The 144,179-nt window shown below is 38.1% G+C and overlaps 2 protein-coding genes across 2 annotated transcripts; both read left to right on the top strand.

Annotated features, from left to right (window-relative positions):
• Positions 1-36,536: 36,536 nt before the first annotated feature.
• On the top strand, positions 36,537-91,172 carry SYT10 (synaptotagmin 10). Its single transcript, XM_036889614.2, has 7 exons — positions 36,537-36,883; positions 48,453-48,810; positions 61,349-61,916; positions 82,210-82,330; positions 84,182-84,353; positions 86,755-86,884; positions 89,412-91,172. Exons 1-7 carry the CDS (start codon positions 36,733-36,735, stop codon positions 89,481-89,483), a joined length of 1,572 nt encoding a protein of 523 aa, XP_036745509.2. The 5' UTR covers positions 36,537-36,732; the 3' UTR covers positions 89,484-91,172.
• LOC118914560 (40S ribosomal protein S20-like) lies at positions 78,134-78,556 on the top strand. Its single transcript, XM_036889615.2, has one exon. The coding sequence runs from the start codon at positions 78,164-78,166 to the stop codon at positions 78,554-78,556; it is 393 nt and encodes a 130-aa protein (XP_036745510.2). The 5' UTR covers positions 78,134-78,163.
• Positions 91,173-144,179: the final 53,007 nt, after the last annotated feature.

The raw sequence follows: 144,179 nt of genomic DNA, 5'->3' as shown, positions 1-144,179 counted from the left end.
AAAAAATATTGACATGGCTATCTGTGCAGGGTAAATTATAGAAAGATCAAAGACTTATTTTCTGTAAGCCTGAGATAAGGGCTTAATTTAGGAATAACACTGGTTTTTTTCTAATATAACTCAATCACAGGCCAAGTTAAAAATTTAAAGCAACAACAGCATTTTCTGTGTTGAATATTATTGCATTTCAATTACTTTTACAAATTTTTCTTTTTTTTTGGTCACCAAGGTTAGGAAGCAAAGAACCTAGCTCGTTCTAAGTCTGCTACAAAATTTATCAGTATTTTTGTTCTGTCATTTAAGATTTTCATGCCTTAGTTTCCACATTTATAGAACTAAAACATGGATGTCATTTTTTTGCACAAAGATGCTGTAAAATGTCTTGCACCAAATAAAATATCTGAACAAATAGGAAAAGGAACCTAAATAATACTGCTTAATAATCATTCATAGTCAATGTTATTTGAAAGTGACTTATATGACAGAAGAAAATCGTAAATACAGTCAGCTGATGCTAGAAGAGTCAGAAATGCCATAATGTCATCTTGCCTGACCCCAAAACTTCCAATGCAATTCTGAATATCTTTCATTCCATGAGGCTAGCACCACCCTAAAACCAAAACTACACAAAGACATTATAAGAAAAGAAAACCTCATTATAAGAAAACAATGTTATGAATATAAATGCAAAAATCCTCAACAAGATAGAGCAAATCAAATCCATTCATGTATGAAAAGAATTATACACCATAACCAAGTGGGATTTACCCTAGTAGGTAAGCAAGACTAGTTCAACATGCAAAAATCAATTAAGGTAATCAATCACATTACTACATTAAAAAAACAAATGACTACGTCAATAGATATAAAGCATTTGACAAAATCCAATACCCATAATAAAAACTCTTAGTGAACTAGGAATTGAGAGGAACTTTCTCAAATTTCATAGAGTATCTATCAAAAACATCCAGCTAACACCATAATTAATGATAAGAAATGTGAAGTTTTCCCACTAAAATCAGGAACAAAGCAAGGATGTCCCCTCTCACCACCTCTTTTTCACATTGGACTGGAAGTCCTTGCTAAGTCAATAGGTAAGAAAGGGAAAGAAACAGTATATGGATTGGAAAGGAAGACATAAAACTGTCTTTGTTTACAGATGACATGATCATCTGTGTAAAAAACCTGAAGAATCAACAAAAATACTGCTAGAATTAATAAGCAGTTAGAACAAGTTTGTAGGATACCCAAACTAGGTTATGTATTAATCTACACAAGGCTACATACTAACAAAAAAAGTCAGTGTTCTATGTACTAACAATGAACAAGTGGAATTTGAAATTAAAAACACAATACCATTTACATAGCATCCCAAAAATGAAACACTTAGGTATAAACCTAACAAAATATGTTAAAACGTGAATGAAATCAAAGAAGAGCTAAGTAAATGGAGAAATATTCATAGATAGGAAGACTCAATATTATGAAATTATCAGTTTTTTCCAACTTGATCTCTAGATTCAACCCAGTCCCAAACAAAATCCCAGCAAGTTATTTTATCGATATTAACAAACTGATTCCAAAGTTTATACACACAGGCAAAAAATCCAGAATAGCTAACCCAATATTGAGGGAGAAAAGTTAAGTTGGAGGACGGACACTACCTGACTTCCAGATTTACAATAAATCTGCAGTATCAAGGAGCAAATCTAATCTCTCCAACAAATGGTGCTAAACAACTAGACATCTACATACTAAATAAGTAAATAAATATAGACAGAGACTTCACACCCATCACAAAAATTAACTCACAATATATCACAGACCTAAACATAAAGCACAAAACTATAAAACTTCTAGAAGACAATGTAAGAGAAAACCTAGATGACCTTGGGTATCATGATGTCTTTTTCGATACAATACTGAAGACATTATCCGTGAAAGAAGTGATTGATAAGATGGACTTTATTCAAATTTAAAACTTCCACTCTGTGAAAGACAATGTCAAAAGAATTCGAAGATAAACCACAGACTGGGAGAAAATATTTGCAAAAGATACATCTAATAAAGGACTGTTACTAAATTATACATAAAACTCTTCAAATAAACAATCCAATTTACAAATGAACCAAAGACCTTAACAGACATCTCACCAAAGAGGATACATAGACGGCAGATAAGCACACGAAAAGATGCTCCACAGCCATATGCCATCAGGGAAATGAAACAACCAAGAGCTATCACTATATACCTATTAAACTGGCCAAAACCCACAAATTGACAACATCAAATGCTGGTGAGGATGTAGAGCAACAGGAAACCTCATACTTTGCTGGAGGAAACACAAAATGGTACATCCACTTTGGAAGACGGCATGGAGGTTTCTTACAAAACTAAAAGTATTCTTGCCATGCAATGCAGCGATTGCACTCCTTGGTATTTACCCAAAGTGGTTGAAGCTCATATCCACACAAAAACCTGCACACGGCTGTTTTGCAGCCGCTTCATTCATAATTGCCAAAACTTGGAAGCAACTCAGATGTTCTTCAGTAGGTGAATGAACAAACTGTAGTATATCCAGACAATGGATTGTCCAGAACTATAAAGAAATGAGCTACTAAGCCATGAAAAGACATGGAGAAACACTAAATGCATATTATTAAGTTAAAAAAAAAGCCAATCTGAAAAGGCATAATGTATAATAACTATATGACATTCTAGAAAAGGCAAAACTACAGAAGCAAAAAAGATCAGTGGTTGCAGGGGGTATTAAGGGTGGGAAGACTAGGCAGAGCACAAAGGATTTCTAGAGCAGTGAAAAGACTCAGTATGACACAATGACGGATATGTGTCATTATATATTTACCCAAACCCATAGAAGGTACACCACCAAAAGTGAATCCTAAGGTAAACTATGGGCTTTGAAGGATAATGATGTCAGTGAAGGTGCATCCTTGGTAAAATTGTACCATTGTGGTAAGTGATGTTAATTATGGCGGAGGCTATGCAAGTGTGGGGGCAGATGACTTCTGGCAAATCTCTGTACCTCTATCCCAATTTGGTTGTAAACCTAAAACTACTCTAAATAAGTAAAGTCATTTTAGAAAAAGGGTATCTTTGCCTCTTTATTTCCATGGTTTCTCAAAGTGCCAGAAAACATCTCCTTCAGTCTTATCAAACAATGCTTCTGTATTTTTTTCTATACTGTAATTGTTTATTTGGAATTGATGTTGGCTAGTAACTTAAAAAGAAATTACCTCTCTGCTCTTGCTCTTCTGTTTGCTCTCCAGACAGCAATTTATTCCCATGGAGTAAAGTAAGAAACATGCGAGCAGCCTGACTTAATATGTGTTGATCACAGTACATCCATTATGAAAAGCAAAAATAACATTTAAAACTTGCTGTATATACATTTCCTGGCTGTTCGTTTGCATAAATTGGGTCCCTTTTCAGTAAGGAAATATGTCTGCTTGAGTTTTTTTTATTTAATTTAATTAAATGTGTGCATCATTCTGAGTTTATAAATGCCCATTTTTTTTCAAACATTAAGAGCGCACAACACAGAAGTTACACTCATTGGTATTTACTCAATGAAGGATAATAAATTATGAAATGTACACTGTTGTTACAACATAAATAAAATTAGACTTCCCATACCATTTCATCAGTGGAGTCCTGAGAATGAATAAGAAACCATACTAAAATTTCTACTAAATTATTATTTCACAAGATCACTGATTCTTACATCCAGTACAGACTGATACAAAATTAAATAATTAAAATAACCATATAGCTTGCTTTCATTTAAAACATGCTCATGATAAAGGCAAAATATCCAAATAATTATTCACTATTATTATTTGGATTGTCTTTTTTTTTTAATCATCATCTATTTTGTCTTAATTTGAAGCTAAAGTCTCTATTTTATAATATTATGCAACTCATAGCTGCCTCTCTAAAGTGAAAGGTTGCCTCCTTTGAATACTCATAAAGGCTTTTATTAAAGCCATGAGACATTTTGCTATCTCTATTCAGTGTAATGACATAAAGGAGCTTTATCTTTATCACTGGCTTATGGCAGAAACAAAGGTAGAATGCTTCCATATCATACATATTTTAATGAACTTGTACAGAAAAAAAAGTGTCAGTTTCTGAGGTCTGGCAAATCCATTTATTATGTGTAGAGACAGAAAGACTTAGTTCATTAAAGAGCTGTTAAATTTTTTATATCTAGACACCTAATCCATATAAATGAACAAGCTACATTGTCACCAAATTAAAATAGGTTACTTACATCATGTTGTAAAAGAACAAAGGTATTTTGAAGATTACAACAGAGACAGAAGTTTCTACAAATTCATTATAGTGTAAAATACTGACAGAAAATGTCCATATGTTTATCAGTTGTCCATTTATAATTGTCGTATTTAAATGCAGGGCATTTTCTCAAACCATGTTGCATGTGTTGATTACTTTTTTCCATTAAGATTATTTTGAAAAGCATAATAATATTGATGTGTTCCAGTGCCCTCTGCTGAAAGCTAAGGTGAAGTTGTTATTTGTTTAACAAAAATGGTAAAATGCATTCAAAATGTAGTAAATGATAGCTTTTATAGAAATTTGATTATTCCAAGTCTTATCATATGGGCAATAGAAATAATGCTGAAGACTTAAGGAATTTTATTAGGAAAGAGGTGTCATTCATCATACAAGAAGCACCTGTCACTAATATATATGTCTTAAATTTGTATTTTATTATCTTTCTCTCCAAAGTTATTTGGTCTCTTTGTGACTCTATATACTGTTACTCATGTGCACAAGAATACCAACTATGTACATTTTTCATAAAATACATAACTATATGTTTCCTTTAAATTATCTTGCTTACAGAGATTTGTCCTCTTAAAGTCTCATCGTTCTAGCACCAATTCTCTGAATCCATTAGTATAACTATGTTTTTCATTTATTTATTTTTAATTATTCTAGCTTTCTTTTTTTCACTTTTTAAATTATGTTTCAGGTATACATTATAATTCAGCATGTGTATACACTACAAAGTGATCACCCCAAAAGCCTGTTGCCATCTATCACTCAACAATCAACACCCTGCTTCACCCTTTTCACCCTCTCTCCCTATTCCCTCTGGTCTGTTCTCTGTGTCTATGAGTTTGGGTTTTATTTGATTTATTTGTTCCTCTTTTTTGTTTTCATAGATTCCACATATAAGTGAAACCATGTATTTGTCCTTCTTCTTCTGCCTTATTTCACTTAGTATAATACCCTCAAGATCCAGCCAGGTTATCACACATGGCAAGATTTCCCATTTTTATGGCTGAATAGTATTCCATTGTGTGTGTGTGTACACATATACATATGTTTAACACATATATTACGTATCATATATGTATATGTTATATATATCATGTCTTACTTATCCATTCATCCACTGATGAACATTTAGATTGTTTCTCTATCTTGGCTATTGTAAACATTGCTACAGTGGACAAAAGAGTGCATGTATCTTTTAGAATTAGTGTTTTCATTTTCTTTGGGTAAATACCCAGAGTGGAATTGTTAGATCATACAATAGTTTTATTTTTAATTTTTGAGGTATTTCCATACTGTTTTCCACAGGGGCTGCACCCATTTACGATCCCACCAATAGTGCACAAAGGTTCCATTTTCTCTACATCCTTGCCAACATTGTTATTTCTTGTCATTTTGATAGTAGCAATTCTAACAGGTGTGAAGTGATATCTCATTGTGGTTTTGATTTGCATGTATCTAATAATTAGTGATGTTGAATATCCTTTCATGTGTCTATTGGCCATCATTATGTCTCCTTTGGAAAAATCTCTATTCGGATCATCTGCACAATTTTTAATTGGGTTGTTTGTTTTTGTTGTTGTTGAGTTGTATGAGTTCTTTATCTATTTTGGATATTAATCCTCATCTGATGTATGATTTACAAATATCTTCTTCTATTCAGTAGGTTGCCTTTTCATTTTGATTGCTGAAGAAATTTTTCATTTAATAGTCCCATTTGTTTATTTTAGATGTTCTATTTCTGTAATATATACCACTGGAATTTTCATAGGTATTGCACTGAATCTGCAGATTGCTTTGGATAGTATGGCCATTTTAACAATATTAATTCCTCCAATCCATGATCACAAAGTATCTTTTCATTTATTTTTCTTCTTCACTTTCTTTCACCCGTGTCTTATAGCTTTCAGTGTACAGGTCTTTCTCCTCCTCGTTAAATTTTGTTCCTAGGTATAATTGCATCATTTTTGATGCAGTTATAAATGGGACTGTTTACTTAATTTCTCTTTTAGATAGTTCATTATTAGAGTATGGAAAGCCACAGATTTCTATATATTGATTTTGTATCCTTCAACTTTGCTGAATTTTTTTATTAGCTCTAAGAGTTTTTTGGTGGATTAGGGTTTTCAATATATAGTATTATGTTATCTGCAAATAGTGACAGTTTTACTTCTTCATTTCCTATTTCAATGCCTTTTTTTTTTCTTGCCTAATTGCTGTGGCTAAGACTTTCAACACCATGTTAAGTAAGAGTGATGGAAGTGGAGATCCTTTTTACAAATGTCGATTTTTATATATTACTTTTCCAAAAAGTTCTGAGTAAATTTATTTCAGTGGTTATTTTAAAGCCTGATGTTTCATGTAGAAAATAGACATGACATGTATGTGCTTTATTTAGTTTTTCATCTAACTACAAATCTCCCCAATATCTTATACTGTAAACCATGGATAGAGTTTACGGATAGGTGCCATATCCACCACAGAGAGCTCTTGGGGGAAAAAAGAGATAGAAGTGTAATATTTTAAAAGTTAATCACCTCTCATAAGTTACACCATAATACTGAAATATGATGGATACTGTTTTCCATTTCCCTTGAATGACAATTTTATTTTGTTTTAGATAGTTATCATGGATACCAATTGTTTTCAGGCATATTACATTTGTATTAAAAATAAAGCAAGGAAAGCAGGAAATGTATTGATCACATTTGAACAATCTAACTATTCCTTATATGAATCCTAAATAGCCATGCATAGAAAATCAACTGTAAAATACTTGTCACTGAAATTTCCCATATGGGAAAAACATCAAACTTTTTTTGATCTGTTTAATATAACATTTAAGTGTAATGTCTAGATCAGAATATTTAAAACATTGTCAAATTATTTCCCTTAATGCTAGTCTTTAAAAAAAATTCTCAGTTTTAGTCCATCTCTTAAATAACCTGTTTTTAAAGTAGAAAAATAAATAATACTTTATTATTTTTTATTACTATGACACCACTCATTGCTTGTGGTCATGTCCAAAAATAAGCAGTGCAAGGTGGTACAACAATCAAGTTCCAAAGTAAAGTTTCTCCTGAATTTCATCTACATCTACAGATACAGAGATAGAGATAGAGATATAGTTAGAGATGAGATAGAAATTATAGAGATAGAGACTAGAGAAAATTTTCCCATAATTCTAATTTAGTATTTCAAGGACAAAAGTTAATATACCCCCAATTCCCACTCAATCTTTGACTATTAGAGCCAAATTATTTAAATTGTTAAGAAAAAGTTTAGATGCATTTGGATCCAACCAGGAAAATAGAAAAGAGCTACGTAGTTCCACAAAAGAGCTTTAATATAAAAAATGGGTAGCACACATTTTGAAGTATTGAAAGAGATATGGGAAACGCTAAAATAACTCAGTGATAATAACTGTGGGAATCAACTAACACCCCAAAGCTGGTGGAATAAAAGAAAAGATTGAGGTTCTCAGAAATTAGGAGGTCAGAGATAAGGCTTTGTGAAATAGGTGCTCAGATTTTGAAAGAAGTGTCTTGGGTGCTATTAGCACCATAAGTGCATGGAGGAGAGTTCTGATATCTAAGGAAGAGAGAGTGACATCACTAAGCTTGTGGTGGTATCCTTGAGGGGACACATGAGAATGATTCTGCTAGTGCCTGAAAGAGGCTGGGAACAGCAGACAACTGCCTCCTGGGGTGAATGCTGTTGCTCGGATGGCAGTGAAGGAAGATCAAGGGCAGGAGGAAAGACCTTCTCCCTGACTACCAGCCATAGTGTGATCATTCTCAATCTTAGCTGCTCATTAGAGTCACTTAATTTGTAAAATCTGATACCCAGTCCTAATATGCAAACAATGAAATCTGAATCTGTGGACATGACACTAGGCACTAATATTTTTCAAAGTTCACCTAGTGATTACAAATGTAGCCAAGAATGAGAACCACTGCCCTAGTGACCACTGTTGGCAGAAGCCCTCTAATAAATGAGTCTGGGTAATATAGTTTGCAGTGTTCCTGCTCAAGAATCATGTGAGAGAGGATAAAACGTGGGTTTGGAGCAGAGATGTAACAGTTAACCAATCAGCAAAAATGTGCCCAACATTTCTTGCCAAAAAGCCCTAACAAATCTGCAGAAATAATAACAGTAAAATCTTATAATATATAGCAATGTGCTTAACATATTTGAACAATCTGTCAGAATGACTTAATTTAAAATGCAAACAATCCAGGCTAGATCATTTGGAAATATACTCTCAAAGTTTAACCGATAAATTTTTTTTAATTATAGAAATCTAGGACAAATCTTTAAGATGTAATAAATATGATTGTACTATCTTGATTATCTTAGTTTACATCACATATTTCTAAAATTAAATAATGTTATACAAATGAACCTTTTTAAATCTAAAATCTTGACATTTTTCATAAGGAAAAAGAATATAGATCAATGTCTCAAACAAAAAAAAAACCTACAGAAATATCAAAAATAATTATTATTTTAGTACTGAACTTTAAAAGGTTTCAAATGACATTATCACTTCCCAAAAGATTTTGACTAATGAACAAGTAAAGAATCCTACCCCTTCCCAAGTCCTTGGACATAAATGAGTAAGATTGCCTTAAAGAGGACATGCCCTAAATTCTATGCATACTGAATTAGTATAAAGACAGGCATAAAAATATAAAGACACTCACAAAGCTTGACTGTTTCTTAGCTCAATGTACTGGTAAATCTTAAGAGGTAATGTATCATTACTTCTCAACTGATGGCAAATCTTAAGAGGTAATGTGTCATTACCTCTAAACTGATGTTGGCCAGCCAGGAGTCCATGTAGCCAGTCAATAAGGTAGTTGGAGTTGGCACTTGCAAATTTTTAAACTTATTATCAGACTATCTGATCTCTCTCCCTAGGATGCATAAGTCCAGCAACCTGATGCTATTAAACGTGGAATCCTATTTATAGCTCTTATGCTTGGAGCCTCTGTGTACCCCCTAAAAGAAAAGTCCTACTAATGGTTTAGCTTTCCCTGTAGGTTTTCTGGTGTGAGGAATGTACTGCTCAAGATGATTCACTAGGAATGATCTGTGCCACTGGAGATCAAAATAAATGACCAAGTCTGCATTCTGCATTGCACACTGAAGTCTCATGAGTTTGGTTGAATTGAATCATTGGGGCATTCAAGATCAAATTCTCGACTGAAAAGTCATATCCTCACCTGGAGATTTCTGAATTTGCTGCCTGCCTGTGCATTCAAACTTTAAAAATTCCATTTTGTAAGTAAAGGTGTTTGAAATGCAAAATGGAATTTTTAAACTTTGATGAACACTTTTTAAAGCTATTTTCTGGTGTCCTAACATAATAGATCATTTTGCTATCTCCGTATTAGGTTGTAACGACAGGAAATCAGGTACTCTCTTGTACAAATTTGTAACAGATGGAATTATAGCACAAGGGGCCTCAAAGATTTTAAAAGCCCAAGTACCTCTACTCCACATCCCCATTTGGTGGATGAAGTGATAATCTCTCTGATGTCATATACTATGGTAAACCTTGAATATAGGTTTTTAATTCTACCAACCATTCACCAAAGTGAATACATCTCTTACCGGATAATCAATAAATTCTTGTTGAGGAAATAAGTGAATGCATGAGTAAAGATATCAGTGAAATAATGAATGAATAAGATACAACATCCTGAATCACAAAAATACAGAAATTCAGTCCCCAAGAGACAAGATTTGTTTAACAAGCTACCAAACATTATGATTCATGACCCTGTCACCAATTCCTGCTTAATCACGTATCAACTTACTTTAAATACATAGCACAGGTTATTCAATCTGAATACCAAAGTGATCTTTCCAGTTTCAGATAAAGAAGTATTTCTTGAGTTCGACATGAAATATTAGACTTTGGATTTCTGTAATCTTGTGGTCTGCCTGCCTCTTTGTTAGCCTAAGTAAGTCTACTGCATATTATCAAAGACTGCCATTTCCACTCAGAATATATTATACACTTATTCTTTGATACATCATGAAAACAATGACGCTACTATTGAAACTGTTACAAATTCTTGGCATAAATATAGGCACATGGGTTTGTAAAAATTTTAGGTCCTCTTCTGAAAGAGAATCATCCTACCAATTTTTAGCAAAAAAGACAAAAAAATAAAATAAAAACACAATAAAGGATAACAATTCACAAAATTTCAGCCCATTATCATATTTCATGTCAAGATACATATACAATAAATTTAAAAAATATTTTCTGCCACATTTCTATATATAGCAGGTACTCAATATACCTTAGTAATAATATAGTGCTGATTCTTCCAGACTGTTATTATTATTATATAGACTTCTTTTAAGAAAGTAGGTTATATTTTCACAAAGACAGTAATCTAATAAACATTCCTTCTTTGGAATAAATCATTTGAAATGGCGAGAGATAACCTGTATTTGTTATTACTGATGGCCTAGTCTGTATAGATTAATCCTCTCATATACAAAAGTACTTCATATTTCCTTTAAAAATTAAAGAGCTAACAGAAAAATAAAGAACCACTATGCCAACAGCTAATTAAATCAGAACCCTAGAGCAAAAATCAGAATTGCAGAGCACCAAAGCTGAGATTTTTGATCAATATCATTTTCTTTTAGTGCTGTAATATTAGGATAAGTAAGATGGTTTGGGAATTCAGAGGAAATTGTGATTCATTCCTAATTTGGGTGGAGGACAGGAAATTGCAAAATATTACAACAAAGTGGCTTTTATGTGGGCCTTCAAGGGTGGACAAATGTGGGAAACTATTATGTCTTGTTTACATAATATGTATTCATAGAAATATTACAAAATTTTGGTCAGCAAAAAGAAGAACCATAGTCCCATAAGAAAACAACTGATAATCCCACCACTTGGAAAAAAATAATGTTTTCTCCAGTTTTATTAAGATGCAATGGCATATATCATTGTGGGGCATACCACATAATGTTTCAATATATGTATATATTGTGAAATGATGTTTAGTTAACATCCATCACCACACATAGCAATCGTTTCTCTCTATCCTGCCACTTGTGACATCGATGAAACTTGAGGATCATTGTGAAACGTAAAAAAGAGAAAGGCAAACGCTGTAAGATCTGACTTATATGTAGAACCAAAAACTAAAGCAGCAAACTGAGCTCCTAGATAGAGAGAAAGGATTGCTATCTGCCAGGGGCGGAGAGTGATCAGTGGGTGAAATGGGTGAAGGTGGTCAAAGGGTATAAACCCCAGTTATAAGAGAAAAGAGTCCTGGGGATGTAATATATGGTATGGTGGCTATGCTTAACAATACTGTATTATATATTTAAAAATTTCTGAGAGTAAATCTTAAAAGCTTATCATAAGAAAAAAATTATTACTATGTGTGGTGATGGATGTTAACTAAACATCATTTCACAATGATGTTGGGATTATCAGTTGTTTTTTTTATGGGGCTATGGTTCTTATTTTCGCTGAAAAGAGACTAATATCCAAGACATAAAACATTTTCTATTTCAGCTACTATATTTTTCTCAGCTCCAAAATTCCTATTTCCTTCCTTTTTGTAATTTCTATGTCCTCATTGATATTCTTTCCTCGGTGAGACATCGGTGGGTTCCATACAGTTCATTTTCCATGGTTCCTTTTCTTTGAGCAAATTTAAGACGGTTGATTTAAAGTCTTTGTCTAGTAAAATGCAATGTCTCGGGGATACTTTATGTTAATTTTTTCCCAGTAATGGGCCATATGTTCTTATTTTTTGCACACTTTTTAATTTTTCTCATTGAAAAATGAGCATTTAAAATTATAATATGCAGAAAAAAGAAAAAGAGACACTCTGAAGGTCTTTGCAGGTGGGCTTGGGTGTGGGAGTGCTCTTTCAATGCTTACCCAGCCCGTCTACATCTCTGCCTCAGCTTTCATTTCCTGCTTGACCTGAAAATAAAAACGAACCAGCAGGAAAAGGTTATGGCCCTCTTCGATCATGCACCCTGCCCTGTATGGATGCACGGCTTCGTAGGTTCCCTGGCATATGCAGCAGCTTTTCAAAACCGTTAGTCCTCAAAGATTCTCACTCCCAAGTTTTTCCTATAGTTTTCAGTGTGCCTTTCAGTTGTTTGCCCAAGGTGCTAGCTTATTCACTCTGCTTTCAATGTTTTCAGGGATCATCTGCATAGCAATAACCATATTTCTGCCCCTGAGAAAGATCCAAGTCAGGAGAAACAAAGGCAGGTCGTGACAGTCCTTCAGGGAACCCACAGACAGGACACAACAGACCAACGCTTCTTTGGGAACAAGGTCTGTTCTGCTTTGTCCAGGACGCAGTACCTACACTGGGAATGCAGGCTGCCCTGGTCAAGGCTGCCCCTGCATGGCTGCCATTCACTTGGTCGCTGTAGATCTTTGACTATCATGCCAAGTTCCAATAAGGTTAATTCTACACACTAGTTTTTTCAAATAGCATTTCTTTCTTTCCTGGTAAAAATCATACTATTTTTTTTCTTTAATCTATTAAATGTGGAGAATTACATTAATGGATTATTTTTCCTAATGGTAGATCATTTGTGCATCCCTCAGATAAATTCCATTTGTTCTTGAGTTTTCCATTTTACCTATTGCTGATTTGCATGTATTCCTTTGGATAATTGGATCTACCTTGATTAACTTTGGCCTACATTTCACATTTCATGCTCTCTGTATATCGTTTTCGTAGCAATGTGACACTGGGTTTGTAAAATTAACATGACAGTGCTCCCACTTTTTAAATTCTATGGAATGTTTACTCATTTTTGGATTACATGGTGTATTCTGAGTTTCTGGATTTTTAAATCTTCGTTTAAATAACACTAAACTTTCTTTATCAGGCAATTAAGGTTGATCCTTTTAGGATTACGTTTTTAGCTTTGCTAGGGAGAGAAAAAGAGAGCTGCCTTTACTCTGGGGCCAGTTTAACTGTACTATAACTTTGACACTTTGGGGACCAAGACTCAGAATGAGCCTTCCGACAAAAGCAAAGGATATTTTGTACGGTATTTTGTCTCCCTCGTTTTCCTTTGCTCAGGGAGACCAATCCTTTCATGACTATGACACAATGCTTAAAAACAGTTGTCTCCCACTTTTCCTAGTTTTTCTTTTTTCCAGTGGAACGGGAAGTCTAGTACCAGTTATTCCAACAGGCCAGAAGTGGAAATTCTGTTTCATCACATTTGTATTCTATTTTCTTCCTTTTCTATTTAGTGTATTAGTTGTACTTCAGCACCCTTAGCCTAAAAATGTTTACCTCATGAATTTTGAGGATTCATTCTGAGTATCTGCTCCCCTTTTACATGCATTTGACACTGCATTTCCTTCATCATACTTTTTGGGTTGCATCTACATGTTTTAATAGGCAGTATTTTCAATATAGCATCTAATGACTATGTTATCACACACATCAAAAATTCCTCTTTGCTCTGCAAGGCCTTTGGAAATATATTATCCTTAACAAATTAATTTATAATTAACTGAATTGTAGTCAAAGCATATTATCTGTATGATTATCAGTTATCTGAAAATTTTGAGGCTTCATCTGTGGCATATTAATTGTTCAATTTTGGTAAATGTTTCATGAATGCTTAAAAAGGATATGAGTTGTTCAATTTTTAATTATCCACTGTATCAAGCTTATTAATTTTGTTCTGTATCCTTACTAATGTCTGTATAATCTGTCAATTTATGTAAATATGCTGATATCTCACATGCTGATGGCGAATTTGACCACCAACGTTTATAGTTATTTCAATTTGTTTCTCATATAATCTGAGATTATGGTACTAAAAGCTTAATGTTCAGAAGTAAATTATGTTCATGGAGGCCTGAACCTGTTGAAATTATATTTAGACCTTTCCTTAATTGCTTTTGTAAAATATATTTTATATTCACATACTGATACACATATTATTTTAGTAAATAAAAACAGATAATTTTAAGTGATATTAACTTATTCCCACCTATTCATCAGTTTGAGTTTTACACAGACTCTGTGGTTAGGAGAGACTCCACCTATGTTTTATTTAAACATTTTCTACTTGAAAATACATCCTCAAATGTCAGACTCTTTTGTATCCTCCAACTTGGTATTAAACCAAAGAATATTTATACAGGAAATGAGAATAATAGACATAGAAAACATGACACACATAAAAAGCAGACACTAAAAATATCTCAAAAAAGCAAAAAAAAAATGGGTCCATTTAAACTTTGGTTAAATACCAGAGAATAATTCACTTTTATGTAAAAGGTAAAGTCCCAGAGGGATGTTTACTCTTCTCTGGATAATTCATAGCTCAAATACTATTTGGTTATTTTCAATAACTCCTATGATTAATTGGTTATCATGTATTAGGAGATAATCTATGTGTTGCATACGTATAATCTCAATAAGTGTGTACATGGGAGTAAGTTATTTAATGTTATCTTTGCATCAATTTCCTTATCTTTAAAGAACAGAGTAATATCAATTTGTTTTTTAAGTTGTTTTTTAGTGTTATCAATTTATGAAAGCTACACTTCTTGGTGAGTTTTCCTGAGGAGCAGAGAGGAAGCCTGCTTAAATTTTTAAAAAACCCGTCTTGTACTACTATACTACAAATATGCAATTTGATAATGGGGAAAAGTAAGCCTTCAATAAGTAGCTTTTTCTTTTTAAAAAATAATTTGTATGTGCACACAGAACTAGCAATTATCTCTTTTAAAATGTCTCCAAGTAATGAGGACGCTGATCAAAGGGCAATTTAATAACAACAGTAATTGATGGGCTTATAGCCAGAATTTCATTGATCTACTTTTCTACAAAAATAAATCTCCTTTCACACTACTCATCTGTTTGTGATTTAAAGAATTTTTCTCTTTCACTACATTTTTTTAAATTAGTAACTAAATGTTCTCCATTATACTTTAGTTTTCAGATTTAAAATGTCTGTGTAGCTTATAATAGCACTTTATAATATTAGAAGAGGTAAGAACATAAGCCTATTAAGTAAAAATGAATTATTAAACTACACTGGTTTTTATTTTGTGTATTTTATGTTTTGACATCTGAAAAAGCTTGCTGACTTGGGAGAGACTGTCCCACCCAAGGCTAATCAGTTTTGATTATAAAATGTTTTAAAGAGAAGTTTTAGGTTTACAACGTCTTTGGGAGGAAGGTACAGAGATTTCCCATACACCTCCTGCCCCCACACCTACAGAAATCAACCAGCCTTGACTGTAGCCCCATCCACTCCCATAACTAACTGTCTAACCCACATCAAGCCAATATTTCCCTGGCCCTAAATTCTCCCAAGGTAAGGCAGCAGGCAACTAACTAGACACTGTCCAGACGGTCCCAAATGCACCAGGAGCATTCAACGTGGTCAGCCTGAACCATTTGTTTACTCTGCCCTGCTTTCCCTTTCTTACAGAAATCCCAGTAAAAGCTCTGGCCTAGACTTTCCCCTCATTCCTGTTTTCTGCTGTTTTACCAAAAACTGGCATTTCCCCTGTGACCTCAAGCGCATGTAGTAATGCCGTCTCTGAACCCATGACTTTAATAAACTTCTTCCTTCGTGATCTCATTCCCATTTCCCTCTGGGGCTACACTGATTTTACCAAATCTGTACTAATCAGGTTCTTCATAGAAGCAGAAACAATAGCACACACACACACACACACACACACACACTTATCTCTCTCATTTATGTGTATTTATACATTCATATATACATTTATATAGAAAGATAAATGTAATCATTTATAAATTTAACAAATATATATGTAAATATATATATATAGAGAGAGAGAGAGAGAGCGAGAGAGAGAGAGAGAGAGATTTATTATAGGAATTGGCTCATTTCATTATGGAGGCCAAGAAGTCCCCCAGTCTACTGTCACAAGCTGGAGAAACAGGAAAACACTGGTGTAATTCAGTCCAAGTCTGGAGGCCTAAGAATCAGGAGAGCCAATTTCTTAGGGGAGGAGAAAATATACGTCCAATGTGCCAGCTCAAACACGAAATGAATCTTTCTTCCTTCAGACATGGGACTCCAGACTAGTTTCAGATTTGAAGCATTCCTCTTGGATACAGTTCATTTGTGCATACATTTAAAAAATATTCCTTTGAGCTTTTGCTATGTACAAGGTACAATTCTAGGAAGTGCGAGTAGAGACGTCAACTATAATATGGACTTGCCTTTGTAACACTAACATCATGTGGAGGAACCCAGATGCTAACACAGCAAATACTTGAAAACAATCATCATTTCAGAGAACTGTAAATGTGATAAAGAATGTAAATCAGAATAATGGGATCAAGGGTAACTGAAATTTGGTGACTGGGGAAAGAGACCACTTAAGATAGGGTATTTAGATAATACCTCTTTTAGGACGGGACATTTCAAAGGAATTGTAAGTAGTCAACCATGTGAAGATAAGGGGCAGGATGCAGGGCCAGGCAAGAAGGGGAGCTCCGAACCACAGTCCCTTATTCGGGAACTGGAGCACCAAGAATGATAATCTTCAGCAGAGAGGAGTGCAAAAGTCAGTGGTTAAGAAGGGAAAACTTAGGAGCCCAGTACAAGACATTCTATTTTGGAAAGCATGACAGGTGAAGGGAAGTAGTGTACCCTCCCCTAAAGATCACAAGAACTGAGTTGACAGGCTGGGGATCTCTCTGCAAGAAGACAGGGAGACAAAGAAAGGACAATTAAAGCACAGGCCACCAGAAGCAAGATGACAATTCTGAAGAAAATGTCTAATTACCTAGTTTTAAAATGGTGTATCTCTTCTGCAAGGCCAAAATTTCCCTGAGGACAGGAACTTTCTTATTCATTTTTCTAGTTTTGATTTGGTCTTTGGCTTATTCCTTCTGTTGCCCCCCAAAAGGACCTTATCGGTCACTATGCTTGTACAGAATAAATGCTTATTAAATACATAAAACAAGATAGTCAAGAGGTGGGAGACATTTAAGTAAAGACTATATGGAACTGCATTCAGAGGTCATTTGAAATGGATGGATGTACCCAAAAAGGGGGAACTGTAAAGGACGTGATGGCCACACCAAACCAGATGGTGCGTATCAGAGGCAATTACGAATACATGAAAATTATTTTTGAACCACTCTGCATGACCGTAGTGTCTCCAGAACTCTTTGTGCAACGTATAACCTTTGTCTGAGTTTCACTTTTAATTAGGGTTTGTATATTTTCCAGACTCAGATTCATCAATGAAAAAGGAAAGAGCAATCATACAACTGGTAAGAACCAGCATATACAGCGCACCAGGCTCAAAATTAGTGGTGGCAAAGATAATTAACAGATAATGTCAGTGCAGTGAAGTGTTGTCACAAGATAATGGTCTCCTGGTGCTATATAAATGTTGAGCTGAAGCCCATTTTTCAAAAACAAATGTCAAAGTTGAGACAGGAATTTTTATCCCATAAAAATAATAACCTTTAAACAACATTCTATCTGCAGCAATTCATTCCTGATACATTATACCTTGCTCTAAAAAAAGTTATGAAAAGTAATCATTTTATAATAGAGATGCTACAATTATGCCTAACAGTTATTTGTTATCATATTCAATATTATAGTTATTCAACTTGAACGAAGTCTGGCTTTTCAAATTAACAATTTAGGAATGCTTATTTTAATGTATTTTCCAGTAAAGCTAGCTATCAGCTCACTTCTTACACAGGTAGCATGTTTAAGCTCTACTTGAAAATAATAGTTACCATCTGAGAGTCAAAAGACAGATTGCTTTATTATCAGTAAGTATGTCTTAGTATTTTTTAATCCATTTTTATCTAATATCTTCAATTTAATATAATAGTTGAATATGCTTATTTATTAAAACTAACATTTTTTGTAAGAAATATATTTTCCCAATTCCCAAATGATTGTAGCAATATTACAGACTGCAATGACAACTGAGTAATCACATACAGATTGTTACATAACTCATGAGTTAACATTAAAGCTACTGCCAAAGTTGCAAACGACCCAGACTTAATTTCTCTAAACTTACTTTGTTAACATAACTTTGTTTCAGTTATCAATTTATTGTTTCTCAGCTGAAAAAACCGTCTTATTTTCTTCTATGCAATAATGGAAATAATAATATAACCTTGTAAACATTTCTCCTTTGCCAGTTGGCACGTTAAGTGTTGTTCATGCAGAATACCGGAGTACTCCAGCAGAAGGATGGCTCTTTTCTTGATTTCAGGGTGCTCCCTTTAGCAAACTCTTGGAGTGTGTAACAGCCAACAGTACTTCTCTTTGGGAAGTTTCCCAGATCATTATCCTCGCAGGAATATCACCAGTGAGTTCCACAGGGCAGGACCTCAGCGAACATTTGCACCGTCCAGTGGACCACTGCCTGCCACACGCTCTCCAGCAAGGTCTGGGTATGAGCCTCCAGATTGGGTCCATCCTCGCATGTTCTGTCTCAGTCAAAAAGGTAGGGGCTCCTCCTATGTCTGCTCTTCTTGTATTATTCAGAGTTCTCTTTTCCCACTAGTAGGTAATCCATTCTAATTAATGATTCTTTATATTAAACCTTCCCTGTTAAAATTACTGTATGGCTTCTCTCTTGATGGGATCCTAATAACTAGTATAAATTTCAGTTTCATGCCATTAGGGTTTTTCTGTGGGTTTTAGTTTTAGTTTTGTTTTGTTTTAAGTTAGCAGATTGGATTGTACCTGTGTGGAATGAGTGGTGCGGTTCCTCTGTGTTGCTGCCCACAGCACATGCACCTAGGGCATCCTTCACCAGCCAGCCACACATGCCACTGGGGCAACAGCGCACTCCAGGTCTGCCCACCTTGGAACTTGCAATAAACTGGCCTTTCCAGGAAAAAAACAATATATCAGAAGGGGAAAAGGTGGTGAAATAGGAAGGCAAGGCGGAAACCTCCTCCCGCACACACACCAAGGAAGCTACTACAGCAAAGACCTCGAACCCTGAAGGTGACCTGAAGACTGCAGAGCAGACCACCTGCACCTGGGGAAGAAGAGAGGACCACACAGAGAAGGGTGAAGTGGCAGACACGTGATCACAGTCCCGCTGAGACCCAACACAGAGGCGACAGTTTAGCAGATTTTCCAGCAGCAGCAAGGGTGCCAGAGGGGTGAGGGTTGGACAGAGCTCTCTCTGCAAGATAAAGGGCAGGTGGACGACACTTCCCCAGACCTCCCTTAGCCCAACAGTTTGGGCACTCCTGGGAGCCACAAACACTCCATGCCCCTTGCGGGTGGCTCAGCCCTGCAGCACTTTTCTGAGCAGCAGCCCACCTGCCCCAGTGGCTAGCTTAATAGCATTAGACTTGGCTGCCTGGCAGGCAGAGGGTGGTTCTCGAGCTTTCTCAGCCCTATCAAAGCCCAAAAGGGGAAGCACCAGTGAGAGACACCTCCAAGGGTTTCTTCCTCCTCCCAGGAGTCCCAGCCAGGTGCCACCTGCCTCCACCACTGTGCGACTGCACACCCACATGACCAGCCACTATGCACCCTGCCACCCAGTGACTATAGGCCTGCATGCCCCAGTGCTGCACACCCCACCACTGCACCCACACATCCTGTCTTCAAAAAGCCATTACTGTCTAGACCAGGAAGCATAGCAGATGCATATTATACAAAGAAAGGAATACAGGAACCCTGACAAAATGAGGAGGCAGAAAAATGCCTTCCAAACAAAACTACAGGAGAAGACACCAGAAAGAGAGCTAAATGAAATGGAGATCACCAATCTTCTGGATAAAGACTTCAAAGTAACAGTCATAAATATATCACTGATCTGAGGAAAATACTGATAATCTCAGGAAGGACTTCAACAAAGTGATACAAGGGCTGAAAAAGAGCTGCTCAGAGCTGAAGAATATAGTAACTGACACGAAATACACAATGGAGGGAATGAATAACAGATTGCTGCAAGTAGAGGAGACAATCAATGAGATGGAAATTATAGAACAGGAGCACAACAAAGCTGAGGAACAGAGAGATCAAAGGATCTCCAGAAATGAAAGAATGATAGGAGAGCTGTGTGACCAATCCAAATGAAACAGTATTTGAACAGGGGTACCAGAAGGAAAAGAGAGAGACAAAGGAATAGGAAGTCTCTTTGAAGAAATAATTGCTGAAAATTTCCCCAATCTGGGAAAGGAAATAGACACCCAAGTCCTGGGAGCACAGAGAGCCCCTAGCAAAAGAAACCCCAGGAATAAAACACCAAAACATATAATAATTTAAATGATGAGATTAAGAATAAGGAAAGGATATTAAAAACAGCCAGAAAGAGAAAAATAGATTACTTTTAAGGGAAACCCAATAAGGCCATCAGCAGACTGCTCAGCAGAAACTTTACAAGCCAGAAGGCAATGGCATGAAATATTTAATGAACTGAAATAGAAGAACCTTCAACCAAAAATCTTGCACCTAGCAAGATATTCATTCAAATTTGAAGGAAAGATTAAATTTTTCACAGATAAATGAAGACAAAATGAATTTGCAACCACTACACCAGCATTACAGAATATACTAGTGACTTCTGTAATTGGTTTTGAAGTTAAAAACTTCTGGAAATGTTTTTAGATCTAAATCATTTTTCACCAGTGAAAATAAACCCACAGTGAAGGTAGTAGACCAATTACTCCCTGAGCAAATATGAAATTAGAACAAAAAAAGTAGTAAAACCAACTATACATAAAATCAGTCAAATGATTCACACAAAAATGCAGATTATGACATCTAATACATAAAGTATGGAGGAGGAAGAACAAAAAATAAGTATTTTTACACTGAGTTTGCAATACAATCATCATCTACTTAGTATAGACTGTTATATAGTTAGGAAGCCATACATGAACCTTATGGTAACCACAAACCTAAAGCCTATAATAGATATACAGAAAAATTAAAAAAGAGAAATCCAATCTCAACACTAAAGAAAACCATCAAATAACAGGAGTATAAGAGAAGAAAGGAACAGAGAGGAAAAACAACCAGAAAACAATTAATAAAATGGTAATAAGTACATACCTATCAATAATTACCTTAAATATAAATGGACTGAATGTATCAATAAAAAGATATAAGGTGGCAGAATGGATAAAGAAACAAAACCCATCTATATTCTGCCTACAAGAGGTTTATTTCAGACCTAAAGATATAACATAAACTGAAACTGAGTCATGGAAAAAGATTTCATGAAAATAATACAGAGAAAATAGCAGGAGTAGCAGTATTTATATCAGACAAAATAGATTTCAAAACAAAGAAATAATAAGAGACAAAGAAAGACATCACATAATGATAAAGGGATCAGCCCAACAAGAGGATATAACCATTATAAATACCTATGCACTCAACATAGGAGCACCTAAATAAGTAAAACAAATAGCAGAATTCCCTTAAAAGTAATCTATTTTTCTCAAATAACATTTGTCTATTAAACAAAATAGACTACAACTTACTCATTTTAGGAGACTTTAACACACCACTCACATCAATAGATCAACAAGACAGAAAATAGATAAGGAAACAGAGGCACTGAACAACACATTGGATCAGATGGACTTAACAGATATTTATAGAAAATTCCACCCAAAAACATCAGGATACATTTTTCTCAAATGTATATAGAATATTCTCCAGAATAGATCACATATTAGGTCACAAAAATAGTGTCAATAAAATCAAAATACTGAAATTGTATGACAGAAAATAAATTCTCAGACCACAGTGGTATGAAACTAGAAAAAATACAGGAGGAAAACAAAAAAGCTCACAAACACATGGAGGCTAAACAGCATGCTACTAAATAATCAATGGCTCAATGAACAAATCAAAACAGAAATCAAGCAACATGTGGAGATAAATGAAAATGAAATTACAACAGCACAAAGTTTGTGAGATGCTACTAAAGGGATTCTAAGAGGGGAGTATCTCAAGTAACACAAACAATCCCAATTAAAAAGTCTGAACTCACAGTCAAAGAACTAGAAAAATAAGAAAAAATGAAACCCAAAATTAGTAGGAGGAGGGACATAACAAAGATCAGAGCAAAAATAAAATAGAGTAAAGCAATAGAAAAAAAAATCAGTGAAGCCAAGAGCTCGTTCTTTGAGAAGATAAAATAGACAAACCCCTAGCCAGACTTATCAAAAAAAAAGAGAGTACAGAAATAAACAAAATCACAAACAGAAAAGGAATAGTCACAACAGACACAGACACCACAGAAATACAAAGAATTATTATAGCATTCTATGAAAAATTATATGCCAATAAATTGGACAACCTAGAAGAAATGGACAAATTCCTAGAAAAGTACAACTTTCCAAGACTGACCAAGGAAGGAACAGAAAATCTGAAACCAATTACCAGAAATGAAATTGAATTGGTAATCAAAAAACTCCCAACAAACAGAAGTCCAATACCAGATGGTTTCATAGCTGAATTCTACCAAACATTTAAAGAAGAGCTAATATCAATCCTTCTTAAAGTATTCCAAAAAGTAGAAGAGGAGGGAACACTCCCAAACTCATTATATGAGACCAGCATCATTCTAACACCAAATCAGAAAAAGACACAGCAAAAAAAGAATACACCAATATCCATGATGAACATAGATGCAAAACTCAACAAAGTATTAGCAAACTGAATTAAGAAATACATTAGAAGGATCATCCATCACAACCAAATGGAATTTATTCCAGAGATACAAAGATGGTACAATATTCATAAATCAATCAACATGATATACCACATTAACAAAGAGAGACATAAAAACCCCATGATCACCTCAATAGATGCTGAAAAAGCATCTGACAAAATTCAACATCCATCTGTGATAAAAATTCTCAACAAAATGGGTACAGAGGGTAAGTAGCTCAACATAATAAAAGCCATATATGATAAACCCACAGCTAACATCAAGCTCAATGGTGAAAAACTACAGCTTTTCCTCTAAGATCAGGGACAAGACAAGGATGTTGACTATCACTGCTTTTATTCAACATAGTACTGGAGGTCCAAGCACATCACTCAGACCATATAAAAAGATAAAAGGCATTCACATTGGTAAGGAAGAAGTTAAACTGTCACGATTTGCAGATGACATGATACTATATATAGAAAACCCTGAAGACTCCACAAAAAACTATATGAACTAATAACTGGAGTCAGCAAAGTTGCAGGATACAAAATTAACACACAGAAATATTTTGCGTTCCTATGTACTAACAATGAACTAGCAGAAAGAGAAATCAGGAAAACAATCCATTTACAATTACATCAAAAATAATATAATACCTTGAAATAAACCTAACCAAGGAGGTGAAAGATCTGTACTCTAAACTCTAAGACACTCATGAGAGAAATTAAAGAAAACACCAATATATGGAAATCTATCCTGTGCTCATGGATAGGACGAATTAATATTGTCACAATGACCATCCTGCTCAAAGCAACTGACAGATTCAATGTAACCCCCATCAAAATATCAACAAAATTTTTTAATGAACTAGAGCAAATAATCCTAAAATTCTTATGGAACCACAAAAGATTCCAAACAGCTAAAGCAATCCTGAGCAAAAAAACCAAAGCTGGGGGGATTATGTTCCAGGACTTCAAACTCTACTACAAAGCTACAGTAATCAAAACAGTATGGTACTGGCAGAAGAACAGACCCATAGGTCAATGGATCAGAATATAGAGCCCAGATAGAAACCCACACATATATGGCCAATTAATATATGATAAATGAGCCATAAATATACAATAGAGAAAAGACTCTTCAACAACTGGTGTTGGGGAAACTGGACAGCTACATTAAGAGAATGAAACTGGACTATTATGTAACGCTATAGACAAAAGTAAACTCAAAATGGATCAAAGTCCTGAATGTAAGTCATGAAACCATAAAACTCTTAGAAGAAAACATAGGCAAAATCTCTTGAACATAAGTATGAGCAAATTTTTCCTGGACACATCTCCTCAGGCAAGGGAAATAAAATAAAAAATAAACAAGTGGGACTACATCCTACTGGAGTTTGAAGAACATTTTGGATTTGAAAATTCACATTTCATCAAATTTGTGAGGTTTCCAGTCATTATTTCTTCATATATTCTTCCTTCCTCTTTAATTCTCTCTACTCCTTCTGTGGTACCCATAATGTTGTTGGTATGCTAGATGGTGCCCAAAAGATTCCTCAGAGGTCATTTTACTTAGTTTTTTTTTTTCCTTTTTATCCCTCAGAGTGGATAATTTCTCTTGTCCTATTGATTATTGATTCCTTCTTCTCCCTCCTCAAATATATTGTCTATCCCCTCTAGCAAATCTTCGATTTCAACCATTGTATTTTTTTTTAGCTCCATAATTTCTATCTGGTTCCTTTTCATACCTTCTGTGTCCTTACAGATAGTCTCTACTTCACGAAACATCTGTCTTCTGCTTTCACTTAGCTCTTTGTCAGTGGTTTCTTGTAGCTCGTTGAAAAATTTAACACTGCTGACTTAAACTGTGTCTAGTAAGTCCAATATCTGGGCTCCTTCAGTGATGGTTTCTGTCCTTTTTTTTCCAGCAAATGGGCCATACTTTCCAGTTTCCTATATACCTGGTAGTTTTTGGTCGAAAATTTGATTTTTCAAATATTATAATGTGGGGACTCTAAAACCAGATTATTCTTCTTCTGCAAGGTTTTCTGTTGAGGGCTGCAATGATCCATTTGTTTAATGACTTCTCCAAGCTATCTTAGGAAGAATTGTTTTCTTTTTTGCATGCAGTCACTGATTCCTCATTTCATTATCTCAGCATTTAGCCAGTGATCTGCCAAAGATTTCCTTCAATGCTGAAATTTAGCAGCCTTTTCCTTCATTAAGGACTTTCCTGGTTCTCTACATCTTTGATTAGATTCCAGAGTTGTGATGTTTATTCTGTTTTTGCCAGCTTAATGATTGTTTCAGTTGCATGAGCTTTCTGCACTGCCATTTTCCAAGTTGTCACTCTGGCAGTGTATTTGTAAAATATACTAAAAAAAAGTGACAAACTATTAAGACAGAATTCACAAATTTAAAATGATAATAATTATGTTACTTGTAGTCTTACTTGTGAACATACTTATTTCCTATAGGATCAAGCTGATGGCCAAGTTTTTCTAAATCTGTGAATCCTGTAATGTAATCAAATTATTTACTACGCTTACACTTCTAACAAGGGGCATTACCTTTTCTGGAAATCTATTCAGTAGAATTTAAAGTAGTAAAATTTCTTAAGCTGGTATATTTGAAAGGGATCTTATTATATGTGCCTTGGTACATTTCACTGGCATTCAGAGATATAGTATTAAATAAACATTCAAGGAAGATTTTATTAAATAAAAATTACAAAAACATTTTAAAGGGATTTGCCATTTTCTTTTAATATAATCATGAATATAAGTTTTTACCTGGTAAGACTAAGACTGGATATCTTAAAAATTTTAGGCTGTAAGTGATTGTGGATACCTAACTTTCCCCCCAAAGAACCATGCTAAACCCCAGAAGACGGGAGAAACCCACCTGAGGAATAGGGATGTCACACTGCAGACTAACATGCCAGATAATTCTTTTTCCTCTACATTTCATTTCAATCTAAATTAGAAATCAGCTCAAGATGAGAATTTATTTTGTAGTAAAGTTTTTAAATCTTAATTCAATTTTTATTTATAATGTTATTCAAATATCAGTTGGGAAATTTCACATATATACAGCAAACACAATTTTTGTCCATTTACCAACACCTATAAAAGGTGTTTTTTCTATGTTTATGTGGTGGCCACATATTTCATTCCTCTCCCTAGGCAACTTAACAATACAGAATAACCAAGTGACTGCAATTACATCAGCCGAAACCATCAGTTCTACTAGACAAAGTGCTCTGAGTTCTTGGAATGTTTCAGATATCTGTAATCACACAGTATTCAGGTGTACATTTAAGGGTAATATTTACCCTACATACTCCAGACACTTGAGTTTAAAACAATTCAGAAGCATATTCTTATTTTAAATCCTCAGGAAATTCATTTGCTGTTAACTCTACTAAGAGTTATGCATGTGAATCCAAAGAATCTTGGACTTCTTAACAATTAGACATTAATGTGTTGTTCTGTTTTGAACACCAGGCTGGAACTTGTTTCAATATGAAATAATCAGTGAACTGAAAGAATCCTATATCATTTAAATCTAAAGTAGAATTGGTTTTCTTAAGTAATGTCAGTGGTAATGAAATGTAAGCTCACATGGAGAAATAATTTTTGTTTAATATTTTCATGTTTCTTGCATCTAATTTAAATGAGATTAGGATATTTACATAAATTCATTTTGGTGTAGTATAATGGAATGCACTCTAAAGTAAAGCATTTATAAAAGATATGCATGATGTTCTTATTCAAGATGGAGAAATGTGAGCTTTATGAAAGTTTAAGGGAAGCTGCCATCATTTATTAACAAGTTCTCACTAAATTAGGTCCAAGCGCTTATTTAAAAGAAGACATTATAAGGAGACATTCCCCATTCTCATTCTCACAAAGGAAATTCTTATGAAATATTAAGTATTGGAATCTCAGCTTTATATAAATTACCTCAATCTTCACACCATAAATGAAGTGTCATAATCCTCAGTTTATAGAAAATGATTCTGAGGTTTTAGAAGGGTTATTGTTTAGGAAGGCTAAGGAAAGTGGCAGGACAAGGACTTAAACCTATGATGTCTTCAGAGCCCAAATTCTTAACTATTGAATTATAATATATTTTCCAAATATAAGAAGACCCTTTGTAAGCCTTACATTATCTTAAACAATATTATTGCTATATAGTTTTTTCTTATTACAATAGTAATACATGCTTGTTGAAAATTTAGATAATGCATATAAACTAAACATTGAAAATAAAATTAATCCAAGTGTAACCCAAAGAGATTTTACTGTGTACTAAATGGCTCACAGAATAATTGTAAAGGGCAAAGGGACAGATTCCAGATTGGGCTTTCAGAAATGAATTTCAAAGCCATACCACAAGGAACTACTGATTCTTCAATGATTAGAAGTTAGGATTCAGGATTGAGAAGATGTGGTACATACATGCAATGGAATACTACTCAGCCATAAAAAGAAAAGAAATCCTACCATTTGAAACAACATGGATGGATCTAAAGAGTATTATGCTCAGTGAAATAAGCCAGGCAGAGAAAGCCATGTACCAAATGACTTCACTCATCTGTGGAGCATAACAACAAAGCAAAACTGAAGGAACAAAACAACAGCAGACTCACAGAACCCGAGAAGGGACTAATGGTTACCAAAGGGAAGGGGCTGGGGAGGGTGAATGGGGAGGGAGAAGAGGATTAAGGGGTGCTATAAATCACAATTACAATACAGGTAGGTCATGGGGAAGGCAGTACAGCTCAGAGAAGACAAGTAATGACTCTCTAGCATCTCACTCCACTGATGGACAGTGACCACAACTGGGGGGTGAGGACTTGATAATATGGGTGAATGTTGAACCACTGTTATGTGTATGTGAAACCATCATAAGATTGTATATCAATGGTACCATATTTAAAAAAAAAATACATCATTTACAACTCAAAATGAAAAAAAAAAAAGAGAGAGAGAGAGAGAGAGAAGTTAGGATTCAAAATCATGCCATCACTGCCAGGACTAGCAACCTGCTCCACAATCTCCTCGGTGCCTGCTACACGACACAACAGCAAAATGGATGTTTCATAAGCAGCTTCTTGACAATCACGTTACAAGTGGCTCAACACTAGGACCCCTGATAACGCTGCAATCAAAAATCAAAAATTTCAGCCATGTTACCAGCAGAAACGGCAGGAGTAACAGAAGCACAGCTTCTGCCTCACCGGTACCTTCCAAGTCCCCTGCGATGAGACGGGATTCGGGGACGTTAAGTAGATACAGAGCCGCAGCTGCGACGGTCCAAGACATACGGTGTCTACCTTTCTAGTCTCTACAGTAGGAAAGCACCTGAGAAGAGGTTGGAAGAAGTGCTGAGTGCCAGCCCTCAGCGCCACTAGCTCAGGGTGATGCAACCACTGTGAGCATTTGGTTGCTTTTTCTTACTATTTATAAATCATTAATTTGCACCTACTTCTCCATGACCTGATTATTTTTTATTAAATAAGTGAATTGTGCGCAGTGTCATGGATACACCACAAATGATAAAATAAAGCCCGCATTTTGGAAATGCAGACTGTTCTAATGTTTTTAATGTTATGAACAATGTTTCAATAAATATTGTTGCTAAATCAATGAACATATCTATGATATTTTCCTTTGAATAAACTGTTAGAAGTTAATTTCGAAGTAAAGTATGCAAAACTGTAAGGCAGCTAAATAATTTGGTGAAATGTAGTATCAATTTATTTTCTTACCATCAGTGTACACAATTACCCAGTTTCCTCCCAAATCTGGCCTCCATTGGGCCTTATCACTTTCCTAAAAAATTAATCATATTGTTAAATTTTGTAATATTTTAACTATTAATGAGGGTATTATATGTTAATTTATCATGTGTACATTTTTGAAAAATGCATGTTCCTTACATCATTATTAAAATTTGGCTTTTGTTTCAATTAATTTGTAAGAGATCTTTTAATATTAAGATATTATCATTATGGTAATTAGCCCTTTCTGGCATGTATGCCACATGCATTTTTATCAGCTCAATTTTTATGGTATCCTTTCAGTATTTTTTTGTCCTATGTTATGGTTTCAATTTTTACAACCAAAACTCTCTAAAAGGAATTTTCATTTTATACTTAATTTTAAATATTCGCAGCACTCAAAATTAAATAAGCTCCATGGTAATAAATTAGTGTTAAAAAAGTAGTAACAGTTTCATGAGATCAAATACATATACCATAATATTTACCCTTTAAAGTATCCAATTATGGTCACCCTTTAAAGTATAAATGGGTTTTAGTATATTCATAGGGTTATGCAAACACCACCATATATATATATTTTGGAATATTTTAATCACTCCACAAAGAAACCCAATATCTATTAGCATCCATTCTCCATTCCCCAGTTCTCTCTACCCACCCAGACCCTAGAAGCCACTAATTTGCTTTCTATTCATATGTAATTGTGTTCTGGACATTTCATACAAAATGGTATCATACAACATGTGTTCTTGTGTGATTTTTTCAGTTAACACCATCTTCAGGATTCATACATGTTGGACCATGCAACAATAATTCATTCCTTTTTATTACAAAGTAATATTCCGTTGTATGGATATACTAAATCTTATTTACCCATTCATCAATTGATGCAAGTTACCACTTCCTGGCTTCTGTGCATAATGCTGCTATGAACATCAGTGTTCATTTCTGTGACTATATAGTTCCAATTCTCCTGGGTACTCAGATAATGACTAGTGAATTAGGAGATGAAAGTAGATTCCAAACTGTTTTCCAAAGTTTGTATTCAATTACATTCCTGCCAGAAATGTATGAGTTCTAATTAGTCCACATTCTCTCCTAAACATTCTTTTTAGTAATAACTATCTTATTTAGTTTGAAAGGATATGTTATTGTGGATTTAATTTACATTTCCCTAATGACAAGTGACGGTGAGCATCTTTTCATATGCTTATTGACCATTTGTATGTGTTCTTTGAAGAAATATTTATTCAAATCCCTTGCCCATTTTTTAAAATTGGACTGTCTTTTTATTGTTGACTTGTAGGAGTTCTTTATATGTTCTGGATAAAAGCCCCTTATTATATACACATTTTGCAGTATTTTTTCCAAACGTGTGGGGTGTATTTTCACTTTCTTCGTGATTTCCTTTGAAGCACAAGTTTTAATTTTCATGAAGTTCAATTTATCTAATTTTTTCCTTTTGTCAACTGAGCTTTTGGCCTCACATCAGAGAAATCATTGTCAAACCCAGGGTCACAGAAATTATTCCTACATTTTCTTCTAAAAATTTATAATGTCATCTCCTACATTTAGGTCTGCAATCCACTGTGAGTTAATTTTTGTGTGTGATACAGAAAAGAGGCCCAACTTCATTCTTTCATATGTGGGTACTACTTGTCTCAACCCCATTTCTTGGGAAAACTATTCTTTCCCATTGAATTGTATTAGGGTCTGTATTAAAAATCAACTGCCCATAAATATAAGGGTTTACTCTGAGTTCTCAATTCTATTCCATTGATCTATATATCAACCTTTATACCAATACCTTACTGTCAGATCTTTATAATAGGTTTGAAAATAAGGAGTATTAGGCCCCAGTTTTATTCTTCTTTTTCACAATTGTTTTGGTTATCCTATCTTACATTTCCATATGAATTTTAGGATCATTCCATCAATTTCTACAAAAAAGCAGCTGCAGTTTTTATATGGATGGCATTAAACCTGCAAGATCAACTTTTTGACTTAGGAACATAGGATTAATTTTCATTTATTAAAGTCTTCTTTAAATTCTCTCAACAATGTTTTGTATTTTTCAAGATTCAAAACCTGCACTTCTCTTGGTAACTATATTCCTAAGTATTTTTATTCTTTTGATGCTATTATAAATGAACTGTTTACTTAATTTCATTTAGAAACATTGCTAGTGTATAGCAACACGATTTTTAAAATATCGGTCTTGTATCCTGCAAGCTTGCTGAAGTTGTTTATTAGCTCTCATAGTTTTGACATGGATTCTTTAGAATTTCTGCATACAATATCATGTACTCTGCAAACAGAGACAGTTTTACTTCTTCCTTTCCAATCTGGATGCCTTTTATTTCATTGTTTTGCCTAATTTCCCTGGCTAGAACCTCCAGTACAATGTTGAGTAGAAATGGCAAGAGCAGGCAACTTATCTTTTCCTGACATTAGGAGGAAAGCTTTCAGTCTTTCACCATTAATTATGATGTTAGTTGGGGTTTTTCATATATGCCTATTATCAGATTAAGTTCCTTCTTATTCTTAGTTTATTGACTGCTTTTATCATGAAAAGACTTTTTTTCAAAGTCTTAAGATATAACAGCCAGCATTCAAGATTGATAAAATATTCAATCAAATTACACTATTACAAGCTAGGTTTTAAAAATTGGCATTATCCTAAAGTTCTCTGGCTTTCTTGATAGTGTGTGAATTGACTTGAAGTTAATTCCAAAAGAAGTAATCCCAAAATATTTTGAGTAAATGTAGCATTATGGAAATTAGTGGTAATCCTATGCAAAAAACTACTCAGAAAAACAGTATACTCCGTAGTCTGTAGGCACATTCTGTGTTCTAGCACTTATTCTTTAATGTTTGGGGCCAGGAATATCACAACTGCTTCTTTAGAAAACTTACTCAACATATTAAAATTGACATATTGTGAAAATAATCATAATTAGAAAGTTGTTTCTAACATTAAGCAAAAGTTGCCTTTCTGGTATTTATGTCATTTACCCTAGTTCTGCTCTCAAAAATAGGACAATTTTATCATCTCTTCTGATGGAAAAAGTGTATTTGATATTAGGAAAATTGGTTCTAGTCTACCAAGTTAGAACTTGCTTTTTTTCTAGGCTAACTTTCTTCCAAGAATGGGACTTGGACTAAAAAAGTTGCTAAAAACTTACATAGTGTTTATCATATTTAAACTGCATGAATATTTGTTCAATAAATGAATAAATTATAATCATAAGGATTTATAAAACATCTGACCAATATATCCTCCCTTTGGAACTTCCCAAAATAACAAGTAATGTTTAAATTGTATAACTTTTAAAAATTGGCCCAGCACTTTCTTAGTTTTATAGAGCTGATATATCAAATAAAAGCTGTCAGCACCATTTTAAATTACATATATAAAATATATAACAGACCTGATACAAAGCAGGTGCTCAAAAGCATCTGTTCCTAAGACACAAATGACCATCCTCTTCCTTCCCAAAGGACATATTCCACTTCAGTCACCTACTCTACCTTCTAACTCCTTCTCCCAACTTCCCTGAGAATGTACCTGAAATAACTCAGAATGCCAATAAAGTAATGAAAAGCTATAAACCCAAAGCACTGGAGGACACAGAGGGCACGACAAAATGCCCAAAGGCATCAGATTTACAAGACGGGAGCCGGGGGGCCAGAACTAACAGCCTAACTCCAGCTTCCAGAGACGCCAGCCAGCAATGCACGCTAGTGCTCCCCGTAGAAAGTGTCAGAAAAAACACAAACAGGTGCCTTATACTGATCCTCAGAAGATGGCATTAGGGGAAGGGGCTAAAAAAAGGCAGGGCTGGGAGTCATTCTTAAGGTGTCTTGAGGCTCCAGGTCCACCTACACAACTCTTGCAGTCAAGTGATTGTCCTTCCCCAACCTTGCAAATAAAAGTCTTTTCCTGGGAATTTTAAACTGGAAATGCTCCAGAGCAAGACACCAGAACTATGGAAGGGCAGACTGAGGCCCCAGACTGAACAAGGAGAGTTAAATAAAAGCAGGTGGACTGTAATTATTACCCCACATCCCTAAAGAAAGATTAGATAGGCCCTTCCTGATATTTGGGGATACTCTGATTCAAAATACCCTGAATGGCCCTTCAGTGAAGCCCACTCATTATAAGCCTTCCTAATGCACTTGGACCTTCTTATTATAGTGCTTTTAAATATAAATGCATTGTATTTAATCGTTTGTATCAGCAGAAACCTCAGAAAACCCTACAACATGAAGAACAACAACTAAACAAAAAAGAAAAAAGTTATTCAGAGGAAAAAGACACAAGGCAGAAGCAGAGCCAGGGAGAGGGGGTGCTAAAAATACACAATTAATATAGCCAGGTAAATAAAGCACAAAAAATAAGAAACAAAATAATCAGTAGACAAAAAACTATGCATACCTTAACACTGTAATCACTGAAACTGCTAATTTAATGGAAAACAGGAAAAAAAAATATTTGACTTAATAGAAGGCTCAGAGCAGAAAGTCAAGGAAATCTCCCAAAATTTAGGGATGGAAAACAGAAGAGAAACAAAAAAAAATTGGAGATTCAATCCTAGCAGTTAAAAATCTAACATTAAGGATTTTCAGGGACAGACTACACAGAAATGAAGAAGACAGAGAATCACTGAATGAATAAATCAATAGAATTTCTCAAAGTTAAAGGATCTGAAGCTGAGACTCCATCTGAAATTCTTACTGAGTATCCATCAGACTGAATGAACCAAGAGAGGACACCTATCCTTCCGGAATGAAGAGGCAGGCTGATTAAAGGGATCTGCAGTCAGAATAGGACTGGGCTTCTCAGTATAACACCCTTCCAAGTAAGGCAGAGTCCAGTCACCATTACCACCAGCTGGGAATGAGTGGCAATGCCATTCTCCGAACTGAGGAATGCTGGGGCAGGCCCACGGGTGTGCAGGAAATTAGAATGTGTCTCTGATGAGTCTGAGCTGCCTGCAGAACACATAAAAGTTAGGTAGGAAAGCTTGCAGTAAGCTAAAATGTCATATTGGTCTTTAATCTTCATTAAGTCTGAGCTCAGCTGTTCTGAGATTTCTGTTACCCACCCTCTTAGTTCCTGTCTTGGGGGTCAAGTAATATTTGAAATTGTAGTGTCAGTAATGATTTCCAAATTCCCAGCACCTTAGGAAGCTCTCTACCTGAGAAAGTAACTCCCTTCCCTCCAGATTTTGAAAGGGGCTTAGGAAGGGGGAAAGAAAGAACTGAAAGAGTTGAATAAGCAGGAAAATCAGTGCCAAATACCACTCGAGAGGCTAGCTTAGCACATGTGGGAATTCTCTATGGTTCTTCACCTCCAAACCAAACCCTTCTCCACGTAATGCAGAGACCTTTCAATAGGAAGCTGTGACAGGGACCCATACGGTGTTTATTGACTATTGCTACATCCTCCCGCCCTTAAAACAGCAAATGGTGCTCAGTAAATAGCCGTCTAACCTGATCTCCCCTCCTTTACTGTCTCAGCAACTCCTTCACAGTGTCGGTGGGGAAGTAAATGCCAATCTGTATTGTTCAGTTCACTTGATAGGCTCTTGTTAGTTGAAATCATTGGCGAACACTTTGAAGACTATGAACTGAAATTCTTGTCATCTTTTCCTTCAGCCTTGAAAATAAAAGTGACCTTGAATGCAGTTTCTACTTTTCCCAAAAACCCTTACAGGAGCTGTTAATAAGTGACAGGAAAAACTGGTTTGATTCACCTGCTAACGAGCTGTGTGAGATGGGCTAAAGGACAAAGAAGAAAAAATCAAAACCTTGTGGTGTTAATTTTAGATGAAAGCAAGGCTATTTCAGACAAATAAATTCAGAAAAATGAATATCCAAGTGAAATGAATTCTGCTTGTGGAGGAAGCACAGCAGTAAGAGGAGCAATGGGTCGAAAACCACATCAACAAGTACCAGGAAAGTTATTTTCATAATTTGTTTACTCAATAATATTTAACACTGAAATCAAGCATAAGAGGGTCAGTAGAGAGACCTTATCCATTACTCCATTTAAGCAATGAGAGTTTGTCAGTAGTATAAATCACTCCTTTGTTCATCCCACAAAACAGTTCTGCTCACACAGTAAATAAGAGAGCACAGCATTGTACTGCACGCTTTTTAATATGGGTCTGTCTAGATTGTGGAGCGCCGGAGGCTAGGGACAACTGGAAAGGGCCTTATTCAAGTGGGTTACTTTGCTCAAACATACAATAGATATCCAATATATATTTTTAATTGACAGTGAAATTATCTATTTAGTCATCTGATCTGAAAACTACTCCAATCAATGTGCATAATAACAAGTAAATAAAGGCTACAGATTTTAGTCTGTGGGTAATTCATGATAAAAATAGTCCTCACTATACCAATTGTCCTATGAATCAGGTCAAAATGATTCAACTAATGAATGCTTACCTACTGGGCAGCTATGCCTCATATTTATAGTAAGCTTTACCATAGTGTCCTAACAGAGGAAATAATTTATCATAAACTGTCTAGCAGTTTAAAATAAGACTACTTATTCCACCAGCAGAAATATGCTAACACGTTCAGGATATTCCACTGCAAAAACAAAGCATCTCTCACCTAATAAATGTTACATCAATCCTCAGATTATACTAAACTCTGCCTGAAAACAATTTAGAAACAATGTAAGTGTATTTACTGTAACCTTGTGGCGCATACTGATTAACATCATTTTATAACTTTAGCTCCATAAGTGATCTGCACCAGTTTGCATTAGAGAATTTTAAGACCAGTAGAGAAGCAAGCCCCTCATTTTATGGCCTGTGATAAAGATCTGAAAGCTCTTTCTTCAAGATTAAGCAGACGTGTGTATGACGGTTTTGAACATAACCTTAACTCCTCTTAATTCATAACCATGTCTTTTTTCAGTATTTAAGTCGCTTCTAAAAGTGATAAAGGAGCCAAATTGTGCGTTCTCAATTGCCAGTCACGGGTTAATCGACAGAAACCTATTAATACAAATAACATATTTCTTGCATGACCTATGATCTACCTGACAGGGTTTAAAAAAAGAGAAAAATATCAAAAGCAATAGATTTAAATTTGCCTATTCAAAGTATTATGCATAAAAAAAAGAATAACTGGGTAAAAAGGAAATGTGCCTTATGGTGAATTTCACTACTAGAAAGTAAAAGACCTCTTGGTTTCAATATTGTCTCTAAACCATCCACTTAGAAAGCTTTCCAGGGCTGGCTTTCCTCTCGCCATGGATGTCTGCTTTGACTAGTCATCTACTCATTCCTAAGAGTTAACTTTTTCAGTTTGTCTTCAGTTGGAATGACTTTTCGCAAAAGTGGAAGCGGCCGGAGCACATCGACGCACACCTGGAGTCGCGCTGGCGGCGAGGAGGCTGGGGGGAGGTTCGGAGGCTGGGGAGGTCCCGGGAGGACAGAGGCGCCCCGCGAGCGCCCCCCGCCTCGGCAGCACCGCCCCTCAGGACACGGGGACCCCCCCCCGGCCCCGCCCCGAACCCTCCCCGCCTGCGGCGCTCCCGGGAGGGGGCCGCGCGCTCCGCCGCCGGGCGTCGGGGCGCGCGCCGAGCTGCCATTGGCCGATGCTAGGCCCCCGGCCGAGCGGGGGGCGTTCCGGCGAGTCGGGGCCCCGGCCTCGCCCGCCTCCCCGCGCCCCGCGCGCCGCCGGGGCTCCCGCTGGCCGGAGAGTCGGCGCGAACCCGGCCCCGCCGCCGCCGCCGAGCCCCGCGGCCCGCGCTCCCGCCATGGGGCCGCCGCGGGGCGCCTGAGAGCCGGCGCGCGCCCGGCCCGAGAGCCGCCGGCGGGCTGCGGCTGAGCGCCCGGGGCCCGCCTGCAGGCTCGGGAGGGACGGGCGGCGGCGGAGCGCCCACGATGAGCCTCCCGCAGGAGGACGGCGTGGGCAGCCTGTGCCAGAAGGCGCTGCGCATCGTCACCGAGCTGTGCTTCGCGGGCCGCGTGGAGCGCGAGACGTGCGCGGGCATCTTCCCCGCGGAGCGCGGCGGCCAGGGCGGCGGCAGCACCGGTGAGCGCGCGCCCCGCCCCGGCCCGGGGCGCCCTCCTGCCTCGCGGCGCCGTCCGCAGCTCCGGGAGGCGGGCTGCCGGGACCCGGGGCCTCCGTCCCGCGGCGGGAGGCGGGCGGGGGCAGGGGGTTCGCGGACCCGGGGCACCACCTGGGCCCCCGAGCGCGGAAAGTGTCCGCGCGGGGGAACGCGCGCTGCCACCTGTCGAGCGTCTGGCAGCCCCGAGCCCGGAGGACGGATGGGTTTCTAGGGTTATGACACCGTCAGCAAAGCCCCAGGGCTTATTGATCCCCCCTTGTGAGGTGACAGCTAAGACCCGGGGCACCGGTGAAGCGGAGTCGGGAGGGCACCGGTTCCAGCCGTGGCCGCACACATGCTGTCCTGCTTCCCCACCCCAGGGCATCCTCTCGCCCCTTCCGAAAACTTGGAGGAAATGGGGAGGGATCGGCCGTCAGAAATTTGGGGTCTGAAAGAAGTCTCGGGTGACGGATCTTTCTCAAGAGCGGGGAGGGGGCCGCCTCGGACCCGGTGTCCTGGTCGCGCTCGGGGAAAGGGTTTCAACCGCCTGCGCAGGAGCGGGTCTGAGCGGCCTTCGCGCGGTTTGCACGGACTGGACGGGCCGCGGGGTTGCAAGAATCCCCGGGGAGGGTCACTTGTTGCTCTGGGAGGCAAACAAGTCCTGGACGCGGGGTTTGCGGCATCGGGCTGGACGGGGCGGGGCCCCTTTGGAAGGCGGTTCTTTCCCTCTGCTCTCCTGCCTGCCGGTCCCCCGGCCGGGCTGGAGCCTGAGGGTAGCCGGGGCGACAGGGACCGGCGCGCCGCTGAGCCCAGAGCAGAACAGGACCGCAGAAAGCCCTGCGCGCTGGGAAGGAGGCAAGGGGGCGCCCTTACTGAGGCCACCCCACCACCCCACCACCAAAGACAAAGGGACGGGGATGGAGATGGGAGGAGATGCGGCTTAGCTTTTACAACCACTTACTTAAATGGAGTATCTGCTGGGTTTTCGCATTCTCTGGTCACGGCAAGAGGACTCTGTCTGAGCCTGGCTGCTTGGACGCCGGAGCGGAACGGTGCATAGTTTTTGCTGTCCGCATGCTGGAGACCTAAGTTGTGTGAATGTGTATGAACGTTAACAGCCGTTTCCATTTGTTCAGTGAGTGTGAAACTCCTAGCAATGTATGAAACTCAACTAGGAGTGGAAGGGACTGGGTAAACATTGGTGTATATGCGAGTCAGGTGTACGGTGGTTAAGCATAAGATAAACACTCAAATTAGTGTGACCTGAAAGTCCTCTGTGGTGATACTGGATAAGCTTTTCTGAAGTGTCTTCAGCGGTACACATGCTGAAGGTAAGACTCAGAGAAGGGAGTAATGGAAGGAATGAGAGTGAGTTTAAAGACCTATATTTTGGTCACTTAACAATTGATGCTATGAATAAATAACTCACCGCCCTCCCCATTCCCTTTGTGATCATGCACCAAGTTTTACTAGGTCTCAAATTGGCTGGTAATGAGGAAAACTTGTCAAGGTTGAGACCGAATACTAGCTTCTACATCTTTCTAAATACACAACTGTATCACCTTAAGGCAAAATGCAGTATATGAATTGTGGAAAGGGTTCTGAGGACTATAAGAAGTAGTTACAATCCTAATTCCTTTTGGACTTTTCCTCGGGACCAAAAAGTGGTGAAAAAATTAGTCTGAAACAATTAAATGGATATTTTTCTCCCCTTAAGGGAGAGAAATCCTGTTCAAATGGAATATTCAATTTGATATATGCATATATATTGCACAGTTACCACCAGAGAAGGCTTTCTACTAGGTTGTGTATCAGATGTAAAGATGCACAAGATTACGTTTTCCATTTGTAAATCTATGCAACAATTAGAAGTAAAATGCTTTAATCCACGAGTAAACTCCAAATACCAATACGTACCTATAAAGTAGATTCAAAGATTACTTGCTGAGTCTTTAGTTATATTAGCCACTCAGCTGCATATTATTCTTCACAGATTTTCTTATAACCTATGCATGGGTGCCCTTTATTATAGATCTCAAAATAAAAACCCTTCCAGTAAGTAATGCTTCTACTCACTGTTTGTTTAATTAGAGGCACAGTATTGGTAGGAAGCCATCCACATTGAATGGTACAGTGGTTATTTACTTTGAATGTTAATCAGGACTACCCAGATGGTGTCAGTTATTCTCAAGTTGCAGCGACAATCACAAGCTTCCAGACTGTGTATATTTTTAGATTCCTTCACATAGGGGTATTGGGAGAGAAATTCAGGTAATCCCAATTAAAGTCCTTCTACATTAAAGAACTGAGGAGTCACATATGTAAATAAAATATTATACCACCAGTGTTTAAAATGCCAGTAAACAGCGAGCTTCACCGTGCTCTTCACCATAACAGCAGTAGGAGAAACGGAAGCAGTGTTACTGACCTTGAGGATCTTTGCCAATCAAGTCAACCAATCCTATATGTTAGTAAAATTTGTGACGACTTAGAGCACAGCTGCCAACGCTAGTTAATTCACTTTTGGAATAGTTTATTAGAGACATTATTGATGTCAACATTACTGGTACTAGAAAGTTCATCGTGTGCAGTTGTTAGAAAATCAAATTTTTTCTTTTTTTTTTACTACTGATTCTCCCCTTCCCTCTAAATGGATATGTCACCCACTAAATTCATTTTGATGCAGAAATTGATTTAATACTAGAATGCTTAGCAGAAATACAAAACAGCATATTGGCCTCAAATGTTATTTTTCAGATACACTGTGACTGAATGTACATAATAGTTTTTGAGCTGGACTTGGGTTCATTTCTGGTTGGTCTTTTTAATTGCTGATCCATATTCAAATGCTGATGAGGTTTTAGGAGACTTGCTTGAAAAGCAGATCTCATAAATCACAGCTAATCAAACCCGCTTGAGCTCAGAGTCACATTACAATTGCATAGAACTAATGTTATTCTAAATATTTCAGGTAAACATTAATCACTTTTAATTTTGCATTTTTACTTTTTTATTTGGAACTAAAAAATCTAAAAATTTAAACATTCATACATGTGTTCTGCAACTTATCAGATATGATATCTTGTAGGTATATTGGCAAAGGATTTCCTTGAAGTTGTTTGACCAATAAGAAACAAGATGAATAAGTAAAAATTTTTTAATTATATCATGATTTTCCTCTGAGATTAAGGCATTTTAAGTCTATCAAGAGGGATTAAAATGAGTAAGGGAACTTCACTGAGTTTTGTCTACAGACAGAAAGCAAGTGATTACTAAATTTAGTTTTAAGTTTTGTATCACTACACCACTGAGTTTTATACATTCTAATGATTGTATGAAGAATTGCAATTTAGGAACATAATGGAAAATTTTCCTTGAGACTTAATAGGTTTGGAAAAGAGTAAGTGAACCACAGTGAATTCAGAACTATAGGCCCATTTGGTGAAGGATATATAAGAGGACTTCTTCCTTTCTCCATTGTTACTCCAAGGAAGAATGCCCACCCTATACTGCTTCTAGTCTCATTTGTACATGATCACGAGTTCGTACTGTGCTTGGTCTCATTTGCTCCAAAGAGAAATGGGTGACTGACTGACTATCTTCAGAGGCCAGCAGGTCTCAGCAAACATCTATTTTTCTTACTTCTGAGATGTCATACTTTGGCAGTATTAACAGGATTTTCTTTTGCTTTAACCTCTTTTATTTTCTTGAGACACATTAAGATCTGCATTTCCTTTTTATATGAGCTGTGAGTCTCTGCAATCTGATTCTTACAAGAGTTATTTTGTTCTTAAAAGTATATAGCCGTCCATTCAAATCACATTTTTTAAAACCTAAATCATCATTGTAATTTTGTTTTATAGAAAAAAATTGGTCTTTATTTGGGATAATTCTACATTCATTTACAAGCTTTTCTTTTTTGTACAAAATTCTGGCAGAAGATAAATATTATTATAAATGGTTAGTGGAATTTCTAATGGTAATTAAATGACCTATATTTTGAAAATATAATTGTATCCTTCCTGATCTCCACTTTATTCTACTAACAATATACACATAAAGTCACTAAGATGTAAGCTGTTTGAGGGCAGTGGTTTGTTGACTATTTTACCCTTGGTGCCTAGAAAAATATGTGGCTCCTACTAGAGTGTCAACAAATATTTATTGAATGAATGAAAGAATAAATAATTTAATTAATGACTTTATTCTCAAGAAGCCTCAATATCCTTATTTGTGAAATGATGGGTGCTATTTAATAATCTCCAAATCCCTTCTGAAACTGAATTGCATAAATTTGTATCATTGTTTCTCCAGTGCCCAATACAATATCTACACAGATAGGCATACAACATATTTAGTTTATGATAATGGCAGAAAATAGAGCACTTGAGGCATATAAAAGCTGGACTAAAATGAGCAACAAACTAATGAAAAAGCAGCTGAACACCATATGGATGGCCAGTGACTTTCCTCAGCGGGTTCTCAAGTAAAGCTGTGATCCAGTGGCTAAATGTGTAAGTGTTGCATAATAAGTGCATTAAGTTTACTGAAGTTCTAGAAAAGTAGGAAGAGCTGTTTAATAGCTCCATTTCCACAAGTAAAAAAGAAGTCTGTTAGTTTGCTTAAATAGAAAGTAGCATGGAAAAGATAATTGTATTATTCAAATAGCTACATTCCAGCTACAAATAGAAATCATTTTGCAATAGTGAAAACTAAGGCAGGAATAGTTAGGAACTTCCCCTCAAATCACAACTAGTTCGTGATGGAGCTCAGATAAGAACCAGAGCTCCTTAGATATATCCTCCTAGGGGGAGGGGAGTTAGGCAGTGATGGCCTCAGGGCCAGAGGGTAGAGTCACTGGTGGGAGGAGGCCTGGAGGAAAGGAAAAAGGAATTGATATTAACTTTTTTTTTTCACATTCAGGTGGATCCTGAAGCATGTTATGATCTACAGTTTAACATTCCGTTATTGAATAGAGAACGTTACAGTCAAATTTTTAAAACCTTATAAATGTCAGTTTGTTTATACTGCAGAATTATTTTAGTCAAATGAGAACTATTGTTTTCAGTCTTAATTATTCCTTTAGTTTTGTTTCAATAGTCATAGATTTATAAGAATCATGAATAAAACAATATTAAGCCTATTAGCATTTCTAATATGGCACAGTATGAGTTGTTATTGTAGCTGAGAGGTGATTTTAGCATTGACTTCTACTCAACAAATACTTATTAGAACTTATTATTATATGAAAAGCCACTGTGCCAGACATTAAAATGTACTGGTGCCATTAATTGAATTCTGTGCATAGTTGAAGTTAAATCTAGAATTTATATACAATCACAGATTCTAAATTATTTACCCAATTGTGAACATCCATAAAGATTTTTTAAATAAATGTGGATATTTTAATTCCATATTGGTATCATAAATGATTGAATCTAGATGCTACTGTTATAAGATGTACCATTATTTCATATGGTACCAAAAAAGGGAAAAAGAATGTTGCTAATTAAATTATGACTTGATGCTTTTTTATCACATAGAATTTTTTTTCCTTACTTATGGAAAGACTTCTCTTAAAACTTAGAGATCTATTTTTAAAATCACTTGTCACTCTTATACAAACAAAAAAGGAAAAGATATAAATGGGTGAAAATTTTTTTTAATTATAATTCTGAGTCTGATTCTTCTGAATGGCTTTTTAATTCAGATTTCATGATGCTTTTGTTTTTCCACTCATTATTGGACTCTGTGCCATCAGTAGTGTTGTCAAGGGTGTTAATGATACATATATTTTTCCTTAAAAGAATGCACATAACATACAAGCTCCATTGGTGTTGTGCTCTAAAGCTGTACAATTATGTGTAATGTTGGCCATGTTGCCAAATTCATCTGACGCACTAACTTTCACCATCTATTCCCCAAAAAAGTTTGGCTTACAAGGGTTAAAGATGTGTTTCACTGTTTTCTCCAGTACTTTCTTCCAAGCCACCTAGACTCATTCTATGACCTTTGGTGCTAATGTTTTTGCTTTAGCACATACATAGAGAAAATTATGACACACTTCCTGGCTATTAATGGTTGTAACAAACCACTGATACTAAAATACATTCTGATTGCAGAAAACAAAAATGTTTTAAAATATGCATTTTATAACCAAATAAAGAAAAGTTTATCATTTTTTGAAATTCAAGAGAAAGGCAAAAGTCAATACAATTAAGATATAAATTATAAGAGGCATTGCTGAAAGGTAAATATGTTGATTGATTCTATATTGGATTTATGGATGAGGAAGAGACTGCTAGTTGTTGTCCCGTATTCACTCCCCCTTCTATTTCACAATAGTAGAAGCCCTTTTTCGTTGGGTATGTGGCAGCATTAAAACTTTTTTAAAAAGGAAACTTTTCTCAACCTACCTCGCAGTTGGTGACTGCACCTAATTCTGCCCATCAGCACGTCAGCAGCAGTGATGCGTCCTACTTCCAGGTCATGCCTTAGGATGGAGGGCGTAACCTCACCTTCCCATTTCCTTTGTTAGTCCCTGGATGGTATCCACCATCCAGCTGTCTGGAATGTGGACATGATGGCTTGCCATATTGGAGAAGGCAAAAACCTTCGAGTAGCAAAGCAAAAATATAGAAGGAAACAGGATTCTGGATACCTTGAAGTTGATGTAACTGCCCTGGCTAGCTTGTGCTGGGACAATTAATTACATGAGAGAGAAATAAACTTGAATCTTGCTTGTCACTGTTAATTTGGTCCCTTGTTATAAAAGTCAGAATTATGCCCTAATATAATACTAATGCCATCTGCATAAGATAAATAAGTTAACTTTGAAGATAATTCCAAATTTTCCTTTTAGAGGCAGCATTCCTCAGCTTTCTTTGAATCAGAGCTGCTGATTTGAGTTTTATTCCCTCTCCTTCTCTTCAGAAAAATGCCATAAACATAGTCTGTGGCCAGGCAACAATGGCGAGTAACCAAAGAAATTATAATTTCTGGTTAATTATGAGAAATCACATCTTGGTACATTTGAAAATTTAAAAAGTAGAGTTTTTTTTTGAAAGGTACAGAAAGACACAGGTAAGAATATTCACTTAAGGCAGGGTTAATTGCAGCTGAGAGTATGCTTTTGTGCACAATCAGCCATCTGCATGGGTACTAGGTAATTAGACCTAATGGTTTTCACAAGCCACAGTGAATAAAACTATGTGCATGTTATGGTCTGGTTATATAGACTAGCGAGGTTCTGCTTTACTACAAGTTTCTGAGGAACTGGCATTGTTTTGGATTACTGTTTTCTTACTAGGGTTGTCTTTTTACACCTTTTCAGAACTGTGTCACTTTTTTTTTCTGAGATAATGACATGAAGAAAGAGTAAGATCTTTATATCAAAAATGAGTCAGAGATACAAAGTCATTCATTCACACAGAGAGATAAGTAGATAGTGATAGAGCAATGGTTGTACATATGTATGTAATCAAACCAGAGTTTAAGCAATTTTAAACCTGATTATCTCAGAGCCTAATTTCATTTCTGTAAATTTCATTAACGCTTAGTCTTACCAAGATAAAATAGGATGGCTGTCATATAACAGTTCTTTAAATTATCCAGAGATACTGAAAATCTGAGCTGGAGAAAGGTTCTCATGAAGTTTGCCCACTAAAATGGGTAACTTCAAAGGCCGAGAGGAGATGGCAAGCCACTTATATTCATCACCCGCCTCTCAGTGGTCGGCTCCGTCCCCCAGTGATCTCTTCTCCACCTTACTTCCCCAGTCCCCCACCAAAAACTCCTATGCTTTTGTCTTTCTCATTTGGAAACTCCAATCCATTCACCCTTCTTCTCTGCAAATTCCCTATCAAATGCGGCATCTTACTTATGATTCATCATTGAAATCACTTTCTCCTTGGAGGTGTTTCCCATCCTTCTCGGCAGGGGTTCGAGGAGAACCTCATTCGTGGATAAATTCATCTGCTTCTTTATTCCTACACCAAATAAACTGAATGCTTAAGAGGTTCGAAGTATTGCAGGCAGGCTAGTTTTACTCTTATTAGTTTCCAATTTCAAAAGAATCCTCAGTCCTGACCATACATTCTCTGTTTTCCTATTTTCTGCTCTCTACAGTGTCTATTTCACATTTTCCCCACTCTATTTAAATACTCCACACTATTCCCAAATATCCCAAGATAACTGGCAGCAAACCCTAACTCTTACTTCAGAGAGAAAATAGTATTATAAATAAGAATTCACTGGACTTCCCAAAAATCTAAAAAGTTACCTGAATCCAGAACCATCCTGGTTTTCTTACAAATGGAAAAGGGATTCACTCCCTTCACCCTTGCTTCAGACCCCCATCAAGTGGGGGGTCTGAACGTTTTTTTTTAACGGGACATTTCTATTTACTATTCACTCTGCCTAACTTCCTGTCTCTTCTTGTCTGCTGACTACTTCCCGTAAGTTTTAAAACATGCTTAAGTATTGTTCATCCTGATAAACACCTTCATCAACTCCATGGGCTTCTCTGGTTACTGCCCTCTCTCCTCCTGTCCTAAACCCAGTTTCCTGAAGGACTTTTCTAGTCTCATAGGCTCCACTTCCACAACCCTATTCATTTGTTAAACCATATTAATCTAGTAAACACATCCTTTGCTTCACTAGTCTCACCAAATTCACTAAAGGACTACTTATTAAAGTTAATAGTTACTTGTCAACCCTTGTTTGAATTGAACTTATTTAAACTTTTTACACTGTTGACCACTTTTAAAATATTCTTCTCCAAACTTCTTTGAAAACATATTGACCTGATTTTTTTTTTTAATTCCCCTACTCTTGCTCAATCTTCCACATGTACAGGCTTGTTCCTTGAAGTTCTCTTTCTGTAAGTAACGGTGTCCTCAGGATTCTATTGAGGAGCTTCTGTCTACCCTTCATGGATTCAGATTCAACTCTTTAAGGAAATCCTTCCATTTACCTTGAGTTACAGTTGTGCATGGCCAACTGCTTACTCAAAATTTCTACTTGCAGGACCACAGTTCTTCCAACTCAATATGGGGGCCAAAGGTGAAGCCATGGTCCTCCTTATTTCATCATCCTGTTGGTCTCCCAATGAGTCATGTTCTTGTACTTAAGTTGTCACATTCTGCAACTAGAGCTTTAACTTCCCAGTTATCTCCCTAGTCTGTTCTTTTTCCCATTTCAGCAACTCTCATTCAGAACCACTACAAGCTCTCATAGGGATGATTCTTATAATCTGTTAACTAGTTTTCCTCTTCTATTCTGGCCTCCACTCTTTTCTTCTCCTTAGCCAGAGTGTCATTTCTGAAATGTATACCTGACCATTTCCATACCTTGACTCAAAAATGTTTCTTGGGCTCCTGAATTTTTTCTTCAAACTAAGTCCAAATTTATAACGTTCTTCATGTTATAGTTAAATGTTCAATTGCAATCATTAAATAATCATTGAATCATAAAAAAACATTTTAATGACTTGATAAATTCTTCCAGACCCTCCCTTAATCTTTTGATAGTCAGATTTTCATTTTGTTTAACAAATTTTATTGAAAAAATTATGTCATAAAGATCTAAATATTAAATAGCTGGTTGTTTTTTAATACTTTTAGTTCTAATTGCAATAGCAAGCAATGTAAAAATATATAAAATATAATAAGCTTCTATTTATAATTTTAGTTTCATATTTCAGGAAAAAGTTGTAACTTTTTCACATTTTATTGTTGAGGGGAAATACCTTTCCCCCTCGCTTTATGTCTGGATAGAAGGAGCTACACGATAGGAATAATCCTGGATTCTTGGCCCACCTGCATCCTTGAGAAATGGCTTACCTGTTTCCCACTTCTTTGAGGTGCAGTCTTCATGTCCTCAGTAAACAAATATTCTCTACTCCTCTGTGTAGTAAGATTTATAGGGTCAAGTTCTCATGAGGGATATGTGTGGTTGTCCAGCCAGGCCCGTGACTCCATGGATAAGTGTAATTAATTCAGAGTGATTCATTAGCAAGTCCATGTTCTAACAGACCTAAGTTGATATTCCCTAGTATTTTAATTGCTACCTGTTTGAAAACTATGTTTCTCTCAAGTGTTCTGAGCACAAGAAGATAGGGAAATGGGATGTTATTTACTAACTTCCTGAAACATCAACATTTACTTAGAAATGGTGGTCTCCATTACAAATTCATTCCTTTCGGCAAGAGATAGGATCAGAAGATGGGTCTCACTTTACTAATCTGTAAATTACCATTCAATCCATACTAATCCATACCTATGCTTCTTTTCCCGCATGTACTCTTAAAGAAAAATAAACAGTTGATAGGATACCAGCCCATTGTTGTACTTACTATATAAATTACAATGCTAACTACTTTGTATACATTTCCTTATTTATACCTCATGACATTCCTATGCAATAAATATAAGTACACCTATTTTACTGTGGCTCTTAAAACATGAACAGCTTGCTCAAAGACACCCAGAGGTAGAGTTGACAATCTGAACCCAGGACTAACTGGGTCCACAACACAAGCTATATTATACTATCTCCCAACTAGAAGAGTTTCTGCATATTCCGTCCAAATCAGTCAACTTTGAACCATCCAACCACCTTGAAATCCATAGACATTTGAGTGCCTTTTCAGATAACTCCCAGAATATGTTTTCAGCAGCTCCGTAAACGTTGATGTGATACGTACTAGACACTAAAAATAAAAAGGTGAATTAATTTGGGTTTTACTCTGAAGGATCAGAGAATGAGTGTATTGGTAGGATGGGAACATTTAGAGAAGCAAAATAAGTACAGGTCTCCACAATCCCTTACCCACAATTATGAAATCTCAAAACCCTAAATACTGAAAATTATTTTGTAAATTGTAGCCATTTGGGACCAACACCTTACCTGTACTGGCATTAAGCTACTTACAATCTTTAGTGACCCCACTTAGTGTGACTAATTCCTACATTTCATTACAGACATACTAACGGGATTGGGTACTGAATGTGAGCCCCGGTAATGTGTACCGTATAACCTTCCTAACATCCAAAAGAAACAGTAGTAATTTTTGAAACACATCATGTCCCAAGAGTTTGGGGATAAAGTATTATAGGCCAATCAATTGATATAAAAGCAGTGTTGCAGTGGTGGGTGCTCTTCAAAAGCCCTTAGGAATAGAAGAGGCAGAGCTTTAGGGCAGAGGTCCCATTAGATCTGATTACTGAAGGGTAAATACAGATTTGCCAAGCAGCCAGGCAGGAGAAAATGCTTTGGAACATGGAACAGCCTGCACATCATGAGAAGAGTGTTGTGTGGCCCAGGGAAGGAGCATTGTAGGAGACTGGCGGAAGAATCAAGATGGATCAATAGCCCGGGGTCACATCACAAGGATGCTGTGAAATGCCATTCAAAGTGTGGGTCTGCCCCAAATGGCCAAGGGGCGGTCAGGAAGTTGTTCATGATAATCATAATATAAAATTATCTCACGATTTCTGCTTTTATGTACTCTATCGATAAATTAACATTTCTTCACATTGCAATTTTTTCCAGATATTTCAGTCAGCTTGTTAGCAGTCGTTGTCAGCTTCTGTGGTCTGGCCCTGTTGGTTGTCTCACTTTTTGTCTTCTGGAAGCTGTGCTGGCCTTGCTGGAGAAGCAAACCCGTGACTTCCAACATCAGTGCCCTTCCACAGAGCGTGTCAAATGCTCCTACTGAAGTTTTTGAGACTGAAGAGAAAAAAGAAGTTAAAGAAAATGGAAAGCCAGCACTCAAAGCTATCGAGCCTGCAATAAAAATCAGCCACACTTCCCCTGATATCCCAGCAGAAGTCCAAACCGCTTTAAAAGAACATTTGATTAAACATGCACGTGTGCAGAGACAAACTACTGAGCCTACGTCTTCATCCCGGTAAGGAGAGATCAAACATACAAAACTCTGTGTGTGTGCGTGTGTGCGTGCATGTGTGTGTGTGTGTGTTCTGTGTGATTTTATAAGAGAGAAAAACTGCAGAAAGGGAGAAAAGAAAAGACAAACAGGAGAAATGAGAAACAGGAAACATAACTGAATGGAAAGGAAAAGGGTAAAGCAGAGTAAATAGGAGCAAGGAGAGAGAGAAACTGAGAAGAAGCCAAATAGGGAGCAGGACCGTGGCAAGGGTTTAGTAGAACTTGAAATCCCCGTGAAGTCATGTGACTATAGGTTATCTTTTATTAACTCTTTCTCTTGAAACATCATTGGATGAGAGCTGTTACTTAACACTATTAGTTTAATTCAACCAATAAATACCAAGAAAACAACCATTTGCAGTGCCTGTCATGAAATCATGTAGTTCACAGTCAAAACTGAGTAACAGAGGTCAATGCTCAAGTCTACATGGAACTTGTGCCATAAATATGAAACTGCCGGGAAATTCCATTGCCTGTTTGAACTCAGACTGGACCCTCGTGGGCAGAGTGTAAGTTCCCCAAGAACTTTGATGGCTGTCATGAGCATACGAGGAGTGTATATGGAAGGAAGGAAAAGAGAGACCTCCTGATGGAGATGAGTTATATTTTTAACTAACCTGGAAAAAAAATCAGCAAAAGTTTGCTGAAATGAAAATAATTTGCTATAGTGTATTTCAAATTGTGTTAATGGTAATGGAAAATGACATTCTGGTGAAGAATCATTTTTTTCTACCAAGTATGGTCTTCAGTCCTTACAATGAATGACAACATTGTAGTGGCCATTTTTTCTGGTTCCCAAAAGGAGTGCCTAGTTTTACCCTAAAACTAGGGTAGGGCAACATCAACAGAACGGGGAGGTAAATGCTATTTACTGCAAACTAGTTGCTTTCCTAATCTTACCTTCCTACCTCTAAATCTAAGATACATATATGCTTTCTGACATGACATACTTATATGGGTTTAGAAATCTATCAAATTGAAAAGCTGTGTCTGGGTCATTTGCTACTATTGAAAGAACTTTCAATATTCTTTTGTGAATATTACAACATTCAATATATCTTTAGTGAAATGAAAAAGTATTGTACCTATGAATAAATCCACTTCTTTCTCAAATATATTCCAGGGAGATAAGTAAGAATAACTTGCTTTGGTGGAAAAGGAAATTTGGGATAAGGAGAATGGATGGAGGTGTTTTTTCCATACTCTTATTTTCTGTGATGTTGAGAATTTATAACCAAGGAATGCCTCATATTTAGTTATTTTCTGACAACTTTCCTGGGCAGTAGCATTTTTATGTAATATGACTCAATATATGTTCATGTGAATGTATTTATTATGGATATTTAACTTTAAAAAATTATCCCATACCACTTTTCTTTAATGTCTATAGGAAAACTGCTTTAAAATAACCCCATGTCATTATTTGGTTATCACTGTGATCAGTGATGCAAACTGTGACCAAATAGAATATTTAATATTAAGACACTCAGAAATCTCAGAGTGAAAATGTTCAATTAATCTACAAAACATTTTTAAAATATTAACAACAGCTATGAATATATATCAGCTTAGTATTCAGAATTATTCAAGTCTTTTAGTTGATTAGGGCACCTTATGTAAGGACACTGACCTAATGAAGACAAATTGGGGTAAAGCCATGAAAATAACTTGGCTTTCTCTGCCCAGATGTCTTTGGAAACCTGGGGAAAACAAAGCACTATCTCAAAGGTATTATGTGTTGAATGTAAAGAGACAGCTTGTCTGGTTGTCCCTGTCTAGGGAGAATGAAGGATTACTTATTGAAGACACAGGTGTGAGGACTTGGTTTGCAGATTGAATTCTAGAAATAATGTACAATAGGAATGAAGACACATCACTCAAGCTCTGGATTTCTCAATAATTATGTGAAACTGAATAAATCAGTAAAACTTTTTCTCACCATCTCAAAAAATATAAGAATTGGGTTGTACATATTCTATTTTCTAGGAGAAAAAGTGGAATACACATTCCTAGTTTTGCTAGAACTTTGGTATCATTTCATCTGCCTCTTCAAATTTCTTTGTATCTATGAGTAGCTGGGGAAGGAAGAAAAAAAAGAATTATTTTTGAGCACTTGCAATTTCCTGCTGATCTTCCTCCAACCTGCATGAAGTATTATTAATTATTCCCATTACTTGGGAATTCACTGAAGCCCTGAGAGATTTAAACATTTGCCTAATGCCATGCAGGTGACAAGAGTTCGAATTCACATTTATCCAGATTGATGGTTTCACATTGTAAATGTTAAAGCCAAGAAGATATAGTACTTTGTAATCAAAGATGGGGTTGCAGGTGGGCTTCAGACAGGCAGTTTGGACACTGGAGAACAGAGGCCATCTTCCTGCTCCTTGCAGTGTTTTAAAAAACAGGAATTATGTGTGGTTATTGTGAATGACGAGAGTCATGATTTTAATCTGTTTGGCTGTGGGATGAATTCCTTGCAGAAAACCTGATTATTCCTAGTACTCAAAACCCCTCATCTACACATTAACTACTTGGTCTTACTAGAAGTTACTTTTATGTGGACAGAAGGGGGAAATGGCTGAGTTCATTATGCAGTCTGCTTGCACACAGAGATCAAGGGTACATTTTCATAAATCTCATGATTCTGTTCAAATGCTCACTTTTTGTTGAGATGTAACAAAATCAACCCATAAAACACACACACATGCACACAATTCATTTTAGTTGAATGCTCAGTTTCCTCGCCTTATTAGGATATCCCAGCTCTAGTCTCCTGGTGGGACTCCCTTTAATTCTGTTCGGATGATAAATGACAGACATCCTGCTCTTTCAAGTTTTATTTGTCTCTATCATTAAGTGACATCATGATGGATCCAGACGTTAACAGCATTGCTGGAACTTCTCATCTTCCTTTTCAAATACCTGGACATCTGGCCCCAGGGGCACAGCAGCAGCCTAACAACCCAGCAGGCAACTGTGTATTTCTTCATTCCTGACATTCTTCTAGCGTCTGTCTTCATTGATTGTTCATTCATTCAATAACCTTATTCAGCAGATACTTACTAATGGGTATAGACAGTGTATTCTGTCCCTTCTGTCCACTCTTCACACTCAAGAGAGCTGGAAAAATCGTACAACATGATGCAGAGATGAGACATGCAATGCCAACTTCAGTATAAGGAATTACAAGTGTGAACTGTGTGGGGGAAAATGTGGCATTTTGAGGATAGAAAAATTATTTCCAGCATGAGGCATGGAGAAGGCCTTTAAGCTGAGGCTAAAGAAACTGGGAATTCAGATAAATGGCATTTGGGAGAGGGTGTGCATCCCAGATGGAAACATTTTTATATGAAAAGACAGAACAGGAAATCTTGCTATGAAAACATCAAGTAAGTTACCTTGATCAGAAAATAGAGCTCAGTGGAGGAATAATGGGCGATAGAGCCACCTGGAATCAAAGTAGGAGGAGGCATTGAAGTCACGGCTAACATGTTCAAGGTCTGTCCTGCCAAAAATATTTGCAGCAGAAGAGTCCCTTGGATAAGAGCTATGCTTTAGGAAAATTAATTTGGCAACAGTTTATAGGACAGACTGTAGAAAAAGGAAATTTATTTTGAAACTGATATAGTAGTTCACACGGGGTGAAAATCAGGAAGTAGCAAACAACAAGAAGTAGAAACCTAGGATAAGTTGTACAGGAAGAATCTAAGAGCCCTTCTCAGAAACATGAAGTGGCCCTTCAGTCACTCCAAGCCTCGCCCACACCCTTGAAGAGCCTGACGCTTAAACTCTTACAATCTGCTGATGCCGAGGTGCCGTTGAAGCATTTTGGTTCCTACACGCCCCGCACACACAGCACCGTGCTGCTTTCTTAGGCAGAAAACCTGCCGACTTCACTCTGTGTTGCTCTTGACACCTAGACAAACCACTTACAGGAACTCAGGGTGTATTTGTTGAGTAAAAAAAATATATATCAGTAAATTAATTTGATGACTTCATCTTATCTATGGAAACAGATCCATTTCATGGTTGCCAGCTAGAAAGGTGCTTCGTCTTTTTATCATCCCCTTGTAGACCTCAGCTCTCTGCCTCTGTGCTTTTTGTTTATGCTGCTCCCTTGTCTGGAATGGTGATTTCTTTTTTATCTATTATACAGTCTTTAAGGTAAATGCATCTGAGAATCTCCTTTCTTTGCCCATTTATAAGCTATTATCCTGTATTATTTAAAGCCATAGTTACAGTCTAGCAATTATTTATTTTTTGTCTTACTATTAAGCTCTAGCTCTTTACCAAACTAGATGCTAAATTATCAGAGAACAAGGCTGTGTAACCTGTGTTTATGTATTCCTAATTTCACCGTTTAAGTGCATAGTAAGCAACAAGTGAATTACTTGTTTTCTTGTAATATATTATGTCCTCAGGACTTTATTTGTAGATCAAAAATTACCAAGAAATATTTTCCAACCTAATTGCTTTCTATGTATTCCTTTAAATATATGCTAGGTCAAAACAGTTGTTTATCATCCCATGTTAAGATTTTTTTACCTTTTTTTAATGTGTGGTAAGGTCAAGAGGCAAATATTTTCAGAATAACTGAACACTTATTCCCTTAATTGCTATTAAAGAATAAGCCACCTGTACATTCTCTGACCAGAATAAACATGTCATTTAAATGAATTTTAACCATTACATTACATAATTGAGAAGAAACCAGTTTTTTCTTGAAACAGCTGTTTTTATTATTGGATTATTGGTCACATTTTTTTCAGGGAAAAATTTATTCAACAACATTTACTGAACACTTATTGTGCACCAGGTATTTATTTTAGATATCCGATCCTCATTAGGGAACAAAACTGTCAGAAATCCCCACCCACATTCTTGCGGAGAGGAACCAGAAAACATAACTAAGTCAATTACACGATGTATTAGAAGGTAATCAGAAAATAATAGTGCAAAATAAAGGGATTGGTGGGTCTGAATGGGGCACAGTGCTGCCAATAAGACAGTCAGGACAGCGCTCACCGAGAAGGTGACATATGAGCAGAAACTGGAAGAGGTGGAAAGGTGGGCCCTGGGGGCCCAGGGAGAGCTTCCTGGGTGGAGGAGGCACCACAGCAGAGACCTGAGGCTCCACCCGCCCTTCGTGTTGCAGCCACAGCGAGGAGGCCAGGGTGGGGGTAGTGGACAGCAGCAAGGCCTAAGCTCCTTTCGGCTTTTGCTCTGAGTGACGTGCAAAGCCACTGCAGGGCTTTCAGCCAGAAGAGCGGCATGACCGGACTTAGGTTTGAAGGGGCCATTGAGTCTGTGTTGAGAATAGATCCTGAGCATAGAGGCAGAAAGACCTCTAAGGAGGCTGCAATCCAGGCTAAAGGTGACGGTGGCTCAGCCAAGGGACACGGTAGATAATGATGGTGAGAACTGGATGTATTTTAAATATAAAACAAACAGAGTATCCTGACAGATGAGCTGGCACATCTGACTAAAAAGAAAGGAGTCTAGGACGATTGCAAGGTTTTAGCCTGAGCATCCAAAAAGATCAAGTCGAGACAAACAAGACTGAATAGAGTGAGTTTCGGAAGCAAGAGCCAAAGCTCTGGACTTGTCGAGCTTGAGGATTTGATTAGAAATATGAATGGAGAAGTTGAGAAGGCAACTGGACAGCAACTCTGAAATTCGGGAGAGGATCTATGATACATTAATAAATTTGGGGTCCTCGATGTACTGACAGTACCAAAGCCAGGAGGTGGTGTCATCGAAGAGGTAAGTGTAGGTAAGAAAGAGAAAACCAGAGGGGAATCCTGAGGTACTCCAGTACTAAGACGTCAGGAGCAGCTTAGTAGACTGAGAAGTAGAGACTCTTCAGCGGGAGAGCCAGAGGGTGTAACCTGGTAGCCTATGGAGAGAGCGTGTCAACAACCAGAAGTGACGAACTGTTAAGTGACTGATAATGGCAGCGAGAATGAAGGTGGTGAATTGACCTGTGACTTGAGCAAAGGGGAGAAGACCTTGCTCATGTTTTCAAGAGAAGGTATGCTAGCGTTGGGCATGTGAAAAGATAATAGAGCAGGTTTAAATAGAATAGGGCAAGATAAACTGGACAGTGAACATATTATCCTCAAGGAAGTGGTGTGAATAGAAGTTTCCTCTAAAATAGGAGAAATAGTCGTATGCTCTTCTGCCAATAGTAATGATCTAACAGAAAGGGAGAATGAATAAAGTGGGGATCAGGCAGCATTCTTGAAGGTGACGTGAGAGAAAATGAAATTCAGTGTGCAAGCGGAGGAACTGGCGTTAAGACAAAGTCGTGGGTGCAGAAGCCAGGAGGAGGGATGCCAAGGCGGTGGGAGTCTATGGAAGGCTTCTGCTCTTTGCCTCCGTTTTCTTGGTGAAATGGGAGGTAAGGACATTAAGTAAGACTGAGAATGGGGAAGAAGTAATGGAGGTTTGAAGAAAGGTGAGAAAGTATGAAATAGTCTTCCTGCGAATCTGGGAGAGAGGGAGAATGGATCCCTGTGCACTAGGGCTTACATGGGAAACGTGGTCATGAATTGAAAGTGGAACCATGAGAGTCATTTTCCGGTTTTCTCCAGCTGTAGTCAACATGCCATAGGTGCAGGTGTAGAAATGATGGGCAGCTGAATTCAACCAGGGCTTTGGCTTTGCCTGCAGCTGTGAAGGTAGGGGAGCAACAGGGAATTGGGGCTGCACATGAGCCACGGAAGTGAGGGAAAGAGGGAAAAAGATACCAAGGAATTAGGGACTGTGAAGTGGTGGTAAAATCGATAGATTGTAGGTCCTGTGAGTTGGAAAAAAGGTCTGAGTTGGAGTATAGAGGGTCTGAGCTAGAAAGATAAGAGATGTTGAATAGAGAGAGAGACACCTGAAATTAGGGTTTGGGGAAATTGGCAGTTGGTGTGATAACAAAATGTACCGATGCACATGGTAGTGACTGAGGTAAGCAGAGAAACTAGGAGAGGAGTTCAGGGAATCTGGAGGCCCAGAGCTTAGAATAAACATGAGCAACGCTAGGAATTAGAACCAAAACATTGTCAAAGAAAGTGGTAGTGGACCAGGAGATTAAAATAATGAAGAGGCCAAAGGGAGTGATCTGGTAATCAGGAGCTGACCAACACTAAGGGGGTGCGTTACGATCTGGTGACCTGAGCTTCAGGGCTGGGAGTCGTGCACGGGGGAAGGATGGTGTGAGTGTTAATGGGCACAAGAGGCTGGAAACTACTCCACTTCCGGGCCGTGAGCAAGCACTGTGGGTAAAATATCAGCCTCCACTTGAGGGAAACAAGTGCCCTTGAGAGGAAACAGTGTCCTTAGGGAAGAGCCAGGTTTCTACTGAGGAAAAAGATGAGAACAGTCAGAGAGGAAATTAAGGATATCGAGGATTTTGCTGACATCCAACAAGGAATTATTTTTTTTTAATCACTGAGGTGTATTATACAGTTGTCTGCCTTCATATAGAAGTGCTTTGCGCAGTATATGCTCAGGTTTTTATGTATTGCCTGAATCACACCTGTCTGTGTTTCAAACTAAATGGAAGACAATAGGAACCAAATAAAGATGAAAACGTAGTTGACCAGAAACTCGATTTAGTCTTATTATTTATTCAAGCCTCCTTCACCGTGAAGCAGGTCTGTAACTTTTAATATGTGCTGATAGTTTCTGATACAAATTTCAATACTAAAACAAGGGGAGATGAGATCCTTTAAAGCATATTGAATAAATCAATAAAATGCTGCTAAATATATTGTTACTTAGCGCCCTCTGATTTCCCAAGCAATATCTAAGGTAGACTTCATCAGTGGTAAGGACACAATAAGAATTCTGCAAATATTCTGCAAAGAACAGGAAGATGTAGCTTTCCTACTTTCCTACTTAAGGAAAAGAGAGGTGCTGGGTGCTGAGAAGTGACTTAGTCAGAGGGTCTGTGTTGTTCAGGGCGGCGGTCCAGGATATGGCTGTACCATCTGGGCATCTCCAAACAGCAAACCTAGATTTGACATTGTCAGAACTAGAGTTCCCTGTGGCATTTGCACCGCAGCTCCTTGCATCCTGAATTCCAAAGATAATAACTGATATCAGTGTGCAAGAGTATAGTTTTCCATGTCACCTTCTCTGTAATACCTCATTTGGGCTTCATAACTATGAAAGACCTGTTTTTACAGATGAGGAAAGTGAAGCTCAAACACATTAAGCAACTGACCCCAAGGAGCTTTCACTATGCAGGGAAGCTGGGAGCCGCCTGCAGTCTGATTCCAACCCAGCACTTTCCCACCTCATCTCAACATGATGATCTGTCTGCTCTGTCTTCTGGGTAGTGTAGAAATGCTGGCCTGGTTTCCAGGGAGATTCTAGGACTCTATCCACACATTAACCAGGGCAGCTCTGCCTGTACATTCAACTTCCGGGCTCTGATTTTGAAAAGTCACCATGTTAGTACATTTTATTCTTGTCAAGTGATACTGACTATATCTAGTTACTCTCAGATGTTCCCCTGAAGGTGAGGATAGGTCTTCCTTCTCCAACTGGAAGAGAACTTGAGTGGTGCCCTTCCAGGCTTGAAGGGTAAGAATGGGATCAGTATTAGTCAAGTGGCCTGTACTTTGGTTGGATATTTTGTGTGAGACAAAATATCCACTTACCATTGTCATTCCAAAGGAGGGGAAAAAAAGCAAGAAGAAAAAGATCTGTTCTGTCATGACAGCAGTTTTAACATTGTAATAATTAAAGCTTCTCTCAACTGACTAGATAAACTGTGACTTAGAATATACACTATTTACCCTATAATTAGGGCACTAGCTTACTAGAACAAAACGTTACTACTCTTTGATTCCTGTTAGAAGGGGCTTTACAGCTGCACAATTATATTCAGAGGCGTAAGAAAGAAATTACCAATTTTTAGGGAGAAGATAAAAAGATTAAAATATTATTACATTGAAAAAGACAAGTGAGTGAAATAATGAGATCCATCTATAAAAAATAAGGAAAATTCATTTCTTGGGTGGTTTTGCTTAGAAAAAAATTTTTTAATTGTATAAGTGAAAGTGGTTTGGCAGGAAAGTTATTTAATAAAATATTCTAAATGTCTCAGGAAAGTTGAATATATACAATGACTTATACTAGACCCTTTAATAATTAACAACTTATATATACTACCTGTATTCCTTCTTTAATTCTTACTTCATATGCTCTCTGATGGTTCCCTGGTCCTGTACATCTGAGATAGATTCAGGGTCAAAACAAATGTCCTAACATTCTCAGTGCATTAAAATGGGATCCGTCTGAGGAAACATCACTTCATGTTTTAAATTAATAAAGACTTTTATATATATATATTATATATATAATTTATATGTATTATGTATATATTCACTTAGATACAGAAACTAAAACATTGGATCTTAAATTCAGTAGAGTCTTAATTAGCTAATTCCCTCATCTGAGATAAAGAAGCCCTCATATGTTTAAAATTTTTGTGATCAAATTTTAGCTTAATCATTTAAATATATAATATAGCATAAACTGCTTTACAGAATTCACTTTACTACTTAGTGTTTTCAAAACATACTATTTCTTATAAAATAAAAACCACAGACTTGATAAGAATTTTGCTCACATCTGATCATAATTTTACTCACAAATTAAACATCTTTACTCCCTTTCATGACAACTAGACATAGAAGTTAAAAAATATCTCTAAAAACATATCTTGAGCTATTTCATCCAAGTAAACTTTGGATCTTTCTGGATTTCTTAGTTTTGTTTTCATGATATTTAAGTGGAAAAACTGATATGAAAGCAGATATAAATAATCTTTTACTATTTTAGATGATTACTTAGAGTGATTCACTTTTGGACTAATTTAATCAAATGAATAACCACCACGGTGACAGCATAGCAAGGTGGTTCAGGGTGTGGCCACTAGACCCAGACTGCCTCGGGCAGGTTGGTCCAGTTTCCATGTTAGTACCTGCCTAGCCGTGACTTTAAATGTCACTTCCCTCTTGTGCGTTAGTGTCCTCCTTGGTAAAAAACGGGGAACCTACTGGTAAATATCTCATAGGGGACATGGGTGATCAAGTGAGTCGATAAAGAATTTATAACTGTACCTGCCACCAGGTAAACACTCAGCACACTAGCCTTTACTAGCAAAATGTGAAGTGCAAGGTCCCACCTGACTTTTTTATTGTGAAAGTTTTACAGAGTATATGTTTTTCCCTTTTATTTTTCTCCGTTTCTTTCATCCCAAATTCCCATTGAATATTATTTTTTTCCCATTCTAATTCTTGCTATTCTCTAGCACTAATCTGATACTGGAAGATCATTTTTCCCTTAAGCCTTTTCCTTTCTTCCATATAATTCTCTGTGACAGCCCACCGGGGGCCTCTCCTTGGGTAGTGAGGCTAAGCTGAATGCCGAGGAAGAGATCATTTAAAACGGCTGCCGAGTACTCTCACCCTGGGCCCTGTTGCCCCACTTTACCGGCCTCAATCCTTATCTTAATTTGAAATATATGTGCTGAACTATAGTCCCCTCAACAAAATTGTTGAGAAGTCAGTAAATAACACGGTAACAGGCAAAGAGCCACTGATACTTCTGCAGCTCCTTTGGGTTTATCTTCCTTATTTGTGTAAAAGGGTACTATGCAGAGGTTAAGTTCATTTCAGTACAGCTCTATGCAACTTTTACGGTTTAAATAATTACTTTAAAACACTTTAATTGTTTAAAATATATTTTTTTAAGTATTTCAATCCAGTTATAGAAAATAACTAATTAAATGTCAGAGTGACTTTGGGACACTTCAGATTGTAATACTGATTTTATATAATTTATAACGTCATGTAATTTGTATGATAAAATTCTACTTTCTTAATGCATATACTAATGATAGCTTGACTCATAAAGTGATCAAAGAACCAAAGACAGAAGGTCATAGAAAATGGGTGTTAGAATATGCCTAGAAGTCTAGCATTTCCCCTGAGGCAGAAATGCTCTTTTTCTCCATCCAACCTGTGTGTCTACACTTCCTATTTGGAGAAGTTCATTATTTCACCATTTGGGGCAGCTGTAGATATTTTTTAATATTCCCTTACAGTAAGCTGAAGAATATCTGCACCTGTAATTTCCATAAATTCCCATTAATTCTGTCATGGCAACCCTTCAGATAGGAAAAGACAGCTGGCATGAATCCCGTCTTTGCTCCTTGCTCCTGGCTTCTTCCTGTGCTTTCTAGGATCAATATCCTCAGCTCCACTTCTTCTCAAATGGTATCATGGCTAGGTATCTTATTTTTTTGGAGAGTCATTAATTTTCTATCTTTCTTAAACCAGTCCTTGTGTGTGTATCAGTGAATCAAATATTAGCCAATGTCCTAAGTATTAGCGCTATAAAAGATGTAGATCTGACATAGTGACAACAGAAATGAGTAAAGGATTTTTAAGTAAGTGCTAGATAGATTTTTAAGTAAATTGTTAGAGCTATTGTCAGGGGTCGGAGAAGAGAGGGCTGGTTTTGAGAGCAAAAGGCAGAAAATGAGTTTGCTGAAGTTTGGGGCAAATTAGGACATCCATTTAAAAATCTCTCTTGGACATACAGAACTAGAAGTTCGTGTATCTGAGATATAGCTAGGTAACCATCAGATTCAAGATAATAATTTTTTCCAAGAACTAATGATTAATTAGTCTGATGAAGAGGCAGAAAAGACCAGAAGACTAGGGTGTAGGCTGGGAGATGTGTAAGTTGACATAGCTAATGTGAGAGAAGTGTGGTCTAGGTGAATAGTAATAGGAAAGTCAGTCTGAGTTTTTAAAAACTCTATTATGTTGGCCCCAAATTCTAAAATCCTGTGTTTTTGTAATTCTCAGAATTTCTGGATCCCGCTCCATGCTAAAGGAAAATGTACTCATTTTGCCTGTTACAACTATGTATTCTTTTTAAAAATAAACATTCATTTAGTTATCTGAAGTAGTAGAAATAATCAACACGGTATAGGAATAGGTGGACTTAGATTTTTTACTTTAATGCACATTTCACGAAGACAGGAAACTCATGAGACTCAAATATCCGGTTGAAAAGAGTCAGCCACCTGAGGGCTTGTTCTGCATGTCGCCAACATCTAGATATACTCAGAGGCTTGATGATTAATGTTATTTTGTGGAACATTAACTTTTTTACTAATCATGTTTCTTTATAACGGTGTTTAATGATGTATTTATGATTGAGAGCAAAATCTCAAGAGCTCATAAAAATGTACATTTGTATATTTCAGGTACTTCTATAACTTTAGGAGACTTTTCCTTTGAAATCTGGTTTTTCGAAAGTAGTTCGGTGTGTGTGTGTGTGTGTGTGTGTGTGTGAGATCTATTGATACATATAGAATGCTTCCATTATTCTGGGGGTGGGAGAGAATTTACATGCCACTGTATAATAATGTTGTCATCAAAATGATTGACCTAAATGATTTTGTGTGTATGTGTGTACAGCCACAATTCCTTCCGAAGACACCTACCAAGGCAAATGCAGGTTTCCAGTGTTGATTTTAGCATGGGCACAGAACCTGTTTTACAAAGAGGAGAAACAACCACCAGCATTGGGAGGATAAAGCCAGAGCTCTACAAACAGAAATCCGTTGACTCTGACGGCAACATGAAAGAAGATGTCAAAACCTGTGGGAAACTTAACTTTACCCTCCAGTATGATTATGAAAATGAACTCCTCGTTGTGAAAATGATCAAAGCCTTAGACCTCCCTGCTAAAGACTTCACAGGAACTTCTGACCCTTACGTGAAGATGTATCTTCTTCCAGATAGGAAAAAGAAGTTCCAGACCCGCGTGCACAGAAAGACATTAAATCCTCTATTTGATGAAACATTTCAATTTCCTGTAGCATATGATCAACTAAGCAACAGAAAACTACATTTCAGTGTTTATGATTTTGACAGATTTTCTAGACATGACATGATTGGGGAAGTGATTCTCGATAATCTATTTGAAGTCTCTGATCTCTCCAGGGAAGCCACAGTATGGAAAGATATTCACTGTGCCACCACAGTAAGTAAGAGTTCCACCCAGTACATTGCTTCTTATTTGACCTGCAGTGGTATATAAAACTATCATTATCCAGTTTTTAGAGTAAGTTTACAAAGTTGTGGAATTTATGTACTAAAAATCTACAATGGTAGGATTTGATTACATAGCTAATCCTAATTCAGGCACCTGCCACTATATAAGTAACAGTTGTGACTATGTAAATAAAAAACCAGCTCTTGTCATTTACCCAAAATAGTAGGTCTTTTCTTTTGTATATTGTTTATTTGTAACTTACTGCCACACTCGATTTCCTCATAGTTAATACTGAATTTCATTATTTAAGATGATTTTGTTCCTCAGATCAAACCTAAAATATACTTGGATGCTATTGGGAAAAGTTCTTGGTTTGGTCTAAAACAGCCCATTCCTTCAGAAGCTCTCATGGAATAGACACAATTACAATATTTGAAAAGCTGAGTGATCAAGAGTGACTATTGACATTATGACTTTTTCATTACAAAATACTTTTACTCACTATAAAATAACAACTGCAATTTTGGAAGTTTGGAAAACAGTAAAAAACAACATAAAATGAAAATACTCTATATCTTGACATATTACTTTCTGATGTTTATGCATGCTTTAAAAATATTAAGATCAAACTAAGTTTAATAATTTTCACACTGATTTTTTCTTTCGTGCTCTATTTGTCTTACTGCATGAAATTTAAACATGTGATCCATTTACCTAACCATTCTCTTACTGTTGGATGTTTGCATTAGGCATAAATTTTGTTATACTAAAAATTGTTGTGTTCTTTTTTTACATAAGTCTGCTTTTGTTTTGGGGGATGTTTTGAGACCATTTGTCCAGGATAGAATTATAAAAATGGAATTAGAGAACTGGTCCCTTAGATTAGATTGCTAAATTGTTTTGATGTGTTGGTTTTTAAATGGAGGCATTTGTATTTTACCACCAGGTTGTCTTTATGTATGAACCACCCTTTGTCTAAGTTTTACCAAAATTTATAAGCTTAAAACGTAGACATTTTGAATAGAGAGAAGGGATTATTTCTAAAATAAGAAAATTATTTCTTAATTCAAAATAGCTCCTTCTGTATTTCTCCCCCTATCAATGTTTTACTAATTATAATCAGTATTTAGGGTCATGATATTTTGACTATAAATTATATAGATAAACTAACTGAAAAATTTATACTGCAAGTTTGCTGCATTGTATCATCATAATATTTTCAGTCATTGGTTTTTATTTCATTGTCTCCATTGTGACATCTACTATAGAACAAAAAAATTTTAGAACCTGACATATATTTCAAAAGTACATTGGGGCTCTTTTGATTTCATATTTTTTTTACCTTATTACTTACCAACAGGGAGTAAAATGGTAGGCAGTGATTTTTATTCTCATAAAAACATGGCACCTTCTAGAATTCTATAAATGCAGATACTAACTCATTAGGTACTTCTCTCAATTTCCCCAGTCTTATGTTAGTCCTTCTTTTATTCATTCAACAAGTATTTGCTGGGTGTCTGTTATATGTTTGGCATGCTCAAAGTACTGGGGATGTAAAAAATTGTTTTGGAAACATACTTTGGTCATTTATTTAGGTTTAGAGGTAAGTAATGCCCAAATGAACTCTAAAAATTAGTATAATTTTCTAAGAGATGGACAGTGGATTTTTTCTTTAGACTTGTAAGCTTTTGTGTTCTAAACTTTTTTTTTTAGGAGGAATTCCTTGTGGAAACTTCAATTTCTGATTGCTAATTGAACATATTTGTTTTTTGGTAAATGTTAATAAATTCTTCAATTTTATTTTCAACTCTCCCATATGCCTGCTGTATTCTATTTGTGCTGTAAAGATGACCACAAATTTGATGTCTTAAAGCGACACAAATTTATCATCTTGCAGTTCTGTGGGTTAGAAGTCCAACATGGGACTTAGAGAGCTAGGGTTAAGGTGTTCACAGAACTTCGTCCTTTCCAGAGGATATGGGGAAAACCCATTTCCTTCTCTTTTCCTGCTTCTAGAGGCCACAGGCATCCCTTGGTTTATTCTGGGCCTACGTGACCAATCTAGGATAATCTCCTCATCTCAAGGTTCAGAATCTGTGAAGTCCCTTTTGCCATGTAGGTAACATATTCACAGACCCATCCTTGGGTATGCCTTTATTCTGCATACCACACCTGCAGACATTTTTATCTCAGAATCCTGGACCTAAAAAGAAGTCGGCAGATAATTAAAAATATTATTAAGTTATTCTAGTCAAATGACATTTCTCTTTAACTGGCCATACACTGTTCTAGATACTGCTTATGGCTTTTTTGTTGAGATAATAAAAACTAAACCTACATTTCTTGACTATGGGCCAAAGTTCACAACATACACTAGTGTCATGTTTTACAGTCTGTGCATTATTTAATTACAACTTCTCTTCAGCTATTGAAAAAGTCATTAAGCAATTTTGTACTTTAGATTAACAAAATGAAAAAAATGATGTGGGTTGAAATTTGCCCAAGAAACTTTCTTTTCTTACACATCTTTAATTTTATACAAAAATTACAGAATTTCTACAAAGATGGGGAAAAGGAAAGAAACAGGAATAAATGTAGTCACATGCCCTCATCCAGCTCCTTAAAAACTTGCCAAGTGATCCAACCTGGCAGATGTAGATGTAAAACAATTTATGTAACAGATAAAGTGTATATTTTAATTAAAATATTATTGATCTTTATATTTAGAGAGACTGATGACAAGTGTAGATAAATAACTACCTAGTTAAGCATAGATCTTTAAAAAGCCATTCTTCTAATTTAAGGTTCTTATTGAAATAATCATATATGAGTTTTTAAGAGTGCCTTTATGTAACTGCAGATCTCCAATTTAAATAATCCAAAATTCAGTAGGAAAGAAAACATTTGTTATCAACTTGGAAAGAAATATTTGATACATCTTTAATACTTAATGAATCTCTTCCATATCATTAAGTCCTGCCTCATGCTCGTACTGATGTAAATGCCATAGACCTCTTTTTCCTTCTTCAGCCCAACTGATATCTTACAAGTATTGGAAATAGAACTCTTTGGGAATCAAGGTGCTACTATTTTTGTGATTGTCATTTTTAATTATGTTTCTTATTCCGACAAGTCATCATGGAATCTCTCTCACACTTTTTTCCCATATGTCCAATGGCCTGTCCACAGCTTTATTCAGAAAATCTTCCTAGGCCAGTTCATTGAATGAAATTGATTGTTTTTCTACAGCATTTGATTCAAGTAAGTTCAATCTGATGACATAAATATTCACTAAGGACCTTCTATGTAAAAGTTTATACTTTGTCCTAAAGTGGAAAGAAAGACTAGTAAAATGCAAGTTATGGTCAAGAACTTTAGTCTAATGGAAGAAACAAGTGAACAAATTATTTGCCAACATATAAATAATATTATATAATATTTTCCTGATAACTGCCACAAATGTGATCTTTTCTACACACACACACACACACACACACACACACACACACACACACACACACCCTTTTGGTACAGATTGTATCTCATATGAAAATAGCATTTAAAATAACTTTTGAGTAATGATAGGAATCTGAAAAAAAGAGATGGATATTCTGTGAAGAGAAAACCACATGAGGAAAAAGAAAGAAATCAAGACTAGAATGTTCTCAAGGGGAAAAAGTAGACTTAGGAGTGGCAGTATAAGATGAAGGGGGCACCAGTGGGGACCCAAAGAAGAATGTTAAATTTAAACTACAATCAATAGGACCTTTAATAAAATAATCCCATGGGGTTTATTTTTATTTCATTTTTATAAGGATAGTGAAACTACCAGAGCTGTTATTGTACATGGCAACTCGGTGTGTTCAGTGGCTGGGAGTGAGGGATTGTGAAACCTAGCAGGCCTCGTAAGGAGTCTGCTCAGCAGTCTAGATGAGGTGAAATGCAGTCAGATTAAGGTGGCAATGGGAATGGAAAGAAGCTCATATATGCTGGCAGATGCATTATCTGTTGCACTTAAACAGTCTACAGGTTTATTATGTCTTATATCTGCCACTTGCCTCTGAGCTTCTGGAAGACAGAAATCATCTTGTACATCCCTTGCACCCCTCCCAGCAAATATAAGTGCTTAGTCAATAAATACTTGTTGAATAAATTAACTTAATGAGTTTTCATAGAAAGTCAAATGTAAAAATGTAAGTACAAATCTACCACTACCTGTGGGGAAAAAAAGCAACGCAGCAACATATCCTATTGATGACAAATTATTAAATAGATGCTTGGTTAGATTTGTTAGTATTAACTGCTTCCTATAAACAAAAAATTAAACAATTATTCAGTGTATAGCTGAATACAAATTCGCATGTAAAATGAACCAGGAATATTTAAATTTACTGTCAAAAATCTACCAGGCTGAAACAAGAGTCACAATTTTATATTTATACTTTCATTACTAAAAATTATTTCTGTACAAGAAGGATTAATATTTTTATCAGGAACAGCAGGGTTTCTTTTAAATTTGAGGTTGAATAATGAGGAAATTTTAAAGGCACGTCTTTATTCTGTACAAAAAATTAATGTGTACCTTAGGGATTGTCCCACTATGTAATATGGCCAGCCAGTCGCTTCCTGAGCTAACAGAAATATCTGCAACATAGGGAAAAATTACCTTGAAGAACAGGGTGCTCCCTATACCGCTATTTTCATAATGGGAAAGGGAAATATATATTCATATTAAGTTATATATATTTTAAAAATCTATGTAAGGACACACAAATTCAGTAATAGTAGGCTACCGTTGTTAAAAATGGTACTAACTGGACGAAAATGGGAAGGAATGATTTGCAACATTTTGCATAATCATATATATTTTGTTTTTAAACTGTGAGTATATTTTTCAAATCTTTTTTCAAAAAGCCCATCTTTATAAAGACTAATGTATTTTGAATATTTAAATGTGGTATTCTCATGCACACTCAAGGAGCCATTGAAAATACAGGTAGATAAGAAAAAGGTTTCCTTATTTTGAACAGAACAACTTTGCATTTTATTTATTTATTCACCTATTCAATGGACATTTTTTCAGTACCAACTGTGTTCTACACAGAAATTCTTACAGGAAAGGACAATGTGTGTGCATAACCACACTGACCTGGTTTACAGCTATAAAGTGCTTGAATCTATTATCTTCTAAGGATCTGTCAAGTATTATTCAGAAAAGTAGGCCTTGACATGACAGATTCAAAGCAACTGTTGTCTTCATTGTACCAACCATTCAGAGGACTAAATGTACTAGCTGAGCTTTGATTTGAAGTACTATATTTTATTACACATTATTAAAATTTCTTTGGAAGTTTTTAAAAAAATGTTTAAATTCATTCTCTTAGTTCCAGTGATATATTTTTCGTTATTTGCCCAACCATCCTAGATTTATCCCAGAATCAGAATAATTCTGTATTCATTTTTGCATTGAACTTTCAATGAATTCTCTTCTAAAGTTTGCTAACTATGCAATAATGTGTTAGCCAATCACATCTTAAGAAGTGGTAAATTTCCAACCTCATTCTAAAGAAAAAAGTGTGGTGGAAGGCAGGGCAGTAGGGAGAAAATCTTTTTAGTCAGAGGGATCTCACTAATCTTCCCTGTGCAGCAAGCAGTATTGTAGCCATAGATTTACATGGGGACAGTGAACCCACATCTGCTCGTCAGCATTCCTAATTTTCTATTTCATCTCAGCAGTAAACCTGACCCCTGACCCTGACAGTCATAGACATAAGATCTGCTAATGGGCCACCTTTAATTGATTACTATTAACTCAAATGGTGCAAATAAACTCTATAAACCTATCTGTAAGGTCTTTAAGTTATTTTGCAATAATTGATTGGAAGTATCTGTGTTGCAACATAAAATTAAATGAAAATTAAGTGTAAAGTAATAGAGTCTGTCATAGACAGTCACAGGACTGTGAACGTTCCCAAGGCATAATTCTCCTTCGCCTTAACACCTGCTCAAGTCAGGCAGACAAGGGAACTTTGTCTCATAAATATTTGTATTCAGTAAATCACTATTATTATTTTTGAAGTTAAATCACATCTATATACATTTATAGAGGACAAGACTGAACAGTGTCTGTTCAGTGTATTTTGAGCTGAGAGGAGGATCCAGATGAGTGAGTCTCAGATTTTAACAATGTTTGCAATGGTTCACAATTCAGTAAATATTGGATGAGTTTAACAAGAGCAACAACGAAAATCAGCATTTCACTTGAAAGATTACAGGTGAAATTGGCTTTAAAGTAGCCCACAATAATGATTGTAATAGCCTTCCATTAGCAGTTTAAGCAGTAGATTCTTGTAACATTGATTAAAGTGTTCTGTTTGACAAAACAAAAAATCAAAGTAAATGCATCTCTAAAACTTAAATTTGTGCCACCAGTTTTAAACTAATTCAGCACTGATGCCACACTTTTTAAATAAATGTAAAATCGTTGGGTAAGCACAGGATGATATTTTGAGTCACTGAAAGAATTATTCAAAAATCAGTAGCCAACACTAACTTTATTCTAATCATAATATTTGGGATTGTTTAAAAAGCAAGGTGAATTTTTTTTGCGTAAATACATTGCATTTATATAATTTCCAGTTTAAATTCCTACACGGTCTGCTTGTAAAGATTATCACTGCCATGTAATTTCTCTATCATTCCTGGGTCTCTGTCTGTCTTGGCTATAGTTACAAGAGGTGTATCCATATACTAAAGAACTCAGGCTCTGGGACACACTGACAGCATTTGCATCCTTGCTGTGTCACTTATCTCTATGGCCTTGAGCAAGTTATTAAATCTCTCTAAGCCTTAATTATCTTATCTGTAAAATGGGGATTATGAGAAGACCTACTGCGTCACGTTGAATACACTGAATAAAACGAGGGTTTAGCACAGAGCCAGGCATTTGCAAATGCTCCCTCTTAGCTGGCAAGAATAAGCTACCAGCTGAGTAAGATCATCAGGATATGGTTTTGGTTGTTACTGACATGAAATAGGAGTAAAGATGTTGGTGCTAAAAATGGCTGTGTCCTGGTTTAAGGTGGTATGCTTTTCTGTTTGAGTGGGAAAGGCTTGTGTGAAAGTTAAGTTTTTTAGTTACTGTATGCTAAGATTCAGAGAGTGAATATTCTTACTTCTTTGTACAGAATACCTGTTCGCAATGTCACCTGGATCCCCCCGTCTCCACCTGACAGCTCATCCCTTCCCACTGAACACTTCCCCCTCCTTGTTCCCTCACCAGCCTGTTCATGCGTTTATTTAAAAGTGCATCTTCTAAAACCTCAGGAGCTAAAGATGCTGGATCTATTGGGTGTGCGTCCATTTAGCTTCATTCTCCAGCATTCGCCCTGTTCGGGGCCTTTCCGGGGCTGGCCCGTTGGGTGCATACACTCTGCACCCCGAGCTCTGCAAACAGACCTTAGGGCCGGAGGGGAATGACGTTTGGGTCTGTACGGTCCCAGGATCTCTCTCTACGTCCCTCAACTGAGGGTTCAGTCCCTCTCAAAGCAGTGGTCTTCTCACCGCGTTCCTTCTGAGTCCGGGCAATGGCCGCTCCCTTGCCCTTTCAGACCTGGGGGTCATTACGCGCGCCTCTGCTGTTCCCAGCGCCAGGGCACTGCACCGGCCGAGGCAGTTTTCTGTTTCCTGTCCATGTCCCCGTGGAGGGTACCTTCACTAAGCCCTCTGGAATTACTCAAATTTGTGCTCGCCATCTGTTTCCTCCTGGATTCCGGATTGACACCCTGAGGGAAATGATTCCTGATGACAAACAGGTTAATTTACAGTCACCTCCTTGGACTATGCCGTGTGTCTGAGACAGCCTGTGGTTCCTTCTCTTTGCAGGAGCCAAATTAGTCCTTAAAAGCTTGATAATAAGACAGGGCTTTCAACCACAGTAAATGAGAAAGAACCAAGACCACTGCTAAAATACACAGAGGATTTCAAAGGAACTCCTTAAATTGGAATTTCACATTTCATTGCAATGTGAAGAGTCAAAATTGCTGCCTTTTAAAAAATCAAGATTTCAGACAGGAATGCTAATATCATTTATTTAGAATAATCTGGAAAATAACTCTACGTTAATTTTATGGGTTTTAAAACATATGTGCCCAGTGTCTTACTTCAGAAATTTAAAATAGAAATACATATAAAATGCTATCTATACATGTTCTTGTTTTTTAAGTAGAAACCACTGAAAATTTTAACCTTTTCTTAATAGTGATCTTTATGACTGTTATTATAACAAATCTAAATGGCAGATTTTTATTTCTATCCATTGCTCTTCTACTACACCGTTTCACCTCCATTATAAGTATACATGCTTCCTGAATTTCATACATTTCCAATTTGCTACTTTTAGGTTGTATAATAAAACACCTAGTTGGGAGCACTATATACAAATGAAATCAGTGAGTCATAAATAATGACCTAAGATATTGATCTCAAAGTGCATAAGAATTGTAATAGATAAGAAGTCCCTTCATACTAACCTAAGAGTTCATGAGTATGTTTTGGGTAGGAATTTGAGAACTCGCATATCTAGATCATGTGATCATAAAACTTCAGAATTGGTATTTCAAGTGTAATCCTTTCGATATATAGTTTAGAAAAGGGAGTCTCAGGGACATTAGGAAAATCACTTAAATTGACACAACTGTTTAACAGAAGGTCCAGAACTGGATTTTAAGTCTCCAGTTAACTCTTAGTGCAGTATTGTTTGCCTTGAATTATGTTAGGGTGTTAACAAGATTGGAATATACTCAGAAGAGATGAAAAAAATTGAATTTTTTTAAACATGGAATCCAACTTGTGGCTTATAGAGTTGAAATCTCAAAACACTTATTACATCGTTTGAATTAAAGAAAATTTTAATATGATACTCTGATAAAAATATATGTATAAGGCCTTTAAAACTTATTGTCAAGTCTGTCTTGTTAACAATTTTTGTCAAAATACATGACACAATGACTCTCCTGGCCTTATTCAAAAGAGCAATTGAAATCAGTGTTATTTTAGGAAGTATCTAAGTAATTTTTATCTCTTAAATGTAATTAATGAAAAATTCATATTGGGGGTACAAATTAATTTTATTATTCATGTCTTTCTGTATTTTAATGCTTGGAGGTTGTAGAAATAAGGAGAAGCTTTTTAGCCCCATGAAGTTCTAGCAACATACCTGGGTCTGTTGCAAGTTTCAGGAACTTAGTTTAGTTCTAAAGGTATTGTTGGATTAAAAGTGTTCCTTTCTCTCTTGCATTTAACTACCTTAATTTTATTAATTATTAATATACTCTCATATGGAGTTGATTTTTAAATGTGCATTTTCACATATTCTTTCTCCTCTATAATAGATTGCATTAAAGTTTCCTATAAATTAGGGAACTGATTTTCTAATTTCTAAAATTTTTTTCTAAGAAATACAGTATTTCATCTGCTAGCTTTGAAATCTAAGGCCATGAAAACAATTCTAAGTTGTTGTTCTGGACAGTATAATTCGAAGCATTAGTTCCATGGGGGAAAGTCACAGAGAGAAGCGGAAAATTACAGGAACTGAGGTGAATATACATTTTAATTGGAATCTTGGCTCTGCTACCTTGTAGCTCTCTCACTTTGGGTAAGTTGATTAAAATTTCTGTACTTGGTTCTCATCCATTAAAAAAAAAAAAGGTTTATAATATCAACCCCTCAGGACTATTTTGAAAATAAATGAGATAATAAATGTGAAGTTTCTTCTAACATTTAAAGTTGCCAAGTGTCATTTATCCCCGATATGCTATCATCTTGCACACAAAGAAACTATTTGTCATCCACTAGGTTATTAATATGCCAGTTTGTTCCTTGTCTTAAATTTCCTGCCCCAGTATTTAAATTCCTTACCCCAATCTTTAAATGTCTTAAGTGAATTACCCTCGTTTTTTTTTAATGAACTAGAGATAACTTTTTCTGTGTTCTTTTCCTCAATTTGAAATGGAAGGAAAACGTAACAGTGTTACAAAAGACTATGCTGTGGGAAAAAAATTGCATTAAGTCTCTATAAATTTAATTTACTAAACCAGAAATCTTACTGACTAAATATCAGTTTTATTCATGGTTTTGGAGTGCTTTTAAATTTTTTAATAGTGTATACACAGTCCCACACCCCATGAGTCAGTCCTTCCAACTGAAAGCTGGTGTCAGCTTAGGCCCCTCCCACCGGGGCACAGAGCTAGCCGGCGGCAGAACCCGTGCTGGCCCGACGAGGTGGGCTGCTCCGAGGGTCATTACTCCAGAGACCAGTACATAGTCTGTACCGCTGCGTATAAGGGGTGGCCTCCCCCAGGCAGGAACGGATGCCCCTTCTTTCCCGGAGACCCCTGCAGTTTAGCCCCGCTGCTGACCAAGAGCAGCCCGGCCACCAGCAGGCGTGAGTGTCTCGGCATCTTCAGGGAGCTCTTCAGATCAGCAAAGAGTAGCCCGGCCCACACCGAACACTCTTGACTTGCTGATCAGACCTCTGGGCTGTTATGTGTGAAAAGTCCATCACGTGATGGACCACGTGATCACCACTGCCGTTTCTGTGGTGTCGGGGATGTGATGGTCCTCTCCCCTCCAAGCGGCAGAGTTTGATAAGAAAACCTTTATAGCGAAGCTCAAAACAATTTTATCAAGACAAGTTCAAACCATGAACAACTTTATCCAAAACCAGTTTTCAAAACATGGCTTTGAAATCAAAACAAGGCAGGACACACAGATGACACCATGCAAACCAGTGTGAGGGGGAGACTCTATAAAAGTACTGAAGCCAAGTTCACCCCACCAAGCGCCTATGTATAGTCATACTGAGAGGGACTCCCTTCATTGATAAAGGTATTTAGAGGCATCAGCGTAAGGGGAGCGGTGTACAGTCCATCACACGCGTTTCTATGTGTCCCAAGTTGCTCTTGTCCCAGTGTCTCTCTGAGACTCTCCCCTGGGCTTCAGACTCCTTTCTACACAGGTAGTTGTGAAGCTTGATTCGTTAAATCCAGGAAAGGCTGTTTTACAACTTCAGCTCTGTCTCGGCAACATGCACTCTTCCTGCCTCCTGGTAGATGAGTGTGCAGATGTTCTGGATAGGATGAGGGCTAAACCGTCTTGACAGGCAGTGCTTCCCACTTGGACTGGGAGCTGCAAATCCTCCCAGAGAAACACACTGTTAAATGGCATCACTGGGTTGTGACCATCAGTCACTTCATGTTCAGTGGGGGCTGTGACTACCCCATCACTAACACTGCTGTGTTCTCTGCCCACTTCTACCCTGACTCCAGCAAAGTTCCACCTGGATTTTGTGCCCTGGCCAAGCACAATGCTTAACATTTTATGCTCAATGCAAAGTGCCTTCGCTCCTTGTCACAGAAATGCGAGCAGGTCCTGCTAAAGAAAACCTAGCGAGCATTGTCTCTGCAAGGGGAGATGGCAGGAAAGAATCAATAGGAAAATGTGGTATAAAAATCGAGGCATCTGGGTTTGGGGATAGACTGCTCCTTGCCCATTCCTTCCCCCACCCTTTGCGAATATGATGAAATCTGGTTTAATTAGAATCACTGAGAGAAGGAGGAAGTGCTGTGGGAAAATTGTGGCTCTTTGAAAGAAGAGGAGGGAAGTGGGCCAGGAACTGGAGAAGGGTTGTAATGTTAACCACATTTGCTAATTGTGTTCCGTCAGACAGCTTCCTCGGCCTTGCCGTTGTTTGCGTCCCAGAGCCCCCGGACTGCTGTGCTGATGGGTTGGAGGAGACGGCCAGATGTGCAAAGAAAAAACAGCCCTCTGGACCCCTTAGGGATACACTTGATTCTGAAATTCCAATGTGCTATAGCAAACATAATCACCTAGGTCACACTAGAGGGATTTATAAAGAAATAAAGTTCAACAAAACGAATAGATAAGAGTCCCCTACCCTCACCTCCCTGAATCCTTAGTATATGTCTAAGTGAATCAAAACACTTTGATTGTTAGTTTATGGACTCTCAGGGCCACCATATGTGGACATGCCCTAGCACCGTTGCAGGGGGTTCCCCTCCCAAAGCCGAGCACACCCATGTACAGTGCTGTTCTTTGTTCTCTTGCTCCGGCTGCGGAGTAGTATTCAGTCTAGACAGTTGTCCCTGCTGCCTCTGAAGTCACCACCTGACCTGATGCTTTAGTGATTTATTCATGCAATACGTTTTTTTTATTGAGCATCAACCCTACACCAGTCACTGGCCCTAGGAAAACTGTTGCAACAAGAAAAAAAGATAATATTTTGTTGAGCACCTATCATGTGTTGGGCTGTCTGTGGAGCCCATAACATACATTCTCTGTGCACATTACCCTTATTAAATCTAACTGCAGCCCCTGCAAGTGATTATTAGCCAGGACATGGATCTTAACTGCCTGCTGAGAAGATCAGGGGTGATCTAAGTAAGTATTCCCGAGGATGGGTTACTTAGAATAAAGCCAGGGTTTTGCCATCTAAGTTCTCCTATGGCCCAAGCCTGTGATCTCTGTTTACCATCTGGTCATGGCTGGACACTCCAAGCCTCACCTTGCAGCTGCTTTATATGCTGCGCCCTCTGTTTTCAATTCCCTTTCCCGTTAGTCATTCTTCAAGGTTCAGGTTAAAAGTCACACACCTCTGAAGTCCTTGTGGATCCGCATGGGAAGAATTGCTAGTTTTCATCTCTATTCCTGTAATTCAAAACCAGGAATCCTTCTTAAAAGCACCTACCACACTGAGTCAAAAAAATTTTTTAAAGCATGTGCTTTAAAATTATGCAGACCTATGTTGTTAGAACAGTTTGTCCCCTCATTAATTGTATGATGTTCTGAGAGGTTATGTGACTTGTCCAAAAGCATGTGGAGGTCCTATAAGGAGAGAGATTTTGCCGTAGTCATCGGTGCCTCCCCAGTGACTAAGAACTCTGCCTGGCATTTTGGATGCTGTCAATAAACGTGAGCATGCTAATGCAGGAAAGAGTGTTCAGAAATTGACTAGGTATTTGATAACAACTGGAGTACAGCGTTTGAGGGGCTGTGGGAGTCTAACAAGAGATTTGTAAGATGAAGGTAGAAAAGAATTTAGGGACCAGATTATTAGGGACCACATGCATCCTCTTGAGGAGGGTGGAGTCTATATTATAGCCCCTTGTGTACTGTACACATCAGAGAGTCAAACACAATCCCCTCCGAAATTTTTAGCAGAGTCAAGGGACAGTATAAGTGGCATTGCACATTTGTTATCTAGTGTGGTCTTTCCAGGAAACCCCAGCCAGATCAACCCTGATGCTCTCTGCCCTACAGGCTGCAACCTTTCTCACTTAGCACAATGGCTGGAAATTTAAGTAATAGCCATTTTTTTATGACCACTTGTTCTTGAACTTGAAATTGAGCTCTCGGCACCAGTTGTTCCTTTGTGGTCTTTCCAAGAAGGCTCCACCAGTTCTGTAGCAAACAAGTTCTAAAGCGGCCTTTCCAGACACCCTCAATGTGTCTGATCTGTATGTACTATTTAATCCTCATTATACTGGTGCTTAAAATTACAAAATATTAGAGTTAGACAATAAACTAATTCACTTTTTTGAGCACCCTCATGTTATAAGAAAGAAACTGAGGTCGTGTAAGGTTAAGTTGGTTGCCCAAGGTTAAATGCCATGATTTTCTCAGGCAGATGGGAGGTGTGGGTCAAAGAGAAATAGATTATTTTACATTAGTTTGATTCCAATAGACACACCCTGGGTCTGCATTTCACAATAGCTTCATTTGGGAACAGGCGGATGAGGGACGAGTAATTTGATGAAGCCGCTCATTTGATCTAGTAACACATTGTTTAACAGTGTGAGGAAAACCGTGCATTTTCTTACCAACTAGGAAATGGGGGAGGCAGGCTGCATTTAGGGTGTTAAGTAGTTGTGATGACTGCTGCCACCATGGCAACCGATTGTTTGAAGGTTGTTTTTTTTTTCAATAAGTCTTAACGAGATCGTTACTTCCTAACATATCTCTGAATTCCAACCTTTCTTCAGCCAACCTCTTCCCGCACCTGTAAACTTCAGGGGCCCCACTCCTGTCTTTTCTACCCTAATCTAACCTACTCAAAATAAAGAAATACTTTTCAAGTGGTGGTGTCACCACGATCATTATTCGCTGAGCCTGTTCATGCCAGGCACTCTGCATGCACAATTCCTCTACCTCCCCTGTGCGGCGGACGTTATCTCCGTTTTCCATGTGATTACAGTGTATTTGAATATTCAAGGAGGTCCTGTCGTTTTGCCCTGTCCTTGGGAACCAGCATGGGAAAGATGCAAGATTTTGAATTCCTATCTTCCTGCTCCAGGAACCTATGCCCTTTCCACTCTGCCAAGCCCGCCCTCTCTCACCAACACTTCTGGATCTGATTGCCCACAGAAGCCACCAAGCAAACTACATCTTAAACCTCCTTCAATCCATCCCCAAACTCCTTATTTCTAAACACAACTGCCCATTCTTACTTCTGAGTATGAATCATTGTATGCACATTTTTTCTCTTCATCCCTGTGAAATACAATCTCTTCAATCCTTTAAGCTCCAATGTAATGATTATTTCCCTCCAGGAGGGCCTCCCTTGGCTTTCATACCATCTAGTTATGGAGCCTGCAACCTGCCTCCTCTCCCTCCCTCACCCTCCCTCCGGTATAGCTTGATCTGCCCTTAGTTCAGTTGGATTGTGCAAGGCAACTCTTGGCGTATTCGTTCATCTTTCAAATGGCTCATTTTTACTTTGGAGAGACAGTACATGGGGTCAGAACACTCACTGTGAAAGTCCCACAGAATCCATCGGTGTGTATGAAAATGAATTAAAAGTTCTTCCTACCCGAAAGAAATTTTATGGAACAATCTACCCTCGACTTTACAGCCAGCTTTCAAATGATTGTTTGCCCAAAGATACAAGAGTTTTCAAAGATTAATATGGGAAGTTCATGTTTCTATAGAATTGGACTAAAGGAGATTACCCACAAAAAAATTTTTTTTCAGAAATTCAAAACCTTTCTTATTTTAAGCTAAAATTACCACTTCAAACATTTTAAGGATTTTGGTTAAAAATAACTCTAAAACACAGGGCACATGTCTCTATATTCTTAACGAGAATATATAGGCTATTTTTCCTCAGCTTGATAACTCAGAGTCATCATTTTGAATATTAATTAGTGTTCAAATCTGTTAAAAAATGTTGTTTTTAAGTTCCTGGGGCATTGTTAGTGTTAGTTCTCTTTGATACAAAATGATTCTAGGTTGCTATCCTTTTCAGAATATTTGCTTCTTTTTGATACGTATTGTGTCTTTGCATCTGTCATTTATGGCTTCATTCCCCAAATTTACTGGTATTAGTTGCTTCATCTCCACATTCCACATGTGAGTTTTGACTTGCTGTAGTAGATTGATATACCAAGTAAACATTCTCATTAGAATTTTGTCTAAAGCAGTGGTAAATAAGGGGCTGAATAGGAAATGATCTAGTCTCTCTCTCATATATATATATGAGAGAATTTTACTGCATGCTTTATTATATTTATGTGATATGTTCAGAGAACTTTCAGCCTATTGCCTTGTTCTTTGCTGAGCACTAGAGGGTTCAGCTTATCGAGACCAAGCACCGCCTTAGGAACTGCAGTGGTCTGGGGCAGACAGAGAAGAGGCGGAGATTCAAACCCAAACTGTACCCTGGAGCTGCCCATCAACGCAGGGCCAGACTGGTGGCGGGTGCTGGGAATTAGTGGGCACTGGAGCTCGGAGGACCGGTTCCCAGATGTAGATTCTGCTCTTACATCATAAGACGCTTTTTTAAGGTCGTACAGCCGTTGATGTTCGTGATGCTTATTTCTCACAATCATATCTTAAATCGCTTCCAGATTTAAAAAGCTGACAAGCACTGGTGTTCGCCTTAGGGCATATTCTGCCCTTTCAAGCAGGAAGGCGCCTTCAGTTCTTCGCAGTCTTATTTAGTCTAATGAAGAATCAGACTTCTGCAGTTATTTGTATGCATCTTCTGCATTCCTTTTTACCAGCCAGCTTACTCTAGTTTCCTTAAAATTCCTGAGTTCTCTGAAGAAGACGCGGTGGTGGCTGCAGGGGACCTGCGGTCCCCCGGCTCCTGCACCCGACTCAGCGCTGTTCATTCACTCTTGCCAAGAACAGGTGGGTCAGGAAGCCGCGCCGCAGCCATGGCTTTGAAAGATACTGGAAAGACCCCCGTGGAACCGGAGGCGGCGATTCACCGAATTAGAATTACTCTGACCAGCCGCCACGTGAAGTCTTCAGAGAAGGTGTGCGCTGACTTGATAAGAGGTGCAAAGGAGAAGAACCTCAGAGTGAAAGGACCGGTTCGGATGCCTCCCAAGACTCTGAGAATCCCTACAAGGAAAACACCTTGTGGTGAAGGTCCTAAAGCTTGGGATCGTTTTCAGATGAGGATCCCCAAGCGACTCATTGACCTGCACGGTCCTTCTGAGATGGCCAAGCAGATTATGTCCATCAGTATTGAGCCAGGAGTCGAGGTTGGAGTCACCATTGCAGATGCTTACATCAACCTTTTTAATAAATCGCTTATCAGTTAAAAAAAAATTTCCTGACTACGTGGAGTTAAAAAATCTAAGCAGACTTCTTACCACTGTGGTAGGCAAAAAGCCAACTGGTCTGCCACACAGAGCTGTGCAAAAAATGTCCTTTAATCATGCCCTTTGCTTCCAGTTTCTTCGGGCCAGTACTTCGGTCAACTCCTCAGTCACCCCGCTTATATCTCCCAGTCCCTGTTAGTAACAGAGTCGAAGTGATGTTGCAGCTGGATCCGTTTTAGAATCTTTGAGAGATCGGCCCAAACACGGCGAACTTCCTTTGAGCCAGTAAACCTGTGATACACCCGTAGAAGTAGCAAAATTACTTCCACAGACTGTTCCATGTGTAAAACGACATCAGTCAGACCTGTAAGACACGTCTTATTTACTGGTCAGTCCCTTTAGAGGTCTCCGTTTAGGTACTTTGCTCCGTTTGCATGTGGTACAGCACCTGTCAAATTCTGAACATTTCACCTCTGGCGTCTCCTATTTCTTCCCCAGTTTCTCCATCATCATCCCACCATGTTTCTTGGTGGAACTTGGTATCTTGCTCTCCATTCATGAACAGATCCCTTAGTTTTACCAGTTGGCAGCAAAATATGCCTACTCTTACGGATGGTCCCTGGAAGGAGAAATACTCGGCGAAGGACAGGGCATCGCTGCCAGACAGAGAACCAGCCCGTGTGCTCAGCCTAAAGAAACACTTGGGAAAAGACAGAAACAAGGAGAGAACCATCAGATAAAAATATAGGATTCAGACTTATTTTCTTAGCCCTTTCCAGCCTACTCTCTTCCTTCTCAGCTGAGGTCCTCAGGGGCAGAATCACGCCGTGGCTGTCTTGGCGGCTACAGAACCTACCAGTGAGCCTAACAAATAATATTCAGTAATTTCTCGGCCATGAAAAGAGTGAATCCTTAGCAGGAGGATGCACTCTCCCTGTTTCTGCTCAGGCCTGTGCTGGTGGCACGTGGGTCGACAGCCATGCAACAGCCTAGAGGAGACCCAGCTGGATATACCTTTGTCTTAAAATAATTACTTATTACAAATTTTCTCAAGAAAAATAATAATTGCTCCCCTTGATTCTTTTTTTTTTTTTCCTCTATCCAGTACTTACTGAGCCCCTGAGACGTGTTAGGCCCCACTCCATGTCACAGCAATACATCAGCGAACAAAACAGGGCCCCTTATCTTGGGCGGGTCACTGTTAAATGCCTTGGGCTTTCTTGACATTATCTCATTTAATGATTAAAACCACTGTGGAATGGGCGTTTTCCTCATCAGAAAATAAAGTTTCAGAGATTCGAAACTTAATTAAATTTCCTAAGATCCACAACTAAAAAGTAGCAGACAGAAGTCAAACCCAGGTTTAACTGACTATAAAGTTAATGCTCTTCATTCAGAGGCTGTACTGCCTCTAGACCCTGAAGAAATGGAAATTACATAAATCAGAACCTAAACTACAGAATAAGTCCCATAAATACTAAGTTTTATCTTGAATAATTTTTAAGAACCTAGCTCTACAGACCTAGGTGCATAGCAACTTATTTCTCCCAAAATCGAATCTACCACAAACTGTCTTACCGGGAACAATTTGATAAAATGCAGTAAAAACTCCTCAAGAAGCATCCTAAATGTGCATTGTTCACACTCATTTTCATGTGTCCACCATCTATGCAGCCACTGACAGCAAATATATCTATATCAGTGTTCTGTGGACAGTTCTACTTTATAAATGAAACATAGCAGGTCAGTTTTAAACCTAGATTAATAAGTAATCCTTTTGTTCCTTAAAAAAGTATTTTAAAAAATGCACTGAGACCCAGCTCTGTACCAGGCATTTCAGTAGAATGTAAAAATAAGGCAGAAAGAATCTTGCCCTCCTAGAGCTTACATATGGGAATTGGGAAAACAAAAAATGAATTCGAAAGATAATTTCTAATGATGATGATGAGTGCTATGAGAAAACTGTGAAGGATTGGTGAGTGTGGTAAGCCTAGAAAAGGAGAAGGCCTCACTGCAGAGATGGTGATAGAGCTAAATTCTTCATGGTGAAGAGTCAGCCATGTAAAGTGAAAAGAGAAAAAAAGAAAATGCAATGGCCAAAGGGAGGAACAAACTTCATTTTTTTAAATAACAGAGTTAGAAGTTTTTATTTCTGCATCAGAGTGACCTGGGTGGGAGGCAAGAGATAAAAAGAGATAGGTAGGGCCCAGATCACACAGGGCCTTAAAATGCATTGTCCAAAGACATATTTAAGAATTGAAGGGGACATTTTTAATTATTACACCAGCACCATAGGTGTAAACCCAGAATTTCCCAGATACACCAGGATTTATAGTTACCCTACTTACATGCCAGGGTTAAGAGTCTGAGTTTTATTCCAGTATAGTTGTTTTCCGCTGGAGAGTGAAATTATTTGATTTGCATTTCATAAGTGATCACTGGCTGCTTCTGAGATTGGAGATCAGTTTTAGAGACTAATGAAGCAATCCTGGCAAGACGTGATAGTGACTTGAATGGTAGCAATAGAGCTGAAAAGAAAGCCACTGATTTGGGATAGATTTTGTAGGTAGTGTAGACAAGACATGGGCTGGATGTGTAGGGGGAGGGAAGGAGAAGACAAAACATGACTCCTCACGATTTTGGCTCCAGCGTAGGGATGAATTTTGATGCCATTAGCTGATTTGGGAAAAACTTTTACCAAAGAATTGGTCTGGGGACATGATCGGGAATGCGTGGCATCAGCAGTCTGGTTTTGAGTGTACTGAGTTCGAGACTCCTGTTAGAGATACAAATGGAGCGACCTCGGTGTCCATCAGCAGATGAATGGATAAAGAAGATGTGGTACATACACACAATGGGATATTATTCAGCCATATGAAGAAAACAAATCCTACCATTTGCAACAACATGGATGGAGCTGGAGGGTATTATGCTCTGTGATATAAGCCAGGCAGAGAAAGACAAGCACCAAATGATTTCACTCATTTGTGGAGTATAACAGCAAAGCAAAAACTAAAGGAACAAAACAGCAGCAGACTCACAGAACCCAAGAATGAACTAACACCAAATGATTTCACTCATTTGTGGAGTATAACAGCAAAGCAAAAACTAAAGGAACAAAACAGCAGCAGACTCACAGAACCCAAGAATGAACTAACAGTTACCAAAGGGAAAGGGACTGGGGAGGATGGGTGGGAAGGGAGGGATAAGGGGGAAAAAGGGGCATTATGATTAGCACACATAATGTGGGGGGTGCGCACAGGGAAGGCAGTATAGCACAGAGAAGACAATTAGTGATTCTATAGCATCTTACTACACTGATGGACAGAGACTATAATGGGGTATGTGGTGGGACTTGATAATAGGGGGAGTCTAGTAACCATAATGTTGCTCATGTAACTGTACATTAATGATACCAAAATTAAGAAAAAAAAAGAAATACAAATGGTTACGTCGAATGAGCAGCTGGGCTATGCTCTCCTTTCTTACTCTGTTTAGAGCTGCTTACTTGTAATGTTATCTGTATTCTTAAAACAGTTTAAAGTGACATTCAAACAATCTATTGAAGTGATTTTTCACTCAACAGCTTCAATTATATTTTGTCTTCACTATCTGATGTTTGACATTGTTAACACTACCGATTGCCTTTCTAGGAAAGCATAGACCTGGGTGAAATCATGTTTTCCCTGTGTTATTTGCCAACTGCTGGACGCATGACATTGACAGTCATCAAGTGCAGAAATTTGAAGGCAATGGACATCACTGGCTCATCAGGTATGGACACAACTGGCTAGTGGGGGGAGGATACCTTCCCAGATAAAATTTTCCAAGGATCCAAAATTATATACGGCTATTAAATTATTATTGAGTTCATTGGTCTGCAATGGGAAAAAAAGAAAGTAGAAAAAGAGATTGCCAAATTAAGGGCTCCAAATCACCTCTTTGATTATGTTATCAGTATGACATTCTTTAAGATCTTATCAAATAGATTGACTCCGAATTTGGGATTTTATTTTTATCTCTTTCTCTACTGATTTAGTTCTCTCTCAAAAATATGTAATTTACCATTTAATTCACTACTTCCAGCTGGTCAGTTGCTTATAAAGGAAGATTCTTGGACTTCAAGCTACTCACTTAGAACTTGCATTATTCTGTGAGTAAAAGCCATATGAGGACCTCTTAAGGCTGAATTTATCTCCCTCACCTGATCTGCAAACAAGTTTCCAAGACCCTATTTTCATTTTCATTCTTAATACCCTTCTGAATAAAAGTTTGGGCAACTTGAAGGGACTGGAAGAAATAATTAAGTAAATGAATATTTTTTGAAGTTTTCCTAAAGACATTCTTGAAGGAAATTTCCCTTATGCTAACTTGAATGAAGAGGTAAAAGTACATCATGCTCTTTTATCCCTTCATTTAAATCACTACAGTCTGGAAGGTTGTTCATAACTTAATATGTGAACCTTGGCACAGGTCTGTAGAAGGAAAAATGGTAAGAACAGAGTAGGGAAGTTAGGAGGCATTCATTGAATTAAACATAAGAAGTGATAGTGGACATACAATAAAGGATGACATGGGGAAGGAATTTATAACTTTTGGTTCAGAGCAGAGAAACTAAATTTGCACTACAAAAGGTATGAAGGAACTCTAAGTCCTAGTGTAGAAAGAGTTCCAGGATATTCTAAGTGAATAAGAAAACTAGGTGCAAAAATAAATACGGGAATCATGCTCTCTTCTATGTAAGAAAGGGGAATCTTAGAATATATATTCATGTTACTAATATTTGCATAAAGAAATACTGCTGTGGTGCACAAAACTAAGGGGTGGAGAGGTACGCGGACAGATGCAACAGAGGCTCCTCATTGTACATCTTTCTCATCCTCATTTTTAAGCTATGGTATGAATTACCCATTCATTTCTTAAAGTTTGGAACATGTAGTTGATATATAAAGGTAGAAAGAAAGTCAGTCAGTTCCACACTTACTTTGGTAAAAATATCTCAGGTCAATAAATGTTGAAAAATTTAAGATAAACAGCAGACTCTGCAAATTATTGTTTATTCTGTTCATTCTACCCTATGTCAAAGAGGTCATATTAAAGAGAGGTAAACAGCATGAAAGTTGTAATTAAGTACAAGATCACTTTTTATTTATATGAAGCTTGTCATCGAGGAGTGCTGCTTGGAGAACATCTCCTCTCTCAGAACCTTTCTCAGAACAGGTTTGTGAATCAACTGTGGATCCAGTGAATTATCCTTGTCACTAGTAGAGAAAGGTTGTCAGGGACAAAATGGGGGGGCCAAGGGTAAATCAGGCCTCACTCCCATTATTAAAGAGAGGCCTAGGCAGCTCTGCACGGGCTCCTGATAGACTAGTGGGCTTTCTCTGTTGTATTAAAAATGATAAGATCAAGTTCATTCTTTTGTAGTTCTTTCAATATAAATTCTTTCATTTAAAGGAAGACATCTTAGAGAATCTACTGCCCCCAAGTAAGTCTTTGAATTTAAAGTTGGTAATACGAAAGGGCCTACTACACCCTTCTCTTATTTACGTATAATTAACTACAGCCTTGTTTATGCTCTGTGCTATTACGTTCGTTTTCATGAAATTACCTTCCCACTCCCAGATCCTTATGTCAAAGTGTCTCTGATGTGTGAGGGTCGAAGATTAAAAAAGAGGAAAACAACTACGAAGAAAAACACCTTGAACCCTGTGTACAACGAGGCCATTATTTTTGACATCCCTCCGGAGAATGTGGACCAGGTCAGCCTCTCCATCGCGGTCATGGATTACGATAGGTACGTGTGTGTCCCTGAAGAGCAGCAGCACATGTAGCCAGATGCAGACCGGTTATGCTACAACAGTGGTGAAGTTAAATTGGAGGACAGAAAAATTACTCATTCAAAATCCATTTGTTCCCATGTTACAATGTTTCCTTTTTTCTTCTCCAGATGAGGTCGTTCATAAGTTGAAGGGCAGGACCTCTGGGGCTGGTGAAAGCATGGGGCAGAAGGAGTACAGAATCCATTACAGAAAACACTGTTGGGAAGCTCCAATCCGTGGAGTTTGTTTTCCCAACAGGGCTAGAATATGAACACCACGATTCTTGCCCGAACGCTACCAATAACTAGCTGTGTGGAAAGGCAACTTATGTAAAGCCTTTGGGATTCACTTTTCCCATTTGGAAAATGTTAGCATAATATGAACCATGGTCAGTGAGTAGTAAGAGTGGGAAGTGAATAGTGGCCACAGGGGTACAACCTTGATGCTTTCCTATCAGTCTTAAGACATTGCTCTGTGGACAGATCTTCCAGCTCACATACTCGAGTCATTTCTCCATTCATAAAATAAATTGCAAACCCCAAGAGCAGTTCTGAAGCTTCTTCCTGCAGCAGCTCCTCCCTTCACCCTCCTGCTCTACCCTTGTCAGGAATGTCACCCTGTGGATCTCAGCCCACCCACACTATGCAGCTCTGGTCAAGTCACCACTTCTCCATCTTCCTCGGCTGCACACCCCCTCTTCCTCTGAATGGTTGGCCCATTACAAGTTCTTATCTCTTATTTGCCCATTGCTACATACAGACTTCCTTAGTTGTTTGGTTTTTTATATTTATAAACTTTTATAAATATAAATATTTATAAAAGAAATACTATATGCTGAACTCACTTGATTGTCTACAGTATGTTGACAGTGCCTTACAACATTAATTCTGCTCTAAGGACAACACAAATGGTACAGAACACACAGGTGCAAACACTCAAAAAGAGCGTCCACTTTATGACATCATGAAAATAATGGTGACTAGGACCCTGTAATCTAGAGAAATTAATGTGTTTTTCCTCTGGCTCAGAGCTAGCAAAATGGAACACTGAAAGGTACATTGATTTGTACCATCTGTTTGAAATTGGTTTATATCACAGTTTACAAGAAAAACTACTATTACTGTTGAGAGGGAGAGAGAGAAATCTTGAATTAGTTGAAATTACTAACTCTAAAAATGTAATGTATTTATTGGAAGCCCTTGTCCTGCTTTATCAAAAGATTGCTCCTATTAATTTCTCATAGCAGTGATTGCAGCCGGTATAGTTGAGCAAATGGCACCAGGCAGTTGTAGGGAAATGGGTCCTGATAGTATATAGAACAGAACAATTTTTTTAAATATTTCTAAAAATATGCTAGTTTAGGAAACTTCATATTGAAGAAAATGACCTAAACATACATATCTCCATCAGTGACAGGAAGAAGGAAATGAAATGTCCCAAAGCCATCTCTAAAGTCTCCTTAGAGATGTCTGTCAAAAATAACCCTATAGAAATACCTGTAAGTTGCATTCTGTTTTTGAGAAGTAACCTTCCACCTGTATATGTGACTCAACTGTCTTGGTTCAAATCCTGCCTCTATTTCTTACTAAGTGTGTAAAGGCAGGCAGCTCCCTTAACTTCCGGATGGTTAGCTTCTTATCTGTAAAATGAGTTGATGATAATAATAGTCATAGTCATGGTGTGAGAATCAAGTGATTGAGTACATTTGAGTTATTTTAAACAGTGTCTGGCACATGATAAACTCTCAGAAATATTAACTATCATTATTATTTTGATTTGTTGCTGTGAAAACAGAACATGAGCAGAAAATAGGAATGTTGTTTGCATCAGATGCCATGGTACTGAGCTCAGCCCTGCCTGTTTAATTGTGTGCAAGCAGTGATGTTCGCTGCCATATCATTAAGAGTCGATTAAACATGGTGATTTATATAAGCAAGTGGGTATTGAGCTCTTGGTGAGAAATCTAAGCATCATTATAAAACATTAAGCCTCATGGAAAGCATGAGGTTTGATTTACGTCATTTAACGTTAATAGGACTGCTTGCAAGGAAGGAACTCACCATGTAGGTAAGGCCCAGCTGGCATTTCTCAGTCACCCCACTTTTCCTATGGTGACGTGTGCTCAAATTACAGGGCACTAAAATGGTTTGAGTGTGGTCCCTTTACAAATTCCTATGTGAACGCCGATCCTGTTTAGTAAGTTTTTGTTTACTTAAGATTTTCCATTTGATCTGAAGTAGTTGAATCTGAAAAATCATTTAGAACCTGACCCAAAATCTACTGTTCTAATCATATGTTTAAAATTATACTCAGATGTGTGAAATTCCATTCATTTGTGAATGTTGGAATAAAAGCATAATATTCTCCAAATCACAGGGTAGGACACAATGAGGTCATCGGGGTTTGTAGAACAGGACTGGACGCTGAGGGTCTCGGGCGAGACCACTGGAACGAAATGCTGGCCTATCACCGAAAACCAATCACTCATTGGCACCCCTTGCTGGAGGTAACTCTGGGATTGACATTTACTATCTTTTTATGTTATTTACCTGCTAACGTTTCTTGAGCATTTTATATATTTTCCTATTTTTTTTAAAAAAACGGATGTTGTTCTTGTTTTTGTCCCACAGACTCTAATCATCCAGTATTCAAAGTTCTGTGTGCCTTGGAACTTAAAGACCACTAAACTTTCTAGTTTATAGTCCTTTGGACTGTAAGCCTGTTAGAACTTCAAGTCTATTATTTTCTCTGCACAGCCTGAAAATTTCCATCAATGGGTGGTGGAGAAATTGAGTTAAATTCATTACTAACTGGGAACTTCGGTGTCTCTCTTTTCTGAAAACAGCCACCTCACCTGAACTGAACTTCCCCCAGAATCCCCCAGTAGAAGTGGCCACCACCTGATACAGTTCATCTGTGTAAGGTGGCAGGTATATCTCCCCCTTCTCTGGTCAGGAAGTAGGTGCTCACAAATTTTTTTAAATATGAGGGTGTCAGCTTGCCAGAGTTCAAAGCTGGTGACTTACATATGGGAGATCCCTTTGGACAAGTTCCTATAACCGCTCCACATTTCGGTTACTCTGTAAAAATAGTAAATGCGTAGGGTAAAACTAAATAAAATGCTGAATATTAAGTGCTTCACACAGAGTATGGCACAGTGGTAGCTCTGATTACAGCTAATATTTATAGTTATATGAACCAGAAGAAGTATCAACACCCATTTCTATCAGGATTTTTTGCTGTGAAGTTGTCTATCTGCTCAATAACTGAGTGTGTATTCCATCCACCAGAAGAAATGGTTTTCTTTCCAAAAACATTGCTGGAGCCACGGAAGAGTCACAGAGTCATTATATGACCTGATTAATTGAGAGGTAATGCTGGTTACCACAAGGGTGTGTGGTACATGGTGGAATTTATGCAACTCAATAAGAATCGATGGTGTATTACCATCTCTCCATGGGTCAGATTTTGCTTCTTGTCCTAGCACAAGGCTCTTTGCTTAACTAAATGTCAGTGGGCCCAGGTTCTATGCTCAGCATAGTCACAAAATATGACCTTGGCTGTGATACTCAGAACATTACAGGGAACCTTTGATGACTATCTCATGCTCAGATGACAGAGGTAAACTGTCATCATTAGATATCTGTTTATATACAGTTATGCTCCAAATCTGTACCTCACTTCATCATTTCATGTAAATCACAAAAGACACACACACACACAAATGCACATTCACGTGGCTCCATCCCCTAGAGAGCTTCGTAAGTATAAGCAGGTGCGTTCTCTGAATAGCTCAACTAGTCTCTGGAAGGTTGTGTATCATTTTGGTGATGTGTATTGTCCAAAGTCTATACTTATTATACAATTGCTATCCCTGCCCTAGTTCTCATCTTTGTTTTTATTTCTCCATAATTAATGAAAATAGAAATACACATCCCGGCAGACTTTGCAGGAATGACGTAGGGATAAATGAGGTAATGTGAGCAAGAACTTTTATCTAATGAAAGGACAGGCATGTTACATGACTCAAGGCATATTATAATTACTCACGACTGTTTGATAAGCAGCTATCCATTTGTCTGGCGAAGGGGAGCCATGGAACAGGCAGAGCACGTGAGCCCCTTTCAGCCACTGCAGGATATACAGGAAGAATAAGCCACAATTCGGCCATCAGAAGAAGATCCTAGGTATTTTTCTAGCAGCGGTGTATCGGAGGACAAACAGGACTAAAAAATTATGTAGACATACTTTCTCCAGCAAAGAGCTCCTTTTTCCCAACTCCTGCACCTCCATTCATTGTTGAAACAGAACATATGGGCTAGACACCTAAGAACTGCCTGGATTTTGCCTTGTGGGAAACTGATGAGCATGTAATTATGTTCTGTTACCTGGAGCAGGGATTTAAATAAGAAGGGAGCAGTTATTCAAAAAGTGGGTAAGTTGATGGGACAGAGACTAAAGCATCCTTTAGAAAATCTGCTTACTTCTACCTAGATAATCGCAAGTTTATTCGGTGGTAATCAAACTTTTTAAATATATATAATATTTAGGGACTGTGAGGAATTATTTTTCACCACTCATGGCTCCTGTTTGCCAAACTCAGTCCCTCTCATTTCATGAATTGCCCCTATAAAAATCACTCCCTGCCTTCGAACAAGTGGAATGCCGACTCTTGTGTCTTAAGCCTTCTTGCTCTCACCTAGCAACTGGCTGTCGCCCTAGTAAACCAGTCATTCTTGTACCGCAAGAACTAAACGCCTGGCATAGCACATGTAGTGAGTGCTGAGGCAGGAGTAGTGGTCCGTACAGGCTTGCTCAGCGTGCCATCTGTGCCCCGTGCGCTGCCTGCACCTCTGTGCAGTGTTGGTGCCCCTCATGCTGCGAAGGTGAACCCTAAAGGGCAGGGGGTGTTCTGTCTACTCTTCAGAGACCTGCATATCATGGGTGAATATTCACTCTTGAAAGGTAGCAGCAATGACCCACTTTATTTTTTTTTTAACCAGATCATACATTATGAAACTATTTTCTTTCAGTTACCTGGCCGGGCAACCAGTTTTGATAGTCAAGGATCCTGTCCATCTCCCAAACCGCCTTCCACACCATAATGCCTCCAAAATAAAACCATCCTGCGAAGGACACAGGATCACATTCTCGTCAAATCAGAGAAAAAAGAAGTGGAGGTGTGATTTCCTCACTTCAAATGTATCGTGATAATGAAAAAAACTTGTGCAAGTTTTCATTTACTTTCTTGTCCTGTTTATTAACTTTGAACATCTTGACATATTTTACTTGAATACAAATGGTCCTTACTGACAGAGGCATTTTAATCATGTCATATGCCTATTAGCACAAACAGTGTTTTAATAAGTTGTAATGCTTTGCATAAGCAAAGAAATACGTTTTTTAAAAAGAATACATACTTATCTGAAATTAAGGAGAGTTTATGCTGCTGTTGTATAAAGTAGTACGTCACTTGTGTATGGTTCTGATTTTGTTATGAGTATATTCGTTTCCAGTTGTGTACATGATCCTATATAACCCTTAATGGAGATTTTGAACTTAACTTACACAGCATTAAATCCTTGTGTGATCGACTTAACATTCCTTCCCTGATAATATATTCTTTCACCCTCAGTAGCTTCTTTTCTTGGTGAGGTTTGGCCTCTGCTCTCCTCAAAACTTTGGGTCTTAAGCTTGTTCTTTAAAACATACAGATAAAGCTATAATTTAAAGAACTGTTTTGATTATAAATTTAAGAAGTAATATTTAGTAGCTGGAAAGTGGAGGTTGAGCCATTTGGGCTACCATTTTATACTGTCTCAATGTTCTATTAGGTCCATCAGTTCAACAGTTGAACTGATATTTTTTAAATTCGAATCGTCTTACTCTCAAATGTAGCATTTGTATTCTTAAGTGAATAGAATCAGATGTTCATTTTTTTCAGTGTTCTGAAGTACTGTGATGTGTGTATTTCGTGACATGAAGCTGTCATGTAGATCCTATATTTCTGATAGACTGTACTAACAGACACCAAAGGTACAATACATGTCTCTGCTCATTGTGTTTAGATTGCACACAGTGATGGTGACTTTTAAACACAATCGGAAGCTAATGATCAGAATTGGGTATTTTCCTAAAGAAAGGATGACTTATTTTTCAGCAAATTATAGAAATACACCATAAATGATATAACTTCAGCATTTAATAAACAAATAATTCTAAAAGGCCCAGGCCCACAGTCCTTTCATGAGAGGCTTTTGCCTTCCTAAGGATCAAGGATCAGGCCACTAGTCGTAAAAACTATGCAAATGTTTTTACATGACCGAACTTTCTTTTAAATCAGGTCAACTTTTTATTCTCTCATTTCTGGACTCTACTGGGAGGTGTTTATATTGAGTGACCCCAACCTTACTTCTGAGATACATACTATGGCGAGGACGTATTTCAAGCTGATCCCAAGATAAGAGGTTTAAGAACCAAAAAAGAGGGCAAGGAAAATTTGTACTTAGAATAAAAAAACACATTTATTAGAATGAGACCATTTTATCAGCAATTATAAAATTTTGATTTTAGTAAAATACCTTACTCCTAAACATTAAAAAAAAAAGTTTTGAAAAGCCATGAAATTCTGTTTATTGCCATCTCTCAGAATAATGGCATTCCTGTTTTTAAGATGTAAATATTTAACACATTAACATTTTATGTTTTATTTTATTTTTTTTTATTTTAGTATCATTGATATACAATCACATGAGCAACATTGTGGTTACCAGATTCCGCCCATCATCAAGTCCCCCCCATACACCCCATTACAGTCACTGTCCATCAGCATAGTAAGATGCTACAGAGTCACTACTTGTCTTCTCTGTGCTATACTGCCTTCCCCATTCCTCCCCCCTCAACATTATGTGTGCTAATCATAATGCCCCTTATTCCCCCTTATCCCTCCCTCCCCACCCATCCTCCCCAGTCCCTTTCCCTTTGGTAATTGTTAGTCCATTCTTGGGTTCTGTGATTCTGCTGCTGTTTTGTTCCTTCAGTTTTTCCTTTGTTCTTATGCCCCACATATGAGTGAAATCATTTGGTACTTGTCTTTCTCTGCCTGGCTTATTTCACTGAGCATAATACCCTCTAGCTCCATCCATGTTGCAAATGGTAGGATTTGTTTTCTTCTTATGGCTGAATAATATTCCATGTGTATATGTACCACATCTTCTTTATTCATTCATCTCTGATGGACACATTAACATTTTAAAAGCAAACCCAATTGTGTGACATTTTTCAAAAATGCTTATACCATCCTAATGAAAACAAATATTCCTAGCTAACATTTTCTAATTGAAAATAATAGAAGAAACCTGTTTAAAAATACCTGGCTACCTTAGGAAGCCTAAGAGAACCACTTACTATAGACAGAATGATTGAAGATTTCACTTCCACCTTGGAATTATTTATTTTACTGCAAATAAAAATTGTCATATGGAAAGAAGAAAGTTATACTCTTAATAAAATGACATTTTTGGAGACAATTATTTTGTTAGTAGATACAGTCACAGCTTACAATTAACTAGCGACTGTATTTCCTAAATGAGTGTAATAATAATTTTCACCCGAAAACATATTTTAAAGAACTTTTTGTTTTTAGTAGCTCGTGGTTTTTTTTTTTGCCTCCTATGGAGAAAAAGCCGATGCTTGTGATGAAAAAAATGCAAAAAACCAGCCAACCAAGAGTCTTTAATATGGTGATTGTAGAATAAAGTAAGTTTTTAAGGCAATGTTTTAAGAAATGTTTCCTTAGGGATTAGAATAAACTCATTCTGTCAGAGTATTTGTTAATCCTATCACAGAGAGTAAAGAGAGAGACTTCACCAAAGCATCTTTCATGCAATACATGTGGGAGATCCACCTTCGTGTTGATAAAGCAGGACTATTTAAAATGAGAGTGTGTATTAACAAACTGTAGCCACCTTCAATACCACACACCGTCCCTCTCCACAGACACACATCCATACAAACATAACTGATCCTCTTTCTGCTGTCATTGAAGACCGAATGTTTTTCATTTCAGTATTTAAAGTATGGTTTGATGTTACAGGAATCCTCCACTAGTGGGGGAGACCATATTTTAACAACAACACTGACACATTATGAAGTTGCAACCTAGGTGTGTAATGAATACCTAATTTCAGGGACATGCCAAGCATTAGTCTAGGAAAAAGATGCAAGTGTTGATTCATTAGCATAATAACATGGATGTTCCTTCTGGTGTTTGGGGTTTATTTATTTATTTATTTGTTTGTTTATTTATTTATTTATTTCACCTGATTTACTAAGTCATCTGGGGAATGAGGAAATTGAATATGGAAACTTTATGTTTGTGGCATATGCAGTCTTGCTACAAACATCTGAACAGTCAATGCTGTGTTTCCACTGGTTTCTTAATATTTTTCTTAATTTTAATTTTCTTTGGCAGGCGAGCTTTTTTTCTGGTACTTCATTTTCCATTGAAATCTCATGTTATTAATACATTTACAGTTCAGTAAAAAAAAAAAACAAAATGTCCTTAGGACTAGTGGCAGGGAACTAGAGATGGGAATTCAGAGCCAAGCACCCACTTTCATACGCAGTTTGGGGAAGGGGGTGTGTTTTCTAGTTACTGCAGGGAGATCACAACTGATCAATAATGACTCAGGTTTTAGATAAAAGCAAATATTTGAACCTATTTGGTTATGATATTTAATGGGCATTTCCACCTCTGCTTATTCTCCTGTAATGTTTCTTATTTTTAAAATTTGCAACTCGGTAAAGAACTACCAATCCCTTAAGGCTTCCATTTAATGATTAATTGCTTCACAGATGGAAAAGCCAAACTTCCATTCCTTTCTCAGATTCTACCTTCCATAAAACACAATGTAACTTATTTCAGAATGAGTTACCTGAAGAGCCAAAGACTATTACAAATAAATGGACACAAAATCTTCACATTGAACACATGGTCATTTCTTTACCTCTTTAAAAAGAGGCCTTGATATTTTATCCCAGAACATATATTTTCATGGAATGGAGTTCCATCTGGTCTTTTTCTTTGCTACCTTTGTTGCAATTATGACCAGGTAATTTAATTACCTGGTAATTATAAAAAGAAAAAAAAAACTGGAGTTCATAAGGATTTAAGAAAGTTATTCAACCTCTACTAAATCTAAAGAAAATATGAAGATCTGTGTTCTTGACATAGTAGCTCCAGTTGTTCTGATGTACTGTAACTGATTTAAGCTTTTAATAGTGTTCAGGCTAAGAATCTATTGCTACCAATTAGAAATTATACACTCATGGAAAGTGAGAAAATTTGAAGAACTAACCTAACTAAATGGAGTTAAATACAGATGTTAATATGCAAGAAAATAAAGATAGTGACTACAATATCAAAACTCCTTTGCATTTTAACTTGTAATGGGAAGTAAATCCTCTAACACTGTTCAAAAAAGCCCATGACACAGCATTTTAATAGTTATTCCATGGCATGGCTCAGGAATGATTCATCTGAACCTACGAAGACCCATTATCTAAAATAAAATAGTGAGTTTATGTTTAACATGGGAAACAGAGCTAACTGAACTCAATGCTGTTTCCACTATGTTATTCAGTGGTACTTTTTAAGGTAAGAATTTTCTATTTCATTGAAAGACTTTTCCTATATTTACTCAATCTTAGGTTAATTAAAGTGAATGCTAATTTAATAAAAAATGCATTGGTAATACTTGTCATCTGCCATAAACAGTTACCTGAAAAGATGTGTACTTGAACAGTGGCAGTTAATTAATATTCAGTTCAAGTGTTTTCTCATCAAAGTAAGAGATTGCTTTCATTTCTACCTGTTAATCATGAAGGATAGGTAAGCAGGATTTGACTTGATGGCATGACAATGTTATGCTATAGAGACTTAAACAAGAAAGCACTAAATTAGGGTCTGCAGTAGGACTTCAGAATTCATTGAATGCAAACATTTTGAATGCTAGAAATGGTGATTAAAAAAACAAGTAGACATTTAAGAGACAAAATAGGCTTTTTCATGTCTGAAATGATTTAAATATGCTCCTACAAAGAATTGATTAGAACAATGCTTTTTATCTATACTAAGACTCTGGAAATGACTTGCTACTGATAGATCTAGAGATGCAAATAGTGTTTGTAGGAAAATGTTTTCATCTCCGACTGACAATGATTTCTTCTAAGCTCACCTGGGTCATGAGAAACTTCTCTAAAGAGCAAACTATGCCTGATCTTGTCATGAAAGGGTGAAAATAGGCCATTTCCTTCAGAAATTTTGTTGTGATTTGTGTCTGCAGTGCACAGAATCCCTATTTACTATACAGAGTGGTGGATTTCAATTATTCAATTTCAAAGTTGTTTTTGTTCCCTGAAAAACAACTTATTGGCTAACCAGGCATATTATAGAAATGAATTAAAAATTGTTAAAGAAGTCTCAAAGTTGGAAGTTTAATGGGTTGGATTTCCTTCTGTTATCTCTTTCAGTCTGTACATCTATACAGGGAATTTTCTTTGGCTGCAATTTTGCTGTAGAATCAAGTTTATCAACCAAAAAAACAAAAATAAAGACTATAATCTCTAAAGCTATGTACAAACTGACCACAGGATCATTCTCTACAAAAATTGCATGTTTTCCTCTATTTATATCTCTATAGCTCATTTTGTAGGTTTTATTTTTTGTTGTTTTTCTTTAAAAAGATCCTCTAAGCTTTCCATTTAAAAAGCAGTAATCCCCTGTGTGAATAGCTTCATAACTTCTATGACTGCATAAGAAAGAAGCAAGTAGACCAATTCTAATATACAAAATATTTGCATTTATAGTTTTTAAATAAACAAAACATCCAGCCCAACTTCATGTCATCCACGTAATTTCTTATGACCCTTCCAACTGAGATAAGTGATTGGGCTAATCTGCAAAATGTGGATAAATTATAAAATACAATAAATTTAGACCTTCGTTTCAGAATGAAGAAGTCAAAATAGAAAAGATCTGCCTCACTTTGTCAATGTGATGATTCCACTAATGAATAGCCAAGATTTTTGCCAATTATTCTAAACTGGCAGGAACCACAAAAATTCATTTCCTACATGACACTGAATAATTTGGATCCATCCTATTTGATCCTTTTTTGTATCATAGTCGTTGTTCATAGGTGACTTTTTAACTGAAGTTTGTGATGTAATATGTAGCCATTGTTCAAATCAATATCTTTGACTTCCATATTCTAGAACAGAAATTTTAAAATCTTTTGAAATTTGTGTTTCTGGCTTTTGTACATGATAACCAGCCATTTGTGAAACTTGACAGCATATACTTGTATTACTTAGAACAAATGTTTCGCGACCACCTTTAAAAGGTGTTACACATCTCAGTATTTTTACCATGTCTTCTTTAGAATGTGTGAATATATTTGTCAGGTTCAGATGAATTATGTAACAATGAAACCTCAAAGCTGTTATGAAGTGTACAGTTTATGATTACTTTTGTAAAAGAAAATGGAAAAGCACTTGAAATATAATTTTACTGTTTCATATGTATTTTGAAAAATAAATAAAGTGATTAGAAATGATTTTTATGTGTCTTTGTAGAAAATACCTTTTCCAGATTTAATTCTGAGACCTTCCTGTTGCTAAGTTTTTTTAATAGTCATTACTTAGAGCACTTATAAGAGAGCAGTGTAACTCATTTATCAATAATTTAATAACTCAAACAACTAACAGATCTTAAAAATGTCACTTAATACATACCATTGTTTTCACAAAATTACTAATTTTGGTCCTGGATTATTTCTCAAAATTGTTAATGTTGGTACTGGATTATTTCCATTAAGCAGTAAGGAAACAATCATCAATCTACTGTTAAAAGAGATAAATGCCACTTACACTTTAGCTACGTCTGTTTCATCTGCAAAAGTCCCTACAAATACCTTAGCAGGTGGTCCAGTAGTTGGGATATACCAGTGAGGTGGTTCATTTGTGTCTGTTTTGCTCAGACCTTCAAACATATTTTCATAAAGAATGTAGGTGTAGCAACTTGTTTGGGGTAGTCAACATAGTAGTGACTTAAACGAAATCATGATTATTGATAAACCAGGTGTTTCTGCACTAGTCGTTTAAAAAAACATGCAACTCCTACACAGAAGCCAGTAAATAAACCTATGCCTCTGTGTAGAATGCAGGCTGAAGAAGAGTGAATCGTGTGACCTGCCTGGCTTTGCTTCAGCCCTTGCATTCGATGTGTGAGGAGCCTGAACTGCTTCTGAAAAAAGCAATCAGATGGCTACTGTTAAGATTTTTCCATTAGTATTTCCAAAAATCTCTCCAGGAAGTGTTTATACTTATATCCCTACTGACTTAAAATTTATATTGAGAGAACAGACTAGAGGTGTGCAGGAGTGAAGCAGAGAAAGATAACACTGGAGAAGGGACATTTTTGATGGGGGGGAGGGCTCAAAACTATTTTTCCACATGCTGAGGTTGAGGTGACCAAAACATCCGAATGTCTATGTCCAGTGATCCAGATCATTTGCTGAGTATAAGAAAGAACTCAAGCCTATAAAGAAAGAGAGGGAAATTCTGAAATGGTTATCAAAGAGCATGTTAATGCTGGTGCTGAAGGGATGAGGCATAAAAATAAAAACAATTATGCCACAATGTGGATGGAGCTGGAGGTCAATGTGCTCAGGGAAGTAAGTCAGGCAGAGAAAGGCAAATGCTATATGATCTCACTTGTATGTGACTCTAGAAACATTGAACTCATAGAAACAGAATGGTGACTGTCAGGGCTGGGGGGTGGAGAAAACAGGAAGATATTGGTCCAAGGATACAAACTTCCAGGATCTGATGGACAGCATGGTGACTAGAGTGAACAATACTGTACTGTATGCTTGGAACGGCTGTGAGAGCAGAGCTATAATGTTTTCACCATAACAACAAAATGGTAATATTGTGAGGTGAAGGATGTGGTAACTAACCTTATTATGGTAAACATTTGGCAACATGTATCAAATCATCACATTGTACACTTTAAACTTACATAGCATTATGTTTCAATTATACCTCAATAAAGCAGGAAAAAATTTTGGCAATAGGTTATATAAGCTAACAAGAAATATATGGGGCTGTGGCCTTACAGGACAACGTCTGAATTGGAGACTTTGGAGTGGAACAGTTCTGGGAGGCAGAAGGTACAGGAGACACATGTAGAAGTGAGACTCTCAGAGAAATAGGAGGTCACCCTTTCAGGCAAGGGCCGCAGACACTGGGAGCCCATGTGTTTCATATGATCTGAGTGAGGTGAGAGCAGACACTGACCATGACTTAGACCTGCTGCAGGAGGAGGTGAGGGTAAGGCAATTGTGGTAGACTCTGAAGCCATATGAATCTGCTGATCAAGGATCCAGAAGAGCAAATGGCACAGCATGGCATTAGGGGCGTGCAGAGGGGTGACACGGATCAGTGAAGTGGAGCCCCAGGGCACCGTGAGAGTGTGCATGGGGCAGAGGTTGTCTGAGCAGCAGGAACGCCAAGCAGCAGATTTCCCTTTGGAGGCTCTCGGCTTCCCAGGGTTCTGAGCCTAGTGTTTTGCAAGGGAGCATGGGGCAAACTTTCTTGACCTCTTTGGCTGAGAGCTATGGGAAGGTCTTGGGGAACAGGTCTCCTATTAAATTGCATTATAATTTAATATTTTTATATATTTTTAATAATATATAAAATATATATAATTTAATAAATTTAATATAATTTAATTTAAATTTATATAATTTAATTTATATATATAATTTTATAATATAAATTTATAAAATTTAATATAATTTAATAAAAAGGGCCAGGTTTTTATTTAGGAAGCCTGACTCCAAAGACTTTTATGCTGCAAATTGCACTCTATCACCTTAAGAGGCTGAAAGAGGGGGTGGACTGAAATGGCAGGCAACTGCCCTTCCTCCCAAAGTATAGGATTTTGTTCTATTGCCTCTTGATTTCTTCTATGTTTAATACAATGATCCTGAGCCCTAGCAGACCCAGTGTTTTTTTTAAAACAAAAGGTTTGTAATACCTCCTTTCATGTTCTGAAATAAAATTCACAGTGCACAGTAAATATCATCTCCAGATCCTGCATTTTCCAAACAAAGATTTGGCCAGCCCCTGGAAGGTAGTCTCTAGTCACCTTGGACTATCGTCATGCCTGCAAAGAGTGTGTTTGTTTACCTGGGGCTGGGCCCCAGCAGATAGCTTATGCGAGCAAAGTAATTTATGGTAGAGGTTTTGGGCCACAGTGTCAACCTGATGTCTGAGGAGCTGAGACTGAGTAAAGTCGGCCACGTGAGCCCTCCAGAACAATGTGACTGACCTCAATAAAAACCCTAGACACCACAGTTTCAATGGGCTTCCCTGGCTGGCAAAACCTCACACATGTCAAGAGCTTCCAGAGCTGATGGACGGCCTGATCCATGTCCATCACGATAGCACAGTGGGGCCGGCTCAGTGTGGCATCTCCCCAAACTCATAACCCCTTAGAGCAGAAAACAGTGGTTTGGCTCTTGAGGATGGGATTCTGTGTGTGTGTGTGTGTGTGTGTGTGTGTGTGTGTGTGTGGTGTGAGAAGTATACGAGTACACGGGATACAGGAAGAAGTGGTGATTGGGGTTTTTTGTTTTGATTTTACATTTTCGTAGTTAGATGTTGCTGTTTTCGTTGGGCTTTGACAGCACATGAATATGAACAGCAGATGACTCAGCTCATTTCTATAGGGGCGAGTGCTTTGGGGTGACTGCCCCGGGAGGGCAAGTCTGTCCAAAACTGAGCTCCTGTCGGCCCCTGATGCACTGTCTTTTGAAGAACCCTAGGTTAAGTGTGGGCAGGGTTGCGGCGATGGTATCACTAAGGAAGACAGGCTTTCTGTAGGGATGTCCGCACTGAGGGGCCAGCAAGCCCGGCTGCTGGCCCTCATGCAGCTGGCGCCCCACGCCGGCTGGGTGCCCCCCAGATCTCAGACTGCTGCCATGTTCTCCACCCCGAGACTCAGACGGCAGACCCAGGGGACCTGAGGTTCGAGGTCGTATGTGCGGGTTCCCACTGAGTCTTGGTTTGGGCTTTTGCTTGGGGGGAAGGGGCAGATGGTGATTTGTTTGTACTTGAGTCTTATGCTCGCTCACCCGGCGGGCAGAGGCGAAGCGTGAAAACGTAACGGAGGAGGCACCTCCCAGGGCCTTCTGGGCTTTGCTTCCCAGATTGAAACTCCTGGGTGTGCCTGCGGAGGGCATCAAAGGGCACAGAAAAGGGGTGCCGCGGCCGGTCCCCAGACCATGCCCGCCCCTTCCTAACAACCATTTGTCCCCTTTGGCCTCTCATGGTGTTTTCCCATGACGGACGCGGCTCACGGTTCTGCCAACCGCCCTGTTCTTTCCGGGCAGCCCCAGCATCCGTCGGCCCAGCAGCCATCACAGGGGACCGCAGGCTGCATGGCTTAAACAACAGACCCTGATTTTCTCACAGTTCTGGAAACTGGCAGCCCAAGATAAAAGGGCCAGCAGGGTCGGTTTCTGGTCAGGCCTCGCTTCCCGGCTGTCAGGTGGCGCCTTCTCCGTGTGTCCTCACGTGGCATTGGCTCTGCACGTGCAGAGGAGGAGAGAACATGTCCTATGGCTCCTCCTCTTCCCATGAGGACAGCGGCCTATTGGGTCAGGAGCTCACACTGTGACCTCGTTTAGCATTAACTACCTCCTTGAAGGCTTTATCTCCAAATCCAGCCACACTGAGAGTTAATTTGAGGCTTCAATGTAAGAATTGGGGTTGGGGGGAGGCATAATTCAGTTTAGAGTGCTGAGTATTGGGTTCAAGGAGGGAGCAGAGAACCCCTATTCTACTGGTGACCGGCCTCTGTCTTTCCCCCAGCCTCATTCCCTCAGTTTCTCTCTGTGTCTCTGTCTTCTGTCTCTGTCTCTCTCCAAGCAGCATTATCTTTTTATCTCTCCACTTCTACTTTTCCATTTATTTCTTATCTGCACTCTAGCATGGGAAAGGATCTATAGCTCCTGAATTTTGGTAAAAAGGAGAACAAATTCCAAGTTGAGTACATTCTGACACCATTTTTCCTAACTGCCCAGAAAGCACTGAATCTTTACTATTTCCACCCAATATTAAAACCCCCTTCTCTTCGCAGCTCCGTGAAATCTGATGCCTGCTATGTGCAGATTAACACCATGCAATTAACATCAGCATCGTGTTGATTCTTGTCTATGACATGGTTCACCAAATCACTTGGCTGTTTTTCTCCAACACAAAAATATATTTCAGATTCCAGTTATGTGAGAACAGTCTTGGTCACACGTCCAGCTGTATTTTATTATCTGGCTCAGAACATTTTGTCCTTCTATTCTAAATCACGAAGTGACCTTACCAGTTAACCTCCAATTATTGAAATAAAATCTAAACCACTTCCAGAGACGTGGTCGTCTCTAAACGCATGTGGCAAAACTGAGTAACTGAACTTGTTCTAATTTACCTGGTGTAAACCACCTCAGCATTTCTATGAAACAGCAAGAAACCTGAAAATCCTGCAGTTCTAAAGAAAATACTATACATAGTTTGGAGAGTTGGCCCAGTGAAATTTGAGGGTTAGAAAAAATTTACTGCCCCAGGTAGAAGATACACACCCTTTATGGACACTGGCCTTTACTACATCCCTTCCCCTTTTCTCCTCACCCACACATGAATTTAATGCCTACACTCTCGGTAAGGGCAATGAAAATCCCACCCACCCCCAATTAGTGTCCCCTTAAGAGTCCAATATGCAGATTTTTTTACTCAGCTTTTATGCTAAAAAACTAGAACGTGAGATGACTGGTATGTTGGACTACTCTTTTAACTTGTCTCCCTGTCAAAATTATAAAATTTTTAGTAACAAAAGCCATGTATTCCTTTATAATACATAATACAGAACTAGAGACATAGCAGGATTCTAAGAAATGTATTTTGCTTTGATTTGATATGATCAATTCTTTTTTTTCTTTTCTATTTTTATTGAGGTATAGTTGATAATACAATCTTATATTGGTTTCAAGTATATAACACAGTGATTCGACAGTTCCCCATATTATTAAATCCTCACCCCCTACTAGTGTGGTCACTATCTGTCAACATAGGAGGATGTTATAGGATCAAGAGCTGTATTCTCCATGCTGTACCATCATCCCTGTGACCAACTTATATTATAATTGAGAATTTTTGTGCCCCTTTATCCCACTCCCACTCCCCTATGGTAACCACCAGACACTTCTCAGTGTCTATGAGTATACTGCTCTTTTGTTCATTTTGTTTTGTTTTGTTTTGTTTTGTTTTTATATTCCACAAATAAGTTAAATCATATAGTATTTATCTTTCTCCACCTGGCTTATTTCTCTTAGCATAATACCTTCTAGGTCTGTCCATGGTGTTGCAAATGGCAGGATTTCTCTTTTTTATGGCTGAGTAATATTCTATTGTGTATATGTACCACCTCTTCTTTATCCATTCATCTATTGATGGACACTTTGGTTTCTTCCATATCTTGGTTATTGTAAATAATGTGGCAATAAACATAGGGGTGCATGTATGTTTTCAAATCAGGGATTTTGTTTTCATTGGGTAAATTCCTAGAAGTGGAATTACTGGGTCATATAGCATATCTGTATTTAGTGTTTTGAGGAACCTCCATACTGCTTTCCACAGTGGCTGCACCAGTTCATGTTCCCACCAAAAATGTAGGAGGGCTCCCTTTTCTCCACATCCTCACCAACACTTGTTATTTCTTGTCTTTTGAATAGTGGCCATTCTGACTTGTGTGAGGTGATTCCTCATTGAGGTTTTGATTTGCATTTCCCTGATAATTAGCATTGTGAGCATCTTTTCATGTGCCTGTTGGCCATCTATATTTCTTCTTTGGAGAAATCTCTGTTCAGATCCTCTGCCCATTTTTTAATCAGGTTATTTGTTTTTTGGGTTAAGTTCTTTATATATTTTGGATATTAACCCTTTGTCAGATAAATTATTTTCAAATATATTCTTCCATGCTATAGGTTGTCTTTTTGTTCTGCTGGTGGTGTCCTTTGCTGTACAGAAGCTTTTTAGTTTGATGTAGTCCCACTTGTTCATTTTATATTTTGTTTCCCTAGCCTGTTGCAATGTGTCCAGGAAAAATTGCTCACGCTTATGTTCAAGAGATTTTTTTGCCTATGCTTCCTTCCAAGTTTTATGGTTTTATGTCTTATGTTTAAGTCTTTTGTTGATATAGTCAATTCTTAATTCAATTAAGAATCCCCCTCTAAGTTCTTAATTACACAAATAATTCTTAGCATATTAAAAAAAACATGCTTGGGAACATGATTATATTTGCATAATCAATAAACAGTATAGTATGTTTTAATTGTCTCAATTGTATTTTCTATTTGGTCTTGAAAATAAACATCTGGATGAAAAAAAATCAGCCTGTAAATATCAAAAATATTTTTTATTATTATAACCATAAATTGTCCAACCCGACTCTTGCTGTGCAGCTTATTACCATTACTCTATTTCTTCTGGAGAGAATTAATGGCAGGGCACTCCCTAGAATTTGTAATGACAAATTTCAGCAACCACAAAAAATTGTTACGCTCTATTTTTTTTTCCAGAGAATATTCAATGTTCTCTCTAGCAGAGAATTTAAATGTAAGAAACCATGAAATTTTAATCACAGAAATAACCCTCTCAGCTTGATAAAACCACCACAGGAAAGGAGATTTGCTAAAACTAGACATCAAAGGTAATCGGTAATGAAGTGAAGGAAAAGAGATAGTTGGAGATAAGACACCACTGTTTGGTCTGATTTTAGATGGAATTTTTATGGAACTTTTATTGCACAATGCTGTGAGTATGTGTAAGGACAGTAATGACATTTCTGTGGACCTAAGAAAGAAACAGGAAAGATAAGTCAATAAAAGGTGAGATGACTATGGTACAACTCACCAAGAGAACCATAATCCAAATAAGGATGCCTGAGAATTTCAATGCTCTATTTCCAAAGGAGACTCAAAAATCAGATTGGATCATATAAATGTAATGTTATCTAGTATTTTTCACTTGGGGTTATTGAATGCATGTTGTAGTAACTAAAAACATGTGAAACACAATAGAAATGGACCAATGGAGAGAACCAACCCTTCTTATGTTGGCTACATATCCAAATGAAGAGAGAAGAGGTTGAACTTTAATGTAAATTGGAGTAAAATCAAGATCTATAACAGTGATAAGGAAGGCAAGTGAAGGTAGGAAGTTTCAAAAAGATGGACAGTCAGCCAAGAAGGGGCCTGATTAACTGTGGATGTCATGTTCTACAACCTTAGGGAGGCAAATCTTACCACGACAGTTTGGGAATTTCAGGTTCTATTGGAAGTAGCAACAGCTGGCTTAATACTGAGTGATGTGCAACTGGCATAGATTCCTAAATTTCTCATCTTGGGCTACAATCCATACTTAAATATGGAGTATGTTTATACCTACAGAGAAGGCAAATAGTGTCAGATTCAGTGCTTAGAGAAATGTAAAGCTGCGAGTTCCAAGAGCTTTCACATTCTCTGAAAGTCAGATTGGCTAGGTTTTTTTAAAAATTAATTTGATACTTGAGAATTAGAGAATGCAAAATGCCAGTGAAAGCTGGGGAATAAAACACTGGCTGTTATGATCTCAAAGAGTCCACTGACTTAAAATAATTTTAGTCATATATTAAAACCTATTTGATAATCATATTGTTCAATGACTAAGACAGTAATCATACTTCTCAAATATGTTTCCAATTAAGCTGCCTTGATACACCCTTAACCATAAAATTTACTCTTCTGTTTTCATCACCGTCAAAAGGAATCATAGAAAAATATGATTAGAAATAAGAGTGAAGGACACTGCTGATTCATATCTTAAGAAAATTAAATCAGTATTTCATTATAGTAAGTTATATTCTTCTTCAATATTTTAGCAACCTCCGTTTTGTTTATCTGTATAATGGAAATAATATTATGTGCTCCAGTAGTGTAATTCATTTCTAGACACTAAAAGCAGAAATAACAAAGTAACAAAAGAAACTCAACATGTGGTACACACTTACTTATTCTATTGTCTTTGAGCCAGGCACTACTTCCGTGCAAAGTATACACCAGTAAGAAGACACACAAGGTTGCCATCATTGTAGAGTTTATACCCATGTCTGAGGTAGAGAGATAGGTATAAAAACAAATAAATAAAAGGATAATTCCAGGTTATGATAAACATTACTTTAAAATAAATAGGGTGATAAATAAATTAAATTGAATAGTAAATAAACGGGCTTACTTTGAATAAGATAATCAAAGAAGCCCTTAAATGGCACACTTAAGCTGAGACCTAAAAGACGAGGAAAGAACCCCAAGAGATGAGTTAAGACAAAAGCAGACAGACACCAAATGGCAATCGCCTAGGCAGCAAAGAGAATGATAGGCTGGAGGAACAGGACAGAGCCACTCTGGGGTCTGTACCCTTCCAGGGCAAATCATTACCTTGAAGTGGCCCTGGTCTCTACCTACCGAACCGGGCTGCCTCCAAGCCCTTAGTACAGACGTCCGAGACCTGCAGGAGGGCTACTGGGGTGCTTGATGTAAAGGGAATGGGATAGGGCAGCATCCGATCAGGCTGCATCTACAATGCGCAGGGCAGGGAGCCACGGAGCACCTGCTAGGGAGATGAGATATGACTCAGGATCAGTGGGAATCCAGGAAAGGGTATAAATGAAGGCCATGACATGAAGCCATTTATATTTTTGATCAGTCACAATGGCTTCTCTGTTTCTTCCTTACCTCTAATGGCTCTGCCATCCAATAGCAGTGAGAAGATGGCAGCATTGCAGTTTGAATGAACAGCCGCCCCAGGAGTCTGCCCTCGGCCCTGGCCTCCTGTGGGGGCACCGTGCCTAAGGCAGGGGTCCACTGTCCATCACACCTGCTCGCCCCTAGGGCAGAAGGACTGCAGGTCCACACTCGTCCTGCCGAGTTTTCAGAGGTTTACAAAACTAAAGTATCACAGTGATTCTTGAAAAGTTCAGTCAGTCATTCTCCAACAAAATACCATCACACAGCAGGGACTAAGTCAAGAGGACACAGTGGAAACCCTCTGGTTTCTCTGAGTTCTTCGAAGGCAGTTATCCCCTTGACGTCACCCTGTGCTCCCGCCCTCGAAGCAGGCTGCTTCCAAGACTCTAACGTAAATGTCAAAAACACAGATGCCCGCCGGAGCCAGGCCGGGAAAACAAGTGCTTGAAGTGGGCATGGTGGGGACTGTGGTCGATTCCAAACCATATATTCATCTATATGATCAGCAGATGGTAGCCTTATAAATCCACATTTTATAAAGAATCTTCCGTATTTTAAAGAGAAGCCCAAATGTCTATGCTAAATGCTGGTAACGAATTGAAAATTGTTTAAATCATCATACGGGTCAAAATTTGTTCAAGAGCCAAGACATTACAATCTTGCAGCTTAGACCTGACCGGTCCCTCACAAGTTTGCAAATTCTCCCCTAAACACTCTTGGAAGGAAGCTCACCCCGATTTAAATCTGCCTCCCCTCGACCTCTTCTTTTTGCATCACCTGTAGGAGATCATCAGGGCCTCGCGGTTCCTTCCCGCATCCCTGTTCCCACGCGCAGCGCCCTGAGGGTCTGGCAGGCATGACAACGACCTCCGGCTGACCAAGCTACCAGGCATCCTTCCTCCTCAGAAACCTGGGCCAAGGAGAGAAGGAGTTCGAGAAGGGGGAGGAAGTGAAAAGGAAAGGAAATACTTATAAATGGTTATATATTTTTTTCCTTTGTTCTGTCACATAGATGTATGTGGAATAAATAAAACAGGCTATTTTGCTATTTCTTCAAAAAGAAGTAAAGATAGTTTCTTTCCTTGAGAAATCCCCAATCTGATATCCACTCTCAAATGTAAAGGAACAAGAAAAACAAATCAGATCCAGGTAGTCATAGAACCAAGACTTTCTATTGGTGCGGTGAGTATACGCCTGAGTTGGGACTGGTTGAAGACGGGGATCCCTGTGTGTTTATGAATAGGCTGCCCTTCACCCTCGACTCTCATTTGGGTGAGGAATTGTTTGCCACGTCCATCAGCAAAGTGGTATGGGGTCTGACTTTAAGAGAAGTTCATGTTCAAAGACAGAGTTTGCCTATATCCATAAAAACTCAGAATAACTCGATTTTCACTGGAGAAATTCTTCAGGGGAGATGCCTGCTCACTCCAGGCTGCTGCTATTAAAGGAGCTTCCTTCAAATCGTAGTACTAGTTGGGACTCTTAGGGAAACTGCCTCTTCGCAAACGTGTTCAAACACCAACATCGCCCATTAGTCTGCAGTCAGAGCCGGCAGTTGCTGAAGGTGCTCTGTGCTGGCTCTTTCCTGACCTTCAGGAGACAAGCTAGGGCTTTGGACAATAACGACAATGAATGACAAGAGTTCCATCTTGACCCTCTCCAAATTCAAGGGCTGGTTTTGATCATTCCATTGATGTTAAATCATTATCTTCATGTAATGGTCAAATGAATCAATGACCAATTCTGAACTGAAATTATGAAAGGCTTTATAAATATCAAGATATTGTTATAGACTCAGTCTTTTGAATAGAAAGTTTCCAAATCAAAAAAAACAGACTGTGTACATGTGAATCCATGTTATATATAACAGGTGGGCCTAAAATCTTCATAGAAATGAACATTGGTACTTTTTAGAAAAGGAGTTAAAATAACAAAAAATAAGTAATTTTTAAAACTTCCTTCACTGCCCTCCCACCTTTGCTGACAATTTTACTGCCTCAAACATCAGCTTTAGGGAACCAATCAAATAAATAAGCATTTTCTTTGGGAATTCAAAAAGCTCAATTTATTTGACTGATTGGAATGTCTCACCTGGTTTCTTAGCAGTTCTTCCCTGTTGAATGGTTCCAACTTAAGTCAATCACTGCCAAAATGTGTGTACAAAGAATGCAGGCCTTTTAAAGACACACCTTAAAGTCTTTAGGGTCTCATTACCCCATTTTTTGAAAAACCCCAAAGAAGTGGTGCTTAACTTCTCATAACAATCTGAAAATAACTAGGTACCAAACGGCATGTGCCCGTTTCGCCACACCGCGCTGATCCTGATAAACCCCGTCTCAAAGTTTGAATCAGTGCTTAGGTTTTCCTTGTCTTCTAGCTTAATTCACAATCACCTTAATCTTCAAAATAAATCATTCTGGTAAAATAAACCCCATCCAAATGTGAATGTTTTGTAAATAAAATTACCCAGAGGAGATATCATTCAAATTCAACAAATAATTTTTAAACACTTATTATGTACCACATAGGGTTAGTTGCTGGGAAGAACACAGATGAAAATGATGCCCTTTGTCCTCCAGGAACTCATAACCTAGGGGAGGAGAGAAAACAGACAAACCAAGCGAGACAGACGACAGAGGCACGCCACTAGGTACGGTCAAGGAGCTGTGGGACGGCGAAACAAGGTCTCACCCCAAAAGAGTTTATTTACAATTTCCGGGCAGAGACAAACATTCTAACAGGGTGAACACTCCGTAGAATGTCTTAGGTGGTTTATTCGAAGTACACTATGCAATCATCTTAGGTACCAATATTTTAAAGCTTCTACTATTTGCCAGTCTCTATGTACAACTCGGGCATATTCATTAGCTCTTTAAAGAAAAGAGACATTAACTCTGAGGGGAAAGTAAGGAAGATTTGGTCATTACTTAGAGAGTGACTAGCATACACAGTGAGGAAAAGCAAGAGTTTATAATGCTGGCCACCAGGCCTGGTTTGGCAGAGCCCCCTTCTGCTCCCCAGCACCTAGGCGTCTTTTTGTAATTCATCAGCCATCAAACACGTACACTGCTGACGAGCTCAACCTACCGACGTGGAAAAGATGAGACTCGATTACCGAGAAGGGATAGCCAAGCACAATCTGAGTGAACTCAAAGATACTTTCCAGTTCTAAAACTTTGATTATTCTGTGTTGGGTCTGACGTAAAGAAGTTTCTGGCCAATATGGTAACATTTGGCTTTGATTGGTCATCCCTGTTTTGTCTTTAGCTCTCTACACAGCATAAAACAATGCAAATGTATACCTTAGTCACTAAGGATCAAAAGGGCGAAGAGATAAGAGGTGTGTGTTAGAAATTCCTGACTCATATTGTTGCGGTATTAGTGTTCTGTCAGTGAATTTGCTTATGAAGAAAATATAATATTTAAATTCTAATGATTTCCGATTTGTGGCTTATCACTTAAGTTATTGACATCTCTTTATCTGCTGGAAAGGAAAAATTTTCCTCTACTCTTCAAGGTTCTTCTTTCTGGTCCAAGAATCAAATCTACGTGAGACAGATTAACAGGACAAAGTCAACCTTGTTTACTTTTATTAGGTTTAGGGGTATTCCTCAGAGTCCTGCCTTCATCTACTAGCACTTTGAGTTCAACTGTCTAATATAATACTATTATTCTTTTCCTTTCTAGTTAAAGAAATTTTTTTTAAGAAGAAAAAAATGTTCCAGCTGCCAAAGATTTATTTTCTCAAATTGTTAACCCAAAACTTGTTACCATATAATTAAATATAATTGCAGCTAATGTTGCCTTATTCAATGTTCTCAAATATATTTGGACTTTTCCAATCTGCGTTTGGTTGTTTCAAAAACAATTTATTTTCTTCTTGGCATTAATTAGTTATCATTTATCTGACAAAATATCAATTTTTGAGTGATATAAGACTTCTGGAGAAAATGTTGACTGACATCGTGCAATGCCTTTTTACAAATTTTTTTAAATTCTTAATACATCCTTTATGTATCAACCTTTATAAAGAATTGGAACACAATGTTTGTTGAGAACTAAATTAGTCATACTAGTTAGGCTTTGCTTTGCAAAAAAAAGAAAAAGAAAAAAACCTGAAATCTTAATGATTTAATCCAATAAAGATTATGTCTTGCTCATATTAAATCCAATGTAAGTTGGCCACCCCACCTCCATATGCCATCTCTATAATGTATAGTTTCCAACACAGAAAAGAGCAGAAGGATAAAACAGCAGAAGCTGTTTTTAAGGACGTGACTCACCTTGGCAATTTGCCAGGACCTAGTCCTTTGGCCCCAATTAACAGCAAGAGAGCTTGGAAAACATTGCATTCCTGTATGCCCTGGAAAAGAAAAATGAAATGGGATTTGATCAATGTATAGCACTGTCCATGCCATGAAAAGTCATCAAAAAGAGCAACAACTGGGCTGAAGAAAACAAAGAAGCATTTTTTAAAAGAGTAATTTGGGTGTTTTATGCTAGAGCAAGCTGCCTAAACCATGGAGACAATGAACCTCGTTTTGAAAGTATAAACTAAAAATTAACCCGATTTTAAAACAAATCGAAAGTACCATATGCCTTTTCATGGAAGGTACAGCTCACTGTTTAAAATGTGTACTCTACTCCTACAATTCAAACACAAGTAACTAAATAAACTGATTTTAAAATGAAAAGGGACTTGATAGACATTTCTCCAAAGAAAACATACGAATGGCTGCCAGGTAGAGGGCGTTCAGCACTGCTAATCATCAGGGATATGCAAATCAAAACCACAATGAGATGTTACTCATACCAGTAACTATGGATACTATCAAAAAAACAAAGGTAACAGGCATTGGCAGGGTTATAGAGAAATTGGACCCTTTGACTACCGCCGGTGGGATTGCAAAATGGTGCAGCTGCCCTAGAGGTACCTCAAAAAATTTTAAATAGAACTTCCATATTGTAGGGGAGAAAATAGAATTTTCCTTTTGACCTTCTGAGCTTTTTGGCTGAGAGCTCTGTAATAAAAGACGAATCAACAAGAGAAAAACAAACAAAAGTTTATTAACATGCATACCCCATGTATATATACATTAGGGAGATAGCCAAGGAGCTGAGTAAATTTAAAAAGTAGTTTAGAATTCAGATTTATAGGCCATCATAACTTCCACTCTGTTTACAGAGCTTCTCCTGTGCCTGATGTTTCTCAAAACAATCAGCTGAAAATAAGCCTATGCCAGAAAGATGTGGCATGTCAAGCTACCCTTCACCTACATGATATGAGAAAGAATAGGAAAAGTTTCACTGTAGATTGATTTCTTCAGCCAGTCATCTATGCACTGAAAGCCTATTATTAATATCAAAGAGCAATTTTCTTATGTCAGCTCTCCTTGATATTCCTGGTGCAAACATTCTAATTTATTTTAAAAATTTAAAAATGAGAAACCATACTTAACAGAATTTATAAGCATATACTTTATTTTCTGTGGAGGTTAAAACTTTCGTCCTCAAAATATGACCTATGCATCTTGGAAGGGAGAGAAAATATATTTCCTTCTACCTTCTACCCAAGTTCTCAGCTGAGTCTCTGTAACAAGACAGATTAAGAAGAGAGAAGCGTAACACTGTATTTAAAATCAATTTTATGTGACATAAGGGTCTTCATAAGGAAATGAAGACCCAAAGTAGAGGTAAAACCTGAGGGTTTTTATACTAGGCTTGATGAAGAGTATAAAGTTGTGGGTGAAATATGATGGGGCAAAAAGTGTGACTAAGTGCAGTGACCTGGGGGACATTTAACGAGGCCGGTCTACACAGCTTCCTCTTGGTGCCGCTCCGTCTCCCGAGACATTCACGCTCCTGTCCTTTCCGTGTGGGGGTCACACCTCTCACGTGAGGGTCATGTGACCTGCAGATAATCCGAGGGATATTGGCTTAAGACAATGACTGTCCGATAGATTTTACCCAGTATTTCTCTTGCTGGCACGAGAGTACAAGACAATGTCTGAAGCTCCATTACCTTCACTGAATAAGTTATTGTTGAAAAGATAAATGAGTGGCTGTAGGTATAGGTTCTATTTTTTTCTATGTGATATGGAAACTATTTTTATACCTTTCATTGTAGGCAAACACGTATCACTTTAGTAATGCCTTTGTTCTTTGTTGTAGAAACAACAGTAACAAGAAGGAGTTCAAACATTGGCAAAAATAACAGATAAGCGAGCAAGGACCCATAACTCTTTAATGTATATGACCCAGAAATTAGGGTCCTTGCTTCTTGTGATCTAAATAAAATTGGTTCAAACTCCCAACCAGTAACAGGTGGAAGCCCAGAACTCTTTCAAAGATTTATGCAGTTTCTTGGGGGGCTTCTATCTTCACGGGTACATCTTTGCTTAAACTCATCTTCCATTTAATCAGTTCAGACTGTGAATTATTTCACTGCCCACATGATCACTGCATTTCCCACATCATTTCTGTCAAGTCCCAAAACAGTCTATGCCTCAATTTCCACCCTTACATAGGGTGTATATTTTTTTGAAGAAACTTCTTTGATTGAGGAAATTGAAGAGGGGTATATATTATAGCATTTGTGGAGCTTCGAATTGAATAGCAGCTAATCTATTCAAAATGTCTTCGGTTCACCACTTGGCTGCAGCAGGTATTTTTCACTGATGACTTACTCCATGGAGTGTTCCAGTCTTCCAGCATATTATTTTTCCTTTCCTTTATCTCAAATCCCTGCCTTATCCCTTCTTTCTTGGGTCACCTTGAGAATTTGTACTCCCTCTTATTCATTTTTTGCAGAGTAATTCAGTTCTCTGCAGCCCTCTCTTAACCTAGTCTCAGGTCCACCTTCTATGTCTGAGCCCATCAGGGTAGTCAGCTGAGTCCTTGATTTAACATGACTCATCTTTCTTAACCAGGTCAGGGTCATTTTATTATCCATTATGGGTGAACATAGAAAACCTCTTCTAGATACTTTGCAGCAATATGATCATAATCCAGGCAGAGATTAGCTCTATTTAAAACTCCTTCTAAACTTCTCTGATTACTTTTTGTGCATAAAACCCTGCAAAGATAAGGCAATTAAAAAAAACCTCTAATTGAATCAAGCAATACTGTTTTTAGTAAGCATGTCATATTTTGCCATCATCTCTGCTATATTAGGATCCAAAGAAAAATTAATCACGGTCTCTCCCATTAAAATATTTTAAGATTGTTGAGTAAACAATGTGACAACATGTTCCCATGGAATGCCGTGGGTAGCGTGGATAAATTCTTTTGAAGCTCAAGGGAGAGATCAGTGTCAGGTGGAATGTATTATCTGGAAGTAATAATATCCTATCATACTAAGGAGTTTAATTTTAATTAGTGGAGATTTCTTTGAAAAAATGCCTTTGCTGTTTCTAGTCTCTGGTGTAACAGGAAAAAAAAAAAAAGAGCAATGTAAGGGTTACCCAAATCCAAATTACTAGAGCTAAAATGTATGGGAAAGGTAGGGAACATGGCTCATTTCCTAGAGAATGGAAGGAAGGATGGTAGAAGGCTGGTCTCAAAAAATGTGTTGGGAGTGCAGGGAAGTGGGAATAAAATCAGTCCATGAGAAAGTCTGTCTTCAATAAAACTTCAGCTTCTTTTTAAGTTTGTCCATTTTTCACCTGACGTATCCCTATCACCTGCCAGCCACCAAACACGCTCCTAGGTTAACCACAAGCCTGAGAATATGATGTTGGTGCAAAGAACAGGTGGAACTGGACAAGAAGGAGTTTTGGCCCTCCTGGTGCCACAGAACATTCCTGTCCAGTCTGCTTGTCAGCAAGAACAGAAGGCACCCTCCTTGCCTAGGTTTCAGAGTGTGGGCAGGACCCAACGCACACGGAAAGCTGGGGATAAGCAGCTTTTCAAGACTAAGTTCAAAATAGAAGCTGTTAATATGGGGATGGAGGTGGGGGTGGGATCATGTCTATAAGAGTTGTAACTATGCACTTTTGACCAAAACTGATTAAATACAGTCAGGATACATGATGACTGCTTCAGTTCACATACATGCAGATCCCCTATGATCAAGAGCCATTCTGAAGCCAAACATGAGACAGGATGAAATGTCCTGTCCTCATTAGGGTTGCCCGGAGACACAGAACCGATTGGACGACATACAAAGAGAATTACTGTAAGGAAATGGCTTAGGCCGTTGTGGAGACCCGCAAGTCCCCAGGCATAGAGTGTGAGGAAGCAAGCTGCAGACCCAGGAGAGCAGGTGACATGGTTCCGATCCGAAGGCCACCAGGCTGAGAGCCAGGAAAAGCCAGTGTTTCAGTTTGAGTCTGAAGACAGGTCATAAATTGACGTCCCAGTTTGAAGACCCTTAAGGAGAAAAGAATCTCTTTTACTTAGGGACGTCTCCGTCTTTTTGATCTATGCAGGCCTTCACCTGACTGACTGAGGCCCACTCACATGCGGGGAGGGGCAATCTGCTTTATTCAGTCTACTAACTTAAATGTTAATTTCATCCAAAAACATCCCTCAGAAAAACACCCAAAATGTTTGACCAAGGATCTGATCACCTTGTGGTTCAGTCAAGTTGGCACAAAAAGTTAACCATTACATGTGCCTTTTCTAAAGCCTCCCACAGCAAAGTTGCCTCAAGAAAGTTTTTAAATGCTTCAAACTCAAGACCATTGCATTTTTAAAACATCTTTGATGAAATAAGAGAACTTACGTCTTTTAATTACTTTGCTGACACATTTCTAAAATAAGGCATCACATGTATTTATTCAATCAAACGCTGACAAAACAAGGTGAGCAATAGCCTGTCAACCAGAAAAATGGAAAAACTTATAAAGAAGCTGAAGTTTTACTGAAGACAGACTTTCTCATGGACTGATTTTATTCCCATTTTTCTGTAAGATCTGTTTTGTCCTCCAAATACTCATAGGAATTTATCATACACTTTCTCAAATATAATTAATAACCATCACTTATTGAACATTACTGTGTGCTAAGCACTATGTAAAGGGCTTTGGGGGAATTATGAATAGTGTCACTATAAATGCTCACATACAGGTTTTTTGCATAAATGTAAGCTTTCATTTTAAGAGGGAATAAATACCTAGAAATGGAATTGCTGATTATAAAATGTTTCACTTTATAAAAAACTGCCAACTGTTTTTTAAACTGGCTCCACCATTTGGCATTTTCACCAGCAATATATGAGAGCTTCAGTGCCCCCATCCTCTCTAGCACTTGATATTGTTGGGCTTATTATTGTCTAAATGTTGCATTTCCCTAATGGTTGGTGATATTGAACGTCTTTTCATGTTTTTATTTATTATTTAGTCAAAAACTTGAGAAGGCAAAGAGAGCTAAGGCCAGTTACTTCCGTATCTGGAGATAGCACTTCTATATGTTAGAGTTTCAGCAGAGCTAAGACACAAGTAATAAAATTAGTAAAACCGGGCTAATGCATTCTGCTATGTTATGAAAGAAGCTGGTGTAAACTTTAAATTGGCAGTTTCTTTAAACCTTTCTGGGGGAGAGACTTCATGGTGTACTCCTGAGTACCCTGGGGGTGTGCCATCTCAGTTAAACGGAGCTGAGTGACTCAAGTTAAATTCAGACCTCTGCTATCCCTCTGCCTCTCTGAGACAAGTGATAAGACTGGTGCCACCACATGCTGAATCATCCATAGCTCTTCAAAAAGTGGTGGAAACTTATCAAAACGTGCTTCTGTCTACATTAATTATCATCCTTCAGGTCACTGAGCTTTCGTGTAGAGTTTAGTTCTCCTACTAGCATTAGTGTTCGTGAAGTTGGATATTCATTAAAGTATATATACATATATATTACTTGCAGTAAAGGAGCATTTGTAGGACTTGTGCTATTTATACCAAGCATCCTTCTCAGATAATAAAAATTGTTAACATATCCACTGATATTTCCTCTTTGTGATTGCCTTTGTTGGGATCTGAGCCTGCAGTGAATCAGTTGACCTGTTGATTAAGGTGCTTCGAGAACCCAGAGGTGTCAGCTGAGAACTCATCTCCTCACGTAGATAGGTGTGTGCCCATCCACACCCTCAAAGGGCATGAGACTTAAGAAGGAGGTCACTGGAACACTTAAATCTTCACTCTCTCTAAAGCAGTATCCATTATAGTATTAATTTGTTTATATTTTCATTCTTTTCAGACACAAAGGTCTAAGACTGTAGCCTATGTTAAGTGAGAAAACTCAATACTACACCTATTTCCAGTGACGAAATGAGTCACTGCCCATCACCTAACTGTTACATGTCAGATATGCTAAATGCTTCTTAGAATCTGTTGTACAAAATGTGCTCTGCTTGAGCACCATTCTGTAGTCAAATACAGCGCGCACATGTGTTCTTTCTCTCTTCGCTTTTGGCAGTTTAATTGCAACACTGTCAGAAAGATCACAGCAAAAAAAAATCTATTCATTTCTCATCATTCTTATTCAAATTTGTTTTGCAATAGTGTGTGGATTTGTTAAGTAGGGGAAAGATTATGTAAAATATATGTCTTTACAGCATAGAAGTTGTAATATTTGCTTTTATTAAAGTCAAAAACAAGAGCATTGTGTGGACCAAAGAGAGCATTTAAACTCTCATAAATACTGAGACTATTTTAATGATGAACAAAGTAACCTTTGTTAAGTCGGGTAGCAACGTAGATCCCTCCCCAAAATGGGTTCTGAATGAGTATATATTTCTTTTCCATTTACCTCTCAAAAATATTTTGCTATTGAATGCAAGTTCTGACAGAAATCCAGTTATTTAAAGTTCAATTGAAGTTATAATATGAAACACATTAAATGCCAGTAACTTCCAGTCTCACAGTTTCCTTAGGGCCCCTTTCTCTTAACAATCGTATTTTCTCTTCACTTCAGATAGGTCTCCAGAAAGGACTGGTAATGCCTTAGTTAAACAACTGGACTGTTTTAGTAACTGTGGGAAGTGATTATAACCAATGGCAGAAAAGAGGGGTTACATATCTAACTAATGTGCCCCATGAACCTACCCAAGGCTCTGGTTAAGTAGATAGAACAGTCTTTCATTTCCTACATCAAGATCTTATTTAATAGACCATATTATCTATGGGCCATGTCATCTTAGACCATTTAAGTCAGAGCTTGGAAAGAGTTAAAATGGCAGCATTATTATCTATCAATGAGAACAAGGTTTAGCTGCATGAAACAGAAATAATAGACTAAAGCAATAATACTGGTTAGATGTAGATGGGATTATTTTTCTTCCAGTTAAAAGAAGTCTTGAGACAGAGAGTCCAGAGCTAGGACTGCTGTTTCTGCATCATTAGTGTTTGTTTCTGTTCAATCATCCTAAGAGTATGACTTCCATTCTCAGGGGTTCCTCATGTTACAAAATGGATGTTGGAGCGCTGGTCATCACTTACATATTCTAGGAAGGAGGCAGCAAGGAAAGGAGCACTTGCATTAATCAATATAACCTCAATAATTCCTGAATTTTTGGAACTCATAAATTTTTGTGAGTTCTACAATTTGAAACCACCATTTAAACTACAGAAAACATTTACAATTATTCTATTACTACTTGGAAAAGGTAATATTTCCTATCTATAAATCACAGAAGTTTATTCTTCATAGATTTCAAATAAACCTTATCATTTAGCTCCTCCATTTTCTGTAATTACTTTTGATTGATTGATTTCTAAAGCTTGAAAAAGTATTCTATATGGTTGTATTTCTAAAATATTTACCTACATCTTTAACATTTTTCTTTCATATATTTGAGTGTGTTTCTGTTCAGTGGCTGCAGATTCATAGTGTCTTCTGTGGAGTACTGAACTTTTCTGTTTCTCCTTTTCCTTATCCATGAATAAGGAAACCATTAATCCCTGTCTTGCAGAGATGTTAAAAGACATATGTGAAATATTTAGCAGAATGCTCATCACATATTAAGTGCCAAATTACTTACCCATCATTTCCATCATAAACAATAAACAGATAAAATATCGCATGATTTTAAGCAAGTAATGGGATACAATTTACAATTTTCTTAGGCCTACACGTTAGAAGCTCCTTCAAGGAAGCAAGTGGCAGTAACACTGGCTCCATAGGGTAGAAAATTCAAGAAAATACAAGCATTCTAAAAGCATCGATTTTTGTCTATTCTGTTTACTGTTCTATCTTCAGTGCATAAAACAAACTCTGACACACATTGTAGGCACTCATTAAATATTGAATAAACATTGCATACTTTTTGATCTGGCTGTAAACTATACCTGCGTCATAATAAAGTAAATTCTGTTTATCAGTTTTTAAAGTCAACCTGTAGATAATGCACAAATCCTTGGTTTGCAGAACAGAATATAAATACTGGAAGTCTTTGTAACATAAAAGTGAAAGTGCTGCTGACAGAAGGTAGGAAGTAAAAACATAGAAGCAAGATGTTATGAAGCATAGATTGGATGATTCATTTTTATATAGAGTTGAGATATTGGGAAATATTGATTAAACACAAAATACAGGTACAATTATTATTTAAAATTATTAAAGTAGAACCCAAACCATAATATAACAAACATTTAAGAGAGGGAAAGGGAGATAATGTAGGTAAGATCAAATTTCCTTTCCATAGTAGGGGGTTAATAGGGATTGTCTAGATTTCATAAACAAATAGATCCAGAGCATATTATTCCAATTTGGCACTGGGGGCTTTTGTATGACTAAGTATGTGTCAGTTCACTGTCGTATGTTATGATCCATTAGGTTTACAGAGGGGTCAGACCAGTGAAGTAAAAGGAGGTATGACGGACACTGCTCTTTCTTATCCCTCAACTTTTTGGCCATGTCATTTAAATCCTCTGCCATTTTAGGATATTTTTAATTTATGTTGACTGGGGAGAAGTGCTCTGAGTTTCAAAGACCTCCACTCGGCCTTTCCTATTACAACAGCTTTTATAAAAAGATGAAACCGATGCGAGGGTCCTGCCCACTTGTAAGTCTGTTCATTCCAATTACACGTTTGAGAGACCTGGAAATGGCCGCGGGGACCCACTGACCCCACTGTAAGGTGCGTCTCATTTATTTATAATCTGGTCCCCACAAGCCTCTCCTCCAACAGAGGGGCCGTAATGTCAGTGTGGTTCAGAGGCGTCAGCAGTGATGTGAGCCCCTTAGTCTCTCCTTCACTGATCAGGACCACCATGACCAAGGGCCAGTACCACCCGGGGATGCGCGGGAATACAGTTGGCACTCAAGTGACTTACTTGCTTGTCTCTTACATTATCTGTATTATAGCTTTAACTGTATATTGGTCATTTTAGTAACCACAGGCCAGTACCTCTATGGTCACCAGGACACAGACCCTCAGGACTGAGGCTTACGGCACCAAACAAGGTCAGCCGCTTAGGCCACAGAAATCCTAGAATGAACAGGAGGAAACCCCTCTTGCCCTGGAGCTTGCCCCTCACCTCCCCTACTCTTTTACCCACTGTCTTTCCTTAGTACATACCGAGATTCAGAGACCCAGCGTCACAGCATCTCCTCCTTCTCTTCGAATCCATTTTTCTTTCTCTCTTGAGTCCTGATTTCCATTCACGCCCAAGGAGTCATCTCAGGTGTCGCTTTCTCTCAGAATTTCATAGCCTTCACCTACATACTCCATTTTCCACAGCACTACACATCTTTGGGTGCACCTCTTCTGTAGCATTTATAAGTTACGTTATCATTACCTGTTATTTTGCTTATCACCTCTCTAGTGGCCATCCTCCAAGGTGGCCCTCACAGACCCTCGCCTCCTGTGTCAGGTGTCTGTGCAGTCCTCTCCCACACTCAAGAGAGCTGACCTGTGTGACAGTCGGATACTGAAGAAATGACAGAGTGTGACTTTGAGATTAGGTTATAAAAGATATTGTAGCTTCTCCCATACCCTCTTATATTATTTGCTCTGTGGGAAGCCAGCTTCCATTTTCTAAAGACAATCAACTGGACAGAGAAGACCATGTGGCAATAAACTAAGGTCTCCTGCCAACAACCAGCATGATTTGCCAGCCATGTGCCCTTACTGGAGGGAAGTATGTTCTATAGACCGGCCGAACCTTCAGGTGGTTGTAGCACTGACCAGTGTCTTCACTGCGACTCACGAGAGACCCCGGGTCAGAACAGCCCCTCCCATATCCCTGACCCACAGGGACTGCCCATTGCTGTTTTAATGGGAAAAGTAGAAAATGTGCCTAACCGAATAGGGTGATGAAGGGGCCACCTGGTTTCTTCTTGCTGCTTCCAGAAAGATCTGAGAGGAAAGAGGTGAGATCAAGGAAAGGTTGTGAAACAAAAAGAAGCAAGAATTTACTGGCTATAAAATTCCCCAGTCTTTCCAGGTGGCAAATTAAATTACTTTTTTTTCAATATTTAAAAGTGGCTGCCAGGCAAAGATCCAAGCCAGGATACTGCCAGAAAATTCGGTGTAAAGCTGAAGCCCAGTCTTTGTTGCAAACTGTGGTACAAGCAAGGCATAAATCTTTGTTGTGTTCAGCCACTGAAATTTGGGGTTTTTAAATGGCTATTGCACAATAGCTTAGTGTATTCTAACCAGTACAAGGAAAAAAAGCAGGCAACACAGATTAGAAAGGAACAAACTGTCCCTGCGGGTCTCTAACAAGGCGGTGCACCAGAGAGAGCTGTAGACATGTTGCCAAAATTGTCCTGTCTGCTTCCCTTCCCACACCCACCTTTAAAGAATTTCTGCTTCCCATGGACGGTCCACAGTGACTATAATAGCAAGGAATGAATGACTGGAACTTAAAGAACAAGGAACTGGACAACTAGCATCGCCTCAGGCCCTGAAGGACTTGGGTTCTTGAAATTGCTTTTCAGCTCAGAGGCACGGGCCCAGTGGTTGAAAGGAGCTAGGCTGTGCGTTCTGAGGCCAGGCTGCCTCAGGAGAAACCCCAGCCTAGCTGTCAGACAACTCCCCTCACCTTTCTGTGGCTCTGAGGAATTACATCCACTGCCTGAGCTTGTTCTAAGCTTTAAACCCATTTATACATTTTTAAAAAATGTTTAGAACAGAGCCTGTTACAATAGTCTGAGACTAAGGTTTCTCTACAAAGTCTTGTAGGAGCCAAGGGCTGCTCCACAATGCGCCACTTCAGCCTGCAGATCATGTCAGAGCTGGAAACAATCAAGGCCCAAAAGACTGGGAGGGAAACTTGACCTTCCCCACCCTCCCCGCCCCCTGCCCCCCGGCTGCACAGAAAGGGTTTGGATGGAGGACCTGCCCCCAGGAGGACAGCTGCCACCACAGACACCTGCACTGCGACATGGACCAGGGGTGGTAGGCAGGCAGGGATTTGGCAAATTCTGTTAAAATTCCTCATTAGGCCCCCTTGTCTGTGTGGCCCAGCAAACACTTGTTTACCAAACGTTTACACTTTCATCTTCCTGTGAATTGCTTCCCATTCATTCCCTTTGAAGTCCCGGATGTCTACCCTCTTCTCCTTAGTTCAGGAGGACGTACAGCCCTCCCTGGGTCTGACTGCCTACGGAATCTCGTGCCATACATACATCATTATTTTCTTCTCTCCTGTTACTCTGTCTCACCTTTATTTGATTCTTAGACCAACTAGAACAACCTTGAAGAGGAGATGGGAATTCCCTCCCCAGCCATCTCAAAGACGGCAGAACTTAAAGATTAACATAGACCCCAAGGTTTGAATCCCAGCTCTACCACCGACTTCCTCCGTGACCTCTGTCATTACCTTTTCTATCCGGCAGCGTCTTCCTTTGTAAAATGGATGCAGCAGGTGTTCTTCCCTCATAGGTTTGTTAGAAAAATGAAGTGAGTCCATATTTGGGAGTTAAGTTAGTTTGTGATTAAAGAAGTTAGTTTGTTATTAAATGAGTTAACAAGTGCCTGGCCTGCAGTATTATACATTTAAATTTTTAAATAAACTTAAAATCAACATGCAAGCAAAGCCTCAAAGAGAACACAGATTTTCATAGTTATTAGAGCTGTTCTTCACCTCTTCATGTCTTTTTGGCTTGAGAATAAGGCATACTGAAGATTTCTGGGTTTCTCTTGCAATTCCTATTAGGTCATCTCGATTTTTTAAGATTATCAATTGAAGTATATATCCATGGAAGTTAACACTGCTCCTTTAGACACCTGGAAGTTTTTGACAGACAGTTAATAGGCACCTGGGTGATACAGTTTTTTATGACACACTCATCAGTCACCCTAACCTCCCCTGGCTTTGCAAAACTCTCATGTTCTATTCTGAGAGACCTGGCAATTTTTTCTGTCTTTCAATCACTTGGCTTGTGACAGGTTATCTTTGTACACAATATAATTTTACATTTCAATGCTGCATCACAATGCAGTCTTTTCAAAGACATTTTAAGCAAAAATTAGGGATCCAGAATTTACTTAAAATTCAATTGCCTGTGGAGTTATCAATGCAAGTGTCTCTATTGAGGTGACAATCAAAGGAACCTCTGTGAAAAACTGAGTTCTCAGGAGCAAAGGCAGTGAAAATTTAGCTCCTTACCCTGGTGGCCAGCAGACTTCTTCTAACATTTGTAAGAGACATCCCAATTTCAGAGAGAAGGTAGAGAAAAATGTGCAATTTGCGAGAGGAAAAAAGAATGAATTATTGAACGCTTTGCACAGATGACGCACCACTCGTTTTATACCTTTTAACTCTATTTGTCATAAAATGAAAGACTGTTAATATCATTTTTCTCTTGATTCAGATGAAAAGTATAACCTCAAAAAGTTTAGGAAGCCCAAAGTCACATTGTGACACACTCACGTGCACCTAAACTGTGGCAGAAGTGGTATTTGAAGCCAGGCATTGCAAAACACAAAACCTGGGCTCAGTCCTTTACGTTACCAGGAACCAAGGACAGGCCAACACAAAATTTGCCACTTTGACAAGCAGATTCTATCAAGCCAAAAACAGTCAAGGCCCAAAAGACTCAGAAAGAAACTCTGACCTTCCCCTTAACTGCCTAAACAGAATTTAGGTGGAGGATGGCTCCAGAAAGAGAGCTGTCACCATGGAAACTACATTCTAATATGAAGCAGGTATGGTAGACAGGGAGGAACCTAGCAAGGCCTGTTGACCAAGGTCCTCTCTATGTCCCATTGTTTCTGTGTGACCCAGTAAGCATTTGTTTATCATTTGAAGTCCCATGCCCCCACCTGTTCTCATTTTCCCCTGACTCTTTAGAATTTCATGTCTGTATGGATTCCCCATACATGTGACATCAAATCTGATTTTCTGTTGATCTGTCTGATGTCAATTTGATTTTTACACCAACTAGAAGAATCCTGAAGGATAGAGGAAATATTTTCCTCCTCAACATTATCTTGCCTATCAAAATATGTTATTATACAGTGATTAATTCATATAAATCTTCTTATTTTCCATTAGCATAACTGGAATTCCATGATCCTAAATAGAAAATGAAAACTTTACCAGAAATACGTAAGTGATCTAAACATAATTATTCCTTGCACCTCCTTCTTTGATCCATTCCCCTTAAGTTCCCACAGAAATCCTCTGTTTTTGGTCTTTTGTATATATAGTGCTGTAACTTTGTTAATCATGATTTAGGCTACTTTTTTGACCACCTCTACAAAATCATTCATGGATAAAATCTTGTTATCATACGATTTCTTTTATTCTCTCCCTTTTCTAAGGTACTATTGTTAGTTATTCTTATTTTGTTTTTGTTTTCATGTCCACATTTTTATAGTTTTATATTTTTACCACATTTTTATTGTACCCAAAAGTTGTCCTAGGCAATCATCAAAGACTGAGTCTATGTGGAACGCATATTGGGTCTTTCTTGATCTGCTGTCTGTTTTCATAACCTTAAACCTAGCTACAAAATTACTCTTTTGTTCTTTGATTTTGCTGTTTTTGTCTCAAACTCTTCACCTTTAGTTTTCACTCTATAATTTAATAAATTGAGCTCATAGTGAGGAATATCAATTTTTGCTCTTTAAACCTCATGTTTTACCTTTTTCCTTAAGAATTTTCCTCATTTGATATTTAAGCTTCATCTCCTTCTGATCTCTTGAAAACAATACTTATTTCTAACAATTATGTTGACCTATATTTCATTTTCTCCTGCTCCGACCAGAATTTTCTAATCTTTCACATACTCTGTATAATTAGTGGATTTGTACTATTTCCAGGGCATTTAAAATTACAGCGCATATCACAATGTATATTAAGATATGTATATGTATCTTGATCCTACTCTTCTACTTTTTTACATCTCTCAATTAGACTATTATTCACTCACAAAATCAAATGTATTTAGTGTTCTGACTTCACAACTGCTGGGGAGAAAGAATTTTCCTCTGTCCTTCAAGGTACTTCTAGCTGGTCTAACGGTCATAGAGATAAGATGTATTAACAGGAGAGAAAACTAAATTAAACTGCATAGGTTCCTATGGGGAATCCATGGACACAGATTCAAAAGACAGTCAGGAAGAATGAAGTCTATATGTCCTCCTGAACCCAGGAGAGGTGGGCAGGGGTCTGAGACTTCCAAGGAAAAGGGGAGCAATTCACAGGAATATGAACCAGTAATCATTTGGTAAACAAATACTTGATGGGCCACATGAAAACAATGGGGCCCAGAGAGGAATTTTAATAGACTTAGCCACGTCCCTCCCTGTCTGCTGCCTCTAGTTCACATTATAGCACACTTACCTATGGTAATACCTTGCCTCCTGGAGCGATTCCTCCATCCAAATCCTTTATATGCAGTTGGCGGGGGAGTCGGTGTCTTTCTGGGTGGTGTTGATTGCTTGCAACTCACATATCATAAAGTCACATCTTGGGGCGGCCTGCCCTCGACCCCTACACAACATACTGTCAATACTGCATTTCAGAAGTTTTCTTACAGTTTTTTGCATCTCTGTTATCCCAAAATAGAGCTAGAATTCCGAACCCAGAAAACCTCTCAGGTTCTCATTTTTTCCTTTTACTTCCTCTATACAGACTCTGTAAGTTAACAATTACAGATTTGCACCCATTCCATTCCTTAGTTCATTTCCATGATTATACATCTACAACCTAGGTAGGACCCACGTATTTTCAAGCGCTACATGAACCCAGTGATTTTTAAAGCATTAATTTAATGAGGCATTCATTTCGGCATTTACTCAACACGCTAGAGGCCATACACAAGGCTGACTGCTGCAGATATAAAGAGGAATGTGCATACTACTTAACAACGATGTTCTAAGCCCCGTATTGGGCGCTGAGCATAATAAGAGTGCCAACCGCTACTCAGAGCACTTCCTGCACGTCAGCTCATGTCAATGCCTTCTAGCCAAAGACCAGCAAGAGGAAACTCCAGGCCACCCTGGAAACACGGAGGCAGCCCCTGTGTTGGAGAGAGCAGCCCACACAGAGAAGAGGCAGCAACGTTCTGCTTCCCCATCTCCTTTTGAGGACTTGTCTTTCCTTTCTGACAATTACAAAAGAATTCCAGGCATATAGTTAGGTAGAAGTTACCAGCTCATTTCTTTCTTTTCCCCTTCTTTGAAACAGAAACACACACAGCTGTCTCCTTTATCCTCATTTATCGCAGAACCTCCTTTATGCAGGAAACTCTGCTGTGTGTTTCTTCTCTATATCCAGGTGTTTTTCCGGTTGCACATTTCACTGGACGAATACTTGAACCACATCCATAACATTCTGGGCTGCCGCCCTTTTCCTCCCCCAGGAGAACAGAAATAAAAGAACCTAGTTTGGTGGTAGGTTATTGAATCCTTGTGGGCTAGAAATGATTGGAAAGAATATCCCTGAGCTGTTAACAGCGTTGTGGGACCCATGTTATTCCCAGTGTCAGGGGAAGGTGAGTGACGTGGTTAGCTACAGACAGCAACCTGAACCCGCCAGACCTACAGCCCCACAGCAGACCCTCCCGAGGTATTTTATGTTATTTCCATTTATTTGGGGTCTACACCGTCAACCCATTCTCTCTTCTTTCATTTTCATCAGAAGCTGAGAAAATCTCTGCAGCAAGAAAAATTCTAATATTCTTAATACTAAAATATTCTGGGACATAAAATATGGATATACTAAGTTCTCAAATAATGTGACTCTGGACAGACACCTAAAAAGAAGAAGAATTAAAAATTCTGATTCTCTGATACATTTTCCAAATCCTAAAGAGTACGACCCACTTTGCCATTATCAGTTACGCAGGAGCCTAAGCTATCCGGGGGTGCGCAGCCAAGCCCATATCAGTCACCCCCCTAGGAAGGGCTTCATCACCTGCTGTCAGGGGTGCGGACCTTCCGGACGACACCCTCTCCTTTTACTTTGTTGTGACTGATGGAGCAGAGACGGAGCTGAAGGGCAGGAAGCCCCAAAAGGGGGTGGAGCTAAGAGTGGCCTCAAGCCTGTAGGGTAACAAACAGGTTTTATATTTCAGATTACATGAAATATTAATTCAAATCACATACATTACTTGTAAAAGTAAGTTTTAGCAGTCCTTGGAGGGAACTGACACCCCTTATATTGTGATCCATGTCTTTAGTTTTCACTCCTATTTTGTATCAGTTAACCAAACAAACACATCAAGAAATCATATTCCCTAGGATTCAACCACCACTGTGTTCCTATCGGCTGTAACCTTGGAGATGGGAGACCCGGTAAGGTGTCTCCCCACCAAGACGACCCTCCCAGAGCTCACCACCCAGTTGCACAGACATCTATCACCTGCTGCTTAAATACCAAGTGTGTAGTTCTCTTGGGTGTCACTGTCTGAAAGAAATATGAACATTGGGCATCTGGCTTACTGTGGTGACAGAGAAAGACATTTCCTTTACACTATTTGAAAAGTGTCAGGTGTCAGAGAATGAAGAAAAAGCATTGAGGTATTTGGAAGACAGAATCCCATTAAGGAATATTTTATGCTTAGCACCAAGGTGAGAATCAACGAGTCTGGAAAATGCATACGCAAAGGACAAGATGGTCTAAAGACTTTGCAATACCAAAGGGAGGGATATTGTAATTGAATGGAAGTCTTAAATCACAAGATTAGCAAGATAAGAAACTTCTGGCGAGAATGAGGATGCCGTGCTTCCAACTTCCCACTGTGCCGGTCCTGGGTCTCACCCCTGCGTCTGACACCTGAAGCAGTCGTGTTGAGTGAAGGCTCACAGTGTGGTGCCCTCCAGCTTGCTGCGTTCCTCACTGCTTCCAAGTCAACTGTCCTTAACTTCTAATTCCAGTATTTAGAGGTACAATGATCTATTCTCTCTCTCAGCGCTCTGCTTTCTGCTGCATGGGTGAGCCAACTCTGGGAACTGGATCTTCTCCACTTGATTCCCAGCTCAAAGGGACTGTGAAACAAGGTCAAACCTCACAGGCTATCCTCTTCTGAGCACAAGGACCCCTCATCTGAAAGGAGTAGAGACCCTCTGGAACATTCTCATAATGTCCTACAGAGCTGCCTGGTACTAAATTGTCTTTGTTTTTACATTCAAAGCTTTTTTTCTGAGCTCATTTTTTCATTTAGTTTGTAGAGACACTGTTCTCGATCAGTTTCATTGTCCAAATGTAGGGACTATGCAAAATGGATCCAACTGGTAATTGAGTATGTAATTAGATATGAGAAAAATCTTAAATATGCATGATCTAAAAATATTTAAACTATATAAAAGAAGAAACTTTTATGAGAATTTTATAGGAAACTAAAACATAGAACAGCACTTCTGATATGACCAATTTTCTCAATTTTCAGTGTATAAAACAATATGACCAAATGTTTAAAATCATAAAAATCTGCCATCTACTTTTCTGTGATGGCAAGCGCCATTTGGCTCAGAAATTCTAAACTGTTGTACTCCCATTTACTTTGAGTCCTTTCTAATTAATTAGGTTTTTTAATCGGTAGAAGAATGAATTTGGTAGGAAATATAAACAATATAAGGGCATATTCTGACAACAATGTGTTTATCCAAACACACGTATTCAGGCTCTCTCTCCCACTTCCCAGAGTCAATAACTATTTCCAAATTTCTTACATGACCATATAGAAATAATCTATTCAAATATGTATTTTTACAATATATAATATAGAAATATATTTATGTAAAATAAAATGTAGAAATACATTTATATAAAATATAATGTAGAAATATATCTATATAAAATATTGTATATATATACACCCAGTACTTTCCTGATTATGTGACATAGATTTATTCACCAAATGCTTGTAGCAACCAATGAGTATGTATTATTATTATTTTTTAATCATACTCATTTTTCAGACTAGGAAGTGGAGATACAGAAAAATGAAGAAACTTGCTTGTTGGTCCCACATTTTAGAAACAGTAGAAGCATAATTGCACCACAGGAAGCCCAGCTCCAGATGACATGGGCATAACCACACAGCTCTACTTTTTTTCTGATCAAAATAATTAATATACTGTCCATTTTCTGATCAAAATAACTAATATAGTGTAAAAATACTAAATATAATATAGTATTTCTGACCAAAATAATTATATACTGCAGTGATGTTAGGTAGGGGAGAGCTGTGTGGGTCAGCTAGCAGCCCCTTCAAAGGATGAGGGCTTCCTAAGCCCAGGGCTCCTCAGCGGTGATACAAACATGCTGTCCGGGCAGCATCCACAGGGCCTGCTCCTGCATTGCCCCCCCTGGATGTGGGGTGCCCAGGAAAAATCACCCTGTCTGCTGTGCCATTAGTAACAAAGCTTTGTCTCTGGCCCAGGAGTCTTGTCTTCCCTCAGCATCTATGAAACTGTGGCAGGCTAACTTGTTTGCTTGCAAAAGGGGTAAAGTCAGAGCCTTCACAGCTCTTGACAGGTTTTTCTCTAATACAATTAATACTTGTCTTCTTTAAGCATCATCATGGACTTCTTACAGACACAAGGTCTGATTTCATCACTGTTTTCTGATGTTCAATTTGTCATTACTTATCTTCTAGCAGTTTCTCCTCAGACTTGTATTTGTATCCCGTCAGGTCCTACCCGAAAGCAATTAGGAAAGTATCCTTGGTTTTGACAAGGAGCAGATGTTGTGGGCTTATGTTGAATATTCCTATCTTAAATATAGGCTCATCTATTTTCTAAAAAGCTCTGATTCTATTTAAAGATGAGTATTGAAGACCACGGTCCAGATGGCAGGGTAGGCATGAAGATGTTGTGGCTTAGCAAATGAAGTAATTATCATTTTTTTGTCCAAAGCCCAAAAATTAATGCTTGTAAAATTTCTGTTTCCCATGCTCTGAATGAGAGTTTATTAATCCATTTTTTTTCTCTCCCTACTTGCTTGATGCTGTGTATGTGGTGTCTGCCATGTATTGAATTACAATGTGCCCCACCTACCTCTCCGGTAGTTTCTACTTTCCTTTTTCCCCGTAGAGTCGCTCTATTGGTGTCTCCAAGAATGCAAGAAACCGGCCATTTCCTATCACCCAGAGTGCCATTTCAAGCAATAGAGAGCCTCTTGTTATAAAAAGCGAAAGAAATTAACGTGTTTCCAAAATCCTTTTATTAAGTGCAGGGGCAGGTCCGGGAATAACTATGAGAATCACATCACAGCACAGGTCCGTCCAGGGAGCTGCTGCCCAGGAGCAGCAGGGCACGGAGGGCATGCAAAGCAGGACCCCAGCGGTGCAATTGCCTCCACAAATACACAGCTTTAGCTGGGATCCGGCAAGAAGGAAGTCACCGCCAGGTCAGCTTTCTGATGGAGGAGGCGGCCTCAGCTAGGATAACGGGGTCAGGAAGGCGCCGGCAGAACTGCGGCTCCCGTGATGTGCTGCCCCCGCTTCCTTCTGGGCACTGGGAGGCTATGCCACAGTCGATGCCTCCGAGCATCCAGCACCTGCTCAGACTACAAGGGACACGGCGGTGGCACAGCCTCCCCACCGAAGGCAGCATGCAGTTCCCAATTCAGGCCGTGCTCGGATGCATCTGATCGGCACAAAGCAAACCACATCCGAAAAACAGAGCTGTAAGAAAACGTGAGGGGGAAAGTACAGATTTCAGCTCCTTAATGTCCAAAATGCGGGACGCAAGGTGATTGAGAAGACGGTGAGTGAGTTGCTCTATGGCGGCCACCACGGTCCATATACAAATCTTGTAAAGACTTTGTTTCTGCAACTGGTCATAGGTTGTAATGAGTATTTATGACTTCTTTACTCTGTACCTGTCTGATGTGTCCTTTGACCTCAGTTAGAAGATTGGCTGTTCGAGGTTTATTAAATGAAATATGATCCCACCCTCCATTCCCGAGGTGTTTGAATCCTAAAGGTCCTGCTCCCACAGGGTTGCTGTACCCTTCATTAAATTTTGCCATTACAGTACTTGTGATTTCCAAGACGACCCCTGGACATGCACTTAGGTTCTTTATGTGGGAGCCACCCTATGTCCCCTTGACAGTCAGGATAAATTGCCCATCAATAGAGTATCTCTCTCTCTGTTTCTCTCTCTCTTTTTTTTTAATATTGGATTACTTTGAAAGGAGGCAAAAACAGACGAGTGGCGATCTTAAATCCCCAGTTCAGTGGAATCTCTGTTGCTTCCTCTGGTGGAAGTGTTCTTCCCTTAGGAGCTGGGATCCCTAGCACAAAAAACTAGGGAGCAAATATTTTTCAAGTGAGTAATTTGATGTAAGGTGCCACTTTCCACTTCTAGGTCTTGATTCCCAGATCCATCAACTATGATTTTAGAAGAATAACTACTACATATTTTATCATACTTCAGAGAATATATCATCCATCTGGGGGATAAGATTTTAACTTTGCAAACCATTTTTTCAATAGACCCCAATGTCTTCAATAGGCTAATCTACCATTTTCTAACATCATGATTGGTACATAGTAAAGTGAATTAATATGGAAATCATCCCATTATTTTTTTTTTTTTCCTGTACAGTGGATTCCTTGAAACAGAAGTAAAATTTTGTGGGCTCTCATAATGGTGAATAAAGCATTCATTGAGTTCAGCAATGATGTTACTGGAGGACACGTGGCAGGCAGGGAAAACAAGTCCATTTTATGAACTGTTTCTTCCAGCACACGCTCATAGGAATTTTCCTTGGAGTTTCTGGTGCCTACTGAGGAGAAGTAACAGTGCAAGAGAAATGAGTATCTTCAGAATGTGAATAAGTTTGTCATGCAACTGATTTGCACTTCCCGGACCACCTGAAGCCTGATCTCCTCTGTAGTGCTACCACTCGACAGAGGAAATTCCTTGGTATCTCCCCTGTCTAGCCTGACACACATTCGTACATTGTTGGTGGGAATGCAAAATGGTACAGACACCCTGCAAACAAACTACTCCTACTTTGAAACCCTGCAAACACTTTGAAATTCTCAGGAAGAACATAACATTCGAAAGTGAAATTAATTTCCAAGTTAAAGTCCACAGATACCATAATCCAAAGGATTTAAAGACAGAAAGCAGGTTCTCCTGGCCTTATGAGATAACATTCAAATGAAGTATATGTAGATTTCTCCCTGTTCAAATGTTAATGCTGATGACCCTTGCTCAGATATGTTTTCAGTCCCTTAGGAGAGTCAGAGTTCTTTTGAGAAGCTGCAACCGAGCCCATCTCTGGCTGCAACAGGCCACTGAAGCTACATCAGTCCAATGCCACATCTCTCATGAAACTTACTTTGACACAGATAGGTTAATAGGAAACAAGAGATTGCCACAGCATGACCCATGTGCATGAAATTTAGGAAACAGACCTTTCTTCAGACCCTTAAACTGTCATCCCAGACTAGCTAATGCTCCCCAAACCTAATGCCTGGAGTAACCACAAACTGAGGCAGAGATCTGGTTTCAGCTGCAGAAAGGCAGAGAAAAAGGTCTGGGCTGGTTGTCTGGACTCATGACCCGAAAGCCTACAATTATTTCGGGGAAATCTCTCAGAAAGTAGTTACATTTCACATGGTAGATGTATTTTATCTGGAGAAAAAAAACCCACCAGATCATTCTATTTGCTTTTTAAGAGAATGGCATTGGAGAAATTTCTCCCTTCTTGCAAAGTATAGCAATTTGCGGGGGTAGCAGTCCTGTCACTAGTTCATATTTGGGGTACCTTTCTTCTGCGTTCAACCAAAGCTCAATTGTCTTTCCCTTTGGAACCCCAATACTGAAGTAAGTGGACATGTGAGAAGGAATGTTCAGCCTAGTGTCATGTTAACTGCTTCCACGTTACTAAAGAATTGCTACATCTTGCTAAAAAAAATGCTTACATCTATGAAAACCACCTCCCTGCAAGTTCTCCAAGTAGAACCAATCTGAACCAACTACTGGGAGTGTTTTTGAGCCTGTGGACAAGCGCCTTCAACTGACTGGGCAAAGCCCACCCACATCATGAAGAGCAATCTTTACTTCAAATCATGGATTACACATGTTAACTGCATTTACAAATACCTGATTAGCATCTGATTGATATTTCATAGCCCACATGAGATTAACCATCACAATGCCTTGACTGTTTTTTGAATTCCAGGTTTTCTCAGCAACTAGCTATGTGACTTTACACAAGTTTCTTAACCTCTCTGTACCTATTACTTGGGGAATTTAACCATCTTGACACCAGAAAATTCCCCTATGCTAGTATAACAGGTAGCGTATGACAGAGAGTATTGGTGAGTATGCCTTATAAGTTTATATGCATTTAATGGTAGCATAAAAATGTCCACAAAGTCAAGAGAACTTCACACAAATGTGTTTGTGTGGAAAAAAGTAGAAGAGAGGACAATTTCCTTAGGGACAAGAGGATTTACCTTGGGATTGTCTCCTGTACACCGCATGGGAGACTTCTGAGTTAATCTTGCAATAACTTAGAAGGATGCCTTTGCAGTCCTAGGGTCAGAAGGGCCAGGACTGTGCTCTGAGCACGTGGAAGGTGGCCTCCTCTCAGGCGCTTCACATTTACAGACACAGTACAGAGAGAGAGTGGACAGCAGGTGGCTCCTTCTTCTTTGTAAAATGAAGTTTAATGATTTTACCCTTACACTACTTTCTCTGTATAGTGATGTAATAGTATAATAGTATAATAAGGTTGTGGAAGGGATTAATTAAATGAATTCAGGGAAAGTTTAAAACAATGCCCAGCTCACTATAGCCTCAAATGAACAGCAAGCGTTCTTATTCTGCTTATGTTCTGCTTTGAGCTCTTTGTTGGCTGGGTTCTGCCCTGGTCCCTTGATTTAGAAACAAAAATGCAGAATTGATGCTATTAAGTTTGTGCCTTTATTATCACTGGACGCTTTCAATCGTGCCTTCTATGTCTCCCTGCCTCTCACATTCCTTCCTTTAAATCCACCCTCCACATAGCCACCTGCTTGACTTCTAGAATGATGGAGAAGGCAGGCATTCTGACATCAGCAGGAGAGCAGTTTCTGTGAACAGTTAGTCCAGATTGGCACTGATAACAGAATGACAGATGATAGACATTTGAAGCTAAAGGCTTTCTGATGTTCTGAGTATCAGGTACACATTTCTGGTGGAGATATTAGGGATGTATTATTAGTGGTAATCACAGAGTTAATAAGTGAATGCCAAAAAACAATAATTATCAATTCCCTAAAAAAAGGCAAAACAAAATATAACTTGTTCCAAATAGAAAGGTAATCATATCATATGTATCGTAATGTTGTTCAGCTAAGATTAATATTCATTTAGTCCTACTAATATAAAATCTGATTACTTTTGTAAATTGTGCAAATGACCAGAGGAAAGGAGAGCTAAATCCTGATCTTCCTGACTTAGAAACCAATGAGTAATATCTAATGCTGAAAAATCCAGAAATACTAGCATATGTATATTACTTAGAAGTTAGAAGATCAATAGCAGAAGAAATAAACAGTTGCCTATGAAGAGGTAGAACTCGGGTTAGACTAGACAAGGCTTGAAACAGAGGCCTTCTTGTTTCGAGTATAAGCCCACTGATTTTTGAAAGCCATGTGCACACACATTTTTAACACGAAAAATAGCTAAAGAGAAAATAATTAAAAATGGCCTAATATACTTAGTGGAACTTTAAGATTCATTTTTATTTTATTAAACATGATTTTATCTACCTATATTTAAGCACTTACATATAGTTTATATATGCAAATCATCTGCAGTCTACAGAAAAATGCTTGACCTGTGCACAATGTGGATTGACACAACTCTGGCATTGAGCTCAAGACCCCAGAGCTCACAAGTTTGGAAGCACTATTTTAAACCTTAAATTTCAACTCAGTGGGGCCCAACTGAACAGGAGCTATAGTGATTGCTCACAGGAAAACAGGTCATGAGACGCAGCTTGTTATTTTTCGCGATTAATGAAATACATTGTAAAAATGGTACTTCCTGGGGAGAAGGTAACAGGACAAAATCTATAGCAATGAAGGTGCTGATTTTCAGTGTGTTTGTGTGTACAAGACATACAGCCCTAAAATCAACCCAAACATTTTCCATTCCATTTCCAAGAATAAGGGAGAGTAGTTCAGGAACAAACAATAAATACACCCAGAGGTATTTTTTTTCTTTATGCAAAGAACAAACCTGAAAAATTACCTGCTCTGTAGAGTAGCTAATTATCTGTCCTGTTGCTAAGGCTTTTAATTGTTTAGATTATGCAACATTGTGTTAACTAATCTCCTTGTGGAAACAAGAGTGAAACAATTTAAAACCAACCTTTACCTTCTTCCTTTTCAAATTTACTGTAAAGATCACCAGTAAGAACATATCCATTCAAATGAAAAAAAAAAAAAAACACATCTGATTGGCCCCTGCCTTTCAAAGAGTATTGCTAGATATTAAGCTGAAAATACAAATGCACTTTATATGGAAAAGACATGTCTGCCCCATTTTTTGCTCTAAGGATTGCCCTGTAATTGGACTAGAGGTACAAATGTCTATGATTTAGGGTCTCAAAAAGCTTTTTTCACATTTCCTACTGCCCTATTAAAAAGATACCTGCAACCAAGCATTTATTTAATACCCTACCCTTTACATGGCAACTATTGTGGCCGAAATTACGCCAGTTTTACAATGATAAACAAGGCTTTTCTTCAGCCTTATAAAGCTCTCAGGAAGAAAAATGCAAACGCATAATTGCAAGGTGTGTTATATTCATAAGATGGAACACTACATAATTAATTGTGGCTACCTATTCATAACAACATGAATAAACCTCAAGAACATAAATTAAGAGAAAAAAATAAGTTGCAAATTAGCACAGTATGATTCCATGTATATACAGGACTCTAAAATATGCAAAATTAATCTATTGTTTTAGGATACAAACATAAGTGACAAACCCATGAGGTAAGAATGATAAGCATTAAAATTCAGAAGCAGTTTCTCAAATAGATTTAGGTTTCCTGATGCTTTTAACTGTTTCTTGAGCAGGATTAAAAATGGAAATGATAAATGGCTTCCCAAAAGGAATCCTGAATGAAATTAACATCCAGGAAAAGTATGATTAAATGCCGGCCTTACTCTTATCCTGGGGTCCAGTACCGGTGAAAGTCCTACAGTTCAGAGGCAGCTCTCTGCATTCCTCACTGAAATCATTCCTCAAATGAAAACCCAGAAACAAAAATCAGTCCTCGAACCCAAAGCTCTTTTCTAGCAGCGTGACTCCAGAGAAACCCACGAGAGAAGTTTGAGAGCAATTCAGACCCCCAGAAATGAGCACAGTCAAGTAATGGATTTCCCACATTGATTCATTGGCTGCAAATTCGACCACATCAAAAAGAAAACTGGAGGAACATATCAGTACCAGACAAAATCAAATTAAGAGCCACTATGCTATACGTACCTACTATACATAATATACAAGACTGCAGCTTAAGAATGAAACTGAGACTTCATTATGAAGAAAAGTGGGTGGATGTCTGAAGTCTCAGGTTCTTAAAATATCAGTAATAATTATATACCATGCATCCTCAGACCATGGGAAAGTATCAGTCCTTAAGGAGCATTAACTTCTGTGGGTGAATTAAACTCGGTCTGCCCTTCCCACTTCAGAGCACAGTTTCTTCCTACTGCTCACTTACCTGCTTACACAGGCACAACCCATTCTTCCCGCAGTTTGATGAAGGTTGCCAGGACAGAACTTGGAGAGTTTTCTTGAAAAAATAACCATACAAATATAATAGAGAGAAAAATAAGGTTTGCATGTCTGTTGACTTGAGTATATTTAGAAGCATAGGAAAGGCTTAAGCTGCAACACATCTCAAATAAAACCATAGATCTGTATCAAAAGTGCATTTTTTTAAAATACAACTTTCAGATTTAAAGTGAAAATCGCTAAAGACACGGTCTTTTGTTGCGAAATTATGACCAGTTAGAATTTTCTATTTGATTTTTTTCAAGATCAAAACAGAGCTATAGCCATGACCTTTTCAAATTCTAATTTCTTTAGTGGTGTATCCTCTTCACGTCACATAGAACTACTTATTAAGTAACTAGATTATTCATTAGGTAGCCAAATTATTGATGGGGGAGGTTAACATGACCGTTTGTAAGAAGTTTGCTAGAGCGACCAAATCAGCTGAGAATCTGGGCGGGTTTTGGGGGCTGTTGCGTACACCTGCGGTAAGGAGACATGACCGTCCCCTGCCTTCTCATAGTGTGTCTATCCCAGGGGAGGAAGCACAAAGGGAAGAAAGTGGGCAGAGGTTGGAAGGGAAGGAAGAAAGTTCTGCTGAAGCCTCATGTGCACTGTCTTGGGTCCAGGGTCCAGGGACTCTGTGTCAGGGTCCAGCAATGAGCCATCACCTCATTGTACATGAGGCTCTGTGCTGCAGGATCATCATCAGCCCTTCTCTTCAGGACTTAATACAGAAATGTGGCCCAGGTGGCCCGAGGGGCTGGCCCCCACGTCAGCATGCAGAGAGCGGGGGCAGAACAGAACAGAGGCTGCAGTCTTCTCAATGCAAGGTGTGTCTCGTAGTGTTTATCCCTGCAGTGTGGGATGAAGGCTTCTCTTGGTCTGACCCCTGCTAAACCATCTGTCCTGTTGGACATGCCTTGTGACATCAACTGTCACACCCCACATGCGCACAAACCCTGGGACATCCCAACTCAGTACTAAGCAGAATGGAAACAGTTTGAGTTCAACTCCCTAAAAGAATGTAGAAAATGAACAAAAAGGTATACATTAAATGTTACAAAGTTGTCACTTTTCAGAGGCACTGTGTTGCTTTTTTTTTTGTCAAGTGTTATTAAATGAATATTTTCTTTCTTTGGTGAGTATAAAATATTACGCATCTTTCTCTGAACACAGAAATATGTTTTCCTTTCTACCCACACAGAAAAGCATTTCCTATCTTTTCCTAACAAAGACAGGGTAAATGTAACATAGAGAGTGAGCAATATTTTGCTATTTTCCATTTTTCATTTAACTATAATCATCTTGGTTATTTCTGACATATAAAATTACACAGCAAGAATTTATTTTTCCTTAGTTGTAGATTGTGATGACAGTGGCAAGGTGTCGGGGGAGGAACAGAATCACCTCCTCACAGGAAAGTTGGTTTTTAAAATTGTTTTGCCTGCTTCACCAAGCATTGAATCAGATCACGTATAAGGCCCCTCTGGCAGTAAAACTCTCTGATTCTGAGCTCTTCTCTGTGTTCAGTCTCAGTTACCAATTTCACTTGGTACTTGGCATGTATTTGAATATTTCTACTTGCTTGTCTGTCCTTGATTCAACTTTGTTATAGGGTTTGCCCAAGCTCTACTAGAATGAGTTAAAGTTTTAAAACATGTTAAGTGTCAGCTAGTAAGATTGTCTGATGCTTAATAGCATTATGTTTAGTGGCACAGAATTATATTACCTTGTCTTACACTATGAAATTTTGCTGTTCAATATCTCTTCCATTTCTCTACCTTGGAACAGTGATGTGTGGCAGGTTTTAGAGCTGAATGGCTTCATGTTGCTCAGGGTTTTTTGACAAATTTATGAGAAAATAGCTTTGTTGCTGGGGCAAATGTATAGAAGTGTTACACTAGAAGATGTGGACACTGTAGAATTCATACCTCTTGGGTAGCAGTGTATCCGTCCATGATGCTTTTATTTAAAATTCATTGAAAGGAAAAGAAATGAATGTGGCATAGTTGAACTTTCTCTTCGAAGTCTAAGAAAACAATCATGGGGGCTGACAATGCCGGGACAGCAGAATATTATAAAATGAGCAGAATGCACAGTGACCCTGGGCTATGCTTCCCATCTATCTCTCAAAGAAAATAAACAATCACAAAGTACAGTGTTTCCTAATTTTAAGAATGCATTTGTCTTTCACCTCCAATTGATATATTCTCATAAAAACCAACAGAAATCATTTCAAAATTTATTTATGTATTCTTATTTTTCTTAATGACAAGAAGAGAAAGAAGCCCTAGAATGTAAATTCCACAAAGCACACAACTTACTGGCCCCGTGTTGTCTGCCATCCTCCTTGAAGAGCACAGTTCCTAGGCATGATTTGAATTAATGAAGGAATTAATGAGTAAGGCAATGAATGAATGAAAGAGCAAAAAAATGAAGAAACTATAGAATTTTAGATGTGGAAGAGATCTTAAAGGTCAAACCCTTCATATAAAGTTCTAGGTAAATCACACAAATAACTAATGTTAAAGCCAGAATCAAAGCTGGGATCTCTTGATGTCTTTCCCTAGTTTATGCTATATTGTTCTTACCTGCCTCTTTTTATTTTTTTAATTTGATCTCAACTCTGGAGTATACTCATAATAAGTAGATATATTTGCTTTGGAACTCGTAATAAAAAGAAAAATCATGTTGAATTATCTAGCCAGAATTTTTTTTTAATTTAGTGTTTGTTGAGCTCAGTTTGTGCAGGGCTCAATGCAATAACGAGGGAGACCTCTTTAAGGAGGCATGACGTGTGGTGTTTTCCCACAGCACCAAGCAATTCTACACCAGCTGGGAACCCTACAATTCAGCTCTATTCTGACGCTACCTAACTGGCGACAGCATTAGATCCCACCGGTTGAGGGCGCCCCATCCCCATTTCAGATGCCAGTCCCAAGCCCAGGTTGTCACCTGTGCTTCTAATTGATCAGCTGTAAATTGAAGGGTCCCGTGGCGCCTCCTCAGGTTGGGTTAATTTGCTAGAGTTCACCACAGAACCCGGGAAAACATCCTTACACTAAGAGCCCTCGCTGTAAACAGCAAGATGGAAGAGATGCATAGGCAGCGTAAGTGGGAACAGACACGAGCCTCCAAGTCCTCTTCAGGGACGCCACCCACCCAGAAACTCTGCAAACACCCCATCCTTGGGGTCTTTATGGAGACTTGACACAGGCACGGTTGATTAAATCATTGGCCACTGGTGATTGATTCAACCTTCAGCCCCTCTCCTGTCCTGTCCCTGGAGGTCAGGATGCGGGGACTGAAAATTCTAAAGCTCTCATCAGTCTGGCAACCCATCCACAGGTGCTTTCCAAACGTCACCTCATTAACGTAAGCGCAGGTGTGGCTGTGGGGTTGTTATGAGTATCAAGACACCTTTTTTGGTTCTTATCACTTAGGAAATTCCAAGGGTCTTAGGGCCCAGTACGAGCACTGGGAAGAAGACCAGATTTATATGACACAGTATCCCAGGAGGTAACATTTCAACCGAAACCTACAAGATGAGAAGGAGAAACGGGGGGTGTGAACCCCCAAATGCCTTGAATTAGAAATAAAGCTTGTGTCTTTATGACGCTGAAAGAAGCTGAGATATATTTGAGCTTCATGAACCGAAGGAGAGAGAGAGGGGTCGAGGTGCTAAGGCAGCCTGGGTCGGCTCCTCTAAGACCTCATGAGCAGCAGCACAGAGCCTGCACGTTGTTCTCAGCAAATACAGAGTCTTTGTGCCCAAAAGAGACAAAATAGATTGACTAGTTTCAGACCAGAATGTTTTTGTCTTCCTCTTCTCCAAATAACGATAGCTAACATTTTTTGAGAACTTCCCAGGACTGAGACTGGGGTCGGGGGGTGAGGAGAGGGAAGCAATGCCTTGGGTACAAAATTTATGAGGATGCCACCACAAAACTCAGCAATCAAGATCAGTAATATTTATCTTGAAAATCCATGATATACAAAACATCAACATTTTAAATGCTTGTGGGTAAAGTGAGGGTTCCTGGGGCCAGGATTCTCACCTGGCCCTGGTTGGCTAGCTCACTACACACGTGTGGGCAATACGTCGTTATTGACTCTATATAAAGAGCTCCACCCAGTGCTCTGGGCGACACGGTGGCACAGCTGCAGGAGAGCAGAGACTGAGACAACTGCGGGCATGGAGAGGCGCGGTGGCAGGGATGAAGGAAGACTGCAGACCTGCAGACTGTTGGATACAGGTGTAATTCTAGTGCTCGGCCTGTCGCGGGGAGAGCAAGTCAGGTAAGAAACCCTTTTACCCCAAGAACGTTCCATTGTCATTCCTCAGTCTCACCGAATCCATAGTGAACTTGCCCGGGGCTGAAACCCACTGGCAAGACAATACTATTATTATATATTAATATATTTTCATGCATGGTATTATTTATACCTCAAAGGTCTGCCCTTAGCATTAACTTACATAAAGTTTATTTTAAAATGTGTCTTATTCTCTATGAGAAATTACACACTTATTTGTATTAGGATTGTCTTCTACTAAATCTAGCAAAGCTCCTTGCTATAGAAGATGCTCAATGCATGTGTCAATAGGATCCTTTGGGAAGCAGACACCAAGGCAGAGTTAGAATTAATATACATATATAATATACATAAATTACAATTGTATATGTATAGAGTGTATGTGTGTGTGTATATATAAAATCTCAGGGAAAAGGCTGTGAGTAAGGAACGATTAAGATAGCAGTAGTTGGCAGATGGCAAAGCAGGTCTGACACTTGTGAAAGGATCTAGGAAGTGAAGGAGGACAGAGCAGGAAATGCCTCAGCCCTGGGAAGTCTCAGCACAAAGACTCTTGGTAGAGGATGTTGGCCAGGGTGGTGAGCCCTGTACCACCCCTGTGCTCCGCCATCACCGGGGCAGAGGGTGGGGTTTGCCAGGAGGAACATGGCCTTGGATCTAAAGCCGAGACACCCCGAAAGGACCCGCAGCAGGAGACTGGCGGCTAAGTGCACCCCCAGTGGCAGGCTGTCTCTGAAAGACATACCCAAGCTGCGTACCTCCACGGCTACGGTTATGACTACCTGATGAAGTGAGTAATAGAAATACGGCAGAAACTGAAATCGGTTCGTATTAGGGGCCTTTGTTTTACATGTATATTTCCAAAAGAAAAGATCTTCAAAAATAACCTGCTGAATAAATGGCTATGACAGATATCACTGCACTGTGAACAACCATGCCCATTTCTACTAAGGCTCAAAAGGTATCACAATGGCATATATTTGTCTCAGAAAAAGTCTTAAAAGCTGGGTTTTTAAACGAAATTGTAGCAATATTATTGGAAACCTTACTCAAGGAGAGAAATGTATTTACACACAAGAGTGGTAGTCCCTTATTTTATATATTCTTATCCTGATCTGTAGAAATAGATATAACTCTTCCACCTCTCTTAAAATGCATTAGAACAGCTTTGAATGGTCATGTAAACACTATAAGGAAAAAACTGGTTTTTCCTGAGACACTTTATTTAGATTAAGATGTTTTCCTCCAAGAGAATCAAATTCAATCAGAATTCTTACAGAAGTAAGACTGGTTTTTCTTTGAAAATCCAAACAGAATTTACCATGTTTTGATATCTCATTTAATATTTTGTGTTTACTACATAGTAAGCCTTCTGGTTTGGTTGAAATTTTTATGATGTGCTAGAATAAATGGGAAAATTCCAATATAAATATGTCTCACTTGCAAGTTTCAGGTAAAACAAATGGCATTTTTAATTCAGGAAATATTGCTTAATCTTATGGTAAATGTAATGAAGAAAAAAGTTATTTTAAAATCCATCCTTCTCTTTTTTGTAAAATAAACCTAGATATCAACATCCTTTATATAATCTTTTACATGCAGATTAAAATTTGAACAATATAAGAATAAAATTAAGCACTGGAAGAAAACATAGAAAAATGTCCTTATAATATTTAAGTGCAGGAAACCTTTCAAAGTAGGATACAAACCCACAGAGCATAAGACTTCATAAAAACTTGAAACCACTATATCATAAAGGTAAAATATTTTTTTAAACCGGAAAAATGTATCATAAATTAGACTTGATAATATCTTTAATATTTCAAAAACTCTTATAAATCATAAAATAAAGAAAAATGTCTCAATAGAAAAGTGAGATAATCGATTTGAGTAGGCACATCATAGAAGGAATATAAATGGCATTTAATTATCACTATATGAACTTACAAATGACCTTTTAAATGCATACTTAAAATAGGTATATTCCTAAAGAAATAAAAAGATTGGAAGAAAGATGATATCCAGGGCTGAGGAGAGTAAAATAAAAGTAAATTGGATAATCTTATGCACTTTTGGTGTAAGATGGTATTTCCTTTCTTGAGGACAGTTTGTAATAGGTAGAAATATAGGCTAAATTGTTCCTAGAATGGGAAATAATGCAATGTGTATAAATATTTATATTTACATATATTTGCATGTGTATGTAAAAGGAATTTCGTCACAACAGTGTAAAAACAAAGCAATTACCTGTCCATTAATAGGGATTCAGTAAGTCTATTCCTGGATACCCTTAACCCAATCCAAGCACACGTTTCCTGCCAGCTTTCTGCGCCACATGTCGTGAAGCCAGAATTCTGTCCTGCAGCCCTGGGCCGTCGCCATCACTCATTAGCTGCTGTCCTCTGCCGGCAACTCTCGTGCCTGAACCTCTGTTTTCTCACTGCAGGTCCTAAACAAGGGGCAGGCAGGCCATTTTTTCTTGGAAATACCACCTAATTTCTCCACCTCAAGATCCTTAACTTAATCACATTTGCAAAGTCCCTTTTACCATATAGGACAAGATGTTCACAGGTTCCATGGATTAGGATGTGGATGTGATTGGGAGACCATATTTCAGCCTATCACACAATTTATGCCCCTCACTTCACAAATTTAATAACTTCACATATTATAAGAGTGTACTAGTGTTTATCTACCCGATCAGTATTTGTGTAATTGTCATCACCTTCATTTCTTTGTGTTATAAACATTATTATGCAGTGTTAGTATTTTTGCTTTAAACAGACAATTACTTTTCAAGTAAACTATAAAAAATATATGCTTTTATGTTTATCTATTTGCCATTTCTGGTTCCTTTATTCCTTCATTTAGATGTAAATTTCAATCTCTTATCACTTCTCTTTAACCTGCAGGAGATCCTTTAGCAGATGGAATTTTTTTTTAAGTTCAAATGATTTAAAAGTTAAAATAATCTTCTAAGAATAAACCTTTTGTATAAGACAGGATCTAGGTTATCCAACAATCACCTTGTAATTCCAGATATAGGTGACATAACAGAAAGTTCTTTTAAGCATTTCTATCAGTTTGTAGAATAGTGTGTTTAATCACTATCATTTAAAAATTTTTTCATGTGTTGTTTTTCTGTTACCTAACAAGCAGTATATTCAGGAGCAAGTGCTTCTATTTCTTGTTCCAAGACATTGTGTTGCAGGTAGTAGAAAATCAGTAAGAAAAAGAAAACAGGAAGATAAAAAAGACATATAAGGCCTGCATGTAAGGCACTCAGCTTGGCTGATGCCTCTTTTCTCCTACTGGTCCAATTTTTCTGGCTTTGTGTGTGTGTTGCTGGGTTACAGTTGTATACTTTGTGTAATCAGCATAAAACCAACTGTCTGAACAGGCTGTTCTCCATCAGCCTAGAAAGAAATGGTTCATGCTATTAGAACTGAAATTTCTAATTAAAGAATGCTTGTTAGACTTACTATTTGAAAGACATACCTTGTTCATTGAAGGTCCTTCTGAGGTTAAGAGACTGAAGACAATTTAACCTTTCCTCATTGCAAAAGCAAACATAAATATTGCAAGAATACAAGAACGGATAACAGCAGGGAAGCTATTTCTCATTGATTGATCATCCATTATGTTATGTAGTGATGAAAAGCAGATGCCAACCAGATATTAACTGGTTTGTGATGCCTCCAATGGCCTGGATTCCCAGATTTTACAGAGGAGAGAAAACTATATACAAAAATACTCCCTCTCACCAAATTTTATAGTGATGGTAAGTCATAATCTCCAGTTCCCTGGTAAATGACAACCTCTCCAATGTAAAACACACTTTGGAAATGCTAATGACACAACCGATTGACAGATGGTTACTGAGAACAAGGCCAGCTGGTGACACGAGATAGTTAATGCTGAAAAAAGGGGAAGCCATTTGGAGTCATGGTTCCTAAACAAAAGTAGCATATTAAAAAAAAACCCAAGACCATTTAAAAAAAATATTTATCCTTCCAAGCACCTTCTTTTCCTTTACTACCCTTCAACAAAGCTGAAATGCCCTGGGAAAGTGGACATTTGCAAGCTTTAGCACACATCAGAATCACCTGAAAGACTTGTTAAAACACAGATTTTCTGAGGCCCACCCAAGAGTTTCCTATTCAGTAGGTTTGGGATAGAACTTAAGAATGTGCATGTCTTAAAATTCACAGGTGATAACTGATTCTATGTAGAATCATTGGCTTAAAGAAACTAGGCATGCAAAGAGTGCTGCATTCATCCGAGTGAAAATCTGAGAACAGAGAAGAGTCAATGAGGGGAATATTTCCACACAAGACACATGTGTTTCTGGAAAGAAAACAATGAAAAGGTACTTGATTTCTGCCAGAGGCCAATGAAATTCTAAGATCTGGGATTTAGCTGTGTATAAGCCAAATAGTTCTGACCA

Source organism: Manis pentadactyla, chromosome 14 (assembly GCF_030020395.1).
Source record: "Manis pentadactyla isolate mManPen7 chromosome 14, mManPen7.hap1, whole genome shotgun sequence".
NCBI classification, from domain to species: domain Eukaryota; kingdom Metazoa; phylum Chordata; class Mammalia; order Pholidota; family Manidae; genus Manis; species Manis pentadactyla.
Note: the sequence above shows the minus strand (reverse complement) of the source record. Positions and strands in the feature narration are given on the sequence as shown.

Excerpts from the sequence above, each read along its gene's own strand:
- SYT10 (XM_036889614.2), top strand. The coding sequence starts at position 36,733 with ATGAGCCTCCCGCAGGAGGACGGCGTGGGCAGCCTGTGCCAGAAGGCG. Across the intron at positions 36,884-48,452 it reads CCAGGGCGGCGGCAGCACCG|ATATTTCAGTCAGCTTGTTA; the intron begins GTGAGCGCGCGC and ends AATTTTTTCCAG. Across the intron at positions 82,331-84,181 it reads GGACATCACTGGCTCATCAG|ATCCTTATGTCAAAGTGTCT; the intron begins GTATGGACACAA and ends TCCCACTCCCAG.
- LOC118914560 (XM_036889615.2), top strand. The coding sequence starts at position 78,164 with ATGGCTTTGAAAGATACTGGAAAGACCCCCGTGGAACCGGAGGCGGCG.